This window comes from Pezoporus flaviventris, unplaced genomic scaffold, assembly GCF_033815535.1.
Source record: "Pezoporus flaviventris isolate CSIRO_AGI_PZ_B2104156 unplaced genomic scaffold, CSIRO_AGI_Pfla_v1 ptg000045l, whole genome shotgun sequence".
Taxonomy (NCBI): Eukaryota; Metazoa; Chordata; class Aves; order Psittaciformes; family Psittacidae; genus Pezoporus; species Pezoporus flaviventris.
The window spans coordinates 28,778,209-28,922,387 of record NW_026892593.1 but is presented as its reverse complement, the minus strand read 5'-3'; positions in this window follow the sequence as shown (position 1 = coordinate 28,922,387).

Here is a 144,179-nt window from a genome sequence, read left to right as displayed (position 1 = left end):
GTCCTATCTAATGGCAACTGTAAGCCAAGGAGGCTATGCCAGTCTTGCCGGCTTTTTATTCTTTCATGAAATTAGTTTTTTTTCTAAGAATAACAAGAAAGGTTGTAATAAAAGCATAGGGCTGCACATTTGTGAACTTTTGCTTCTCCCCAGGCAAGATTCACCCTGTAGCTTTTCTTTTGTTGCAGCTGTCAATCACGCTATATTTTTCTTTCTCAGATCTTAGAGAGCCAGTGGTGTTCTGAACTGCATTGTGTCACTGCTCCCTTTGCATGATGCTTTAGTAACTTCCTTCAGGTATATTTCTAATGGTTGAGTTATTCAAAGGACAAAATTACGTGCAAAATCCTTTGTTATTGATTATCTTTGAGAGAGCAGGAAACTAGCCTGAACTCCCAGGAACGCATCTTAAGTTTTAATTTAATTTTCATTTAGTATTGGCAGGTACAAGTCTGCCAAATGACCCAGAATTATATTAGTGATTAATCTGATCTTATCCACTTTGCTGGTTAGGTGTAGGGAAGATACAACTTTTGGAATAGAAGGTAAAATTGTATTTTTCACTGTTATTATGTCTGTTAAGTATGCAGTTCAGCCTGATTGCAGCAGTTGAAGTTGTGTGGGTTTTATGCATCTGTCTGTTCCTTTTTTCTGTACTGTTTCACATGAGCTGTTTGTATCAGATCTTTCTCATTACATCTGTCACCATGTGCTGATTCCCTTTCTCTGAATTTCAGTCCTCCTTTTCACTGTGCCCTTTGTTTTCCATTGGGTTCAAAACATTGTATTCTCCACTGTCTTCCCTCTCCTGTCATTAGCTGCAAGCAGTTCAGCCTTTAAAAGTGTCATTTGAAGGCTCCTTTTAGTTTTCTAAAAAATTCTGCTCAAAGCTCTTTGTTCCTGAAAGCTTCTTCCAACAGCTCTGCTTCTTCAGCTCCATTTTGTAGGAATGATCTCATCTAATGTCTGGCGTTATAAACTGAAGCAAGTACAGCATAGAAACCAAATACAGCATAGAATTTTTTTTCCTCCTTGCTTCCTATTCAAGTGGTTGCTGAGTTTGAGCTATTTTGAACTAGTACAAACTTATCAGTTTGTACTATTGATAGTAGTTGTGGAATATTTTGCTTTCTTGATAGTAGTAGAGAGTACTGTTTGCTTTCCAAACTCCATTTTCAAACCCCAGCCTTTTCAGTCTCTCTTCCCACAGCTGTTGCACTAATAAAGTTTAAGGTGACAGCATATAAATTTTGTGTTCCTTCATACCAAGTAAGTCTACCTGACTTTTAAAGCAAGAAAGGCACAATAGGCACAAAACCTGATTATGTTAACCAGTAACTGAGTATATGAAAGTCTTCCTTTTCCTAATGAGATAGGAGGTACTGGTATTCTGTATAGACTTGTTTTAAGTCTTGTTTTTTGACTCCATACTTGAAGAGGTTTGCCACAGTGAGCTGAGCAGCAAATCAGTCCTAAGTGAGGAAACCCGCTGAAAATGCCCCAATACACGAAAAGAAAAAGCCAAAACCAGACTTTTTGTTTCTATATCTATTACAGTTATGGCTGCTTGTACTTCAGCTTGCAAGGGCACATTAGTGGAGGCAGCTTACTCCCTAAAGAATCAGCAGTCTATATGAATATCAATAAAAACCAAAGAAGGATTAAATGGTTGGTTTGCCTAATGTAATTGTGATGGGAGAATTGTATCTGACTCCATAAGTCAAAATCTGGTGTCTTTCTGGCTACATCAGGCTGAGAGCTCAGTTTGACAAGTGATGCTTGAACTTGGCGTAAAATGAATTGCCGTCACTTTTGGAAAAATGGGGAACACTGCTGATTTCAGACTGCTGCCAGTATTTTTTTTCTAAAATAGTCTAAAGTTCAGATTGTTGAAATAAGAAGTAGTGAGCTACTGCTGTATGCTGGAGCCCACGCGTAACATCATGTAGCATGTGAATATTGAGGACCCTAATTCTGCCCCTGGTGTTAAGATTTCTTTGCATTTTGTGATTGGATTCTGGTGGTTGTGACAATTATTACAGGATTACATCTTATTAAATGCAATATTTAAGTGAAAAGGTATGTTTTCAACAGATGGGTAAAAGCATTCTGGGGAATATTTTTCCATACACTTTGTAACAAAGGAAGAGCATGAAATAGGTGCTTAAGAATTTGTCAGGTCTCTGGTATTTTCTTCTTGTTTCATTCTTCTGTGGACAAGCCTGTCTGATTAATTGGTAAAGCTGGCATCTCTCACAGAAAAATCTGTAAGCATTAATTTAGCTTAAGGAGAGCATCATCTTTGTTTAAACTTTTGTCATCCCTAGACTGTAAAATTAAAGCAAGAGAGAAAAGATTCACTTCTTGCACTAGTTTGCAACTGTAAAGGTTTGGCTTGATCTTCTGACCTTGGGAGTGCCTTTGTCCTGCATCAAACCCCCAGTTGCCCTTGAAATACTGCTTCCAAGTGAATCGATGTTGCCTGAAAAATGAATACAGACCACAGCAAGTGGGGTCTTACATGGCTGGGTCTTACACGGTAAGGAGCTCAGGAGCAACCACTACTTCATTTCTGTTGTCTTTTAAAGATGATACCTATAAAAACAAATGTGCAGCTTAATTAACTGCCCGCTTTGTTCAAACTGTGACTGTGTTGCATGGTTTGAAGTACAGAGCCCTAGTAGTCCCTGGGGCTCTGCTTTCAGGTTGTTTTCCTACCTGTCACAGAGCTCTGGGTGAGGCAGATGCCCTGCGGGTCTCGTACAGGAACTTGTGGTTTAGTGGCTTACGGTGACACAGAGTCCTTCCTTCAGGGAATTGCAGTCTAAACAATGTATAGCATAGTCTGTTAGAGATGTGGGACTGAATGTTGGGAGAGGCTAAGGAGAAATTTTCGCATCAAAAGCCCTTGTCTTGAGTGGTCTGAACTAACTCAATTTTCACTGGAGTGGGAAGAACTTGGCTGCCCAGCTGAGGGGGTGAGAGATGGTGCATCTCTGAGCTGTGATGGAGGCAGGGCCATCAGCTGACACATCACATCATCTGGGATGCAAAAGCGTATGTGTTTTACCAGTGTGAGTGCCAGCTCATTCCCAGTGTAACACAGGAACTTGGTGGCTAGGGGAGGGGAAGAATAGGAGACGTGATTTGCTGTTTCACAGGTCTCAAAATATGTATTTTTTTTAAAACAATAATTCAATCTCAGTTTCAATGCTCGGTGTTTTCAACATTTCACTTCAGTAAAATCTAAACATAAATGGATATTTTTAATCTGAGATTTGGAGAAGTTAGGAGCTGAACAAAACCTAGCAGCCCTTTTTGATTCCTAGGCCTGTTTTAGTACCTTCAGTTAGCTTTCCTCTCCCAGAATTACATTTGTCCTTTGAATATCAAACACCCACAGTCTTCATCTGTATTCCTACCTGGTTTGTGCTGATAAAAACAGGAAGTGACTGTACCACACCACCAGACATCCAGTCCCCACTCATTTCATAAGGCTTCTTTTTCCAACTACAGTAATGGCAATGCAAAAAAAGATCATAGGGATCAGCTTCTGTGTTCAGAGACTGACTAGGGGTCTTGCTTATTCCTATTCAGCTACCTGGAGTAACAATATAGAGCTCTTCCTCTTAAGCCTCACAAACCTTAGAGCTTGATAAAGGAAGTCTGTTTGTCATTGCCAGTTGCCTAATGCAGTGGAGCTTATTCTAATCTTCATTCCCTTCTTTCCCCCTGCTGATTCTCTCTTAGCTGATACTTGCCATCCTTCAGCCTGCCTGTGCTCTCTGTGATTGCTAGTTCCTGTCTGAATATAGCCCATGTGTTTGTCAGAGCAAGAGGAACATTTTGAATGGGTCAAATTAAATCAGAATAATAGACTAAAGCAACATTTCCCAGTGCCTCAATGTATTCAGGCTCTCCATGTACAGGATTCCCCCAGGTACAGTACTGTACACTGACAGATTTCAAGACTTAAGGTGGCTGTATCCAAACTGATGAGCATCTGCTGGGAGGCTGCCAAAGACACTGTTGACCATTAGATGCCCATATGCCTCTGGATCACTGGAAAGAAAGGCTGCATTATACAGCCTATGATCCAGCTTTACTGCAGCTTTATTACAGACCACAGGAACACAAAAAGAAGGGAAACACCATGATGAAGTAAGTGACAAAACCAAGCCCCTCTATCATTATCTTCCATTATTATAATGAATCGCCTCATGTTGGGAATTGCCCCACATCTGTGCATAGCCCCATGCCTCAGACAAGTTTCTTCCTAGAAATTAGTTGTCGTCCTGTAAGTTCAAGGTTAGAAATTTGTTTTCAACTTTATTGGTAAAATAGGGCTGTGCTGGTTTATCCTTCTGCTTAGGTTCATGAAGGAGCAAAGCAGGTTTGATTAGTTTGAAAGTCATGTGGAAAATTGAAAAGACAGCATCACAGAAGGTGTCTCTTTGAACAGAAATAGGTTGTGTCATCTTGCTAACGGTAAAACCTTTCTCAAAGAGCTAATTTGCAAGTGTTGATAGTTTTTTTGGTTGTTGTTTTTTCTGTTTTTTTTTTTGTTGGGGTTTTTAATTCTTTTTATTTTTGAAAGCATTCTGGATTTTCCACCCCAGTGTCTCAGGCCAAAAATTATTAGAGGAGCTTCCATATGTCATCTATGACTTGAGACATTTACAGAGAGCGTGATTTCCCTCAGGAAATCTTTTTCAGCTAATTCTCCATGTAGATAGCCTGATATGTGACTTCCTTGTGGATTTTTTTTCTAGCTTCTTATAAATACTCTCTTCCCTGGAGAAAATATATTCCAATAACTACATTTCCAATAAATACTCTCTTTTTCCATAATTGCTCTCTTATTTTTTAGCCTGTCCCTTCTACCGCCTCCCATATGCTGCCTTTCTGCCCTGGAGCTCTGACATGAGTCTCCTGTTTTAGCCAAGCCAGCTCCTGGGTATTAATGTGGGTCCAACCTGTTCTTGAAGGATGCTGTCCTTAAAAGCTTGCTAGTTCTCTTGAGATCCTTTCAGAGATGCCCTGTGGGATCCCACCTTCTGCTTACCCGAACAAGCAGTAGTGTACTCACCTAGCGTTCAGGGTTTGTGCTGTACTCCTTTCTCACTCCTCACAGGTCCTTGGACCCCACTGTTACGCGGTCACTACAGCCATGGCTGCCGCCCACTATCACATGCCCAGCTCTCTTCATTGTTGGTGAGCAGCAGATGATGAAGAGCATCGTCCTGCTTGGCCTACACAGTACCGGTATCAATAAGTTCTCCCTGACACCTCCAGAAATCATCAACACTTGGGTCTTGTCGTGTTGCCCTTCCAGCAGCTGAAGGGAGGTTAAATTGCCCCCAAGATCAAGGATCTGTGATAACAGAGGGATAAGCTATTTGAAGAAATCTTTGTGTTTGCCTTCACCCTGATCATGCGAGGTGTCATCCTCCTCCTGTAATGTCACTCTCATTGGTCTCTCCTCTGATTGTGATCCCTGAGCCTGCACCCAGCCCATTACCTCTGCTTTGCACCTCTGAGCTGCTCCTTCCCCCAAAGGCATTTCCCTTCCTCTTCTTCATGGCCTGTTTTAGGGTAGAGCTGATACACACCCATGCAGACGGTTCCAGCTGCTCTCCCATCCTGCAGTGATCCATAGCCCTGGGACCCCAAAGGCATCCCTCCAGGTTGTTTCCCAGGCTGTGCAAACCAGGTGGGGTCATCAAGATGCTGCAAAGTTTCTGTCATGTCATCGTACCTGTACCCCTCGCTCACGCACTGTCACTGTTGCCTAAGAAATAAATCATCAGTGTGTGAAATTGTAGTGCAGTAATGGAGCTAGAGTCTCCTTATACATGGAAGGTGGAGCACCTGAGGCTTTCAGAGATAATTAGGAAGACTGTTGCCTAAATGTAAGGATGAGATTCTCCATTGGCAGAAGGTACAGATGTTTTCTCCTGACAGGAAAGGTAGCTCTAGGTCTGTGGGAGAGTTGGGGCAGAGGCAGGTGCACTAAACTGTTCAGTGGGGCAGGAGATTCTTGTAGGAGCCAGATGAAAACTCAGCATTAGGAGGGAATAACCTCAGAGCAACTTTCGGGTTCATGTTGTAGCTAAGGATGCTTCTCATTGAAAATCATAATTTGATGAAATTTGCATGAAGTATCCTTTTCCCTGCCTAATTATAGAGCTGGCATAGTGATTCAAGAATATCTACAGACTATTTATGAAGTGAATTTTGTGAAGGGAAGGCTATGAACTATATTTGATTTGTTTAATTAATTTGACAAGCTTTGAGTCTGACCCAGCTTGGAAGCAAAAAGATGTTGGCAGGGAAGGAGAGCACAAGGCCTTTATTTTCACTGAATTACTTCTGCCATCAAAGAAAACCTTTGGCTCTTTATTTATTTCAGTCCCAGCCTGATGTTTGTTTCTTACCACCCAGTCCTGGATCATCTTGACTTGTCATACAGGATCACAGTTCCTTTTCCGTCTTCTACCTAATGCTAAAAATGAGTATCTCAATTCCCCTCCTTACAAACAGCCTACCAACAAGGTGGTTTTTGACAGAAAATTTTGTAACTGCACAGAATTGCCATAAAATCCAGTATCGAGGAGGAAATGATCATCCCTAACAAGATGGCAAGACCTGGGAATAGGTCTTCCAGGCTAATGTGTCTTGGGGCATTACCATTGCTATTGAAGAGTAGCACATGACAGGCACACAGGGAGGGTATGAATGCCAGCATAAACAGATAGAAAGAGCCAGTAGAATCATAGAATCAACAAATAGTTTAGGTTGGAAAGGACCTTAAGATCATCTAGTTCCAACCCCCCTGCCATGGGCATGTTCACCTCCCACTAAACCATGTCACCTAAGGCTCTGTCCAACCTGGCCTTGAACACCTCCAGGGATGGAGCATTCACAGCCTCCATGGGCAACCCATTCCAGCGCCTCACCACCCTCACAGTAAAGAACTTCTTCCTTATATCCAATCTAAACTTCCCTTGTTTAAGTTTAAACCCATTACCCCTTGTAAGTGATGGCTAACCTTTGGCTTATGGGTAGCTTTTCTCCCCTGAAATGACTTGCTAGCACTATTCAGAGGCGAAGGAAATAAGTCAGAAGGGAGACACAGCTTTCTGCTCTTACAGAAAGAGCAAAGTTTGCCACAACTCCCTGATCTTTCTGCCCTGATTTATCCCAGAATCTTTGAGGTGCCACCGTAGCTGATGGAGATTTCTTCTGATCACTGATGCATTCTCTTAGACAATGTAAAGTGTGTGTACTGATTAATAGATAAATAGGATGCACTGGCTGTACTAAGCCTACTCGATCATACTTGCATACGATCATGGGAACAATGCTTCTTATTAGACTATGAGTAAAATTGCAAAGTCAAGCACTCAAAAGGCTCAAAATGTCAGTTATCCTTTAGTCAGCCCATTTGTGCATTTCTCATACCATGGTATAATTAATTGCATGCTACAGTGAATTTCTTGCCTTCTAGCAGTGAGGCTTAAAACGTACTTATCCTCCTGTAGTCAGTGGATTGTTTGAATGCCTATAGCTTTTTTCCAGGAAGATTTTAGTGCCTGTTGGTAGCCATCAGGAGGCAAACCGGTCACTTCTGCAGCACACTTTGTGCTTTTAAGCTTTCCACACCGCAGTTGTGCAAGAATATCTATCAATGAGTTGCAGCAACAGGGAGGAAAGTAAAGTGAGACTAGAGGCCCTTGTTCAGCTGGTTGTTAAAAATTTCATGATGGCATTGATGACACACAGTTACTCTTCTCTCTATTCAAGTACTTTTCCATTTTAGTGGCACCAGAGAGGGACTGATCTGACAGACATACCTCTGTGTGTGTGTGTGTGTGTGTGTGTGTGTGTGTGCTGGTTCAGCTGGACTACATGCCACATAGTATTGCTTTATGTTAGTCTGGGAATGAAAAATCACTGTAAAACTTACAGCATCAGTGTATTTTTAATGAGTATTTCAAGCGCTTTGCTCTTATAAACTTCCACTGGTTTTCTTCATTTTTGTTCTCCTTACTCCTCTAATTTTCCTTCTACTTTTATTTATAAGTGCTAATTAACTGTGCCTACAAGCCGTAACACTTCCCTAATGAACGAGCCATGGGCTTTGTGAGAGTACCTCAAAAGACATGGAAAGAACTGATTCCAGCTGGGCCAAACCCAGCACATCTCCTCGTGTCAGCCAGACGGTGCGAGAGCAGCTCTATTTACCAGCCTTTTGGAGAGCAATTAAAAGAAAGCCTGCAAGCAGCAAGAGCATCGGTGCTTGGCTGTGGCAGCAGCAAGGGGGTGAGTGCCTTGCTGTGAACTACGTGCTGGGAGAGAGAGGAGCACTTCCCAGGAGCCTGCTGAAGCTGTGTTGACTCCAGCTCGTGCCATCATCCTTCGACCTTGCCTGAAAATACACCACGTTCAAGAAAGAAAAACGTCTGAGGACAGAGTGAAAGGGAAGAGCCAGCTCAGCAGGGAGATGTGGAGTCAGTGTACTTGGAGGTGCATGGGATTGCCTTCAGATGAAGGAGACTTTAAACGGAGAGGAAGGATTAAGTACTTTCTGGGAAAAAACAAAATGGGAGAAATTTGCTGCCTCCACACTAGCATCAAATGAGAGGGCTCTGTATTCCCGTCCGTCCTTTTTACAGGCAGAGTCATAAACAAAATAGCTCTTCAGAGCCATTACATTCTGCAGCATAATAGCCCAAAAATGGCACTGGGAAGAAATCATCTAATTCACAGTTTCCTTATTTTTTTTATGCATTTTCAATGAAAGGCCCCATGTTGAACTGTCTTTACAGTGTTAACATAAATACAAGTGATGGGAAAGAGAGAATAGAAACAGACTTCCATTTGAAGAAATTAAAATCTTTTAACATAATGCCAAATGAAATTGTTGTTGTGAATCATTGTGTAACAGAGAGAAAAAGAATGGATGTTTGATTTACAGAAGATCCTGCTTTTATGATTCATGGCAAATGAAGCAAATGCAGTTTTATTGCATGAAGGAATTTTCAACTGGCTTGAACTGTTATGCATTCCATTTAGCCCAGAAACTAAGTGAGACATGCAGCAAGAATGGATATTATGTAAAATAGGCATAAGTGGAGGGAAAGCTGCAAGAATGAAGCTGCATGAGGCTAAAAAATACCTTTCTTAAGTTTTTCCTTCTTCCACTTTTCCACAGAACGGCACCTGGAAGAAATCCAAAACAGCATCACTCAGGCTGAGCTTACTTTTCTATACGGAGAGCAGCAGCTGTGCCATGCAGCAGCAAAGAGGGAAGGAGATAGCTGGTGGGGTATAAAGGAGCACCAGGTCCCCCTCTTTGGCTGTGAGACCAGTATCTGACTTTTTGTACCCCATCACTTGTTGAAATCACAGCAATTATCCTCGTGAAAAGGCGAGTTTGCTAAACACAAAGAATGAATGGAAAACACTGCTTTCAGGCGCAGAGCTGTATGTCACACGTTCCCTTCACCACCTGAGAATATCCAATAGTATATGCAGTGCACGTTTCCCTTCTGTGGTTTCAAAATCACTTTTCCTCAGTTAAGTCCACCTTATGAAAACAGGACAAATATGAATCTTTCATGGTTCTCTGGTACTTCTTTGGATTTACACTAGTCTTATTCACAGCACAAAGCAAAACCAGGTTAGAGCAACACTGATCTTTCCTCAATGCACTTTTATCTGTGAGCTTAAACAGAAGAAAAGCCAAGCGATAAATAGCTTTGTAGAACACCTTCCACTAAAAAGGGTCGTTATGTCAAAGAGAGAAAGAAGAGTGAGGTGAAGAGAGGTGAAGAGTGTGTGGTCGCACCCAAAACTACACTGTGAGTTTCTGTTTGATTGGTAGGCCATGCTGCAAAAGCCAGCATTAAATCTGATTTAGACAAGAAATACACAGGGAGGAATATCTAATCAGAACAACCTGACTTCCAGCCTTATGGTTACATTTGTAGCCTGTAATTTCTTTCTAAATCATCTTTAAGAACAAGAAATACACAGAAAGTATTACTAAAAAGAGAAAAAAAAAGCGCCCTCTGAAAAAGCTGACATTAACAAAACCAGCAATACATAGAATAAAAGCAGATCAGGCTGAGCACAGTGCAGTTTGCCCAAAAGCTTGGGTTCTTGAATTAAATTAGGATAAAAATAAAGTCTGGCTTTTTCCTTTCTTAAGGTGTTCTACACTCTACACTTCTTGACTTGTACAGCTTGCACTTGTGGGCACAAATATTGCTATTTTGCATTCTTATTTAAGACGGCTTCTTATCCTTGGGGTTTAAAATTACAGTATTTCTGCTGGAGTCTCACATGTCGTTTAATAATTCTGTGGTTTAATTATTGAAATGATTGCAGTCTACATTCAGTGAGCGCAGCAGCATGGCGGTGATTTGAAGGGTGTGATATATGTGTATTCTCTGCAGTAGAGGAAACATAAACAGTCATCAGTCATGTTGGCTCCTCCACATAAAGCAATGATGGGGAGAGAGTTTTTTTGGAGGTCTAACAACCCAAAGAGGATTTGGGACCCAAATTAATGTGTGAAAGTCTTCTCTTCCCTTTCCTCCCACCACCCCAAGGTAAAATTTCTTCAGCACATCATTTTCTTCTGCTGGATTTTCACAGTCATCTTAAGTTCCACACAGTGGGCACATGTAGACCACCAAAATCTGGGAATGATATCGTTGCACAGCACTTAATTGATGCTGAAACCAGCTTAGGATATATCTTTATCTCCCCTATCAATAGGGGAGTTAAATCTGTTAGTTTAACTCAAAGGAAAACTTGATGTCCCTATGCATTCTCTAAGATCACAGTGGGTGAGCATTGAAATGAGAAATCCTGATTCAAGTTTCTTTCTTTATCCTTATGCCATAGGCCAGTGTCTTAGAACATCCTGGGACAGTGGGTCCCAAATCCCTTTGAAAATTCCACTTTGCACAACATAGAGGTCATGGTTTACATTAAAATTCTTGGTTTATATTAAAATGGGGATTGAAATGCCCCAAATCCTTAGCGTTTAGTAAAAGTAATTTCTTTTGCATTTTTGCATGCAAAGGGGGGCATATTCAATAGGCAATACTGTTGGAGCCACTTTTTCCACTTTAAGACCACTTAAGGTCCTTTCCAACCCTAACTATTCTATGATTCTATGCTTCTACGTTCTGGTGGAGAACAGCAGAAAGTGCAAACTTGGACAGATGAAAACCCTGAATTCAGCTTTATACCATCCCAGGTATGTTTGCCCTCACTACTGGCTTATCTACTATGTCCTAAACTGGTATCTCTTTAAAATGAGAAGGAACCCTGATAAAGCCATTTTAAAGGTATTGAGCATTAACAGGAAACTAACGATTATAAAGCCCAGGCAGAGACAGGAATCTCACCCAAGTGAAGTGTTAGGTGCTGCTGTCTTCAAAGAAGTGGAGCTTAAGATGTGCCTCTTTCTACAGTTTTTAAGAATTCTTTGAGAAATTTCTCTTCTCTTGACCACCCAGAGAAGACATGGACTGAAATGTACTCATAGACAACAGAGAAAATACTGTCTGCATGGTGAAATTGTGCATTACAGTTCAGATTTCCAAGGAGATGGAACTACCAGTTGCCTCAGATACTTGTAGGGCACTTGTCTACAGGTAGACACTTGTCCATTTTGAAAAGATATGGGGAAACATGGTAGAATACAAAGAAACAAAACTTGATTCCTCTCCAGCTGCTGAGAAGTTGCATAACCAGTTCATAACTGCATAAATACTGGATCAGTTGCTACACCAGTAGTCTCCAGCATGTGGACCACTTATCATATGTGAAGTCCTGTGCTAAAACTGAGGCTGCTGATGGAAAACAAGCCATGATGTAATCTGCAGAACATGCACTTGCCCAGTATTAGCTGTAGCAGTCAATCTTGGTGTGCCTGCTGACTTTCTGGTTTGGGTATGTACCTCACTTTCTTTAACTCTCAACCCACTGCTTCCTGTTGAAATAAAACCCACATTCAGGGAAAAAGGAACATACAGCAGCTTCAGGCAGATCTCCAGTCTGGATGGTCAAATCCCAAACTACGAGGTTGCGGTGGTTGTCTGAGAAGAACCTGTTAGAATAAATCATTTCCTTAGGGAAATCACTGACATCTTCATTTGTGCTGAAGCACAAAGTCCACATTCCCAGAGTAGATTCCCACTTCTAGCTCTGATAATAGAGAGGGAACAAGGTTGATGGAAAACTGGCAACATGCTGGGGACAAGCGTATGTGTTGCCCAAAGTGTTTTTTGGCGCAGTAGGAATCCATGCACAGACAGACATTATCAGAGAGAGAAAATGCCTTGGCATCTCAGCCACATTCAATGCGTGGGAGAGCCTCAATGCCAGCTCAAATATAGCACAGTGAGCAGATGTCTTTACTACAGTAGGCATACTTAGGCCTCCCTGGATTCACAGAAACAGCATAGAATTCCAGTCTCTCTCATTCAAAAATTATATCAAAAATCTGTGTTGCCACTCACCTTTTATATAGGCGTGGGAGGCTACAATACTCACCCACGGCAAGGGATCTGCAGTAAAGACAGGAAGGAACAGGAGAAGTTAAAGGAGGAAGGAAGCAACTTCCATTCTTCTTGAAGCCAGACTTCTTTATGTAAAAAGATGCAAAACTCCTTGTAGCCAAACTCAGGACATGTAGACTGGATGTGGTGACTAAAGGATGGGTAAATATCTGGATGGACCTTCAGATTTCAGAAGTACTGATAAATCATTTAAAGTGATAAATCATTGCCAAATGGCCTGTAATGACTGGTGTTCCTCAGTGATTGATACTGGGGCCAATAATATTCAGTGTCTTCACCTGGACAATATGGTGTAATGCACAATCAACAAAATAATAGGTGGCAGGGAATGGAGATGGCAGTTGACACACCAGAGGGCAAAGCAGCTATTTGAAGAAACCAAAACAAGTTGGAAGAATGGGCTGGCAGGAACCTTATGAAGTTCAGCAATGACAAATATAAAGCCCCTGTAATGGAATAAGCCTACGCCACAGCAGAGATTCTGCATTGGCTGTCTAAAAAGCACTTTACAGAAAAGGACCTGTGAATTGTCCTGATGGACAAGATGAACCTCGGATCAGCAGTGTACCCTTGTGGTGAAGGACAGCCCCATAAAGTATTAACAAGAATGCAGCCAGCACATCAAGGGAATGATTCTTCACTTCTATTTAGCAGTTATGGGGTTGCTTCTGTCCTGCTGTGCTCATTTGTGGGCTGTAAAGTATAAGAAACATCAACAACTGGAAGTTCAACAGAAGGTTCGCAGGCTGGTTGGGCACTGGAACTGTGAGGAAAGGCGGAGAGAATTGGGCTGGTTCCACCTGCAGGAGATACATGTTCAGGGGCACCTAATTGCTGCCTGACCTAGCTGAAAAGCTGTTCTGGCTTTGAGACCTTCAGAACTTCCTTACAAACTCTTTTCCTATGATTTTATGAATCTCAGAACCCAAGAGAGAAAGCAGGAAATAGAAAATCTGGATTTTAATGCAGTGCTTAAAGCTTTCCCTGAGAGTGGCAGTTTCTGGGCCGCAGAGAGCCCTGGTGTCTATTTCCATATCTGATGGCAGAAGGGTTCATGCCTGAACTTCACGAGTTTAATACCAGCCTTACAAATTACTGTTCCCAGCCTTTGAGCCTCGTGCCTATAAAAATCTCATGGTTGTGGATGTTTCTGCAAACAGCTATTAGCAAAATCTTTACGTATGTATGAGAGACACTGACAATTATCCCCACCTTATCAGATATATAAAGATATGTTAAACTGCTTGCTCCCCTTTTATTGGAGAGATTTTCACAGCCCACCTCACAATGTTTATTTAAGCTATGAACCACAAACATCATGTCAAGTTTCTAGAAGACACTGCTCCACACCTACCCCTCTGGCTTTGAAACAGCTCCCCAGAGAGTCACAGAAAATTGGTAGGTAGAGGAATTAATAAATACATAGCAACAACAATTACTATGAATACAAAACAAGGCAGCAGGAGAAGCAGCTACAACATTTAATCCCTTCTAGCACCCTTCCTCTCCTTGAAAGTGAAGCTGGTTGAAAACATCATATAAAACCTCACTCAGTATGGCTATTGTGGACACACTGGGTTTGGGGTTTTTTTGCCTAAATTCAGTGGAATACAGAATGTACAATCTTAATGGAAAACTCAATTTCAAATAAAACCCATTGGTGATTTAATATGAGAAGCTACTATTGATGAAGTCTTAAGAAAAAGACACTAACATAAATCCTTTTTTGGGATGTTGTCATTATAAACAGCCCTCCTTCTTATTTTTAATCTGAATTACTGGAAAACAATATGAAGGTATGAAATGTTCCTGTTTTATGATGATTCTGAAGGTACAGAATTAGATTTTTTCTGACAGATTTACTGTTTTTAATTAGAATCAAAAGAGCAAAGTCGTAGTTATAGCAAAATCTTAAACTTGCAGTAATATTTTACTAAAGGCACCCGAAGCAGCCGTTTTGCCCAGAAGAACAGGTCAACTCACTGAATATTTGTTTTCAAAAGCTAAATAGAACTAAAAATATTAACTTAAACATAAAGTATTAAGTATTTCAACCGGGTTCTGCCTTGAAGACATAGACTATGGGACAGCAGCAATACAAAAGAAGCAATTTTAATCTTTTTATTAGACTTTTAGCAACAAATATATGGAATTCTAACTGAATGCCTGAAGTCAGGCCTCTACTTTCTTTTTGTAATGTAAATGAAAATCAATTATTCATGTAGCATTTCCTGAATGGATACTAAAAACTGCTTCATCTTTTTTATTAATCTCTTAGGCATACACTGCAGTTTGCATTAAAAAGAAAATGAGATATGAACCTACTGAGCCAAGAATTTACCCTCTCCTAGTTAAAATGTGTGCTCTGTGTGCATTCATTGCCGGTATCACTCTTTGAAGAGAGAAGAATGGTTCTGAGCTGCATTAGTAGCAAAATTCTCCAACTTCTTTCTCCCCTTGCCCATTTATTACTTGTCCCACCTCTAAAAATGCATACATAGTGGTGGGTGAAATTCAGTATGTCACCTGAACATGGAAAATAATCAGGGGACTTTCACTTACTGCTGCATGAACTGGTTTTCCAGTCTCTATTTATATGTTGTAAACAATATAAATTCAAACTTAGTTTTATCCTTTAAAAAGTACAGGGGCATCTGAAGACCCTTCCGAAGAAGCCCAAAAGTACTGCCTTGACCCCTGAAGCAGTGTAAGTACATCACTGTGACCCAGGCAGCCAGAGGCAAGCTGCCAACTTTCAGCAAGGCTGGGTTGGCTCGAATATCTCTGCATTGTGCACCTTTACATAGCCGTGCCAGCCACCACATCTTACTGGAGCTGGGTTGTCATGGTTTCCTCTCAGGGTTGCACCTCACCGCAGACACTCCAAGCCACCGAGGCTGCAGCTGTGTGTCTCAGGACTACTAGATTTATCACCACCCTGTGAGATATCACATATACAGTGAACTAGATTTCTCTTTCCTGTCCTTGTATTGAGACGAAGAACTGTATTCAGATAGAGCAGATCGCAGGAAGGCATCTGGATATGATCTGGAGGTGGCAGGAGGATGAGAATTGCCTGCTCTTCGGTCATGGTTTCTAAATTCCTGTTCATCACTGACAGGGGCAGTGCCTAAGTTCTAGCTCGATTTGGGCTTAACTTCCAGACATTATTTTTTGTTCTAGTAGGTTAATGAGCTCTTCTGTACCTCTGATTTTATTCTCCCCCAGATGCTCTTTGATAACATTTAAATTGCCTTGGCAAGTTTGATGAGCTTGACAGACTTCTATATTGTCTTCTAGTCTATCTTTTCTACTACCACCTTTTGATATTTAACATATAGATTTAATTATCAGGTAACACAGAAACATAGAATCATTTAGGTTGGTGTCCTGGGTTCAGCAGTAGCAGTCATTTTTCTCCTTCTTGGTAGCTGGTGCAGTGCTGTGTTTTGACTTTCATCTCAGGAACAGAGCTGATAACACGGATGTTTTGGTCTGGCCAAGGACTTTGTGAGCCTCATGCTCTGCCAGGGAGGAGGGGAAGCCGGGAGGAAGCAGAGACAGGACACCTGACCCACGCTAGCCAAAGAGGTATTCCATACCACAGCACATCATGCCCAGGATGAAACTGAGAGTGCCCCGGAAGGGCTGGGACTGCAGGGTTGGAGGAGGTACGGGTTGGTGCTTGGTCAGGCTGGGGGGGGCGAGTTATCGGTTGGCTGGTGGTGAGGTGTTGTATTCTCTTCCCTTGTTGTTTCCTTTATCGTTATTATCATTGGTGGTAGCAGTAGTGATTTGTGTTATACCTTAGTTACTAAACTGTTCTTATCTCAACCCCTGGGAGTTGCATTCTTTTTGATTCTCCTCTCCGTCCCTCCGGGAGTACAGGGAGGGAAAGAATGGGGGGAGTGAGTGAACGAGTTGTCTGACTGGGTTTAAACCATGACAGTTGGAAAAGACCTTTGTTGTGGCTTAAGACCTGTGAGCAACTAAGTACTGGACAGCTGCTTGCTCAGTCCCCTCCCCATTGTGAGATAGGGAGGAGAATCAGAAAAACCTAAAACTCATGAGAAAGAACAGTTACTGACTGAAATAAAGTAAAATATAACAATAACAACAACAGTAATAATGATATGGTAATTGTCATGAAAAGGAGAGAAAGAGGAATAAAAGTAAATGACAGTGATGCACAATACATCACCACCCACCCACCAATCAGCTCACAACCCCCTGACCAATGCTTTGTCCATTCCCAAGCAGTGATTGGTGGCCCCCAGCCACCTCCCCCGGTTTATGTACTGAACTGAGTCTGTGTTAAGAAATACCCCTTTTGCTATCTCGGGTCAGCTGTCCTGGCCATGACCTCTCCCAGCTTCTTGTGCCCCTCCTCACTGGCAGAGCAGAAGAAAGTGAAAAGTCCTTGATTTAGAGTAAGCACTACTCAGCAACAACTAAAACTGCGTTGTGTTATCAACATTATTCTCAGACTAAAGCAAAACCACAGCACTGTGCCAGCTACTAAGAAGAAAATTAACTCTATCTCAACCAAGTCTAGGGTAACCTTTAAAATCACTGAGTCCAACTATAAACAATAGATGAGAATATGAGAATTAAAGTAAGGTGCATCTTTGACTGCATTCAACCATAAAAGCCTCCGGATTATTGTGCATCTTATCTTCTAAATGCCTCTCTCTGTCCCAGTAAGATGCACATCAGTGTAATACTTGGGCTGGAGAGATCATGGGACAATGTGCCTTTCATCTGAACTGCATATTGAGCTTGTCTCCCACACCAGGCACCATCACTATGTTTCTTCAGGTGGGGTTAGCTCCTAGCACCCCCAGGTTTCAGGGCAGGACAGCAAGTCCTGTGCTAGCAGAGATCAAGCAAACAAAAGAACTGTGTAGCACTGTCTCTGCATCCTGGACCATTGGCAGAAACATCCAGCTGTCACAGACACAGCTTTCTGACTGAAATCTATCTGGCTGCACAGTGCCACATGGATGTGAATGTGTTGAGCTGGGCTGGTGCTGGCTGGAGTGTTTCTGAATAGGGGTTTAGGAGATAGTCCAAAAAGGAGCAGCTGTGCCTAGTCAAGAGCTCAGTTTGGAGTGCTTTTGACAAATGAAGTGTAAGTTGGTACAGGTAATCCATTATTATCCTTGGCTTGTTTGGCTTCTTTCTGTATCTGCCTTGGGAGCACTACAAAAGCCAAAGTTGTGTTTACATAGCTCTGTTCCTCCTTTGCAATCTCCTTATCCTTTTGGAAAGTAAGTAAGGCACAAGAGCTGCGCTCTGCAGGAACATCTGTAGTAACCCTAACTTTGCCTGTTCAGAAAACAAGCAGTATGACAAGTGGCTGTCAGCATCTCTTTTTGAAAACAGTACGAGGAAGGAACACACATTCTGTATCAATCGAAACCATACAGATGCCATGAACCAACCCAGAAAAAAGACAGCACTTTGCTGGGATCTGTGCTAGCATCAGATGAAGCTACTGCCTATTTCTAATCAGGGCTTGTTGTGCAGTGTCTGGAAAAGGACAGATGGGACAGACAGGGTTGGTAGAGAGCCTCATGAACCACATGAAAGACCAAGAAGAGTTTTCCCTTCTGAGCCCTTCTTACCTGTTTGAAGGTTTGGGTTTATCACTCTGAGACTCTTTCCGACCATGATGCCTGTGGCAGTTTTCCCACAAGACATGCCAAAGGCAAACACACAATCTTTTAATGCCTGAAGCAGCTTAATAAAGGGTAGAGAAATTCAAATCTTTCCTTTGGCCTGGGATGCAGAGATTTTAATTCATATCTCATAATTCCTAGGCCAGTGTCCTAACTGTTGTCGCAATGTTCTCTCTTCCTTTTATTTAATAAAGCTTCAATTAGTCGTTCAAAACTGAATGCAGTTAACAAGAGACTAGATACTTCTTTCCTTCCCTGATTTGTCTGGGTGGCTTGTAGTTTAGTGATCAGGGGAGGGGGTACTCTAGAGCTAAGGTGCGGTTTTGCATAGCTCCCGAACTGGTCGGAGCATTTCTCCAGTCAGATGTTCCACTACACCCTGATCAGAAGTGAAAACTGAATACATATGCTGAAGTCTTTTTTACAAGAGCAAATTTCTAAGACATCTCCATATGGTTAGTAATGACCCAGTATAGTAATAACCAAAAAATATCACTAAAGAAAAAACATTCATGAGTGTATTTTCAAAAAACACCCATCTATCCTCAGTTGTTTTAGGTCTTATGTTTGTGAGGAAGCCTGAGGACCCCCTGCTTTCTGACAGAACAGCTCTGCTTTAATTAAAACAACATAATTTGGAACAGCAAACACAGATCAAGCAATAAATAGTATAAAAATACACCAGCTCACAAAACAAGAGAACAGGCTCCTATTTGGCACCAATCATAGAATCATAGAATCAGCTAGGTTGGAAAAGAACTTTAAGATCATCAAACCCAACTTTTACCCAAGCACTGCCAAGAAATCTGATTCTTACCTCTTTTGATTCACCAATAACATGTAATGTACTCATTTTAAGTGGTTTCTTTTTGCATTAGTGTTACATGTGATGATATCTAGACCACTTCATGAGCAATTTTCACATTGAAGAGTGGAATAAACAGCTCCAAAAGCATACCAGAGGGACACCTCCTCTGTATATTTTCATGGTAAAATTAATTCTTGCAGAAATATATTGGGAAAGGAACCTTACAGAAATGATTCTGAAATTGTGTGCTGTGAAAACTGAAATGTTATATAATTTGTCAAAATATCAGTAGGTTTTCTAGATGGAGAATCTGCAGCATTGGCCAGAAACACCTGAGTAATAACACAGTTGTTTCTTTCACTTTGTAAATGCTATTTTCATCCCTCTTATGGCAATTTGTTTAACCTGTTATTGAAGGAGTAAATGTCAATCTTGAGTTATTTCCCACAGAATTTTTAATGGTGTCAGGGGGAACAGGTTTGGTCTCAAATAATGTATAGTTGTGCCAATACAAAATGTATTTGGATATCACTTCTGTACAGTGTAAGAAATGAGACCAGAATACTTTATATGCAATATCAAACTTCTTCCAGTCAGATCGCCAGACCGGTCAACCTGCTAAATTCTTGGTCCTAACAAATGCAGACAACATCTGTGATACCTTTGTGAGTATCAAAAATTATAAGATGGAGAACTTATTTCTAAAAGACTTCAGATAATGACAGGAAGCTTAAATCTGTCCAGAAGTTATTAGACTAAGTTGTCTTGCAGTGGAAGCATTTCATCAGCATGAAGCAGCTCCTGAACCTCTTTAGCCTACAGCATGGCATGTACATAAAGCCCAGAAGAAGCTTTGATTTAGTTGTGGGGGCTGACATGCAGGAGCTACACACTTGTTGGCACAGAGGGGGTGGCATGACTGTGAGAAAGAGTGGTTGATAAACAGGCACAGCCATCTCATCTTAATCTGCTTGTGTGTGTGGAAACTGCCACCCACAGCCACATAGTGAAGGGGAAAAGAAGAAGAAAAATTGCACCTTTAGGGTGAGTTCCTTAGTTATTTCCCATCTGGTAGGACGTGCCTAGCACCGTGCAAGACCTGATGGCAACAGAGGAGGAGGAAGCCCTCCATCACTCCAGTGCCACTTGCTGGTTGATGTTACAGGCTGGATTGGATCTATGCTGGTATGCCATGACATAAGGTCACTGAGAAAAAAAAGCAATCAAGAACCATTATTTAATAAAGGAATTCATCTAATGGAAGATTTTTTTCCTAAAATTGTGATTATTCATTCTCGTACTCCCAGTACATATATCTACTCTACAAGATGTGTCTTCATTCAAAATCCCAGTTCTGTCCAGCTGGAGATATGCTCATCTCTTCTGCTGTGATTTATTTTTACTGCTTTGTGTCAATATTGAACAAGCTCCTTAACACTTTTAGAGCAAGTGAAGATGTGATAAAGAGAATGGCAGATTTTCTCTCATAAGCTGTCATTACCTAAATAACTGTGAATGTTGTGCTATTGCTTTTCTGCAATATAAGATACTGCAATATAGACATTATTTTGCTATGTGATTTTTGAATCTTCCCCTAGCTTTTATACGGGCATCTTCAGGTCAGAATTTATAAATTCTCTTTACTGTGAAGCAAGCCAATTCATTACACTTCATTGAAATCTTTAAATTAATAGAGTCACTTTTCTGACACTGCTAATTTAGAAGCTATAAGTCTTTATGCATGAAGCCTTTGGATATCCAGGTAATTTTAGGTTTTAAACCTTCAAAATCTGAAAATGAGTCATTTCATACACCCTCCTCTGTCTCATGTAACATCTGTTAGATAACATTAGAATTATCCTGATAACAATATCTCATTGTAACATCCAGAATGCATTTCCTATGTTTGTTAATGCCAGTGTTGGGGGACTTAAATTTTTATGTATAAATATGTGTCTAGTCTAAATGTGACTAAGAAATGGGATGCATTTCCCCTTTGACACAAGACATATGCCTGAGAAAAGAGTACCATGAAATACTAAATGCAAACTTACAGACCCAGAAATTGGATGGCTACATTGCTGTTTTGAAAGACTAATTTAAGTTACCCAGCAATGCAAAGTAACCCTTGTGCTGACAGCTGCAAGTCAGTGCAAAACTAACATCATTTTCCTTTTTATTTCCCTTTTGCTCTCTGGATCCTTAGAAATAGCAGTGTATAGATATATATGAACTGGCTTCACAATAATACTTCTGTTGTTAGAGGTCCCATTAGGGACTCCAAATACTCAAAGGAAAGCAACCTACCTTCCATCTACCTCCCTGGATGTCCAGGGAGGACAATGAAGCACAACGTTTCCAGAGTTGGGTTTTTTTCCTTTACAGATTTTGCTTTATCCTTAAAGAACTGGAAAACTCTTCAAGTGAAAATAAAACAGAATTCAAGGGGTGGTGAAATATAGGAAAAGTCTGTTAAAAAAAAAAAAAATACCAAAGAAATCAACCAAACAAAAAACACAAACCAAAATAAAATAAAAATAAATAAAAAAACAACAAACCCCCCCCCCAAAAAAAAAAAACAACAAACAAATAAAATAAAAAGAAACACACAAAAAAAAAAAAACAAAGAAAAACCTCTGTTAGAAATGTCAGCTATTCAAAAACAATGTAGCCAGGGAGGGGAGTCCAGAGAAAAGGCCACAAGGATGGGAAGCTCTGTAAGTAAGGGCTGAGAGAATTGGGTTCATTCAGCTTTGAGAAAAGAAGGTTCAGGGGAGATCTTCTCACCATGTCCCAGTACTTAAAGGGTGGCGACAAAGGTGGAGACTCCTTTTCCCAAGGAGTGACATGGAGGAGAGGGGTGATGGGCACAAGTTACTCCTGAGGAGTTCCAGCTGGGCAGAGGAAAATTTTTCACACAGAGGACAATCAGCCATTGGAATAATCTCTTCAGGGAAGTGGTTGATTCCCCAGCACTGGACACTGAAAATTCAGCTGGCACGTTGCTGGGACCTCATCTGTGTCACACTTTGCCTAGAATGGCTGGACCGGATAACCCTTGAAGTCCCTTCCAGCATGATATTCTATGATTTTATGTTGAGTAGGATTCAGAAGCCTGAACAGGAGCTGGGCAGAGCCTGTCAGTTTAAAACTCCAGACACAGGCCAGAGGTGAGTTACAGCTACATTACTAAGTAATAAAGGCTGGAGACTGTTCTCTGCAGTGCAGCCAGATGAGACTGGAACTTAACAGCTAAATTCCCATCCTCTAAGCCCTAAGCTCTTCTCATGGTAATGTAGATCCCACATAACATAATGTCTTACTAGGAATTTTACCAGGTGATAAGGTGGGTAAATGTCAGATCTATTCAGTTTGTTTTCTTTCAATTTCTCTTTCCACTTCTTTCAGGTCTCTAAAATTTTTACATGTTGACAAAAAAAATCAGCTTTCCTGCCTAATATGCATAAGAGTCAACAAAAACAATGGGCTGTGTCTGGAAAAGTTATTTCTGCTTTTGAACCATTAGGATTTGGAGAGGGCCAGCTGATTCAGAAGCTTAGTTTTTTCCTCTTTTTTTATTTCCCATCTCAGTCCATAATTGGAGTTGCTAGCAAAAGCTGCATCAATGATATTGCACAAAAAAACAAGATTAACTTTCAATTTCTATTTCTCATGTGGCTCACAATGTGTTTCTTTTAAAGAAAACTTATTTTCACTTGAGTATCTTGAATTACATAAATTGCTTTCTTATAAAGGAAACCACAGCACTATCGATCATGAAAGTTGGCTATTTGTGTGAAGATCTATACAAACTCAAAGCTTACATTTTGAGACGTCCAGGGTACAACCGTTGTTGGGAGTCTGCTCTAAGTGTTTTGGGTAAGTGCAGATAATGTTTCTGCATGTTACTGGAGAGGTGTTGTGTGGTGTTCTGAAGGGGTGTTGTTTAGGAGAATGACAGATGTGAAAATTAGCTACTCTGAAAAGTGTTGCAGATTATGAACTGGCAATATGCACCAAAAACCTTGCGTGGTACAATGCAGTCTACATCAAAATTCCATAGAATTTTATTCTATTATTGAGCAGGTTAGACCTGTTTTTTTTTCAAAGTCAAAACATTTTGTTTGTTATTTTTGATGCTACATTTTAAAACCACATATAATTGAATCTAATTAAATACAAATGTGAAAAATTCAGAAGATATTTCCATTATTCCACCATGGACAATCCATTTTCAACCCAGTCATTATTTTCCAAGGGGCAGGAAGAATAAAGAAAATGTTTTATAAGAAAAAGAAAACTCTTTCTGTTGAAAGATTGTTCTTTCTTTTGTTTTGCTATAGATTTAAAAAAAATATATTTGCCTAATAACAATAATGAGCCTAAGTCTGTCACCCGCACCCATGCTGTTTTTCAAGATTAATGAAGGAGAGCAACATCTGGACCTTAATCAAGATGTACCTTGTTTTGTTCCTGCAAATCTGTACTGAATTTTGCTCTGATCTGTGACAAAAATAATTAAAAATCACATCTATATTTCTAATTATATAAGTGTATTTCTAAGTATATAAGTATATTTCTAAGTATATATTTCTAATATCACTCAGTTTAAAGTGAGTGTAAAAAAACTTTCATTTTTATTTATGTATTATTTAGTATATGCATGTCTTATTTAAATCAACAGCCATTAATAGTGTCTCTTAAAAAGGAAAGAATTAGGACCTTCTGATCGGGAATGGAAGTTGCAAAATAAACTAAGAGGCTATCAGTAAATAAATAAGCACCTGGATAAACTTTTACATTAAAGGAATCTTGCTAAAAGCACCAGATGCAAAAAAGACAAAAGATTAATTTTCAGCATCAGTGATGCCAAGTAAATGTTTGACTTACTGATCCTAATGAACCACTGCTGTTAGTGGGAGTTTTGTGAAAATTGTTTGTTCCTGAACTATTCTTCCATGGTGAAAATGATGTTTCGGTCATGTATATTATGCAATTATTTTTCTATAGATATACGGCTCATTTGCCCCAGGAAATTGTCTTTTACTGTAAGTTGGGGGTTTTGTAGTTTGAGAGTCATTTTTCTGTAAACAACATTGATTAGACTGATAGTGGTGGGTTTTCATTTTAAAGCTCTACACAATGTCTAATTTGTCTCCATTAGTCATAATTTTTGTTACATGAACTTACTTCTAATTACCACCGAATGTCATTTGCAACCTCATAGGGCTTTATAAATTATCAGTCAAAAACTCAAGCTTTTCAGCTAGTGGAAGTCATAAACTGTTCAAGACACAGCAGAGATTTACAAAATGGCATATGACTAAATACTCATAACGTAAAGACCCCTTCAATAACACCTAGCTGAGCTGCATGAATATAATCAATGATCTCCCATTGCTAACAATATTTAGTTCAAAAGACCTACATATCTTTGGCACGTCATGCGTTTTAATTCATGTGATTGGGACAGAAAATCAAATTTACATAACTATCAAGACTTACTGGACATGGTTGCCATTTTCATCATGGTACTAAAAATATAACACTTAAAAGCCTTTAATATTTCCGATATTTAGAAGACAGCATGACTTTGGTTGCAGGCTTTAGATAACCATCTGTGTTAGTGCTGTGCAAATACCTAGGACTACTCCTGAAGAAAAAGAGAGGGGATGATTGCTGTTTCAGTGGCTCCGGTACTCATTTTGTTGCATCTTACCCTATAAGAATTTTGTCCTCCATCACGTTCATACTGCCAGGTGTCTCCTGGGTGAGGACTAGCTGCATAATCAGCAAGAGACTAAACTCTCTACAGACCCAGTGAAAGTGGTAGCAGACTCACACCTGACACTTTGACCTGGAATATTTTTACACCTGAACCATAGTTACAAGTAGTCCTATTTCTGTAACTGAAATTGCCCTGGTTTTAACTGTCATAGCTTAACTCCTCCCGACAGATACCTGGAGTCCTCTGGAGTGAGAAAAAGGTTTGACCCAAGCATTTTAGAGAGCCAATAAAAAGGAGTGAGTCACGACAAAGAAGAAGCAAGGAGTAATGGCAGAAACCTTTTCAGACTTTGTTACTTGCTCAGAAGTCTGAGACAGGTTTATATAATGAAGGATATGTCAGAAATAGACTTGAGCCATAGGAAGACAGAGGAAGACAGACAGCTGGACCCATGGTGTGGGCAATCACAGAGCGAGGGGGTTATGTTTCTGTTTCAGCATGTCAAGCTCAGAGAAGATTAAGAAACCTTTCTTCTGCTGAATGAGATATTTTATTAGCAAGGGTCTTGCAGGAAGATTACATTTGTGCTCTGTTTTTGTTTCTGAGTGTACTTGAGAATAAGTATTTATCTATAAAATTCTTGGTGCAGTTTGGTGCTGACTACACAGGAGATATCTAGATAGATGTGCTTCTACTATCATCCTTACCCTAGAATTTAGGAAACTGTCTCAGAGCTGTACTATGATTTTGACTGATCCTCCATTTTCTGTTCCTGATACATTTCAAGACAGTGCCTCAGTCTTTTTGCTCCAAACTGACACTGTTACCCTCTCATGCAGAGGCTTCACTTGAAAATACATCAAAACACATGTGGCTGAAACCTCTAGGAGGAAAAAAGTCACCATGAATATATAGTGACCACTTATTTTATAATGATACAGGTGCTTGGGGTCATATACGTGTTTTCCCATTCAGAGTCTAATCACAGCACTTTGTGTCAGTCATGAAAGACTGCTTGGGGTGTATTCAAAATGCAGCCTGCCAACCTACTCAGCGTGTAACTTTTACTGCGTGCTGTGCATTGGAGTACAAAATAAATGGGTATTAAGTCAGCATTTTAATGACTCTGGGATCTATAACAAGCACAGAAAGCAAAGGAATCCCTCGCTACTTTTGCATGTGGTGTCATGTATGTGTTGAACAGAAACACTCTAGAGGGTGTGTGAGGAAGTCACCAAAATGCTCTTTCCTTTCTGTGCAACTGAATGTAATTCCTCACCTGAGCTAATTTCCTCAGAAATATTTTTTTAGGAGTTGTTCATTGTTAAGTGAAATGTAAAAGCTGCAACATTATGCAAAATTGTCGATTTAATATCCACAGTTTTCATCACTCACAAAGGGATCTGATGAGTTTACTGACATGAATAGAAAGATTCCCATTGTCTTCAAGCGCTAAGCATCGATATCACTAAGCTAATGGTTACTTTGAGGCAATGGATACCAATGACAACTGAAGCTGATGTCTGTTCTTGGCAGAAATCAATTATTTTTATGGTAAATAAAAAATATTGACTGCAGAAAATGGAGATTTTGTTAGCCTGATGGGGCCCATACAGCTAGGACATTTTATTCGAGAAAGCAAAACACAATAAGAGAAACTACCTTGCTGTGAATCGATTGTTATTAGTGTACAGTTTCTGCAATGTTGATCAGTTGTTAAGAAATTAAATGGAAAACATTATGCTCTTTACGAAGTGACACCTTCATCAGTATTCAAGCAGACACTTCTGGAAATAATTAGTTATTTCTAAGTGTATCTGAATGAAAGCCTAATTCTGAATATTCCTAAAGTTTGGCTGAAGACATTGTTAATATTATCTCTTCTCCCCTGGGAACAATCATGTCTGTCTTTGCATTTTGGAGCTGCCTTCTCTGTCTTTAAATTAGTTTAATTAGCTTCTGCAAACTGAAGATAAAATGGGTTGCAGATCTCTCTCATCAAGAAGCAGCTTTGGTCAATTTAGGTCATTAAGACCCTATCAAACTCCCACATTACTGCTGTTCCCAGAGGAAAGGATCTTTATTTTCCCCAGCCAAACCTTATGGAGAATGAACAGTCTATGTATTCAGGGGACAGAAGGAATTTTTTAAACTCTAAATTAGAGATAAAAAGATATGGATATGAAAAGATATGGTATGGAAAATCAGGGGCCTAAGAATGGATGTCAATATATTCCCTACAAAGCATTGGAAGACCTAGTTTGCATGTGAGTTTCTTAATGTTATTTTTTGATGTTAGCTTGATCCTTCTCTGCAGAGCATTTTGATTCCAGACTGTGCAGGATCTGGAAAACAAAAATATCTTTAATCAGATCGTTAGTCAGACAGTTATTTCACAGGACATGGACACAGAGAAACAATAACCAGACAAATAAAGAGTAATTTACAGCTAGAAGCAGCAGAGTTGCCGTAGTACAGTGCTCTTGCTGAGCAGTTAAACTGCATTATGTAATGTGTGCCATGCATGAAGAACTAGGACTAGTAAAGGTGAGACTCACCGACATTAGACTAGACAGATAACTTGTAGGTGCCCAAAGTTCAGGTAGAATTCATCCCAACTTGGATATTAATTCCAAAATTACAATCCTAATTTATATACTAGATGCAAAATTGCAGTCCTCAGTATCAGCATGTACCTAAAGGAACTGGGAACTTCTCCTTGTCCCCAGGAGCATCTAGGGGCTATGACTGCTCCCTCTGAGCTGGGTTGCCACCCAGCTTTACACACCACTTGAAACTGACCCACATGAAAGGTCCAGAGCAGTACACAAGAGTAAGTGCCAGACACATGCCTCATGTTACATGGTCTCTGCTTCAGAAATACCACAGTTCCTCCAATAATCACAACAAAACTTATGTCACTTTGAAAGAAAAATAGCTTACCATGGAAAGCATGCCGTGGTTTTCCAACCTGCTTTCAGCTGTGCGAGAGTGTTGTTTATGGGAAATAAAGGTTTGCCTTTGCCACTTGAAGGCTGCAAAGCACTTGTCAGTGACAGAATATGGTCTGTATTATTTTATGTTCTTAGTATAGCCAAAAAGTACAAAGGGAAAGTTAATGCAGGAAGTGTGTGCTTACATCTAGATGTATTCATGGGAGAGAGGAACGATGCAGATGTGGCCTCTTTCTAGAAGTCATCTACCTGGTAGTGTGGCATCAGAAGGTTTTAAAATTTGAAACCCCCATCGTGGAGAATGGTTGGATTTTACTGCAGTGTTTCACACCATGGTCTACTTTTTTTGTTAGGCTTTATTTCCCCAAGTATCACTGCAATTTCACTTCCCCTGTCCACAGTGCTGCTGCATCCAATTCCTGCTTCAAAGGGATTTAGGCATCAGCCTATTCCTCTAATCCTTGGTAGAGATGAAGGAATGGTCTTTGCACTGTTTGGGTGTATTTTGGATCAGAGGAGATCCTGCTGAACACATCATGTCACTATGTCATTGAGGCAAATAAAGTGAATCGATTGAGAGGGATTTGCTCTGAGCACTGTCAAAGCATGGGAGTAGCTTTGCAGGCTTGTAGAACTCTGCTTTGAATTTTGGTTTTGTTTCATGTTCAGATAAAACACTGGAACAGCGACAACTCATCTGAAAGAGCTGAAAGCTCGTTTGCTTGTTTTGATCTCAGATTACACCAATGGGGTTCCTTGGTTTTCCCTCACAAACAATCAAATGATTCTCAGTTGCAACCCTGGGTCAGGATGAGAGTTACAGGCTTGACAGATCCTCGCTACATCTGTCCTGAGTTTCAGGGGTGCTGTGTGTGGAAAATCCCTCAGAGCCAGGCTCCCCTTGGACCTCGGGCCATAGGTGGCACCTGACAGAATTTCCTTCATAAATTGGTGGGCATGGGCACATCACACCCACCTTTTTCTTTTTCACTTCTTTTTTTTTCAGATTGATAAATATTTGAATTGCAAAGCAGAATACTAAAATTTCTAATATAATTTAGTAATCTATTATGAAATAAAAGAAATACACCTATTCCTACTTTGTATTTAAAAATATATTATCCTATATTTCAAATCTAGTATGTTCTTAAGTTTACAGTACCTTATAACCACTTCAAAGTTAAGACTGAGCTGTTGCATTATGCTTTAATAATACTTCATGTCTGATAACACTAGAACTTTCTAAAGTGCTTCATGTAAACAGCTAGTAAAATAAGAAAGTTAACCCCAAGAATTTCCAATCTTTTGGGCAACTCACTTTGTGTTTCAATTTCATTTTGATGCACTAGAATTACATTTTAATTGTGTCTTATTCTTCACGAAAATCTCATCTGTTCCAAATTCCCACATTCATGCACATCTGCCATCTCCCATTTTTGAGCTTTCCATCACGATAGTCCACACAAATAGGAGCTACGCAAATTTGACACAAAGCTTTAGTCTGAAGTTGCTTTTTAAGGAATTCTGAAAGTAAGGTTGCAAAACCACAAATGCAGCTTGAATCCTAACACTGACTTGATTTTTGATTTCTATTTTCATTTTGCATGAATTAAGCACAAGATGAGAATTTGACACAGACTTTAGAGACCAGCTTAGCATAAGGTAGGAAACCTATAGATTTACAGATGGTTGTGTCTCATATGTAAGCTCTTCTCTATTGAAGAAAGAGAAATGAAGGACCTATTGAAAGGTGCTCCATTAAAAATGGCAGTCCATCCAAATGAGAGGTAGATGCCAAAAGCAGACAGCAGATAACCGCAGTAAAAAAATGTGAACCAAAGTATGACAATATGAAATATGAAAGAATTGGCTATACAAGAGAGTACCTGGCATTGTAAGACTGAGGAGTGTTTGGAGAGAGCAGGGGAGAAAGGGAAGTTCTTTAGTGAGGAGAAGCAATCTACAAGGCAGATCAGGCAGATCTCTGATAATGAGGACTGCAGCTGAACTGCTGCAGGCAGAAGGTTGTGTTTGCCAGGGTGGGGTGGAGGCCAGTCACAGGTCCAACTAACACAGCAGCAATGAACAAAAATGCACCAGGTAGCTTTTCATAAAGGCAGACACTACAGCCCACAGTCCCTAAGCTGATGAGCCAGACACTCCGAAAGGAGAGGAAGGCAGACTCCATGCAGGCCAATTGTTAATGTTTCTATTGTTTTATTACAAAAGGAAGTTCATGTGATGAAATTATATTGACAAGAACAGTTTAACCAAGGTTAAATTACATTCCTAATATTACCTTTCTTCCCTTTCTCCAACAACCTTTTATTAAAATCAAACACTGAGAAGCTAATTCGTATGTGATTCATTCAGATCCTTTCTTCCTTACCACTAATTTTATTCCCACACAGACAGACATAATATGCTCATATTGATATAATTGGAAACACTGCCACTGATTTCAGTAGGAACAGCATCCAGCATAGCATAGGTAGATTACTGAGTTTCTATGGGATATCCATTGTCACTATTCTCTTCCAGTATCATGCAGGCCTATTACAGGAGCACAAAATACTGACAATAATGACAATTATAGCATTAAAGATCAGTACATTACAATCACATCCAAATTGTCAGCCTTCATGTACAGCAGCGCTTAAAGGGAGATCTGTCCTGTTGCAGACAAATAATCAAAGAATAGAAGTAGCTGGTTGACTTTACAGTACAATAATGTATGCAATGTCTGATTTTCTATCAAGACCATCAGGAATTATCTAAATCATAATGTTCACTCTAGTTAGGGCTTCATGTAGTTCAAATTCATAAAATTCTTCTTTGAAGCTACTATGTGAGTTCCATAAATTCACAGGGCAACAATGCTTGGCTTTCAAAGCACTTTTGTCAAACAGCTGTAGAAAGTCCATTTCAAGACATTGAAATGAATAGTTATTTTGACAGCCAAGGCAGCAATGCTGAGATACTAAGAACTACTTTTCACATCATTAACCATAGCTTTTTCCCCTTGATAGACTAGCTGGTAAAAAAGGGCAGGCTACTTTTTGTCATGACAGCTTCTCAGCAGTTCATTTCGTAGGGTATTAATCATGAATATCTTTTCACCTTTCAAAAAAAAAAAAAAAAGACTTCTGATTGCATAACGGGCCAGGTATATTGTTCTCCGAATTGACATACTGTGGTAGACAACTGAAGTTTATTGAATTTGAGATTAGGTATTATAACCTTCCAGAAATGTCAGCCAGCCCAAAAGGTAACCACCTCCTCAGACACAGCCTCGGTGTAACGCTAACCGGCAGTTGGTGCAGACTCCCCAGCACAGCTCTTCTTAGTAAGAAAGGTCAGTTGTAAAAGTCCTTGTGGACTATTTGCCTTCAGTGGGATGACTGAAATTACAGTGAGGGTTCATGAGAGCTTATCAAGCATATAAATAAAACCTGGAGTGTTTTATGAAGAATGACATTCAATCTCTAAATTTAATGACTGTAGAGCAAAATTTCCTCCTTTGTCCCTGTCACAACGAAGGGAGGAGTGTTGCACGTGTAGAGCTTTATATTCAGACATATTTTGAAGCACTGACTGCAGTCACAAATTGGCCTTATCTGCACAAACTTAAAAGCAGTCATGAAAGTGGACCATTATCTTCCCGTCATCTTCAATCTGTATTATTACCTGTTTGCTTGAATTGCTATTCAGCTCAAAAGATGTATATTGGCCTTAAGAAAAAGCCAGGACAGGATAGGTGCTCCAGAATAAATTTCTGCATGTTTTGCTCCATTTGTGTATGACCTGGTCAGAATGACCTGCTCCATGAATGGGCACTTGGACTTACACTGGGGTTCCAAGGTCAGTCTAAAGCTAAGACTGAGTCTATACCTTATATATTTATAATAAGGATGGATCAAGAGGAAAAAAATATTTTGACAGCAGACTGTGGAATGCCATTCAAGCCCTTAGAGCATTTTTTCTTTGGAAGTGGCACACTTGCCTGTAGAGCTCAGCACTAGGAAACAATAAAGACAGACAAGGAATGCAATAGGAACCAAAGCACTAGCATTCAAGCTGCACAATGTGCTCAACAGAACAATTGTATTATGAAAACACTGACATGAAACAAATGTATTTTGCTGTATGTATTAATATAAGAACTTGGTTGTCAGAAAGAGATCTTAGGGGATGATAAATAGGATTTTTTTTCTTTCTTTATTGAATGTGGTAAAGTTAGTACTGCAGGCTTAGAAGATGAGCAGGGGAGATGTGGATACCATTAATTTCCTGGCTATTGTAACAGTACAAATAAACAGAATTTTCTACAGCAGGAAACCAACTTGACCGAAGGGTTGAATCCACTGGGATATGTGGGTACTGATTAAGAAGATATTGCAAAAGCTGTTTATCTACATTCTGGATGAAAAAGAAATTGAAAGAAAAAGAACATTTGGTACCATTAGAAATATTAACTTTTAAAGGTCCCACGAAGTGCTGCTGTTCTTAAGGAATATAAAATACAGACTTACTGTTATAATGAGTTTGGGATTTACTTTGTGAAACATCTTACATCTGCAGAAATTGACAATCTTCTCATGGGGAAGATTTTTTTTTTCCTTTTAACAAAGATTTGGAAATGGGGAAAATTTAAACTGACAATTTTGCAGTTCAGAATTTTCATTAAGAACTTTCTATTTAGAATTACATGATGTAGGACTATAACAGCATAACTGTAACTAAGTTAATTATGATAATTTTTTAAATTTAGAAGAAGCATAAATTCTCAAAGTGTTTGAAACAAAACATCTAAGTTAAATTAAATTCTATTTCCCCAGGATTATGAGTTATAAAAAATGTGAAAATCAATTTATGTACTTCTTGGAGAGGTCAAATAAATACCAATTATCAAAACCATGCAAGATAGAAAAGTGTTTTCCGCCCAGCTACACCTCTAGAAGTATTTCTCAGAGTTCCTAAGTGTCAGATCTCAACTCCAACATTCATTTCTATTTAAAGACAAATCACTTATTTGTAATATTTTTAATTATAATAAGTATGCACTAAGTGGAAACAAATAAAAAATACGGAAATGTTTACTTACAGCATACGTATTTGGATAACCAGGAGAGAAACTTCATTCAGCCATGTGTTGATACTCCGAATTCTGAAGCACAACCTGCTATTGTCTTCTGGTACAACTGCTGTGGCATTCTGGTACAATGACAATGGCATAATATGACTAAGTAACACTTACTGACAGGGTTATCATCTGAGACATTGCCTCAGAGGTATGCTGTGTCCGTGTGCATTCCTGGCCTGCTGGTAGGAAATAGCACCTTGTGGTCTTTGCTTGGATGATTGACTGCAGAGGTGCCAGGGCTGGTGACTTCACCTTGGAATGGTAGCAAAAAGTTCAAGCTGGCAGAGTGCAACTGGGTATATTTAGAAATAAATCATTTCAATTGCTCTTCAGAATTTTTATACAAGTGAAAACCCATCAAGATTTAGGGAATCATCTAAATGTAGAAAAAATAACAAATATTTTCAATCTGGACTTGCAAACGTCGACATATTAAACATGTTGTGAACAGTTTTGAGAGCTGTGAACCATCCCTCTGTCAATAAAAGAGGAAGGGTGGGAATGCAAACATTTTCCTATTCCTTGCCATTAGAATCCATTCACAAGCACAGTGCTAGCAAGGTCATAACTCGCTTGGCCTGGTAACAAATCTATGCTGCTTTTTAATATTATATAACTAGACAAGGAATGGTCCCATTCCATCTGTCTACTGCAAAGTGGGGCAAGAAGACTGAAGCAGTTGAGACACAGGGACAGGCACAAAATATTCCTTTCCTTTTTTTCACCTGACTGTATGGATAGGTAAAATATTTGAGGCAGATGGAAACCCTCCTGACTGTCAACTTTTTAAACTGCTGTTCAAATGAACAGCAGGATAAACAGTTGCCTGATTATGTATGGTACACATTGCAAGGTTTCTTATTCAAAGGAAGTAGATTCATAGCATGAAGCATCTACCACTCAAATATAGATTACAATGCATCCTGCATATGTATTATGCAAATCAGTGGTACGTCAATGAAAAACAAGAGATCTGAACAGAAGTATTTCCTCATTCAACCCTGAGAAAAGAAATAAACAGCACATTGTTAGTAATTACAAAGTAACCACATGTCAAAACAAATTGCATTCATCATTTTCTCTTATATCTTCAGTTTTAGAGGAGTACATTCTTGGTATGTATCGGACATCTCTGAATACATAGTTTATCCAGACAAGCAATAATCACTGTAACATGCCTGGATTTACCTGCCATATATATTTGCTTTGTTACTGAAGATTATGAAAATATCCTGTTAAGTAGTTTCATATATACCTTCAAATTCAACAAAACCAGTCTCTTTTGAATGGAATCCCATAAGGAGTAAAATATCTCACAACAGACTTGGTTTAATTCCATAATTTTAAAGCAATTTTAATATATCTCATATTTCACAAGTACAAATCAATTTGTCTATCTAGTTCTATAGTTTTCTCTAAAACCAGTACTAATAACAAAATACTGGATTCCTTCAGACACAGAAACGATCTGTGGCATGAACAACCAGAAAACCTTCTGAAATGTCCTTCAGAGTTTTCTCCTGTATTCATCAACCAAGAGAGAAGAGTCCCACCTTTTAGTATATTCATGACGATGTGGTTTCCACTTGGTGTGGAACAAATCTTGTGAAAAGGGCCAAATCTGGGAATGAAGCTTCACCTCTCCATTAATACATTTGATTAGGAACTGAAATTTTATGTCAGTGCAGCTGAAATAATTAATTTCTGGACAGAAGACTTTCTGCAGTGTGAAGGTTAGGAAAGAAAATTGGTAGATGCTTTGAAGGGTTGATATGGAAACAGTGCACGTTCAATTTTAGGTTTAAGAGAGTGAAAGAATAAAATTAACTCTGCATATCTTTGACTTCTATCCATATCTTACCTTGTTCCTTTTTCTTTTTTTTTTTCCTCTTCTCTTTTCATCTGGACAGATGCGAGGTTCTCTCAAAGGGCCTTGAGTGACAGTGTGAGACAACCACTTGTGCTTTCCCATAAATACACTTTTCAATTATCTACCCATCCTATCTCAGCATTTGTTAGTGCTACAACAGAACATTTGGCCTTTCCTAGCTTTCATTAAACACAGACTTCTTTTTTCTATACAGTACTTTGTAGGAATAAAACTCCAAACATCTTGTGCTGGTTTGGGTTGTGTTTGTTGTTTCTTTTTTCCCTTCTCTGCCTTCTACTGATCTCTCTAACCTTCTAATGCAACACTTGACTTCAAATGCGATTTATTATGAAGCAGGTGGGAGTAAAGTTTTCTTCCTGCTGGAATTCTGCTGGAAGAATTAATCATAAATTCTGTCAAGGTTTTCAACAGAGAAAATAAAAATGTTGAAATTCAAAAGCTGCAGTTTTGACTGACAAATTCCATTTCAGTTACAAAACGACAAAAAAAGGAAACACTGAAACCATGCAAAAACCATGTTGGTTGGGTTTTTTTGAAAGGAATGCAACAAGCTCCATAGCTGTAGAGACCAGGAGCAAGTGCGGAATGGTCCATAAGTGACTGTATAATGTATTCCCCTTCTGAATCTTTCTTATCAGGAATACTGTTCTTTCCGAGGTTAATTCATGCTCACTGTCTACTTAATTCTGCCTAATTTTTTCACTCGTTTACAGAGCACATGGTGTAGGAATTACAGATACTGCGCTGTGCGCTCTCACAGTTTATATCACATGTATTAGCTAAGCTGACTTACTAGTTTCCTGTGCTTGAAATGTGGTGTTAATTCTGAGCTATAGTAGTCCAAAATAAACATCTATAAGATCTGTGTGACTAAGAATGTCCCAACCCATTGTTTTCAGTGGCATTGCAGCTATTTATGGGTTTACAGGATTTGATCAAGAATGGGCAAGTCATCCTTTGAGTATTTTAGATTCTAATATGAATTGTACAAATGAAAGTAAGCATATGTTTGGTTTATAAATATAAAGCATATCACAAGATCAGTTATTTATATCATCACCATCACCATCATGGCTTGACTTCGCGAACAAAGATTTGAGAAGGGCTTTACCCACGCTTCCTATAAGCACACTGATGACTAAAAAGGCCAATGTGAGATAGGCAAATCCGGCTGCAAAAAGCACAGTGAAAGGTCTCCCTGGGTGGTATAGGTGGGGCACGATTCTTTCTACGTTGTCTCTTCTCCTCGAGACTAATTCTGCATGAGTTCTCAAAGGAGTCAACGGCATTATGTATGGTGTGTCTCCCAGTCTCCCGATTGGAGGCCAAGGTGGACCACTGATGGTAGTCAATATGGCCAAGACTAAGGTATTGTTTCAGGGAGTCCTTATATCTCTTCTTTGGGGCACTTGCGGCTACTGGTGGCAAGTTCACCGTAAACACGATCTTAGGGAGGTGCCAATCCTTCATCCTAGAGACATGCCCTTTCCAGCGCAGCTGCAGTTTCAGCAATATAACCTCGATACTGGTGACCCCTGCCTGTTTGAGGACAGTAACATTTGACACACAGTCAGTCCGATGGATGTTTAGAATTGTACGGCGGCAGCGCTGATGAAAACATTCGAGGAGTCGCAGGAGATGACGGTAGATGACCCATGATTCAGACCCATATAAAAGACTAGACAGTACAATGGCTCTATAGACACTGATCTTTGTACTTTTCTTCAGGTGTTTATTGCACCAGACTCTTTTATGGAGTTTTCTGAAGTCTCTTTATGCCTTTGCTATCCTGTTGCCTATCTCTTTGTCGATTGTGGCATCCGAGGAAATAATGCTTCCCAGATAGCTGAACTGCTGAACTGACTTAATCTCTGACTCTCCAGTGGTAATGTGGGGATGGTGATCATCTTCTTGTGGTGCAGGTTGGTAGAGAACTACTGTCTTCTTCAAGCTGACTTCCAGCCCAAAAAGCTCAGCCACCTCTGCAAAGCAAGATGTTAAACACTGCAGAGATGCTTCTGTGTGGGCAACAGGGGCGGCATCATCAGCAAAAAGCAGTTCACTGACAAGATGATTTAGGGTCTTAGTGTGGGCCTTCAGTTGACTTAGATTGAATAGGCTACCATCAGTACAATATCGAATATAAATGCCGTTTTGTTCATCAAGGTCTACTGTAGCCCTTTGGAGCATCATGCTGAAGAAAACTGTGAATAAAGTTGGTGCAAGAATGCAACCTTGTTTCACACCATTGGTTATTGGGAAGGGCTCAGAGAGTGCATTGCCATATCTGACTTGGCCTTGCTGATCCTCATGTAACAGAATAATCATTTTGAGGAACTTGGGGGGACAACCTAATAGTTCCAAGATCAGACACAGCCCTTTCTACTCACAGTGTCAAAAGCTTTGGTGAGGTCAATGAAAGTTACATATTGCCCCTTATTCTGTTCTCTACACTTTTCTTGCAGTTGTCTGAGAACAAATACCATATCTGTGGTACTTCTATTAGCTCTGAAACCACACTGACTTTCAGGTAGAAGTTCTTCTGCGATAGCAGGTACTAATCTGTTCAATAGTATTCCTTCAAGAATTTTTCCAGCAATGGAGAGCAGGGTTATACCTCTGTAGCTTGAGCAGCCTGACTTTACACCTTTTTTCTTATACAGAGTGATAATTGCATCACGAAAATCTGATGGTAATTTACCTTGTTCCCAACAATGCACAACTAGCTCATGAAATTTAGCATGAAGTGCTTGGCCTCCGTGCTCCCAGATTTCAGGTGGGACTCTATCAACCCCAGCTGCCTTGCCAGTTTTGGCTTCTGTATAGCCTTAAGAGTCTCTCCCATGGTAGGGGCTAAATCCAATTCATTTTTCACCGAATGTTGTAGAATGTGCTGGATTCCTTTGCCTTGGACTACACGGTTAGCACTAAAGAGTATTTGAAAATGTTCAGATCAACGATTCAGGATGGAGATTTTATCTGTAAGAAGCTTTTGGCCATCTGCACTAAGTAAGGGGCTTTGAACCTGAGATGTGGGTCCATACACTGCCTTCAGAGCCTCATAGAATCTTCTGTGGTCACCCAAATCTGCACATAATTGAGTCTTTTCTGCTAGGTTGAGCCATCACTTGTTCTGGATGTCTCGAAGTTTCTGTTGGAGTTCACTACATGCAAGATGAAAGGCTGCTTTTCTTATACGGCAAAGTGGCTGAGCAAGGTGTGCTTGATGAGCAGATCTCTTCTTTGTCAGCAATTCCTGGACCTCCTGGTTGCTATCATCAAACCAGTCTTTGTTTTTCTTTAAGGAGAACCCAATGGATTCTACGGAGGACTGCAGAATGCTATTTTTCATATGTTGCCAATGCGCTTCAGCAGAAGAATCTATAAACTGGTCTTCAAGCCTAGTTTGAAGGTTAGCCTGAAAGCTGTCCCTCACTGCAGCTATTTGGAGATTATTAACATTGAGCCGCCTCCTCGGAATGCTCGGAACCCCTCTTAGGTTTGGGCTTGAAGTGGAAATTAAGTTTGCAATGTACAAGGCAGTGGTCTGTTTGACATTCTGCACTAGGCATCACTCGGGTGTGATAGACATCATGAATATTTCTCTGGTGCATTAAGACATAATCAATAAGGTGCCAATGTTTAGATCGAGGATGCATCCAGGCTGTCTTCCGGCTGTCGTTCGGCTGTCTTTCTGCTGGCAAATAGTGTTGGTGATGGTAAGCTGTTGCTCTGCACAGAAATATAGTAAGAGGTGACTGTTATCATTGCAGCTGCCAACACCGTACTTGCCTAGTGCTCCTTTCCAGGCTTCAAAGTTCTTACCCACTCGGGCATTGAAGTCAGCAAGGATTATGATCTTATCTTCTGTAGGAACCTTTTGAGTGAGGTGATGCATGTCGGAGTAGAATTTTTCTTTTTCTGCAGGGTCAGCTTGCAGAGTTGAAGCATATATGCTGAAAAGAACAACATATTGCTTATAGTGTAGTGGAAGACATAAGGAGATAATAAGATTGGAATGACCTATTGGCAAATTTTCAAGTTTAGAGACGATGGAGTTTTTAATCATGAAGCCAACTCCAGAAAGCTGACTTTCAGTTTTGGATTTGTCTGACCAGTAGAGTGTGTAGCCAGCACCATGTTCTTTAAGGCTACCTTCCTCATGAAGGTGAACTTCAGTGAGAACAGCCCGGGTTTGAAGTTAGAGTTGTCCTTCTCCTAGGATGGTTGCCTAAAGGCTAGTGAACCCATCCTGCCCATGGACACACTTTGTCTGACCCTTCAGTTGAGACCTGCCTGGCATGGGGGACCCTACCGGAGGCATAAGCCACCACCAGCATAGCTCCTAACCTCACAAGGGCACGCAAGCTCTTTCCCCATGACAAAGGGGTGTCCGTGAAAGAGTATTTATATGATGTATATATGTCTCAGTGTCTCTGCAACTGAACATCTCCTTGAAGATCTTAAACATATATGCCATGCTTAAAACACCTTGCGATGTTACTAGGTAGATCATTCACTAATAAATCGAGTTCCACTACCCATTCTCATACTGACCCCTCGTTCTGTATACAGGTATCTTGCATTGACTCATGGATCTTTCTACCTCTAACATGCATATAGTTAGCAAATTCCCAGAAAAGTAGGCTACATAACACATCAAAACTCACACAGCAAGAAACAGTGGGAGTAAAGACAATTTACATACTTAGATCTAGTCATAAATCGTAATGAGAATTTAAGCTTTAACAAAAGACTTGGATTAATAGGAATGAGCTGTGTAAAAGAAGCTCTGATGATTTTATTACTAATGAAAACATTTGCTAACATAGGAATCATGCAGCATATTGCAGAAGGAAGATAATCAAAATTCCATGATAATGCCAAATGCACTTCCTTACAATGGGTTTACAGATCATCACACTTCAAAAGGTGTCATTTCTGTTTACAACAAATCACTGTTAGGTTGCAAACTTGAGGAAGCAGTAAATATTTATTTCATATTATGTAAGAAGGTATTTAGCAGATGGGACTTCCTGGGATGATAAGGATGTAGGTAGCCATATCCAAGGAAATAAAAACCTAACTAAAACATAACCCCAAACAACCAGCAAATTAATTACTGGGTATTTTTTTTCCCTATTTATTTACTTACTTACTTATTTTTGTTTGTTGGCTTTTGGCTGTCAAATGTTATGGCATCATTTCAGGAAGATGATAGCAATTTTTAGCTATATGAGATAATAACACATTCTCATCTCGTATGCCAGATCACAAGTTCGACTAAAAACACCTGAAGGTAACCAAACACACTCAGCTTTTCACTACATTCAGTCACTAAAATGCAGCTTTCACGATTGCCAAGATAACAAAAACTACAGCAAGAAAGTAGTTTGTATATTTGCAGACAGACAAGGAATATCAAAATTGTAAGGAAGACAGGTGATGCTGAGATCAGCTCCAGCACTGATGTTCACTAGCTATGTTATAATCCAGCATGCATTTATAATGTGTATTCTCTTAGAAGATCAAATAAAAAAATGTAAAAGATTCATCTTATAAAAGATCTTAGGAACAGTTTGACACAAATGTCTTCTTTGTTGAAGCTCATGCTTAGATATACTGTAGAAGTAAGCTCATGACACCTACTTTGAAACTTTAAGGTTTGTTACAACTGAAGTGCAAATCTCCATCACTGTGGGAAGGTAAAGACACATGAACACCAGCTCATATCTACCAGTATGACAGTATAGCAATCTGGAACATTACCTGCTGAGGAATAACAACATCCTCACAAAATTGATTTCTGAAACTTTCTGATATGAAAAAAAAAATATGACAATCTCCAGTGAAGACAGATAACTTTTTGTGCAGAGAGCAAATCATAGAATCATAGAATAGTTTGGGTTGGAAAGAACCTTAAGATCAAGTTCCAACCCCCTGCCATGGGCAGGGATACCTCACGCTAAACCTTATCACCCAAGGCTCTGTCCAACCTGGCCTTGAACATTGCCAGGGATGGAGCATTCACAGCTTCCTTGGGCAACCCATTCCAGTGCCTCACAACCCTCACAGTAAAGAATTTATTCATTATAGCTAACCTGAATTTCCCTTGTTTAAGTTTTAACCTGTTACCCTTTGTCCTATCACTACAGTCCCTAATGAAGAGTCCCTTCACGGCATCCCTGTGGGCCCCTTTCAGATATTAGAAGGCTGCTATGAGGTCTCCATGCAGCCTTCTTTTCTCCAGTCTAAACAGCCCCTGTCTTACCCTGTCCTCATTTTACTATACTTATTCAGAGCTGTTTAATATAACCTGTAGTCAGTGATAACCTTTAAGTTTCTCAAATCATGTCACATCCTCTCCTGTATTCTTCAGTATACAGTAGGAGAACTGGTGCAATCAACCCTTCTATCTTTCTTATACAGAAAAATACTTCCACCTAACAGCTTAGAGATATTTAACTGCTGTTGTTATCTTCCAGGCAAACCAGCACAAACCATTCTTTATGACGTTATTCTATTAAGTCACTATCATGACAACAAAGTACAATTAGGTCTACTCATCTTCTAAACATATTCAAAATCTCATTGAAAGTGACGGGAACTTTTAAATCAGATTTAGAAATCGAAAGACTAAGTAGATGCTCTGGGTCTAGAGGGTATTGCTCAGCGCCCTGGTGGACAGGGAAAATGGAAATTACACTGATTTGGAACATGCTGGATGTTCAGTGTAGGACCAATGGACTAGAGCAGGAGAAGTTGAAAGACCATACACCCTACCCTTCTCCACAGTCTTCCTACTAAAAAGGTTCCCAGAACCTGTGACAATCTTGCAAAGGAGACTGGTTGCACATAAATGACCTGAATGCCCTTTCGGGTTTATATTCCAAAAATTATAACTGTATAATTTTTTCTACAGCATCAGGATGGGAAAAAGTAGAGTTGAGGAAAGATGTACTTGTTTACATTCAGCCTGGCGCAACTCACATGCAGATACTTTAGCACTAAGCATCACAGCTTTGCTGTGAAGAGAAAACCGAATCATAAACCTGCTTTGCTGACTTCGTTTGCATGGCAAGAATGCTATGGCTCCTATTCTAGCAATGGCCATCATGCTGATAAAGGCACCTTTTCCATGGCTGCCCAGCAATATTGCAGCAACTTCTCTGGTGTTGGTGTCTAATCTAGACAGATTTAGCTCATATCGCTCTAAAAATGCCTTTGCCTACAGGTGGAATACTTTTGCTCTTCTTGCTTTTTCCTGCTACAGAAATAATCCAAAAAGGAACCCAGCAAAGCTGCTGTCAGAGCCCTTAGATGAAGATCTTTCCAGCAGATCTAAAGGGAAGCTGATCCAAAGGATCTCAGGGCTTCTCATGAGCAATGTCTCAATGATACATGTGTAAATGAAATTCATTTATCTGTGACAAGACTGGAATAAATCAGATTACTTCTCGTTTCAAAATGATTCCTAGCATTTTGACTGTGTTGTGCGCACAATAGAAGAAAATGTATACTTCAGATGGAAAATAGAGGGGAAAAAAATAAGAAAAATAACTAGAGAAAAATAACTAGAGAAAAAAAAACAATAACTAGTTCTTGGGGAAGAGCTACCAATTCAAAACAGGCTGGAGTTGTTTGGCTCCATCTCTAAGTAGATAAGTCTTTCACATATGAAGCACAGTTTATTTCATTATAGGTTGAAAGACCATAACATTAGACAGCAAAATCACATGAAAAATAAAACTCAGTTTTAGTGAGACTCCATATTAACCTCATTGTCTTGAAAATAGTAACTAGATAAGAAGACAATTGGTTCTTAACTTCATCTTTACTAAACTATCACTGAAAAAGCTAATAATTTCTGGTATGTTTCCAGTTTTAGGTATCTGTAAACACACTCATGCATGCACAGGAAAACAGTTAGCAATGAGTTAAATAAACAGAAAGATTATTTAGATTCTTCTGCACTCCAGATAAATAAATGTGTTTCTATCAGGCTGGGAAATACTGTAATTACCTGCATCTGCCAAAGGAGTATTTAAATCTTGTGATGTGACTTTGCATTTTTCAAGTGGTAAGACAAGCACCATTATTACCTTGGGAATTGCTCAGGGCAAAACCAAACATTGTATGAAATTTGCATAATTTTAAGGCATTTCTTCTCATTTTAGAAAAGTCTCACTTACTGAGTAACTAAATGAATATTTTCCAACATTTTTCCAATGCTTGTAATTGTTTTTTCAGATTTATAAGATCACGTGTTATTCATTCAATACAGTGGTCTGATTTGGGAAAACCAGTTATCTATAATACATGAATGTTTGTTTTATAAAATTGCAATATCATTGATGGACTCAATATGCAGTGAATCAGCCCCAGGCTGAAAAAATACTGAGAATAAAAAGAAATCACTGTCACTGTCATTCAAGTTGTGCCAGGCTTTTTGGAATATTGGACAGCAATGTCTGATTAACAAAAAAATAAAATAGTTTCACCAACATCACCTGTAAAGACAAGTCAATATTAAGATAAGTCAAAACTACGAAAAATGCAAAATTGAAAAGTCTGGTTCAAGATGACAATTAAAAAAGGGAGCTTGAGAGAAAAGTGGGAAGCAAGTGCACAAATTTTTTGAAATAGAGAAATTCCACTTGATCATGGGACAAAGGTCAAAGCAAGCTGGTTGTAAGATAACTTTCAGAGGAGTTGCCATGAGGGAAGAGACCCAAAGCAAACGGTTTAAAAACCTGAATGAACACTAGTATATCCCAGCAGGGGCAGTCCACAACAGTAAAGAACTGTAGGTGCTGGCATGAATTTGCTTGTATCTATGTATGGAATAGAATCATAGAATCAATTAGGTTGGAAAAGACCTTTAAGGTCATCAAGTTCGACTATTACCCCAGGACTGCCAAGACCACCACTAAAACATATCACTGAGGGCCTCATCTACGTGGTTTTTGAACACTTCTAGGGATTCCACCACTGCTATGGGCAGCCTGTTCCAATGCCTGATCACCCTCTCTATGAAGAAGTTTTTCCTAATATCCAGTCTAAACCTCCCCTGCACAGCTTGAGTTTTTTACCTCTTGTCCTGTCGCTTGTTACTTGGGAGAAAAGACTGACCCCCACCTCACTACAACCTCCTTTCAGGTAGTTGTAGAAAGCAATAAGGTCCCCCCTGAGCCTTCTGTTCTCCTGACTAAACAACCCCAGGTCCCTCAGCCGTTCCTTATCAGACTTGTTCTCCAGACCCTTCACCAGCTTTGTTGCCCTTTTCTGGGCTCGCTTCGGCACCTCGATGTCTTTTTTGTAGTGAAGGACCTAGAACAGAACATAGTTTTCCAGGTGCAGCCTCACAAGTGCTGAGTAATTTAAGCATGTTTGCCCCATAACACTGAAACTCTGGGGAAAGCTGGATTTAAGCTACAAGGATGTGAGTTTGAAGTTGAGTACCTCAACAGTTCTGGGATCCTCTTTTCAGTCTGTTGATGTTCATGCAAATCATGGACCTGGAAACATGTAGGATTATCCTGCATAATGTTATACTTCTAAAATAGAGTGTTCTAGTTATATCGGTTCTGGACAATCACCAATGTAGAGAGACAGGCATATCTTGAAGGAAACTTAACCCCTCTACATTGGCACCCTGGGTTAGGATGTGATGAGCTGCCTTCTCCCCATTAAATACAGAAGGCAAGGAACTAGACAAGGTTAGATAATTACCCATTGAACAAGTTAATTTAGATGAGGTGAATTCTAGACTAAAAAGCAGTGCTTGGAATTGCTGAGATTTGGAAAATTTGAGAAAACACCAGTTCCTCATGTGTGGCCCAGAACACTCTGTGACCAACAGTGAAGTAAGTTACCTGAACTATAGACTAAAATGTTATCAGAATGGTGGTAATAATTTCTTACTCGCCTTCTAATTGTGTTTATCACATTTAATTTTCCTTGTCTCTCTCTTCTCATTACTAAAAGATGTATTTGAACACAGGCAAAGTTTCTGACTCCTTCCCATCTTTCAAAATTGGTTTAACACAGAGAAACTCCCTACGCAAGAATAAACGAAATTACCTGAAGTATCTATTCAGATGTGGAGTGTCAGAAAGAGGGGAGAACCTTAGCATGGTCTATCACATAATCAGGTAACGGTTCTGCCACAACCAAACAGAGAGTAAGCTGAATATCAGAAATGCAGACACTTTTTACACGTTTGCATATCGTATTTTACAGATTTCTATTTCAGCATTAAAGGACACACTAATTCATTCTTTCACACAATCATCAGTTTTAAAGAATACAGAATTACTTAATTTTCTACAGCATAGACTCAAATTGCTATTATTCTATGATACATTGAATCATTAATTACATGTTAGCTTTAAAAAGCTGCTTTCTGATTGTCATACAATGAATCAGATGTCAGAGTGGTTCAAATTTGACTCCTATTCAAAAGAACTAAACCAGTAGGCAAGTGAAAAAATTACTGCATTCAAAGTGCACATATAAGGTAGGTACCCGAAAGTCCCAAGACTGAATTTCCTGCATCTGCTTTTTTTCCTTCAGACTCTCAGGAATGTTTATGGAACTTATCCATTTTGATCTTTATAGATCTTCTCCTTCCTTGAAGTTGGTTCAGAAGAAGGTCATTGTCCCCCGTTTATAACTAGTCTGTGGTGTACCGAAGTCTGAATTAGCCTGTTCCAGCTCAGGGGAAAGAAAACGTAGGAGAACAATGTTTTCATTCTTACATAGTCTTCTTGCAAGAAAGTCAGCAAGTTGCACTTGGTGTTTCTTTCTGGACTGCTGCCTTTTCCCTGGAGAGACATGAAACAGGACATTGACTTAAACAGATGGTTGTTGCCTCTGAATTATTTAACAGCTAAATCAATGAGAAGCTTCTGCTGCCATGAGAGAAAAGAGCATGCTGGAAGTATTCCTCCTTCTCCTCCTCCTTTCCCTGTTAGAAGTGGCCAGGAACGGAGTCTGCTATTGGCAGCATCAAAGCATGCAGGGGTGGAAGCGGAGGATGCAAAAGTGAAACCTGAATTCTTGAGGAGCTGCCAAAGGAGAGCTGCCCTTAAATAAGAAATGTGTTTATCCTCTTCAAATGGTATTGCATCCAGACTGGTACATGTTTGTGGTTATTAGATAGGGTTAATGGGATGGGAAGATTAAAAAAAAAAGTCAGAAAAGCTTCATATCTTGTGTAGCCTCTAGCATTGCAGGGTACATAAGACGTGCTCAGATCTCATTTCTAAATGCTGTGAGAACACAGGCTAATTAGATTGAGCTACAAACTCTGCACTGAGATAATTTACAGACAATATCTCATGAGACACACTGAAAGGCCAAATTTCTCATGTACTCGCTGTCATTTTGAAATGCAAGTATATAACCAATTACAGTGCCAAAGTATCTTCCTATAACAAGAAGGAATACTCCTTGCTGTCAGTGCCATCAGACTCGTAAAAGCCTGGTCTTTCCTTGTGTCCTGGGTTCAGCTGGAATAGAATTAGTTTTCTTTCTAGAAGCTGGCACAGTCCTGTGTTAACTTTAGTCTGAGAACAGTGCTGATAACACACCGATGAGCACTTTTCAGTCACTCATGCTCTGCCAGTGAGGAGAGGCACAAGAGGCTGGGAAGGAACACAGCCAGGGCAGCTGGGCCAAACTAGCTGAAGGGGTATTCTATACCAAGCACGTCATGCCCAGAATATAAATTTAGGGGGAGTTGGCTGGTAGCCAGCTGACGCTGCTTGGGATCACTGCTGGGTATTGGTCAGCAGGTGGTGAGCAGTTGCTTAGTGCATCACTTGTGTTTCCTCTATCTTTGTTTCTCCTTTATTTTTTTCTATTACTATTATAATTACTCTTATTAGTTCTATTTTAATTATATTATACTTCATTTCAATTATACAACTGTTCTTACCTCAACCTAAGGTTGTTACCTTCTTCCTGTTCTCCTCCTCATCCCATTCAGGGGAAGGAGGCAGGCAGGGAGTAAGAGAGTGGTTGCATGGTATGTAATTGCCAGCTGTGGTTAAACAAAGACACCTTGACAAATAGAATCTTCATGCAAACTTCACGCTCAGCAGGTTCAATGTCTCTCAACCCCAAATTTCCAGCCTTCTAACACTGAAAACAAATGTGAAGCCTTGATCAGAGTCAGAGACATGGGAGCTTCTCTTCAGTCCTCCAAAACGGTTTTATTGGTTGAAGCCATGAATTAGAGTAGATCATGACAATCACAGCTGGTAGCGGAGAAAAAAAATACCGCTTCAGGATAAGATGTCCCATCTGGCCAGCTGCAGCCCAGCACGCCTGGAGATCTATCCTTGGTGCTGAAGCGTCTCATCCCTCCGATCAGCACTGCTGGAACCCCGAAGGCCCCAAAATCAGTCTCCCTCCGGCTCATAAGACACCCCTCATCAGTACTGAGCAATTTATACCGGTGGGTGAGCATATGGAATGAATAGCACAGTGTGAGGCAGATTAGTTTCGCTTAGCTTGTAATCAGTCCTCACTTCTGCTCTTTCTTTAGCCAAACAACCAAAGCATCCATCAGCTGTTGAACTGACTGCTGAGCTAAGCAGGCTCTGCACAGTGGCACATACTTAATATGCCACAGGGGAAATAAAAATAAAGAATAACTAAATAAATAAGGAGTCAAAACCAACTCTGCCACCCACTGTGAGTAAAAAAAACCAAACCAAACCAAAAGGACCCTAAGCAAATCCCCACCCCCCCTACTCCCCCACCCCGAACATGTATGTGACTGTTTGTGCCTCTGAACAAAAAAGTAGCCTGGACAGAGACCTGACCAATTCAGCACTATTTTGTCTCTGCAAAGGCAGAAATGCATTTTAATACAAAGAACTGACACTTTCTGTATTCATGTTCATGACACCTTTAAATGTTTGAAAGTTAAAATGTTTTTCTAGTTTTTTAGTACCATTAGGTCTAGGATAGTAAGACTCTTAAGGCACTGTACTGTTAAATTATCATGTAGCTAAAAATTTGAATTGTTGTACTAAACTAATCTTCTGAATCAACCATATATGGTGTAACTTTCTATCCTGGATAAAATGAAACAGAGGTCAAAACTTTCACCTGGCTAGGCAGTGGCAACTTTTCCTTGTGGAATTGTTGCAATCTTCTTATTTGCTGACATTCTGCAATCTTTTGGACCTTAAATCCTAACACAAAGTGTGACTTTAAAGTTATGGGTAAGTTGTGTCAAATACTAGATAGAATAAGAGTTACAAGGAAGTAGCAATGAACAGACTAGAGATACTCAGTTTCTGAGTACGGAAAACATAAAGACAAAAATCTGGGTACCATTCTATTATTAATTCATCTGCCTGCAAATTCAGCCAACCTACAGTTACTCCTTTCTAATTGTAGAAAAATGAGTCTGTTTACCTTCTCACAGTAATGATTTATTATTCATAATGAACAAATCAGTAACAACAAAATGTGGAGTTTAGGAAAGGAAACACTGTAAACACAGATGACCTTTTGGTACCCAGTTCCTTAATGCAATGAAATATTTGCATAGCTTTAAACATTACCACAAGGTACAACCCGTGCTATACACCAAAGTAATTAATTACATTCTGCATCTCACTAAACTGCCACGCACTTAATTTGTTTGGAGAATAAGGATGCATTGATGTAGCTGCTTATAACACTCAAGTCTGCACTGAGCAAGGGAATAAAACAGTGAATGGCAGAGAACTCATAGGTTCTCTGCAAAAAAAAATACCTGTGTAAATAATGCATGTGCAAATATTTTCCACCAGCTTTCTTAGTTATACATTTTCTTGTTAATTTGTTTTCATGTTATTTTTAAAACAAACTGGCCATAAATCCAGATGATCTGCCTTTTCAATTGTTTCTAAAATTTATCATTAGTGAAAGTGCTTTTCTTCTCTCTTTTCTTTATTGTAATGGTATGTAAATGGTATTCATTAGGTTGTAATGCTTTTGCCTGCAAATCTGCCCAGAGCAGAGAATTCTTTCCCTTGTTTTGCCTTAAATTATTCCCTTAACTTTACAGGACTTCAGCACACTTCATTGATTCTGAAAGCTGTGAAAATGAAACATGTTGTAGAAGTTCCATACTAACTTTTTCTGTGTCATATGAACAAGGATACACCAAGCTGCTCTTGAAGTGCAGTTGTCTACAACCCACTAGAAATGTGGACTGTCTTGAGGTTACATAGATTTTGTTAACAGAAGCCAAAGGGCCATGGTCATGTATCTGGTAAGCAGCATTCTGCAGAAACAGAGTCTCAGAAGCTTTTCTGGGGGCACTGAGACTAGAAACATAACTAGTAGGTAGGAGGTACTAACTTCTGGTTGTATAGACACTAGTAAAACTACTTACTTTATTCCCCAGTTTTAAGATTCATTTGCAATACCAAATTTAATTACGCAGATATAGGCCTTAATTGTGCAAGACTTCAGGCAGCCTAGGAAAGAGGTAGTCTTGCATATATGTGTGAGGGTAAACGCACATGCATCTAATTATGGACTTGAAGTCCTAGCAAATAGGAAGTTTCCCTTAGAAATAAAATAAAGTCAAGGCAAATTAAATTCAATGAGACCTTTCCTTCCCTCTCCTCCCCACTTCTTAAATATAATCATTTTTACATGTGATCTATGATTTCTGAGCAGGCATGGTCTCTGCAGATTAGTAGAGAATATAAAGACCAAGAAACAGACATTTTTAATGTTCTAAACTCTCTGAAAATAGCACAGTCTGCAGTTACTGGAAGAAGCAATAATTTCAATTTGAAGGTATCTTTTTCAAGTAGACAAAAGTAAGCCCAGGACTAGAAATGGCCAAGAATGATGTCATTCCCTCCAAGGGTATGACATGAATCATTCTGCTGTACCACTGATGGACAGACAGGGATCCTCCCTTCCAGCATTCATTCTGTTTCAAGTAAATCACTAAATACAGAAGCAAAATTTCAGAGTTCATTGAAAGCTATGCATTTTTTTGTGCTAACATAGAAAACACCATTAAATTTATTTAAAAATAGAAGTATGTGCCTAGTAACATCTATGAACATGAAAATTTAGTGGACTGCTAATTGTCCACCTTACCAAAGAAAATATGTTTAGCAGCCTGTGGTGGTTATATGATACATGTACAAGCTCAGTGTGGCCGGGACTGTTGCAAAAAAATAAAAGTAGGACAATTACATACAGAGAGAACTAATTTTAGACTGTGGTCTGCCAGATTTACTCATATCTCCACTAGGACAGCTGCCAATACTTTTGTCATTGTGACAAACACAATCAAGCAAAAAGCTCGTACAAGTTCCATCACTCTTTCCCCCACAGGCATGGATGGGTAGTCAGGCTGAGGGCTTAGGAGGTGAACATCTGGTGTATGTTCACTTTTACATATATATGAATGAATCTGAGGATTCTTATTTTTATATATTCCGCATGTACATGCACATGCACACACACATAGGAAAACAGACCAATATATTATATTGACATTCCAGATATATATAGTTTCTTTTCCAAAGACGAAATGGATAAAAACCAGCCCACATCAGGGCTTCTAAAATTCAATTTTACTCACCAAATATTCATGTCACCTTCACATATGTAGACATGTATGCACATCATATGTATATATTTACACATATGTATGTATTTGTGTAAAGTGGTCAAATTTATAAGGTCAAAGACATTCATACACTTGATTCTGATCACAGTATCACTTTCCAGTAGCAAACTCTCACGACTCTGCAATGAAAAAGGTATCAGTTAATAATATTGCCACCCTCATAGTCCAATATAAAATATTAAGCTCATTACTGTTTTCTTTTAAAACATTTAGTTGCTCTCATTCTGTCAAATAATTTTCTTTCAGGAATATAGCTGAAGCTGGTTTTCATTCAAATAGCCTAGTGCTTTATGCTGTTTCACATGACAACACCAGCTCATCATATTGCATTTAATTTTCTTAGCTAAATGACTGTGGCAGGGAAGGGCGTTGTCCAAAGGAGCCGCTTTTATTGCCCTTTCCACAGCAATTTGCAGAGCCTTGGGGAGGACAACCTCTCTACTGCTCCTTGCAAAGGTTTTCAGTATGTTCTTCCACCTGTAGAAAGTGAGGCTTTGCTGCAGTGCTCCAAGCCTAGGTCATCTGAGAGAGGCCCTTCTTTCTCCTGAAAGCTCCTAATGGATGTTTTTCACCCAATGACAGAACAATTTGTAACTAAGAGACACAATGGAAAGAAATGGCTATTTGTACCATCTGCCTTTGTTACACAGCTGGAGCACAAACCTTAATGTTTAAGTGGCTTTTAGTAGAATTTCAGCTAATACAAAAGGAAACTTCATAAAAATATCACTACGCTGCTAGAAAAATGCATTGCACTCTAAAACACTCTGTGAGCTTCTGGTTTTGTGCAGTATTGACTCTTTGACATTCAAAGATTGATGGTAGAACACTCAGACAAAGTAACAGCAGTCTCTGAGTCAGGCAGTGACGCTCGTGCAGAAAGTTTGGTTTGTGTTTATCACTGGCATCCTTTCTTCTGTCCTTCCTATATCACTTAGATAACAAACTCATTACCATTAGGTTGTCCTCATAAAAGATAGAGGAGCATTATTCTTATTGTTTTACAGAGAGGAAACAGAAACAAAGAAAATTGTGATATGCCCGAGTTAGCACAGAAAATTGAGGCAGGGCTATATAAAAAAAACAGAGGAACTGAGCTGCTCTAGTTGAGTGTCTTACCTGCCATCCACCCGTTTTCCATTTTATAGTGACATCCCACTTTTAATGGCCTTTTTCCTCTCTGTGAAATTCATGTGGTAAGTCATATGCTCGGACCCATCCCAAGTATAATAAAGCAAAAATTATTCTTTTTTCTGCAGTGAGGCACATACAAATGCAAACATTTTGTTTCTTTGAAAACCACTGAACAGACAGTTCTGGCAAAGCAGAATAGAAGCTGGCTTCTAGTTTCATTACCTAGAAAATTATTCAAAATATTCCTTATTTTCTCTCTAATCATTTCAAGCTGATACAATATAGGGGAAAAAAAGCTCTTTCTCTAAATATTTGCTCACATTTTGCTTTAGCATGATTACTATCAGCTTGCATTTCTTTTGTTCAAATATTTATATGATCAAGTCACACTGGCACAAGTGATCATGGTGAACAGATTTCAAAATCACATGCACAAGCATTCACAGAAATTGAATATTCTGTCCTCCCGCATGAAAATTTATTTCAGAAAGGTTCTTTTATCAATAAAATCAGAGCAAGGAAATAACATTGCATGATTTATCTGACCTGTAACTATCAGGCAATACAATTAGAATATCAAATATTCTGAGAACAAGTCTCAGGCAAGCCACAGATTAAAAATCCTAGTCACAAGTGCATTGATTTAGTAATTTCAAATAACAAAGAAATCACAAAAAACATGCTACTCAAATATCCTTTGAGTAGCAAAGCAGTATATTTTTTATGTGAATTATTCATCCAAACCTCATAAATATGCATTTTATAACAGCAGGGTGTACTAATCCATAACTTCTCCTAATGACCTGAATTAAATATGAAATGTAAATAAAAATATAAAGAGGTTGTGTGCCCTTCTATGATTTTTCTATCAGTAAAATTTCAAAAGGTCACCTTCTGCATTTTAAATTTAGAAGTACCATCTGGAGAAGGCTTATAGCTCTCCACAGCTACCTGAAAGAATGTTGTAGTGAGGTGGAGTTTGGTCTCTTCTCCCGTGTAACAAGTGTTATGACAAGAGGTAATGGCCTCAAGCTGCAGCAGGGGAGATTTAGGCTGGATATTAGGAAAAGTTTCTTCACAAAGAGGATGATCAGGTATTGGAACAGGCTGCCCAGGGAAGTGGCGGAGTCATCGTCCCTGGAAGTGTTCAAAACCCATGTAGATAAGGCCCTCAGTGACATGGTTTAGTGGTGGACTTGGCAGTTCTGGGGTAAAGGTTGGACTTGATGATCTTGAAGGTCTTTTCCAACTTAGCTGATTCTATGATTCTAAGTCTAGGCTTGATTTCATTCAAAGGCTTGATGACACTCTCAGAAGTGTAGTTGAAATGTTTCCTTATACTGATTGAAGGATAATGAGGAAAAATGCTAAATCTTTAAAGACTTTCATTTTGAGGATTTGCTGAAGTTCAGTGAGAGAGAAATACTACAGCAAGATACATGGCAGGAAAGCTGTGTGGCTTACGAGAAACATCCATAATATTGGCTACCTCCTTTTCCCACCTCTTCATTGAATGTGAGCCCACTACATGAACATCATGAACTGAGCACTGACCTGTGGCCTGAAATGCATGCGCTTCCTTGCTGGGATGCATGTGTGTATCAGGTTGTGTCACCTGATGGCTATGTGATTCCCACCAAAAGCTGCATGCATGAGCTTTGGTCTCCTTATATGGCCTGAGTGTGTATGCATGTCTGTGTGTGTATATGTGTAGGGCCAGGGTCATGCATCTATATAGAGAATGCTTGCATGTTGCTGGTGGGGTGTCCAGTTGTGTCCAGTAAAGGAGCAGTGACTGTGAGGTCCTTGGGAAAAACTAGCATCAGAAATTTGTCTGGCAGGTTTACAAGGCTTGTAATGAGTCTGAATGTCCCCAGGAGATCTCTTAAGAAATAAATCACACAATGAATTGAATTTGGTTTTTTATGCTGGCAGTCTCCCATTTTAAGTGTGTAGACTGTGCTTGATAACCTTGGACAAGGAGAGGGAAATTAGAGGTTTGGCAGGTAACCCCACATACTTCACTATAAAACCCTCTGGTTCCATAGCATTTATTAGGAATTGTTGTGAAAAAAAAAACAAACAAAAAACCAAAGCAAAACAACAAAAAAAAAAGCAAAAAAACCTAAATGTTATAGACCTTGCCATTTCAGTACCGCTTATTCCGATCCATTACATAAAATCTTGTACTTTAGCTTAACTGCTTCTTTCACTTTTCTAATGTTTACCCATTTATGTGCATTTCAGAGAGCACTCAGATTCTCTCTCAGCCAGGAAACTTCATAACTGAGACAGTCTGAGTTTTTGGATCAAGATGAAGCTCTGGCAATGTGGGACACTTGGGCACCTTATTTAGCCATTAGGAGGTTACTATGGTGACAGAGTAATTTCAAGATAAGGTTTGAAAACTACCCAGAAGATATACAGCTTTGGCTTATCTTTTCAGGTAAGAGCCTGCTGACAGCTGTTCACTCTGATTCTTTCTAAAACATAAAAAACTCCAGTTCTCATTGGTAAAGTGCCAAACACAATTTTGTAAGATTCCAAATGGCTACTGGAAGCTCTCTAAAAACACCATATCTTTTCTTTTTTGCAATCTACTTTTAAAACCAACATTTCTAATTCCTTCTCATCATCCACAGAATGGCGTTTACACATGAGAATTGAAATATTTATGCTTAGTTTGCGTTTTTAAACTGTTACAAGATTTAGAATACTTTGGGATTTTTTTCAAAATGAAGGTGCTTTGTTAATGTAAAAAAATATTTAGAAAATCAAAGCTAAAATTACAGGGAATCATGATAGTTCTGCTGTAAAAAGGATCTGGAAGCAATTTAACACAATATATTCTGCCAGTGAGGGGGAGAAGAAAGCACTTCATGTCAAAATATCACATTCAGGTACCTTTTGCCAACAAAAAGAACACCAAAAATACTTATAAGTAGCCTAAATCACGCATCCTTTGTTGTATATATGTGCATTGCAATAAAAATTTTAGTTTAAAAAGATATGCACTATTTATTCAAGACATATTTGGTTCTATTTTCAGGACACAGTATGCCAGCCAGAAGAGAGAATGCGGTTTATCAGCCCTTACATGCTGTGTTGTGCTGACAGTGCTGATGGCACTGATGATAAATTGAGGCAAAGGAGATGCCTCCAAATTAGACCCATATTAGAATTTTTTCGTCATGAAAAGAAGGAGAAACCCTGTCATTTTATAAGAGGGGAAAAAAGGATAAATGCAGCAAGGAGGTAAATTTTACTCCAGCTTTTGAACTGGTCATCATTAACAATGGAAAATACTAAAATCCAGCATGTTGCAATCTCTTTCTTAATACACTGTACTGCTACTTTGATATACCATTTAATTGTAATCAGTGTAACTCTGGAGACAATTAAACAGCTGTACTTCCTTTGAGGATCTATCATCAAAATTAATGGTAAAGAGCTGTGGAACACAAATCCATTAGCTGAAATGAATGTTATCTGAGGAAGGGCAGAATGTGACACTTCCGTAACTCCTTAAGTCATCCCCATTCCAAGATCCTAGGATAAAGAAAGCATTATTGTGTGTATGAAAATATCTGGTTCTCTGTTGCACTTTCTTTAGGGCTAATGTTTGTTTGTTTCAAGATTTTGGGACACAATGTAATTTCTAAAAATTCAGCCAGGGAATGTGAGGAGAACAGAGAATTTTCACTACGTGCAGTGAATCCCATTCCATCAGCCACCTGGGTGCACAAGAAGTGCTCTATTGTGTCAGATAAAGGAACCATCCTTTAAGCCTGCATCCTTTCTCTAACATCAGCTAGGTACAGGTGCTTAGGAAAAGGCACTAAGAAAAGAGGGTCTTTCCCCAGTCTGCCCTAATTGGTCTTAGAAACACAGACTCTTGACGTGAAGCTAATTTGGACTATTCTGAATGCCCTAAAATGGATCTAGCTTTCAGAAATACAATTAAAAATATTTACAGCTCTTCACAATATCACATGATAATGTTCTATAAGAACTCTTTCTCCAACTCCACAGAGTGAAATATGAAGTAGTGTTAATTTTATTCTTAACCTCAATTTAACCCTGGCTCTTTCTAGTCAGCTCTTACAGGCAAAAGAGGTTTCAAGGAGAAAACACTGTGAATTTGGACCTTTCAGGTGAATAAGATCCTGATTTATGAGACTTGCTTGCCACAAGGCCATGGGAAATGCATCTCATCAGGTGCTGGATGGCATCTGAACATAGAATGACACACTCCAAGTGATGGGACAGTCTTGAGCCCCAGATGTATTGCAGCATAAGTCAGGGAAGGGTTCTGCAGCACTTGGCTTCTGACTTTCTACCAGTACTTTGTACTGATTATAGCATAGCCCTGTTCAATCACTCTCATTTGCGTCTCTCAGCACCAGGGTCTGGCAGACAGGGACATGCTGAATACATACATCTGGTCTGTGGAATTCTGAGGGACAGAGACTGTGGATCTGCATGGAAAATACACTTGTACATGCACTGCTACAAGGGTCCGTGAAAGGGCTTAAATCATATTGAGTCTCACACTCAGCATGCAAGTCTTGACAGCTCTGGGAATCTTATGATAGAAGTGCTCTATGAAAGCACAGATGGAGTGTAACTCTAACTGCTGCATGGAACCAGGGGTAGCTGTCAAAATTCTAATGGTCATATAGAAAAAAAAAAAAATAATATGGATGCTAAGCAAAAATGTTTCCACTTACTTTTGAAGGGATGGAGGGGTTCTGAATAAAGTTACTTTCTATTCAGTTTGTTCTCTTCTATCAGATACCCTGAAAAATCCCAGTACCTGGGTTTTCTCTAGAATGTCCTTTTCTTAAACTATCTCTGCATATGGAAAGATCTTTTGAATAGGTACACATTATAGTGATACTGTAACTAAATATATCATCCACCCATGCACTTGCAATTGACTTTCCTCTAAAGCTGGTCTTTTCTCCATAATTTCTTCATCTAATTATCATCAATTTTATCTCAGGAAGGAAATGATCTAACAATAAAGAGATCAATTATTTTAGCAGCAAAAGAAAAAAAATGGATTAAAAACCTGCCAATTTTAGATGGCAATCTGATCTTTGGGGCATGTGACGCTTAGAGAAACAATGCACAAAACGACTTATCTTGAATTCAATATAACAAAGTATCAGCGACTGCTGCCACTGAACTGTCGAGTAATTAATTACTATCCAATACCTGACAATAGCAAAGAGTCCTGTATAAAACATGTTTAAGACAAACAAGAAAAGTGATCATACTCTAATATGAAAGAGAATGACGTCATTCTAACTGAGAATAAAGTCTCTTTTGTTCTACACCAGTACTTCACCAGAGTCAAACATAATGATTTATTAACACACAAGAAGTACCCCTGGCAGGCATAGTTAATATTTTAGTAGTGCAGGCGATGGAATGTGACAGTTTCACTTGTTGTTCTGACCTTTATTTTTCTTTGTACTATAATTTCCTAGAACTTCCATTTATCTGGAGAGCATGCAATTAGAGAGATCCTTTTAGATAAGCCACAATCATTTCTCACATAACTTTAAGACTCATTTTTTTCTAAATGAAGCTTACTGTTCACAGTTAACACTTCAGAGTGCTTCACTGAGAACAAGAAAGACTATAGACAAACCACATTAAAAAATATCAATTTGCAAGCCAGGAATTTTAGACTAAAATTTTATTTTTGAACAGTTTGGTATGTCAGGAAAGACTGCACAACTAAAAGTATGGATATAAGCACAGTGAGAGCAAATATCCATTTATATCTCTAAGTGAAAGAAGAAGAAGCACCTGAGTGACAACTTCATTAAATTTGAATACATTGTCTCTAACTTCTGCTGTAAAAGCTTCAGGAGCAATTAATTTCCTTGCTACCGGTAGTGATAATATATCATGGAACAAGAAACAAGAGAAGTGAGAACAAAATAAGCAGGGCATGATAATTAAGGAATCTGTGAGCTAAATCCTGTTTTGATAATGTGTATGGTTGTTTATACCTTCTTTCTTTAATACTATTTTATTATCTTCCTTCAAAATTATAACTTACTGAAACCCAGGTTTTTCCTTGTCAGGTCTGGATAATATTTTAGTTTCCTGAAGAGCTGGTTATGACAGCTTCATTGTCTCCACACAGTGATCTTCACTTTTTCCTTTACATCCCGTAGTCTGAGAGTTGACTGCTGAGTTTTCTGCAATATAACTGATTTTACCAGAAATACAAAAGTTTAATTTTCTTACATGGCTTTTCTGGAATTTTATTTTGTGGGGACCTTAACTCAAATAGTTCGTTACATCCATGTTCACTGCTGATTGATTTCTGCTTCCTCAACTGACAGAACGCTCCCAAGGACAGGCTTAAATCTCTCTCCCCCAAAAGGTTCCCAGCATCCCAGCAAGGCACATCACAAATAAAACTTACAAACTGACACCAAGCGAATCAAACATACCTCACCAATGGCTAGAGCATGTTAGAGCTATTTCCAAAGCTATAACAGAAAGACAGCATCATTTATTCGCCTCCCCAGAGAACCTCCAATTTGAAGGGGTGACAACCCCATTTATCAAAACTGCACCACAGACATCTCAAGTGGAAACTCAGCTTGACTAGCAAACTGGCAAACCTGGCAGTGGGGGGTAGTGATGAAATTATCTCACCACTATTAAATATTTTATGAAGCCAGAAGAACTGAACTCACAGGAAAATAAGCAAGCAAGATCCACAGAGGCTAACTTTAGACTGGGGAGGGAGGTCGGTAAATTCCATCTGGAGTCACCAAAGAGAGATGCACTCCTCCAGCAGATGAATCAGAGCACTTAGAGTTAGGCTGCTGCTCTGAATCACTCACTTCAGGTATTCTTCTTTATTCAGAGGGAAAAGAAGCCTCAGAAAACCCCCTCATCTAAGTTAGAGAAAGTGCCAGTGCATTGAACAGTCTGCTCAGGTCTTTCAAAGCTGATAAATGGTATATGTAAATGCAGAATTAAGGTAAGATTTCTCAAATCACTAAAATTAACTAGAAACTTCACTCTTATTTTCAAAGTGTATTTAAAGACTGTGGGGGTTTAATTCCTAAATCTCTACTGGCCCATTTAAAATTGCCATACTGATGTTCCTCTGAAAAAATATCATCTTTTATAACCAAAGAAAAGCTTGGGGAAAATACTTAGAACAAATATTTCTTGTGTTAAAGAGGGTGACTATTAACTCAGGTTCTGGCACTGCTGAGAGTTTACTTGGCATCCCACAAAAGCAAACACAGAGAGATCCCCAAAGTTAGCAGCTAGCCATAAAAATTTATAGGCTGAAGCTGAAATCTTGAATTGTTTCTGTGTCATGGTTTAGATGAAATGAGCTAAATAAACCATTATAGTTTGCATTGCTTAGTATTCTGCATATTTTAAAGTTATAGCTTCATGCACAACATATGGGATTATATTCCAGGAAGGACTACTTTGGAATAAAAAATACGCTTGCACTGGGTTTACCTAGTACACATTTACAGATGAATTCAGGACCACACATAATGTCTGAGCACATAACAACCCAAAATGTGCTACAACAGTAGAGCAGTCACTAACAGTGTAGAGGTAGCCAGTCAGTAGTTCTACCCAAAGGAAAGGTACTTCTTTAACTTGTCTTCATTAATTCTTGCCTAACCAGGAATGAGTTCTGACCTGTGTGTTAAAACTAGTTCATTGAACAAAAGACCTTAAAAGAAAGTTGAGTAACTTCATTGTAGACTACAGCCATAACCAGTATGTTTCCACTGGCTCTTGTAAGTGGCTGGGGTTCCCATTAAAAAAGATGTACATGGTAAAATAGTAAAGAGTTAAAGTCAGTGTTGCATATTTTAGAAATAAAATATCAGTGCTGTTTACTGGGGAGAAAAATAAGGATGTTAAATGTTGCAAGGAGTCCTACTCCAATAATATTCAAGACTTGCAGTGTTCCCTTCTCTGATTTTCTATTAAAACTAATAGTCTCTGCTCTCAGAAGTGTGTTTAATGGCAGTTCTGGAGGAGCAAGTGAAACTACGGTGCTAATTTCTTTCTTCTCACCCTGTCACAAACTGCCAGGCAAACTCGGCTTCCAGGTCACAGTACATCGTAATGCAGTTTGCTCCTGCAGTTGCGTACTGCGGACACTGCACTTGTTTGCAGCACAGGAACAGGGGGCATGAGGAATAGGATCTGACAGAAAAAGCTGATAGAACTGGTGGAAAAAAGACCCCAGAAGTGTCAGTCTGGAAATTAAGGTACCATTACCTCCTTGTTAAGATTCAGGCTGATTCCCTTTAACAAGATTAGACTTATTTCCCAGCTTCATTTACCACATCTGCTAGTACAACCTAGACTTGTGTTGGTTGATTTAGGGTTTTTTGTTGTCCCTTTTTTTTAATAAATCAAACATGCTAGGTTTCATAGGGCTGCATCTAGCAGATCTCAATGTAGGTGGGTGTCTGCTCCTTAGCATCACACACGGGCTTTCCCTGCCTCCAGGTCTCAGCTACAGTTGTGTGGGAGCAGCTGTTGGCGTGTTCCAGTGTAATCTCTGTTTCAAAGGTATTTTTGAGCCAAAAAAAACAAGGTCTTGAGAGGAAAATAATATATTACACAAACAAAGGAACCACATGTATTTTAGGGTATCCATCTAGAGTTATCATCTTATTCCTACCAAAACCAGTGGAATGTTGTTTCACTTGAGTAAACCCCTCCACCTGGGGGTTCATGTTAGCTGTCAAAGCTCCTATTGCTGTTCAGACTTACTTTGTACAAGACAAATGGACATACCAGTGAGTATTGGAAGCAGCACAGCTCAATATCTTGACTAAACAAAAAATAATTGTGAATCCTTTGTTCTAGAGAACTCAGTGAATTAATTACATCTTTTCTGCTTCCTAGCTATTAATTGCGATGTTGAACCTATCACACATCCGTTAGATCAAAAGATGATATATTTGCCCTCTGAGTGCTGCAGTCACTCTTTGCTGAAGCAATACAGGCAGGACTGCAGAAAGCAGAATATTTTCTTAGACTATGTATGTCTCATTTCTTTATAAACGTAGACTGGCAATATACTTCCTTGAATATAAAACTCAAAGTACTTCTCTAGACACACTGCCAATGACAATTTTCTTACCATTACAGATTATAATTAGAAACCTCATCCTGTGGAAATGAATGCAGAGATCAGGTAACAGTGCCAAGCCTTGGCAAAGAACCAGCTGAGCTAACGTGACATGTCATTACCTTATCCCAGTCACAGGTATAGGAATTAATTGGGAGAGAATTTTTCCTTTCTGAACACCTGCACCTAGATAGTTATCTCCTATTACAGCCTTGTGAGTACTTTTATTAACCTCCACTGCACTTTATCTGTGTGCTGCAGGTTAGAGATTTTAAAGTTATTTAGTTATTTTAAGGGTGAAGTAGCACTTAGAAGATGCTATTGCTTCATGATAATTGAGTTGAATTTACTGGGGCATAATGCACTATGTTCTCTATCGTGAAATCTTAGGAAGTATACAGTGAAGCATATTTTTCTGTGGTAGAAATGGGAACATTAAATTTAAGGAAGGTTGTTTATTTCCACTGGCTAACTGGATTCAACTAAGTATTTTGTAGTCAGGCTAAGGCCAGTGTTTTCACTTCATTCACTACAAAATGTGTGCTATTATATCTCCTTAATTATTGAATAATTTTCACCCTGAGTGCTCATGTTTTGGAGTTACTGCACAACCTGTCTTTCTAAATGTCACAGGGAACCTTGAAAACATGTGGATAATTGAGGATTTGAATATCTGAAGGTCACTGCAGTGTAATGTGTCTATTCTGGATGACATGACCTTGTTGTAGAAAACAGAATTCCGAATGTTTATAATATCCGTACCTCAGTGCTTTTCCAAATTGTTTTCTACTGTAAAATAACTGCTTTGTGAAAAAACCTTCCCTCAAGCAATTTTCCTTTTTACATTCCCCCTCCATTCTGTGCATGGAAGAAGACCAGTGGTTTGTCTTAGATATTTTCCTATCTCCAGCACACATATGGAAGCCTCTAGGGTGATTATGAAAAATTCCAGAATGAACAACGATGCAGAAAACTTCCCCTTCAGAAAAGTTCATTCTAAAATAGCCGGTCAGTGTTCCAAAATGCTTGCAGAGTTCCCTGGCTCCATTCTTTCTGAAATGTTGTAAATTCACTGATGCCTTACAGCAGCAGCTTGTGTATGTGCCACTAGATAGTTTTACAGATGTGACAGCCCCTGTAAGGTTGATGTAATTTATGGAGTAACATCACTTCCAAAAAAGTTTAAATGAACCCAGGCATAACCTAATCTCTTCCACGTGTCCCTCCACAACTGAAAAGGCTGATCTTTACCTGCCATTTGCATTCCACAAGAAACTTCTTTGCCTCTGTGTCAATGTTTCCGTCAAAACCAGTTTGACTTTATTTTTTCCAGTGAAGATTTTTCTTGCTTACAGACATGCTGCAGATTTTGCATTCCTTATAAACACTGTATATTGCTTCACAACATAAAAAATTTTCAGTAACACCTCTCTTACCTCTCTCAACCTCTGAAGAGTCTGTTTTCTAGATAGAAACCTGCTGACTTAGGCTATTTTTCATGCAGTGGCTCAGATAGAAGGAATGAAAACCAGCCAAGCAAAGAGGAGGACTGATGTGATCTGTGTGTCACAGAGAGCTGGGAGATAATTTTAAGTTCCTTAGTAGAGCAGTCAGTTTTGTTCCATAACTTATATAGCTTCTGGACATCTTCCTCACAAAATTGTATTTATCAGAATCTAATAATTATTGCTGTATTTTCCCCATAACTATCAATAATAGTTATTGATGCACTCCTTTTATAAACTACACTAAAAAGTAGAATGAAAATCTCACATGAAAGATTTTGGTCCCATGATTATCCAAATATATTCAAATCATAATATACATCTACATTTTCCACTTGCATTAGATCATAGTAAAGTGAAAGGAGTATTTGTTTTCTAACATGAGAATGCAATAGGGCCAGGTCAGACACAATACATATTCAAGTTCCATTTTATCCCTGGTTTAAAAAAAAAAAAGCTGATTAAAAGAGTGGATAATTTATAGTCCTATCCAGTCACTGATTATTACCCCTTAAATCTTGCAGCTGGAGACAAATGAAGCATGGAATGTCCAGCACTGACATTATAATATAGTAAAGGCAATCTGTTAAATCGTACATATATTGTAGTTAACTCTAATTTAGAATATAAATCTTTGTGACAGATGATTGTGACATCATCCTCCCCTGAGTTTCACTGCAAGGATCTGGAGCTTAAAGATAATGAAATGCCTTGTGTCCCAGCAACGCTTTTAAGGTCAACTGAGGGAAGTACTGGTACACTGCTATATGGGGACACTATGAGCAAGTTCATCCTGGCTCAGGGCTCAGTGCTATTAAACCTATTTTTCTCTTTCTATTCGGGAGATTCCCAGAAGAATGTCTGATCTTTTGACTTCCCCAGATTTTCCCTCTTTCACTCTTTCTGGCTAGAAGAATCTCAGTTGCAAATACATCAGTGTTTGAGAGCTTTTGGAATATGTTATTTTTTCTCAATTTGGTTGCACTACCATACATTCATTATGCTTGCTGTACCATGCAATAAGTACTCAGATTGCAGTGTCAATGTTAACTTTTATCAGCCTCTTTGAAATACATAATATAAGCATTCCAGGGCATAGGTGTATGCTGGCCAGTAAGTGAAAAATGTAGTGTCAAACTCCATACTGTTTCCCTGAGGAATGCAGCTGGATAGAAAGTATATATTATTGTCTGTTGGGGAATTGCTTTCGTACACACCATACTTAATTTATATCATTAAAGAAAGCATCTAAAGAATCAGACATATATTCATTTATGACTACTACGGATTTTGCTCTTTATCAAACTAACTCTAGTACGTGATTTTAAAAGCGTTTTTCCCCATATAACATGAGAATACTATTCTGATCAAGATTAAATATAAAAAATATTTATTTCAAAGTTATAAAGGAAAATAGAGTGAGATACAATTTCAAGATTGCACTTAGACAAATTTAATATTACAAACATAAACAGTTTAATATTAAGACTATTAGTGGTTGTCAATGAAAAGTAAGAACAAGTGAGAGAAAATGAAATGCAGAACTTTCTTCTATCAGAAGAAGCAACACATTGAAAATTAATCAGATGACATCCAAAAATCATGTCAATATTCTTCCTTGTGAAAACCAAAGACAAACCCAATTTTTTCAGCCTACTTCAACTTCTCAGATAGAAGTCATTTTTCATTCTTCCACTTTAAAAAGATGTCTGTTTAAGAATTTCCAAAACTGCAATGGAGTGCTTTTAGTTTGTTAAAATGTTGGCTCTGAAGCAAAATATTTGTATTTTTTCTCCTTTAGAAGAAAGCGTTGAACATCTGATAACACAGAGACATGAGAACTAGCTATGGGGAGTGACCATGTTCCCTACCTTATATAAGTCATCTTCACCTGTAAGAAAGGTTGTGGTGGAGGAGAGTTAACTCCCTCATGTTAGTCATAAATTGACACAAGGGCAATTACCATGGAATAACTGATAACACAAAAAATAGTCCTCTTTTTTTTTTTTCATTTGCCTCCAGCATATCAACTAATAGAGCATGAGAGACAACCATCACTTCTGAAAGCCTTGTGCAGGTAAAAAAGAGCATTTCGAATTTTATTGTTCCATCTAACTGATTTAAGTGAAGAGTAACCAAGTTAAAGTCAAGGGATTTGCTCTAGTGCAAGACTGACATAAATGAGAATGTAGGCAGTCACAAAACATCATATAGATGTGTTGATAATCGGGCAAATTAGCAGGAAACTATTTGTTCATTACAGGCTGATTTTCAGTAAGTTGTGAATCAGTCACTTTCCGCTGATATCACCTGGACTTCCAAATGCTCATTTCTGAAAAATCAACCTTAAAACTTTTGCTATAGCTTCCCAATTTTTGCAAACACAATGGAAAGTGCTAGATGGATTAGAGATTTCATTGGGTGCACATATTCTGCAGTACCCCTCTTTCCCTGGGAGGGAAGGAATTTGTGCACTCTGTACAGTTTATTTTATTAGACTGTTATTTGTTAACCTCAGATAACCACTTTCATGTCTAAAGAAACCAAAAGTGAAAGGTTTTGCAGTTGGATAAGAAATGTTTCTAAAGAATACGCCTTTTGCAGGGAACCTGCAGTAACAATCTGTTTCCCAGAGATCTGAAGGCTGGCAAAACATCTGACTCCAACTCTCTTGAAATGAGCAATTCTGCCTTCTCTCCCGTTAGGCTTAGGACACAAAAGTGCCAGTCTTTATAATGATTGAGGTAATTTATTTCAGCAGAAGGTAGTCAACGAAAGGCAAGACTTTGTGAAGAAAAATGTACCATGTTCCTCTGTAGCACTGGAAAAAAGAAAGCCAGTAGAAATCAATATAAATACTCCTGACTGCAGCCCAAATTTCACAAGGTGATAAATTAAATGTGTTGATGTTTAATCCTATCAAATCCAAAGGGATCAAGCATATGCCAAAGCATAAACACTACCAAGAGATCTTACGAAAGGAGGTCAAGAATGTGAAGGCCAGGTTGGAAATCCTGAACTTTAAATCTCATGTTTTTCATTTCCTTATGATGGCATAAAACTACTGAAGACTGCTGGTGAGGCAGGTATAAACCCCCAAGACGTGGTCAGACACCAGCACCTCAAACTTGGTGCTGCCAAACCTTATCTGTTCTTAAATATGTGTTGCGTATAAGCTGTCAGTTCTGGATCTTCTCAGTTTGAATTTGAGAGATGAAAAGGAATTGAAAATCTTCAGTAGCATAAGCATGGCTGGTTGCTCATGTATGAAAGCCAAGGACAGGCACTTTAGGTTGTCTGCAGTAGCTCTGCTTTTCCTGAAATACTTGACTTTGTACTTAAGTTCAGAATATATTTTTGCATTTATGTCTATACCCAGAAAACAGACAAGGGTCACTAGGTTTTTCTGGTGATGGGCACATGGTGTCCCCCATCACCCAGCTGGTGTTATAAATCCCTTTCTGAGGGATCTGAGGTTCAGAGAATTTCAGCTCTTAGTGGGGTAAGATCTGTTGCACTTCTTGAGGTGGAGTATATCAAATGATATTCTCAGAGGTGTCCCCAAGTCGTTCCGGCTGAGGCAGCATGTGAGAAGTGGGATGCTCAGCATACAAGGTGCCCAGATTTTTCCTTCATAAGACTGTAGCTGGAAGAAAGGCTGGTGTTTGGGTTCCAGCTCAGGATTTAGGTGCCTACGATTTCCTTACACCTTATTTTACATGCCAAAGACCTCTATCTAGCCTTTATAGAGTATCTATCGATCTATCTATCTATCTATCTAATCTATCTATCTACCTATATAGTATGTTTATAGAGTATCAATACCCTATATTTATATTGATAAATCTAGCCAGAAGCTGTAAGAATATAGTATGCACCATTATTTTACACAAGGTCTTCAAATACCTGTTCCACCTCTTTCAGACTCAAGATTGTAGGTTACATAGGAAGTGAGGAAGAGCTTACCAATTTTCACCTCAAGTATCTTTACCTTTGCATCGACTAATGAAATTTGCTTTATGGGCTTTTATCATCATTTGAGGTATCATCCTGGTTTTCTGAACCTATCTATAACTCTAAATTATATGCATCTCCCTTCTGAAGCAAATCCTCTGAACCCCCTTCCATGAGAAGGATTACCCAATCACTCAAACATCTTGGAAAAAAACAATGAGTGTAAGTCCATGGATAACTGCATTATGTGCACAAAAATTTCTAACCTACTGCATTACAATAAACCATGCAGATGCCCAAGGACCTCTGAATCAGCCAACAGCAGAAAGTCTAAACTGATTAAGCCTTTAGAGCAGATGTGATTATCATAAAGGTTTTAACTATGTTATTGAAAATGATCCTATTAAACTGTATCTTTATAATCAGCAATGTCTGTGTGTTTAACTAAATCCACTAGAATGGTAAATGGCCTTTTTAAGCATGGATAAAAGAAACCTAGAAAGTGCAGCTGTCCCTTCAGCCCAGAGACCAGCCTTGCCAGCCTTTCACGATTTGAAGAAATTCAAAGGAATTTCCAGAACATATAAATATAAAATCAAGTGCTGCTAGTTCAGAGACTTGAGAGCCAAAGAACAGTATCAGGCTTTAACAAGCTGCCTTTCAGAATTTCTGCATTTTTTTGTAGTTTTTGAAACAGAATGAGAACTGAACATCCTTGATGCCTTATATAGTCACTTCAGCAAAGTCCATGAAGATACAAAAGTTTTTTCTCATATTTTATTGCATTTCCATATTTACATAGGTCCCAGGCAAACAGAATTAAAACTTATGTATATTGTGCAGTCAGGCGTTCAGAAATTAAGGTGAGCTGTAGTTATATATAACACGTAGGGCAACATTAATTTGACTTCAGTTTGTGAGCATCTTGCTTTGTGAATGGGTTCAAGTCACTTGGTAAAAAAAACAGGTAATCCTGCAGCTGAAGTCTATACTATAATATGTGGGCACAATGGGAGCGGGAATGAGGGAAGCTGTGGCTCACTGCATGGGCAAGGGCATACAGTCAGTAACAGGACTGACACTTCTTTGCTACAGCTGATCTCACACTTCTGAGAGGTTCTTAGTACAGGCTGTTCGAAAGGGGCCAATGATTTTATTTAAAAGGTGAAAGTTCCACTACAGTGAAATAGAATTTCCTTGGACAATGAAAAGACCTTCCTTTTTTTTTCTCGTTTCTGCAAAATTTCAAAGCCTTTCTGCAAACAGTGGAGATGTTAGAGCTTCTCAGAAAGAAGAACATAAAAAGGTCATCTGTATCTGCTGCAAGGAACCATTAGAAAAATTGAAGTTTAGTTTCTGAATGTAAAGTACAGATTTTCAGAATGATTTTATGGCTTTTCACCTGATGGGTTGCATTTAGCACAGGATCAAGCATAAATAGTGGCTCACAGATGTTCCTTCCAATTACTCATTTTATTGGTTTATCACTTAGTTTCACCTGCTTCCGGGCCACCCACTTTCTTAGCTTCGTGAACATTATCAGTATGTCCTTTGGGCACTGACACTTCAGATGCTTCTTCAGTAAATGAACCACTTTAAATATTTACAATTGTCCAGACATGCATGTATGTATATACCTACATGAACATGTATGTGAATGTATGTAAATATATGCATACACATTAAATGTATATGCATACATGGATTAACTCCATGAATAGTTTTATTAACTTTATTTGCCAGGCACACAGAAAATAAAACCTTGGGCTGTAAAGTTACAAAGACTTAATTTGTAAATAATTCTGCAATTTATTTGTGTTCAGCACAAAAGAATATACCGAATTTCCTTATACTTATCCACTTGTCATGTTTTTGCTAGGTTTACTACTTTGACTTTATAAACATGGTAGAAAATAACAACTGTCTGCTGTGTGTGACACAGCAAAGATTAATCCACAAAACTTTGTGATTGCATTTACTTCTTTCATGGTTTGTGGCTGGGAAAGCTCCTTTGAAGAATGGTGAATGGATTACCTGAGGGCATATGTACAGGGTAGATAGTGAGATATAGTCAAGTCAGCTTTTAGGGTATATCTTTGAAGCAGCACCCTGTGAAGACAGTAGAATGGGATCAGGGAGATGTTGAGCTCTGTAAGTGGCACAATATGAAGCCGTGTGTAAAAAAACACACAACCCAAGCCCCAAAAAGACATATACAAGCAAAAAGTGTCTTGCAGGCAAGGGTTACTAGTAAAACATTACTTTGCCTTAGATAATTACTACTTTATACTAATTTAGCTAGGACAATTGCTCTATAGAGAAGTATCATGTTGACATCCAGTGGTACTTTCCCAACCAACATTTGAATGACTTTGTGATCTGTAAACTACATCTCTACTAGGATATACCAATGCCAGCAACTTCTCTTAGATGCAGAGACGTAAATATAGCAGATAAAAAAAAAGAGCTCTACCTTTATAACACCTTAGTGAGGACACTCTTCTGCTTCTGAATAAAACTGCTGTCATTATAAAGCTTTCCATATCCACGTACCTAAAGGGAAAGTTGAAACAACTGATGTCACTAAAAAGGGACATAGGTCTACATTCTCACTGCAAGTCAGGATCAACAGTACTCTTTGCATTTCTAACAGATACCTGGGCTGCTCTTCAGGTCTCCTGTCATGGTGTTCTGTTGTTTCCACAAGTCCAATTTTGCATGATCAGAGAGCTGGAGCTCTTGTATGCAGACAGGCTGAGAGGAGGCTTACAAATCCATTTCTAAATTTTCATTTGTAGAAAAAGTGAAACCACATATATGTGCAGGCCAGAGCTCACTATTCGAAGAGGTAGAAAATAGTGCTGCTACAACCAGTGATTTCCAAATTGTAACCCATGAGCAAAGAAAAATCTTGCGGATATTTAGTAGGCATCTAGAATAAGGAAACTTGTTGTCAGTGCCTCAGCCCAAGAAGTGAATAGATTCTAAAAATCAGAAAGTATCAGGAACCACTGATGTTCTGGTTATTGTGCTTAAATTGGGTTATTTATATCTAGTTTTTGGTGTGCTTACTAAACACTGAAGTAATAGAACATGACTGAAGACATGCAAGAGTATTGTTTTGTCCAGAGAAATGAGTATCATACTTTGATGGTTAAAGTTTGTGGTCTGCCATTTTAATGTCTATACAGAGATTGAACTGGGGTTAATTCATCCAGCAGTTATCATAAAACAGGAAACATGAGTAGAATCTAAAAAAGAAATCATTAAAGACTAAGAGACAGTAAAAGGTATTAAAAGCATGAAGCTTCTTAAAGGAGGAAAGAATATTTAAAATAAGTAAGGGATTAGAAATAAAGATCCAGAAAGGTCACAGACATTCAGTTAAAGAAAAACTTCCTAAATTAGAACAATAAGAAATTGCATAAAAAATAATTATGGATGTTTGGAAAATAACTTAGAAAAGACTTATGGATTCTTCAAACAGAAGTCATCAGTACAATTGAATTTTTATAGATCATACGTAGTAAGTGTATTATTAGAGCCTACAATAAACAATTTTTGTAATATGAGAAGTTTCAAAAAATCATATAATTGAAATTTTGTTAGATTTTTTTTCTTTGAGGTTCTGATAAAAGCATTGCTTTATGAATGACTGAAAAATTCATTTTCCTGAAAATCTAAAACCTACTGTAAAAATGAAAAAGATACCTTCTAATTTCAAAAATTCCTTCTTTGCCTTCCTACTGCAATATTCTCTGTGTCTGGCTATCATGAAACGTATCTTACACTTCAGTATCTTTTTTTCAGGCATTTTGTGGTTAGTGTAAGGTATACTGTTGTTAAAAGTGAGAATGTTAATACAGTGAATAAGAAAAAGGATCAAACTGCATAATTTAGTGAAATATCCACAGAATTTATAACTAGAAACCTACTAATAGTGAATTCTACAAAAAGATCCTCCTCCCTCATTAGATAAGATGTACTGAGTGTTTGAAGAAAAGATAGGGACTACAGGAAATATGCTTAGTTCAGGGAGAAAGGCAGAAAAGGAGGGAGAGAAGGAAGCAAGTATGGAATCCTTAAGGCTATATCTCAAGAAAGGACTTTTTATTTCTTTACTAAATGCTGAAAACCAGAACTGAAACTTTTCTTGATGAAATCAGTAGGACTTGATATCTTTAGTAATCTGATTAGACTAATGTTGGCATGCACCAAAAAATATTCCACCAAACCAAGGAGAAAATAAAGTACATTTTAAGGATTCTACATTTTACAAAGAAGCTACTTGTCATTCCTGTTTATCCACCCCTAGCAGAGACAGCATTGGCCAGACTGTAATATTTTACACTTTAAAGAAAGGAATAACTCCACGACAAGATGTGAAAAAGCTCTTGAAAGGCTCTGGAATTTGGAAATTAGTATTTAATTTAACTCCTGAAGCTTTATAGAACTATGTTTTATTTTTCTGTTAAACTCTATAATAGGAAATATTTGCTCTGCTTGCAGTTCAGCAGGGAGAATCACTGGAAGCCTCTGCCCCAGTGCCAAAATGTCAGGAAATTAACTTATTCAAGGGGTTGGTACAAGCATATACAGCAATTTAAAGCAGGGTTGTCAACTCAAGTTAAACCTGCTTATGCAGTGCTATAGTCAGAGTAAAAATGCAGATCTCTTTTGGAATTAAATGTTGTGGAATTAAATAAAGGCTCATAGCAAAGTATCCCATTTTCCATGTAATGTTTTTTTCTGCTAGTTGATAAGCAATCCCCATCTGTTGCTGTGGTAGACTGGGAGTGCCTAGAGCAGTGTCAGAAATTGCTTTTTAGGAGAACCTCTATTTGTCCTCAGTTACTGTGCTTGGATTCATGATGCGGGGTGAGTGGTGAGAATGCAGGAATGGGACTTCTTGTGGACAAGATTGAGGGGCACATGCAGCAGGAGTAATCATCCCCTGTGTTCTGGCTGCTGATGGGAGCACAGTACACAGGGTCAGAGTAGAGCCAGACTGAAGGAGAAGCCCTGTGACCTTGCAGGTTGTCCCCATTTGTGAGACAGTGAAGGCCATCTGAACTCACTTTCTAGATTGTCCTCTAAGTAGGTATGAGATTTGGGTCTGTTGAAATACATTTCCTGACATGGAGTACATGGATAATCCCCCACACCTAAGGATCCTATTAGTACCACACAGAGAGTACTTCAAATCCTGGGTACTTCAGCATTCAACACAGATGAGAGGAAACCTCTTGATACAGGATACAGCCTTCGCATCAACAAATTGCAGACTGAGGATGCCTTCAGGTTTCTGTTAAGAGTTCCTGTTATGGGAGGCAATCAAATTTTTACAACACAAAATAACTGTTTATAGAATATGTTATGAAGAAAGAATTAATGTATTCATATTTTTACACATGGTTCTTTTCTCATTTTATTGGGTTGAATCTTTTCATCAAGAGGATAATATGAATATAACTAATGACAAAAATAGAGCAACTGCTGGACATGTTCAAACCACAACTTAACAAGACTTCACCTGATGAAAGGGAGAAAGAGAGGACCAAGGGGGTCATGATATAAAGTAGGTGGTTGTGTTTCCAGTTTCTGTTAGTCTGAAATGTATTTTTCCATCTATGGTTCTGTACATATGCGTTACAGGCACTTCTGGGGATGAAATGAGGAGACCCAATTAGCTGAATCAAGTTTGCTTCTGAAGTTGGCAGTTTACGTTCATCTTAGTTTAGGCACATCATCGCTAGTGTGCTTTGTGAGAAGTAATTCCTTTTTACCAAAAAAAGCATTCTACTAATTTTCATTTTATGTGGTAGGCCTCCAGAAAATAAATAAATAAAAGTCACATTCTGTGCATGAGAGTTATTGCAACTACATTCACTCATTTCAGCCTTCAATACTGTACAATCTTTTCAAGTAGAGCATGATTTTTATTCCATGTACATGTTATTTAAACATTATATTGAGAGAGGAGCAGAAAAAGCTCTTATGTATGTGAGTCAGAAAGGAAAAGAAATTGGTTTATTGAAGAAATTCTCATGAAAAAAAGAACTTATTTCGTATTAGATAATAATCTGAAAGTTGCAGCAAGTTTTCTGCTGTGAAATTGAGATTTTTCAGATCATAAGTTTTGAAAATTAATTTTCTTTCTGTTTTGAAACACAAGATATTAAAATGGTTGCAACTTTCCACTGAAGACTCACCATGGGTCCAGTTCCCTATGTGTCTTGGAAAGGTGTTAAATCAAAATGTAACCAAAATAATAAAATAGATGAAACCCACACCCTACAGCCTTATCAATGCAGTCGTATTCACATTGGGATTTCTTTAACAGAAAAATTAGCTGCTTTTATTTAGAATAATAATCACTACAAATAATGTCAATTGCTGAAATACAACCTTATATAAAAGCTAAAGGAGTAAAGAAAAACTGCTTCAAAAATACTGAATTTGAATCTTAACTATTCTGAGGCCATTTTAAACTACTTGGATAGCATACAGGGTACTTAAATTGCTAATTATAGTCTCTCCTTTTACATAAGGTCACTTTTTAATACAATATGGCTGTAGAGAGTCTAGAGCATACCATGAAAATGATATGCGTCACACATTTTTCACATTCCAAGTGTGTATTTAGGTTACAAAACATGAAGCTCATTTATCAAAGACTTCTGAAAAGTGAGGACAGCTTTTCCAATCAAACCAGATGCAAAATAAATTATTCATCTTTACTAAATTTTGATATTACAGCTCAGACATTTTCTGTTGTCAGAGGAAGTGATTTACAGATGAGACATACTTACAACAGTTCCTACTAAGTAGTCAAGCTGTCTTTGATTAAGCTGGTGAAGCTGCAGAATATATATGACAGGACTGCAGGTTAACAACTCAGCGGAAACAAAATGAGGTACACAGTCACTGTGGAGTGTAGGTCTAGGAATCTGTATAACATGCAGGCAGCCCAGAACTTACCAGGAAATTAATCTCATGGAAAGACATGCAAATAAAAAAAAAAAAATCCAAGTGAAATTATTTCCCTTTAAAGTTATTTCTTGAATAGCTATCACTCATAGATGGGGGCAGAGTGTACTGAGAAAATACAGTATACAGGAATTATTTGCATGAATATAGAGCAGATATAATAAAAGCAGTTCTTAATGGTGGGAATGCACAAAAAAACCCTACCACTATGACTAGAATAATCATAACGAATATGTAAGAAACACTAAATTAGAGTTGAATAAATGATTGAAGGTAAGAGTGGTCTTGTGGTAGATAATTAAAAAAGAACAAGTTTAAGTCTATAATTCACAGTCTTAGACCAGCCTTCTTGTCTATGAATTTTGCAGGATATCTGTGGTGGAGCAAAAGGAACTGAAGCCTGAACGAAAGTTCCACGGAAAATAACAGCAACTGATGCAGCTGGCTCCATGCCACGTCTCCTCATTTTGTAGCATAAGCAGCCCTACGTGAAAAGCTCTTTTTCAAGGTTGGCACAAAACTGAAAGAATCAGGATTTTTTCGTAAATTCTGGGAGTGATAAATGGTCAACTAAAAAAAAAAAAAAGTAGTTTTTTAGTTTTTTTCTACTCGTCTTTACATCTCTCCCTACTGCAGCTCAGGTGTTATATTGCAGTGGTTTTGAGGTGAAGCAATGAAGTTATGTGTAAGGTGACTTAAGAGAGTCATATGACCAAGAGAGCTATGAAGCTTAAAAACAAAACGATGCACTGTGCCAGAAGCACAGCGGTTCTGTAGAATCATAGAATCATAGAATTGTTAGGGTTGGAAAGGACCTTAAGATCATAGAGTTCCAACTCCCCTGCCATGGGCAGGGACACCTTACGCTAAATCATATCACCCAAGGCTTCATCCAACCTGGTCTTTAGCACTGCCAGGGATGGAGCATTGACAACCTCCCTGGGCAACCTATTCCAGTGCCTCACCACCCTAACAGGAAAGAATTTCCTTCTTATATCCAACCTAAACTTCCCCTGTTTAAATTTTAACCCATTACCCCTTGTCTTGTCACTATAGTCCCTAATGAAGAGTCCCTCCCCAGCATCCCTATAGCCCCCCTTCAGATACTGGAAGGCTGCTATGAGGTCTCCACGCAGCCTTCTCTTCTCCAGGCTGAACAGCCCCAACTTTCTCAGCCTGTCTTCATACGGGAGGTGCTCCAGTCCCCTGATCATCCTCATGGCCCTCCTCTGGACTTGTTCCAACAGTTTCATGTCCTTTTTATGTTGAGGACACCAGAACTCCACACAATACTCCAGGTGAGGTCTCACAAGAGCAGAGTAGAGGGGCAGAATCACCTCCTTTGACCTGCTGGTCACGTTCCTTTTGATGCAGCCCAGGATATGGTTGGCTTTCTGGGCTGCAAGAGCACACTGAAGCCGGCTCATGTTCATTTTCTCATCAACCACCACCCCAAGTCCTTCTCCGCAGGGCTGCTCTGAATCTCTTCTCTGCCCAACCTGTAGCTGTGCCTGGGATTGCTCCCACCCAGGTGGAGGACCTTGCACTTAGCATGGTTAAACCTCATGAGGTTGGCATCAGCCCACCTCACAAGTGTGTCAAGGTCCCTCTGGATGGCATTCCTTCCCTCCAGCGTATCAACCAAACCACACAGCTTGGTGTCATTGGCAAACTTGCTGAGAGCGCACTCAATCCCACTGTCCATGTCAGTGACAAAGATGTTGAACAAGACCGGTCCCAACACCGATCCCTGAGGGACACCACTCGTTACTGGTCTCCAGCAGGACATTGAGCCATTGACCACAACTCTTTGTGTGCGGCCATCAAGCCAGTTCTTTATCCACCGAGTGGTCCATCCATCAGATTGATGTCGCTCCAATTCAGAGACAAGGATGTCATGTGGAACAGTGTCGAATGCTTTGCACAAGTCCAGGTAGATGACATCAACTGCTCTACCCCTGTCCATCAGTTCTGTAGCCCCATCATAGAAGGCCACCTTGATAGTCTTATTGACCTTGTACAGGAAAGACATAAGAGAGAAATTAGAAATTATATTCATCATTATGATGAATAAAGTAACTTTTCTTCTTGTCTTTTTTTTTTTTTCCTTTTTTCTTATACCTAGGCATGATGAGAATTCTTTTTGCCTTGTAAGGAAATATTTGGCAAGCAGTTTTGTCTCCAGATTACAAACATTGTTCTTTCTCCTTTCCCATTAAACTTCTAAACAGAAAATCTCTACACACTGGGCAAATTCCCAGTGTCGTTTCTTGAGATGTTCAAGTGTAAGGTAGCTGACAGGCACAGGGTTTGCTGGTGATCTCTTCATCTGGAAAAGTAGAGAGATCAATCGAAAAAATAAAGAACTTACTTAAGCTGATGCTGAATAAAGAAATCTAAAAATCAAGAGATGCCATATAGACTGTTTCGCTGGAACTAAGTATAATAGGTTGCCTGCATCCAAATGACCTGATGAGGATTTCACAAGAGCCTTCTCAAGGTAAAATATATTGTACAATGATAACTTGACTGTCCAGCTGGCATCATTCAGAGCAGTAATTCTTTCTCTAATAGGATGTGGAAGGGTAGGAAACATGTTTGTGCTGATTATATTTGATTTATGGTAACAGGGGAAGGATACAAATTATATGACTAAGACTTTTATCACTCATACTATATCCTATATGAGCATAACATGTAAAAGGCTATCAAATGAAGGTTGATTTTTATCGACGTTTTTAATCACAGAGGTTCAGAACTTCAGAAGTTATTGATTTCAACAGGAGAGAGCTCTTTAAACTCCTCTGAATATCTGGTCTTAGATTCATCTGGGATGATGTCTTTAATTCATTCTTATGTAGATCACCGACTGGTTGATTTGAAAATACAAAAGCAGGTGTGTTAACAGAAAACAAAGGTGACCTCCTGTTCTTATATTAAATCATAAGAAGTATGAGGTTTTTTTAATGGCCTAATAGTTGTGTATCATATCCAAAACCTTCCATTTCAAAAAAAGTTTGCACCCTGAATTTCAGGTAAACTGAATCACCTTCAGCAAATCTCTCTCCCTCCACTGACTTTGCAGAAAAGCAACGATGACTAAGCTCCTGCCTGAATCAAATGGAGTGGGATTAATTAGATGGGATAAACTGGGAACTAAAGACCTCAGCTGTATTTGAAACTCTCCAGGGATCATGATTCAGCTGTAGGATCCCAAAAAGTTTATTCCACAACCTGATGGCATGTCCTTTCAAAAATGCAGGGTTTTCTATCTTTTAATATGCTTTTCTTTGCACAATCTCTTGGTTCCATATAGATTTTAATATTAAGGGCTGAAAAAGAGTCCAGAAGAGAATACAAATGTTCTTGAAGGAACTGGGTCCAATTACTTTTGCAGGTCCTTATGCAACAGACAGAAGCATTATCCACACTACCATGAACAAGTTATTACTGTAAAATACTTAGGATTATAGTTTTGTATCAAACTCAATCACACTTATTACACTCAAGACTTAATTCAGGGCCTAGTTTAGGGCAAACAGCTGAGATTCAAGGAGAATCTTTTCTTGAATTTTGTTCACTTTAGCATGCATTTAAATATACTTTTACGCCAATGTGGATGAAACTAGATTTTCTTTGCCAATACTGGGTGCCCCAAGTAGCCTATTTTTGCACTGCAATGATGACATATGGCCAACATCAAGCAGAAAAGACTGCCTGGAAACCTTCCTAAAGAGGTCTGACATAACTTGCCAGAAGGAGAGGAATTAGGAAAAATTTAAGATTACAATACCTAAAAAAGAAACTCTGATTTGCTCAAAATTGAGCCTTGGGACTGCACCCAGCTTTGTCTTTCCTCATGTCAACCTAAATGACTGAGGTCTCTGATGTATAATGCAGCGCTGATCTCTTCCAGGGATGAATTGCAAATTCATGAAGTCAAAGACACAGAAGACTGACATTATTTCAGTGAAATGAAATGTCAGATAGCACAGCTTCAGGGCAACAGAGAGTTCTGAAGATAGAATCAAAGACTTGAGCTGTCCTTTACTTTCAGGAAACATTGAAAGGGACTTTTCCCAGCATTTCAGCTGAAAAATTTTTAAATATTTAAAAAAAAATTATATATTAAGAAATATATATTTAAAAAAAAAAAAGTTATGTGTAAATAAAAATTCCAATAAAACAGTAGATATTTTATGAAAAACACTGAGAATATCCATGTGATTGATCTCAAACAAGCATCAGGCAATATTTTTTAATATGATATTAATATAATAGCATATAATTTGCTTTTGTAAATTAGTATGATCCTGACACACAGTGTCAAGACACCATGCAGGTCTGCACTCTCAAGTGCACACACAAATGATTCTTAGTCCTTTCTGTAACATTTGGCAGAACCTGGAAGCCTTGGAAACTCTGTCCTTTCACAGCACAAAGCATTAGATCATGCTGATAGTTTTCTTCAAAGGACAATTTTAAGGAAAACAAAGGCAAGTGAACAACACAACCTGTCCTACTACAACACCTAAGCTCTAAAGAACTACTCATTGTCTTGAACTGTTTAGCATCATTATTCAGCACAGCAGCAGAAGGCCAAGTTCGCATTCTCCCCTAGAAACGTAAACAGTGATACGCCCTCCAGATGCTGAAATCCGGAAGAAAGTTTGTTATTTCTTGACAATTGCTTAAAGGCTTTTTCACATTTCTAGTGCTGACTTGAAATATTTTACAGCTTTGGTTTCTCTCCAAATTGTATCTCTTAATCACAACAAGCTGTCACACACTGTCAGTCTCCACCAGTGGAAATGATAATGAGCGGCTTCACTTTACAAAAACACATCTAACTGATTTCAGATTGATGGGGATGGCAAACAAATTTGCCCCAGCCTTCGATGTGCATATTTGTGCAGCTTGAAAACTCCATCCCAGAAAAACAAATGTGCTCTCGGCAATTGGAAGACAGCACCTGGGCGATCTTCTAGTAACACTGAACTAATCACAGAGCAGATGTTGATCTGCTGCCCTTAATATATTGTTCTCTAAACTCTGGCCTGCAACCTCTAATGGCCATTTCCACATGTAGTAGTAGACCCCTGAGTAACAAATCCTGTCTTGAGAAGATAATCTTACAAATGCCATATTTTGTTTTCCAAAATACCAAATGTGTCTTTACTCCGATTCTGCAAGAATTTTATTTTCCTTACTTTATTACTTCCGGAATGCAAGTACATGGTTAAACCCTCCCTTCATGTTCAAACAAATAAATAGAACCCTTACAGGCTATTGCCTTGTTGGTATGCATTCAGTAGTCCTTGCATTGTACCTGTTCGGCCTCTGATGAATATTGACATCTAAATTACAAGTCATGCAGCAACTCAAACTGTGCTAATCCTCTGCACAAAAGCAAGACTCTGTTTCCCATAGAAACTCAGAGTGCAGGTGGCTGGCTATACATTCTCCTTACCTGGGCAATAGCTACCCCTGCTACCAACAGTCTAACAGGATCTGTAAGTAGTGTTTTGTTCAGAACTGTGGTAGTGCTAATCAGTGTTCCTTCCTTCTGGTTTAAGCAACAGATGCAACTCAGGCTTCAAATATCTTTTACCTCCTTCTGAACATAAAGCTTTTATGATATTTTCCTAGTGGCTGGTAAATTTAAAAGTCTTATGTTTAAATAAGAAGTTGTTGGCAAATCTGAGTGCTGTCCTTAGTTTTATTTCCATAATTTATGATCTGGAAATCATTCCACTGAACCCAAAAGAGTTGCAAACCCATCATGGTAACATAACAGAGTAGCCATGCTGCTGTTTTGGACATAAATATGTCACTGAACCAGAGAGAGAATTGAGAGACTTGATCATGCAGGTATAGTAGATACTATTGGAAAGTGAAGCATCAGCACAGGATTCGAGGACAAGGACTCTGCTCCCAATTTAAGTCTGCTTGTGAACAAAATCCTGCACTAGTGAGGACTCACTATGGAGTCAAAATAATTGTCTTCTTGAACACTCATAGCAGGATAAAACATTTACTATACTTTATTTTCCAGCAGATTTTTGCAACTCATCTACAGAATTGTAAACATTCAAGTAATGAGAGCTTTCTGCACTATACAACAGATAGCAAGTCCCTAATTACATTTTGCCTGTAAAAGCTAACTGTTACAAAAATGTTTTCTTCATTGGGAAAGCAACCAGATGCTTGCTCATTTGCCCACACCATGCTATAATACTATAGTGATCTCAAGCTGCTTGACTTTTCAAAGGTATATTTGAAGGAAAATAATGATATACCTTCTGATTTCTTTGTCATGTGAAGGAAACAAAAATTGAGCTTCATACAGAGATCGAAAATTTAAGAGTCTTTGAATTAGTCCTAAGCACATTATTTTGTGAAACTTGAAAACAGAGCAGTTACAGTAGCAGTAGTAACTGCAGAAAACTGAAGTAACATTACAACTGTAACTGCAACTTTATGAGTAGGTACAGCGGGTGTCATGAAAAATTCAACACTCATCACAGGGGAAGGCAGTGTAACACCTGTGAGCAGTGCAGAAGGTACCACAACTAGTAAGCGTGCCTGGAGCAGCAAATGGTTCTCAGGATAGTAAATTACAGAAAGGGTTATCATCACCCTGCTAAATTATCACAGATTACAGATATTTATAACTAATTAAGCTATCAATGCAGTCACTGTGTAGTAACACTTGCAACACTAATATTGAGATTGGCATGAGGTTTTCAGAAAGCTTTCCATGTAGAGAATAACAAATCCCTGCAGCACATGCATGAGAAAATTGAGACATATTTATTTATGGAGAAGCAAAAAGATGTAAAAATGTGCTTTCAGAGTGACTGAGGTTTTTTTGCCATAGCTCAAGTCTGTTTCAAATGGTGCAAACATCTGTAGTACTTTCTGAATCCATTGGAGATGTTGGTCATTAACCCTTCTAAAATCAACTGCACATAGCCACACTTATAACTTAAAATTAATTGGATAAAATATAAAGAACTTGTAGTTCCTGTTAGGGAGCCCATTCGTTCTCTTATCATGGTCTGAAGAACACCCCTACAGCATCCTGCTGCACATCATCCTGTTTTAGTCGCTGTAAACAGGAAACAGCATTTGCAAATTCAATACCATGCAGTCAGACTTTTGAGGATTTTAGGCAGCTAAACACCTCCAAAAAAGCTAATGTCTAGTGGCTTTACAAGTACCAAGATAGGTTTATCTGACAGATATTCCTGGCTGCACAGGTTATTGACTATTCTAAATAATTAACTTGAAAGAAATACTTGAATGACTACAGGTGGACTACAACTAAGTGGTGTAGATCTGCATGCTTTATCCTAATATGTGGATGTCTACCACTAAATCCTTACCAGTTATGTGCACCTGCTTACACCGATCACCCCTTAGTATCACTTGGCCTAGTGAAAATTTGTGGGTGGAGGACATGTTCCCCAGATTCACTGCAGCAACCAAATCTATGGTACATCAACATCTTCTAAATGAGGAGGAACTGTGCAAAGGATGAAAAATCAAGGAGGTATCATCACTCAGAGAGGCTGGGAATCTGTTGGAACTGAATGGGTAGCTCAACTACTCTTTTGAGAACAGCCACACTGACTTTACCTCTGCTCTTCAGAAGGCCACAGCATGAATAATTTGTTATTTAGTTCTTAGCTACTCCCTTACTTCAGTGTAGATGAATATTTTTCATCTACACTTCAAGCTGGGTTGCTGTCATGGTTTAAGTGAATCAATACCAAACGAACAATAGCTGCAGGGAGCAATGCGATGCCAGTAGAAATCCCCTCTCTTGAGCTTCCTCCAGAATTCAGCAGAGATGTGTAAATCTGTACCTGAAAACCAGCAGCAGAAGCTGTGTTTGGGCATATTTCACTGATCAGCACCTCCTGTGCCCTCCATTTTGCTTTCTCTTTCACCCAGTAAGATTTCCTGACTCTTTTTGGGCAGAGATAAATTTCTCCTTCCCAGAACCAGTTGGCATTTGGAGGCTCACATGGGCTTAGCAGCCCTTTGAAATAAGATACACATTTGGCCAGTGCTGCTGAACTAGTAGTGTATAAGACCAAGAGCAGCTGTGGTGCTATATAAATAATAAATTTCTTCCAAAAGAAGTCCTTGCCTTTCCCTCCAATGCCTAGTTCAGCTGCGTAATTTCTTTCCACCAGCAGCATGCATTGGAGATATTTAAATGACATATATGGGCCCTGTCAAGCTTTTTGTGGAAAGCTGAAATACAGCTTTCTAGCTCTATATCCACATTGAGCTACGCCACCAGGAAGCTGAGAAACTAAGAGGGAAGTGTAAAGGATATAGCGTATATCCACAAGTGAACAAGGAGAAAAGGAGAGACAGAATGTTTTCTTCCATTGTGTTTTCATCTTCGGCACAATTTTACTTTATTCTGGTTTGTTCTTTAGCTGTACATTTTAAAAGAAGACCTCTTTTCTTATATAGAATCATAAAATAGTTAGGGTTGGAAAGGACCTTGACATCACCTAGTTCCAACCCCCCTGCCACGGGCAGGGACGCCTCACTCTAGACCATGTTGGCCAAGGCTCTGTCCAACCTGACATTAAACACTACCAGTTATGGTTTATTTTTAATCTATTTATTTAACATGTATCCTGATATTTAAAAGGAATATAAAAATTTCCTTTTCCCGGACTTTTCCTGTGTTCTTTTATTCCATTTTGGTCACTTTTTTCTGTGTTCTGTATGACAAGTGAGTGCAGCTCTCTTCTGTCCCAGGAATTCATGAGCATTTCCAAAAATACTATTTTATGATAATACCAAAAGTGTTTTAATTTTCTATAACCCTCATTCTTTATTGCTTAAGTGTCATGGGAAAAAATTCCAAACCCCTAAAGTGACCATGAAAGGAAGGTAGCCTGGTTGTCTAAAATCCAGGGATTAGCTTCATTGCACTTATTCATTGGAACATACAAAGACTTTTATGGTTATTATTTTGGGGTGGGGTGTTTTTTTTATTTATTTATTTCATTTCCTTTATAGTTCTGTAAACCATAACATCATAAATCCCAATAAAACATAAGAATTGCTGAATTCATTCTTTAGACTTATACTGCAACGTTCTGCATACTTATTAATGAACCTCTTTCATAAATTGTAAAAGATATCACTAGATTTGTAACTGAAATTATTGAATGCTAAAATATCAACTGAAATTTCAACAATGGTGACAGGTCTAAACATGACCATTTCTGTATGATCACTAGACAAGCTGTGAATTTAGAGAAGAACATGCACTCAACAAATTATCTCCTGCATGCAGAACTCTTTCTTATAAGGTAAAGGTTTTAAGTTTGGTGTCTAAAATATTTTTTTCCCTTCATATTTGTCCCTCTCCAATGAACCTATGACTTTAATTTTCAAGCCACATCAAACTAGCACAAACCAGCAAAACATACGACTACAATATCAGTTATGTTTTTTCACCTGCTGCTTGGTAAAAATGAACATTTATTTCTAAAGTACTTTGTCACCTCTAAAAGCCTAAAGTAGTACAACACTATAAAAAAAATGTTTTGTTCCCAGAAAAAGCCTTTGGGTGTCTAAAGTGCATGTCAAATTAAATCTGAATTTGTTATCATTATCTAACCAAAATCAAGATATTTCTGTCACCTCATTATAGTTTTGACATACACTTATAAAAGATATGTCCTTGACTACTTTTAGGAAACAGTGAGTGAAGAGCAATGTTTAATGGGCCCAGATATGAAGTGGGACTTATTTCCTCTGCCCGCAGTCAGGTTGCAGGAGACTGTCCTAATCACCCAGCGACACATCAGGAAGAGGGAGACTTTCCTAATATTTTTTGTTGCAGCTGCACCACGCTATACATAAGGATGCGGAGGAACCCAAAGCTATAGAGGAGCTCTCAACAGAAACATAATTTCATACGTTGGTAAATGGGCTCTCATGAAGGAACGGCTCCTTCCCTCATTGGTGCTTCTGTAGTTTTCCCAATGGTTATCTAATATAAAACATAGAAATCCCCACAGGATAAGTGGTAGAACCCCTCATTCCCCAGTCTTTCTCACCCTCTCCAGGACTTCTATTCCTTTTTACACTGAACAAGCTTTGCATAGAGGCACAGGAGATGCCTCCTGCCAGAACACTGCAAGATCTCCAGCTTCAGCTCTGGGTGGTATCTGTAAGTTTGTTACTTTTCTCTTCCCCTCTAGGACTGAACTGGGATCTAATTTCTTGTTTTTCAGCCAAGTGTCCCCAGCACCACAGAAAGAGAGTAAGTGCCAGTGTGACCTCCTTCATCCATCTTCTATGTAGGAAAGGTAAACAGTATATGGTTTCCTTGTTGACCTTAATCTGGTGACAACCTGATGTTGCCAGTTCACTTAATCAGAAGGCCAAGTGAATCAGTAAATCCTCTCAGTGAAGGACCAAAGAGAATGCACCATTCTCTTTGGCCCTCGTCTTAATTTGACACAAGTCTTGTAACTGTCCTGCCTGAAACTCAGTTGACTCAGAAAATATTGTATATTCTACTGCAGAAAATGAAGTCTTTCTTTTAGACCTGTTCCTTTATTCAGCATTTTTGAAGCACAGACTTTCAGAACACAGTATCACTATATATTGGATCTTCAAATTATATAAATTGGAATCTTCCATGTAGTGGAATATGCCTATAATGATTTCTGGTCAAGTCTACAGCTTCATACCAGCAATGCAACCCCTTTATAGTGGTATGGACAATTTCTGTCACAGAGAGCAATTAACCAGGGCATGGGTTGGGTATATAGAAGTTTCCCCATCAAGACAAGGCAATTCTGAAAGACTTCAGTAGTCACTGGATTAGTCAAGATACTGTATCAGCGACTCATCTCATTCAACAGTAAACTACAGTGCCTAGCAAGACTTTGTACATGAGAATAATTCTTCCATGCTCCTAATTTTGGGAACTAAAATCCTCCTCTGTCTCTGTTATACCAGCAAACTCAATTCTGTAATTGCTTATCAGGAATACAGACATAGGCTTATACCAACTCAGAAGTGGTTTCATGTTCAATCTTTAAAAGTAGAAGCCTATTATTTGTGAAAATATAAATACTTTGTTAACAGAAAGATACAAGCTCATCTAGTCCAAAGCGACAACAATAACAACTACAAAAGCATTTTCTTAGTTAGAAATTGGTGGATCAATGACCAGGTTACAAACACTCATACAAAAATACTGAAGAAGGAACATTATTTGGCAAAATTTAACATGCCTTTTCAAGAAAAGTAAAACAGAACCCAGGTCAAAATTATTTCAGACTTCCCATCTTGTGCAGTAAATATTTGGTGCTGGGTCCTGGGTTCAGCAGTAGCAGTCATTTTAATCCTTCTTAGTAGAATCATAGAATAGTTAGGGTTGGAAAGGACCTCAAGATCATCTAGTTCCAACCCCCCTGCCATGGGCAGGGACACCTCACACTAAGGTGACACATCTCACCCAAGGCTCTGTCCAGCCTGGCCTTGAACACTGCCAGGGATGGAGCATTCACAACTTCCCTGGACAACCCATTCCAGTGCCTCACTACCCTTACAGTAAAGAACTTCTTCCTTATATCTAATCTAAACTTCCCCTGTTTAAGTTACCCGGAAGGGCTAGATCACCGCTCGGGTCAGGCTGGGTGTCAGTCGGCGGGTGGTGAGCGGTTGTATTCTCTTCCCTTGTTATTTCCCTTATCATTATTATTATTGGTGGCAGCAGTAGTGATTTGTGTTATACCTTAGTTACTAAACTGTTCTTATCTCAACCCGTGGGAGTTGCATTCCTTCAATTCTCCTCCCTACTCCTCTGGGAGCAGGGGAGGAAAGGGGGGAGTGAGAGAGCAGCTGCATGTTTCTGGGTTACCTGCTGGGTTTAAACCACGACATGCTGATGTGAGAACTAATAGGTTTCTGTAGGGAGCGATAATGCACAGCTGCCCTGTACCCAAGGAGAAAGTGCAACCCCTGATGGGCTTTGTGTCCTGCTAGGAGATCTGCACAGCAGCGTGAAGTGACCAGCAAGGCTCCATGCAGCTGCAGCAGCTATTTTCTCAGGCATTATGAGTATCATTTAGATAATACGTATATAACTACCATTACTCCCTGAGAACATGCTCATAGCTGAACCACTGAGGAACTGGCAAATTGCTTGCTGCTCACAAGGGATTGGTTCTTCCCATATGTTTCCAGCTGGTAAATTGCCTTTAAGGACACTTTTCCACATAAGCATTTGCTGCAGTGACTTCAGAGGAGTTGAGGAAGTGATGTGGTAAATGTTGCTGTGGTCCAAACCATGTGAAATCTGGGAAAATCCCATTTGAAAAGCATTTTTGTAGCTGGAATGTCAGGAAGTACAAGTACATTCTTTAGTTTTCAAAGTCTTTTCTGGTTGTGCTTTACTACCAATCCTACCATTTAGGGTAGAAATCCACCCCATCAAGTGAAATATAATATTTTCACTAGAAAACGATTGCTTGTGACACCTTCTATAAGCTGAAAGAGCTGTACTATCATCTCTCAAAGCCTGGTACATGCTAAGGGCACTATGGCAGTTGAATCCTGGGCATTTATTTACTGCAGAAAGAGAACACCAAAATAACCCTGTAAGCATCTGTCTCCCCAGGCCCCAGCTACCAACACAATGAAAGAAAAATCCCTTTGAAATCCTAACATCATTGAGGGTGAAAAAAAAAAAAGCTGATACAAACACTGGTTTATAAGAAACTAAAGATTAAAGTCAGAAATTAACTGATATTTCTCTTTTAAAGAAAGTCTTACACTGAAGTAAAGGTACAAAATCCCAATCTTCCACATGCAAATATACATTACATCTGTAAACATTAGCATGTGGACAAGACTCACCAGATGAAGATTATGCATTTGGAAAAGAAAGGTGAACTATTTCAAGCTTGAAATTCTCATGATATTTTTACACAGAGTTCAATATTATTTTTTAAATGGCAAAAGCAAAGGGTAATCTACTTTAAACAGACTTTCTAAAGAACAAACAGATCATTAGAATAAGTTACTAACCCCATGCAACATAAATATGATACCTTAGTGCTGCATAAACACTGATGCTGAGCAGTGCATGAGACAAGGTGAGGCCAGTAATTCCCTTAAACATGAGGTGTAACAGTCCTAAGAATAGTCTTGTGCTCATGATGATAACCATTAGCATGTAACACTTTGCACGCATCACAAATCAAGACTAGAAAACTGAAGTGTGCCAGGGAACCTGTTCGATGTTTATCAGACAACCTTATCCCAAGACCTGGAAGTTTCACAGGTGCCCAGCACTGATTTCCCAGGCAAAGTTAGCCATCTGAATACTCCCTGATAGCAGCCTTAGACACTGCAACGAATGGAAAGCACATTCACTGGTCAGGGGACATGTTGCAAAAAGGACAAGCCCCTGGAAAACAGTGCTGTTCCTAAGGAAAATGTTAACATTGTTAGGGTTGCATCAAGAGAAAAAGGACTGAATGTAACTTTCCCTTTTGGTCTTGCTGCAATGGGGGAGAAGCAGCCAAGACATTAAGCAGCAGATCAGTACAATAATCTGTAAGGACTGCCATCAGGGACATATTGTTCGTGCATTCAGTTACTGAATAGCTCTTTCTACTCAGCCATATGGACATCCTACTATGTTTATGTAATTTAGGCACAAATACACAATCCTAGTGTGAGTCACCACAGTCTCCCCCATGTGTTATGAGATCCATTAGACTAGTCCCTGGCTATAGAACACAATTAATGCTTCACTCTCAAGCACCTACTTCAGCATCCTTGATTTCCACATAAACTCACTGCAAGGTATCTTCTAGCTTTCAGCATAGCCCCTCCAGGACAGGGACTTCAGATGTCATTTAGCTCTCTGTGAGCCCTGGGAACTGCCAGAAGACATTTCAGTTTGCTGGGATAGTTAAGCAAGCCTCAGTTGTCCCGGTAGGACTGTCTGACACAGTGATGTCCATGGTGCTTGAAGCACTCCTGAAACATTATGTTTCTTTCCAAGAGAATGCAGCTGATGATGGGCTGTGTAGGAGGCAATAGCACAAAATTAGCTTAAATTAACAACCCCTTCATCCTTTGCAATGGCATTTCCTTTGTTTTCCTCTTCCCTCTTTGTAGTTTCCCAGAGCAGTGAATTCAAGCATTACTACTGTAAAATGCAGTTGCTGTTCAAATAGCCTCAGTAATAACCTGATGCTCACAGCTAGCTCTCAATAACCTCTGAAGAGTTTATTGCAAGCAGGCAGGGATTCTGCCCTGGAGCTCTGAATGCCCTCATCTTTTTGCATCATTGTCTGGAGGGCATCAAAATTGCTGCTGAGCTTCCCGAGTCAGTTTGGAACTAAGAGTGATTTAGCTGCTTTGGGGGGGTAGCTCAAAATCCTGGGTTGAACTGGAAAATGTGGCACACAGGGCTACTGCAGTACCACTGTACACAGGATAATCCAGAACCACCGCATCCCAACATTCATACCACAAAAGTTAGGGACAGTGGTTGCCAGGGATCTTCAGAGAACCAGCCTGAGTGTGTTTCCACCACTCTCAGGACTTATGCAAATGGTTTCATCCATCCTAGGTAGGCAACCCAACTGTCACTGTTGACTGCATTAATACTGTGAAGGTTCATAGAACCATAGAATCATAGAATAGTTAGGGTTGGGAAAGAACCTTAAGATCATCAAGCTCTAACTCTTGTCCATCAGTTCTGTAGCCCCAGAAGCCTCCAAGGCCACCAAGAAGGCCACCAAATTGGTCAGGCAGGATTTCCCCTCAGTGAAGCCATGCTGGCTGTCACCAAGCACCTTGTTGATTTTCATGTGCCTTAGCATGCCTTCCAGGAGAATCTGCTCCAAGATTTTGCCAGGCACAGAGGTGAGACTGACTGCTCTGTAATTCCCCGGGTCATCCATTTTCCCCTTCTTGACAATGGGGGTTATATTTCCCTTTTTCCTGTCATCGGGAACTTCACCTGACTGCCATGATTTCTCAAATATGATGGACAGTGGCTTAGCAAGTTCATTTGCCAGCTCCTTCAGGACCCACGGATGGATCTCATCAGGACCCATGGACTTGTGCACATTCAGGTTCTTAAGATGGTCTCAGACCAGATCCTCTCCCACAGTGGGCACAAGGTCTTCATTCTCACAGTCCCTGCATCTGCCTTCCAAGACTTGGGTGGTGCAGTCAGAGCATTTGCCAGTGAAGACTGAGGCAAAAAAGTCATTCAGAACCTCAGCCTTCTCCAAATCCTGTGTAGCCAGTTCTGATAGCTTCCTGAGGGGGCCTACATTCTCCCTAGTCTGTTTTTTGTTTGTTATGTACCTGTAGAATCCCTTCCTGTTATCCTTAATACCCCTAGCCAAGTTTAATTCTAACTGGGCCTTAGCTTTCCTAACCTGGTCCCTAGCTTCCCAGACAACATCCCTGTACTCTTCCCAGGCCGCCTGTCCTTGCTTCCACTTATTATAAGCCTCTTTTTTCATTTGAATTTTCCTCAGGAGCTCCTTATCCATCCAAGGAGGTCTCCTGGCCCTTCTGCTGCACTTCCTTCTGGTTGGGATGCAACACTCCTGAGCTTGTAGCAGGTGATCCTTGAATATCAACCAGCAGCCTTGGGTCCCCCTGCCCTCTAGGGCTGTGTCCCATGGAACCTTCCTAAGCAGGTTCCTGAAGAGGCCAAAGTCTGCTCTTTTGAAGTCCAGGGCAGTGAGCTTGCTACACGCTTTTCTCACTGTCCTGAGGATCTCAAATTCGACCATCAAAGTTAAGCTAACCCTTTTGCTAACATGATACATTTTTATAGAAGTTAGCAGTTCTTTCATCTCTGGTAACAATGTGAGATTAATGGCCTGATTTTCATAAATGTAAATGAATACTTCTTAAATACTTCATAAAAACTATGAGTTTTCTGTATTTATAACAATATGTGAGCTTTCTGAATGCACAAAGTGGCTGACTGGGAGAGTACACCTCTTAAAAGCACCAAGTATCCTTGTTTTCCTGTCTGATCAGTATTCTTCACTCAATATGGGCACATGCTCATGCACTGACAGGGATTGGTGTTGCTGTTTTATTTATACCTTTTCTAAAATGTAATTATGCATTCAAAAGATGACAATTTCTTCTCAATAGCTTGGGCACTGAATGAATGTTTCAGGAAATAATTTTTATTATTACCACTCTGGTACTGTCTGCAAGTTTCTTGCTATAAGAAAAAGGATTTGTAGAGAAGTCTGATGTTTTTATCCCTAAGTGCTATTTGGGTTTTTTTGGGGATTTGTTGGGGTTTTGTTTGTCTGATTGTTGGGGGGGGCTGTTTGGAGTAGGGTTTTGTTGTTTTGGCTTGGTTTTGGGTGTATGTGCAGGTGGGTTTTTGTTTGGGTTTTGGTTTTGGGAGGATTTCTTTAATGAGAAGCTCAGTTGCATTCTGTTACAGGATCCAGTGATAGTGATGGTGGTAGTAACACTTGAAAGTTTATTTCAATATGATTATAAAGATTACAGTTCTTTAACACCCTTTTTCAGATCCATTTCCAATATTACTGAGAGGAGAAAAACAGTGTGGTGCCACAAAATCGACATTTTCATATATCAGTTTTCTACGTATCACTGCTCCAAGATTGATACAGTAATCACCTTAGTTACATTGCAAGAGGCAGCTCAGAATTGGTGCAACACATAAGAGGATTTTAAAAATAAAGATTTAGGATCTAACTATGATTCCTGTTTTGTTTCTTGACCACAAGAAACAAACACAAACACAATTTTATATATCTTATAAATATGCTTAAAGAAAATTGTTGAAAAGGAAAACTGCAGTCAAGTTCTGAGTCATCGTACAGATAAGAAGGCATTGCTGAAGCTCCAAGACAGGTAGCCAGGACTCTGTGACAATCCAATCACTAAATAAAATCTGGGATATTTGGGTAACAGAAGCATGCATACTGTCAGGAAGTGTATACGGTAGGATAAATAGTCTTACAACCCCAGGGAAGCTGAGAAGAAACTTTAGGAATGACAAATTGTCAAGTAAACATGTGAGCATAACATTCATGCTGAAGTGATCAACAGTTAAAGATTTAACAGACCTCAAAGGGTTGCCAGTACTTGGCTATGTGGTATGTCACTGATGTAAAGACAGCAGTTTCATTTCCTGATGATGACTGTTTCAGAATTATGGAATCATTGCAGTGCTATGGAAACGCTGTAGAAACCTGAAGGACTAGCAGTGTAATTATTTTAAATGTGATCATTAACTTTAGAAAGCTACTTAGTGGCACCAGGTCAATTTTCCAGCAAATTCTATACCTCCAAGGCAACAAAGACTATAATCCTCAGACAAAACATATCGCACTACACTTCTGTGACCCAGTACCTGTTTCAGGGAAATAAGATGGTCAAGGAACAAGAGTTCATGATTTAGACTTCATCCCTAGGAGAAAAAATGTTGGCAAGTGTTTTAGTTCAACTGTATGGATCACAAGCCCCATATTCTGATTAAGGATGTCCACAAAGGAGCACTGTGCCAGAACTGAACCAACATTTCTGCTTCCCCTTACTGCCCCAGCACAGCCAACTCAGCTTGTTTCCCTGCTGGCATGTGGACACATCACTTGTGCTACTTTATACATCTGTGCTGATCCTGACGCAGGACTTCATCCACGGTGAGGAACTGACTGGGACATGCTCACTGTGTATAATGGCAGCATTTCTGCCTGCCTTTCCTTCAAGGAGTCAGGGACATCTCTCCAAGTCCTTACCCAGATACTGATTTTCGACTAAAACTTAAAGGAGCTTCAATATCCTAATCTTTTTAAACAAGACTGCAAATATTTCATTAGCTGGTTCAGAAATTGTTAGGGGAAGGACTGGGAAATAGATGGATGACTGGACACACAGATAGACTATTCTGCAGTCTCATTTTCATAGGAAACCAGGCTACAAATGCAACTCAATTGTGCACAAACTTTTGAGTTATTTTTTATGTAACCTAAGAAATTTTTTATAGGATCCCAAAATACTGGGAGATAGGACAGGTAAAAAATAGCCATATCATTTTCAGACCTTTCCTCTCTGACCTTTTTGAGCAGAAGGCAAAAACTTCCACCAGATCACTCAGTACATCTTTCAGTCATCTCTTTTACAACATCTGAGCTCTATGGAGTAAGTGGGGAGCTTGGCAGGAGGGCAAGAGCATCTTGCACCGTATCTGCCATTGCCTGTACAGGTCATGTAGGAAGACCCTGAGAAAACTGCATAGTGATAGTGAAACAGAGATGTCTTTAACCTGGGAAAGCAGACCCCTTCCATTTACATGGCTGCTAATCCATGTAAATACAAATCTAGGCTTAGCCTTTCAGTAGAGAAAACGTAAATTCAGTACCCAGAAATATACTGGCAAAAAGCAAAGGAAACAGAAGTTGAACATCAAAACCCAGCTCTGCCTCTGTTAAAATTGGAAAAATACGGTAAACTATAGACTGTGATGGAAAAGGAGAAGTCCTCTGAGGACTTCAAACAGTGTTAGTGGGGCTCTGAGCGTGGCACCATGCACAGTGGCAAGCAGGTTTTCACTGTTTGTATAGCTGAAAACCAGCCAGCCAATTCCAGCTGTGAATAAGTTCTCTCAGTAATGAGTGATAAATTGGATAATGGGAAATACAAGTAATGGCCAAGCACAAAGCCTTTAGGCACTCCATCTGCTAGGCAAAGTAGAGATTGATGAGCTTCATTAAATGACAAATTTTAGCTTACTCTAAAGGGAAAACCCACACCATAGCAAGGGCCTGCAGACTGATGCACAAGCAGGGCGCAAAGGTGAGGAGCTGAATTAAAACAGTTCTGATGTTAACAGAAACCAAGTAAATACCCTGAGAGGAGTCTGTTTTCTTAATCAACTGTATTCCTCACAATGGGGCAGAACCAGGCAGAAGGCCATTTCGTTTCCTGGGTACTTTGTACATCAGAGCAAAGCCCAGATACTTCCCAGTGCTTTTGTGAAATACCTGTCTTTGGATTGAAAAGGTGGGGTTTTTGTATTGCTCTCCTTCTCTCTCCCAGTCTCTGCTTCTCTCTCTCCTGCTTTCAAATAAAAGTGATAACAGAGCGCTGTCCTGGAAGTCTTAAGTCTTTTCCTCATTAAAAGCTTTAGCTAAGAAGGATGTTCCAGCGGAAATACTTTTCTCTGAATATGTTCAAATCAACTCTGCTTCAGCTGGCCCAAACACAAAAAAAGGAGAGCTTTGGCTGACTCTGCTCCTAGAAGGCAACAGCAAGGGAGGAGATTTTTTGCAAAGCCACCTTGACAATAAGTTGGTCAGGTCCCAGTCAGCCAGAAGGAACAGTGTGAAAGTTTAGGACCTTCTCTGAGATAAGAAGGGGGTGAGAAGAGTGCTGGGAGGCTCCACAGAAGTCTGACGAAAACCCAGCTCTTTTCTCTTTAGAGAAAAATGCGTATTTGTTAGAACAATTGTGCCTTTAAACATTGTGGCACAAGCTAAAAATAAAGGCAAGGCAACACTGGAACTGTCTCCATTGTATGCATTTATGTCATGCTGTATTTTCACATATGCATGACTAACTCAGCTAAGGCACGTGTTTTGGCTATAAGGAATTTTCAAGAAAGTCATGAGAGATTTAATTTTTGAATGATAGTTTGCACTCCTTTGTTGGGTTTTTTTTTGAATGGCCAAAGCAAGAATGTATTTTTCAAAGTCTACATTGGGGGCCTGATGCTGCAATAACTTTAGTGGTTTAAATTATAGACTTTGACTCTAACTGAAGCAGAAATTGTCTCTGAGTGAATGATTAAAATTAAATGATATGCTAGCAGTGTCTACAGACTGCATTATCGCTGCAGTGGGAGGAACATGAATTCACAAGATTGGATGGCTGCACATCCGGCATGCAAAAATCACAAAAAGCAAAAAGCATCATTAAGATTTGCTCATGAAAGAATTTGGGTATATTTGCAGAATGAGAAAGAATATATTTTCATGTTTGCCCTACACAAACACAACTATTCAATTGCTTATGGTGGCAAGACCACAGCCATTTCAGAAGTTTATCTACTGAAGTGAGGGGTTTTTCTTATAATTGCCTACCAGAATGCACTTTTGGGAAGAGATTTTGTGAGGAGCATTTTCAGACCTCCCTGTGCTCCTGGTGTTGCTTTGGATGCAGAGCTAGTCACTGACATTTCATGTCTTGTCTTTCCACTTCATCTCCTGCTATTTCTGGCTTACAGTAAAGAAAAACCAAGGGGAAAGAAAATACCCACAACCAAATCACTCCCCAGACCCCACATGGACTCTCAAGTTCTGTTTTCAGAAGACAGGCTGAAAGAAATCCCTTTGTGTCACTGGTGTTGGGGAACCTGGGTCAAGGCTGTGTGTTTGTGCCTGAGGGGATGGGGTTGAGGCAATAAGGTAAAACACAGAAGACTGGCATTTTGGCAGACACATCTTGACATTCCCTAGAAACAGCATTTCTTGCAGGTACAATCTTTTGTACTTAAGATGCTGTATGTATGGCAGCCTCATATCATTCATCCTTGTTCCCTTTCTGTGTGCTACAGGATGCTGGGAGCATCCTTATTTTCCATTGACAGCTTGGCATGGGTTCAAAAACACTGAGGTACAAAAACACTGCTGTGGGTCTCACACCACAGGATAAGATTCTGACAAAATATAGGACACATGCTTCTTCATGTGAATGAAGGTAGGCATCCAAGCCAGAAGCCATTACTTTCACAGACATTATAAATCTAAGGCTAAAATATGATGGCAATACAGGCAATCTGAAAGCGAAATAATTCCTTGGTTCTCAAAGATACACAGACAAATCCCAGTAGCACTAACAGAGTGAGGATTTTGCTTTTAGATTCTTCATTCCAAATATCTTCCTATCTCACAGACTCCCACTCACACAGCCACAGGCAGTGTGGCTGTGTGAGTGACCAGTTAGAAACTATCCAGCTTTGGGATGGACAAGAACTCTTGAGTTGTCCTGAGCAGCTCTGGTTGACCAAGTGTTTAGCAGGACCAGTGGAGCCGAGGCTTACACCTGAAAGTATAGAACTTCACTGCTATGGTACCAAAATTCCCTTGGTAAATCTTCAGCAGTTGCAGCCAGCTCTGGACAGCTGTAGAGATGCCTGCTCAATTCAGAATCTTGTAGAAGTAGAGTAGAATTAAGATACTTTTTACATTATCTTAATAATGCAAAATTATATATAATAAATCCATTTTAAAAAGAAATAAAGCAGCCTTTCATGGCTTGAATTTATGATATATATGTCAGTGTTCTCTAATGTTGCAGAAAACAAGATTTAAAGTGGATAAGCAAGGAGGGCAAACTTGGCTTGGTAGAAGACATGGTTCTCAAGTTGCAGCACAGCTGCTGTGAAAGTAGTGAGTGGTCCCTCTAAACTGGTATAAGAGTTGCTTGAGGTTCACAGCAATTGACAGGATAGCTCAGAAATTCTCAGTACTGATCAGCAGAGGAGTTTTTAGTGTCAGGTACCTGCACAGAACAGCTAAGTATAGTCTAATGGCACTTAGACATTTAACTAGTTTGATTAGCAGGAGCCTTATTGAATTCTCACAGGAAAAGGTTTCTGGAAAGGTTTTAGGACTCTCAGGGAAACTCATGCCTTTGGGAACTGTCCATTTCTTCTAGATTTCCCAAAAGGGCATTTAACTGCTCTTTCTCCTGAGGTTGTAGCTCTTCTGATAGCCAGTAATTCATATTTAAAGACTTTACCCATTATCCTTTTGCTGAGTGCAAATATAAGTTCCTAATAATTACTTTTATTTTTTTTCTATTTCTAAAAGCTGATAATGTGCAACACTGTTTCATGAGAAATAAAGTTTTGGACTATAGCTGAATATCCTAGGCATTGTTCCAGTAAAAAAAAGGTCCTTTTAACAATGGATAGTTCAAACTATTGAGAAACAATCTTAATATTTCTTAATGATTATAATAATGTGATTTTGATTAGGTCTTCCAGGCAAAGTCTGAAGTGCTATCTGAACATATCCAATGCTAAAAAATTATTATACACAAAGTGATCTTGCGTTGATGAATTTTTTCATGGAATGGCAGCTACAAAAAGACTCCGACATAATTCTGCGGTATGTGAAAAAAAAAAGGTAACCACAAAGAAGAAACTGATAGCTGCTCTACAAAAGCTTTTATCTAACCGCACCATGTATATTCTCTCCTGTCCTGCTAAGGAGAAGGAGTGACAGGGTGTCTTGGTGAGCACCTGGCAGCCAGCCAAGCTCAGCACACCAAAGAAGCATTCAGCTTGAGGTGTCATGTTTGAGCAGCCCGGAGTGCCTGACTAATATAGACACCTTCTACGATGGAGTGACTGCACCCAGTTCTGGGACCCCCAGTACAAGAAAGACATGGACATGTTGGAGTAGGTTCAGAGAAGGGTCACAAAAATAATCTGAGGGCTGGAGCACCTTTCTTCTCCAGAAAAGCCAAGAGAGTTGGGGTTGTTCAGCCTGGAGAAGTCTCTGGGGAGACCTCATTATAGCCTTTCAATATATAAAGACATATATATCCTTTTTTTTACAAGAAAAATGGAGAGACTTTTTACCAAGACTTGTAGTGACAAGACAAGGGGCAACACTTTGAAACTGAAAGATGGTAGGTTTAGACTGCACATTAGAAAGAAATGCTCAAAGATGAGGGTGTTGAGCCACTGCAACAGGTTACCCAGAGAAGCTGTGGATGCTCTGTCTCTGGAGCATAAGGTTTGATGGGTCTTCAAGCAACTTGATCTAGTGAAAAAAGTCCCTGCCCATGGCAGGGGGGTTGGAACTAGCTGATCTTTAGAGGTCCCTTCCAACCCAAACCATTCTGTGATTCTGTGACTCTGTGATTCTATGATACTGAAAGATACTTTCAGAATTAATTCTACCATTTTGAGCTATTCTATACCAATACTTAGTGGACAAGATGATGATGATAAGTCAATATCTATTATTAGTCAGTTAAAACAACTGCTAGCCCGTATTCAATTTCTTCTTTGATGCAGGACACTCAAATAGTAAATGAAATATAAAATACAGTTTCAAAATTAGCATTAAAAAGTATTTTCACTGAAACAGATGGCAAGAAGTAATATCTACATGGAGTCATGGAGCAGAGAATTATTAATATTTCAATAAACCAGAATAAAGGTTCTCAAAGGGGCATCAGGTGTTAAGCAAGTGAAAGCAAATTAAAGCTGTGATCTGCTGTGCTTAGTGATTACCTGCCTAAACCATAAGATAAAAAGCCAAAATATGAAAAGCAGAAGAGTCTCAGAAGAAAAGGGAAAGGAAAAAAAATGATTACAGAAGAAATATGTAGCATGACAGTACTCATGTTCTCCACTGTTATTAATTACTATTATTAACATAATTAAAAGTAGCATAGTTTTCATCATTCCACAGTAGACCAAGTAATTTTCAATGTAAAGTGGGAACCCTAAGCCAGACAATACTACATGGGTTCATTGGTCTTTTATTTTGAACACAGATTTTCTGAATGAAACCTGATTTTTATAAGCATTTCAAAAGAGTTTCAGAGCTGTAATCATTAAAAAAGTTGGATCTTAGAAGTCTGGATCCATACATTTAATATATTCAAGCTGGTTTGTCCTAAAAATTACAGGCTTTAGAGAATCAAACACTTGTGTCTAGTGAGAAACTGGTGGAATCAGTATGGATCTGAAATAACTTTGATAAGCAGTATATATTCATTAAAAATTAAGTTTTAAATCATAATTTGTGTCACAGAGAGCTTAGGCAAGTTGTGTTGCATGGCAGTCAGCACAAAAGACTACAGTTCAGTACAATCAAGGTTTTTTTGATTTGTTACAAGCCAGGACACCATGTATGAATGCGCTCAGTACTTCACTGTACTTGCTTTCAATATAGAAAACATTTTCTTCATTACTAACACTAATTTTGGGCTTCAGTGACAGAAGTGGCAATGCTGTTGGTTGGTGAATAGGGTAGACTGTACCCTTTATGCACCCTTTATGAAGGAGCGATTTAAAATACTCACAGGGCTTCCTAAGAAATCAGTTCTTTGATTATATCTTGGGCACAATTTGTCAGTCTACACAAAAATTGAGGCCTTTTGGGGACATTTTTCTATATTAGCCTTCAGAGTACTTCTGGAAAAGTTTCTCTCTCCACTGAGAGAATTCAGCTCCCCCTGCCTCATCTCTCTAGCCACAAGAAGGATAAACTACCCCAAGAGGAGATACCCTTCCTATTGAACTCCGGTCGCAGTGCAGAAAACACGTGTAGAAGCTGGGCAAAGTCAGGATGGCTTCAGAGGCATCTGGAGTTCATGAAGAAAATATATTTTGTCAGAAAAAAAGTGAATTCCCAGTGAGTTCACACTTCAGGTAGTTCAAATAAAATCAACACCCCTTTTGCCACTACTTTGTGTGTTGTATTAAAGAGGAGCTCACACTGGAAAGGAGGATTGTCTGAGGCAAAGGCTGGTAAATAGATCTGTGAGTGGATGAACCAGGTTTCCACACAGTGTAATCCAAGGTCTCTGAATCTGGGCCCTCAATTTAATTCCAGATAGAAAGAAAGCTTTGTTGTGGTGCACTCTGAGTCCTTTTACTTTTCTTCTTTAGTTGAACAAATAGAAAAGGCTTACATTGCCTGACAGGTGGCAGTTCAAATCAGTATAATGCCTGATAATATACCTGGCCCAAGGGCAGGTGTGTGCTCCTTTGTGAGCACTTGCAGGACATGTGTTTCAATTCTCCTTCCTCTTCCTGCTTTCCCAAAGAGAGCGTATAGGTATTCCCTTTGTTGTCAGTATGTCTCCTGTACATTTGGCAAGCAGCTCGGATCATCACTCAAATGGGTCAGAGACAGGTATCTGCTCCTCTTGTAGCACAAAACATAAAGCAAAGATGCCGTTTGCTCACAGACCAGTAAGGTAAGTCCTTTCAAGCAACAAAGGAAGGCAAGAAATACGATGGAAGATTGAGCTCCACATTTGATGGCAGTCCTGTTGTGAGCTTCAGAGTTTGCGACTGAGGAAGATCCTTTCCTTTCCCTGCACCACAGAATATAAGCTGCAGGTATCTTCCACTGTTGGGGTCTGGGATATTTTTTGCTTTTTTTTCTATGAAACTCCTTGTTGAAACTGTTGATGAAACACTTGTTTTGCCACTTGTTTTGTCAGAATGCTTTTACACCATTTTGTAATGGAATTCACCACCTCCACGAAAAGCGTGCTTTCTGTTATCACACATGTTGTATCAGAGCACATAGTATCCTTCCTAGCTCACAGTTTTGCTTCAGCTCATTCCTCGATTTCTTTTTTGTTCCACTCCCTACTGCTCCAGTGTTCCTTTCTTCCAGTCTTGATTCCTCCCATACTGTTCCAACTACTTACAATACCCTTTTGGGATAAATGCCAGTTGCTTTCTCACCAATCAATTCCTATCAACTAGATATCTTTAATTTATTTACAACAGAAATGCTGCACAACCTGAAGTTCTAAGAAAGGCAAAAGCCATTACTCACTGGCCAAGTTCTCTTTTAGGTGGAGAAGTGCTTGCTGTTCTTCATCCTGTCCATCACTGATAAACAGCGGGAAGGAGCCTAACCCTCCTGCACATGATGTCAGCACAAAATAACATCTGGCAGCACTGCGCAGATTTTAGTTTAGTTTACTACAAGAGAAACCACAGTTTGTTACATATTTGTTTTGTAAATTTCATTTCCATTTTAATTAGAAGGCAAGTTCCTGCAATTTCCATCATAATTACCATAATCTGCTTACAGTCAGTATGATGAATACAGCCAGGAGAGGCAGCTGAGTTACGTTTGCTTTATCCTGGGTGGAAGTCTTTAAACAGATAAGTACTGGAAACAGTTCTCCAATCACTCTTTTAGAGACAATATCTATACGCAGAACTTACTTGATGGATTGTATATAGTAGGATCTATGTAGCAGGAAAGGAAGTTTAAAATGTGTCTCTGGATGCATAAGAATGGTCGTAAGAAGAGCTCATTTTTCTGGTTTTGTTGTTTATGGAGAAGATTATATTGAGGATGCTTATGTTTTCTTGGGAAATAACTTATATGGGTAGGCACATATTATGGATTTATTCACTATTGAATTTTATGCCTGTGTAACTCAATTGAGTCCAGAGTTAGAGCAATGCAGCAGTAAATCAGCCTCTATTATTCTTAGCTGTTTATATGGAGCCACAAGTTAAATTCACTCTGGTATAACCAGAAATATGTGTGTGGGAGGGTGTTTTCAAGGGGCTCTTCAGTGAGAGCCATCAATCTTTCTGACTGCACCCACCTCTGCTCCACAGCACACTCTGCAACTGAAGGAGAGCTTCAGAAGCTGCTTTCATAGGGTGTCTTCCTCTGTTGCCTCAAAGAGAAGCTGCTGCAGAAAAAGTGGGAGTACTCAGTACTCTCACCTATACTGTTTTCGCTCTATATCAACATCACACAGCTTAGCTGTAAAACTGATCTGGAGGAAATTAGTGTAATAAAACTCAAGGAGAAGACTGCAGAATTGAGGGGTGATGTCATGTTATGAGGTTAATTTTACCCACACAAGGACATTTTCTCACAGCCTCCTTTCACTCACAGTCTCATGTCCATGTACTTACAAGCCTGCAAATGTTCATGATGAAGTGATCTGGCCACAGCCAGTTGCGTGCAACAGAAAAGACAAGAGGCTGTGCCTTTGGAAGTTCCATGTGTTTTCGGTTTCTCTTGACTACTGATGACAAACCAGTTTTCTTTCACATTCTTTAGGAGTTACAGCTGTTACAGGGTGGTCCTTTGCTTCAGAATTGCACAAATCTGAGGCAAGGTGGCTGCTTATTGTCTGACTCTCTGTGTTTGAAATACAGTTTTGAAATATATACGTCTTTATGGCTATCAGCTGTTTTTCTACTGGGCTGACACAAAAAGGAATAGCAGAAGTGATGTGCTGTAACTTTTCTGCCCCCATTCTGTAGTCAGAAAACTTTAACAAGGCATCTCTGCTTGGGTCTTGGCAGAGTGCAAGCCTTCAGGGAGTGAATAAACATCATGAATCTCAACTTGATTTATGGGGAGCAGTCACTGCCAATATAGATTTGCAACACTCACAGCAACCTTAACTTTAAAAGCATCTTCAAGTATGGCTCCCCCTAAAACAAACAAACAAAACAACAGAACAAAACAAAACTAAACTAAAAAGCCCCCACACTGAAAGGAAATCTTCCCAGTAGCCCTCAATAGCGAATACGTTTGAGTCCTTGATTCATAATGGACTTGATCTTTATAAAACATTGATTTTTTTGGTAGTGTGCAATGTGTAAAAATGTATACAACTGGGGGCAAAGAGTGTCTGAAAAGAATTATTATTTTAGACATTTTTTAATATGATTTGAGCAGGAAGTTAATGCTGAAAGCAAACTAAATCTGAAGTGCTACTTATGACTCTTTAATACATGTTCAATGTAGTGAAATACATGTCACTTCCACTGCCTGTATTTCTGGCCTTAAATTACTCCATGAATGTCATGAAGTTTTTCAGCGCTATTTGTTTCATGTTAACTGCCATTTGCTGAAGCTAAAATTCAGGAAATTTGTTTATGAATTATGTGGCAGGTCACAGCCTCCTATTAAAAAATTAGAAAACATGCTAAATTACCCTGGTTACCATTAACATAGTGTTTTCACTGTATTCACCGTTTGAACAACCATGATTTGTTTGGAAATCTCTTTAGGTGAAAGCAGTCAATCTGAAGTTAACCACATAGAAGTTGATTGTTTAATTTAATAAAAAAGCTGCAAGACTTTGATCATTGCAGAAACATGAAATGTCCTAAACATTGCTGATCACTGGATTGGCTAGACTAAAATAATCAGGGTCTGTCTTTCTACTTGAATTGAAGCCTAAGTCCCATGGTCATTGATATGGTCTGCTATCAAAACACTCTTAGAAAGACAAATGTGCTTTGGATTAGATAGATGCAAAGAACCATATTTTTCTTGTTTGTAAACCATATACAAATTATTTCAGATCAAATATTGCCTTCTGTTGCATCGCTTTCGAAAAGGCGTAAAGCTAGCATTAACTGTTGGAACCAAGCTAACAAGCTCCACAGTCTGTGAGACACATCCCCAACCACACAAGAAAGGCAGTTTTAATCATTTAATGTCATAAATCTGATCTTATCTTTGTATTTAAAAAGTATGTGTGGATATTATGTGCCCCAAAACTAGTGATTAATTAAGTTGATGATGAGACCTAACTTGTGTACTACCTTTGACCTTGTGATGGATAGGCTCTACCAGCAGCAGAAATTAAGATATGAAGGATCTTATCACATGAAATTTCCTATATCTGAGGGAGGAAATAAATGTAATATGCACTCCTTCAAGAAACTGATATAAATAAAAAAGCCACAGTTTTCAGATACTCTGCAAACATGCTTGACTGCTGCCATAACACAGTGGAACACCAAAATAAGCATCATTCTGGTTTTGGCTGCATCTACAGGAGAGGTCAAGCACGTACTTGAGTATGTGCCTCAGCTAACCAGCACTCTTCCTCCTGACTTCTGCAGCTCCAAGAACAGGAAGGCCTGAATTCCCCCCAAGCTATGATTTTCTTGGAAAACAATGTGGGCAAATTCCAGAATAGGAGAGACGGAGGAGTAGCCGCCAAGTGTTCAGTGTGCTGCTCCCTACACATGATTTATCATTTGCTCTCCTTGCAGCATAAACTTCAGGCAGTTTGCTACTGTCTAAGCCCCTCAACTTGGCTAGAAACTGGAAAACATTAGCCACACCATCTGGGTCTGATACAAATGAAGCAGAAGGTAGCATTTTCAAACTGCAGGAGTCCCAGCCTTCAAAGTGCTCAATCACTTGTATCTTTTCCAGTCTCACTTTGGTGAAGTGATTTCTCCCCCATACGCCCCATAAAACCACTTACTTTGCACAGATTGATCGTGTTGCACCAGTGAATGCTTTTCCACATGCATGCACCCTGGGGTATGATGTGAATCTCAAGCAAAAGCGATGACAAGTGCAAGCCTGTGGGACCCTACAGAGGCCTCTGATCTGCAGCTGGTGAGGAAATTCCTGACTACTTCTGAGGTGCATGGAAGAGGCTAATTTGTTGAAACCAATGTTTCTCAAAAACTCTCACTGAACTACATGCAGAGTTTGGCTGGAAATCTGTCACAGCCTGTGCCAGTGCATCATCTCACAGATGCTGGCTGGCGTGATTTTCTCTGATTCCAGGACAGTCTTACCATGCGCCATGCCCTTGTGTGGGAAAACATGTTTTCTCTCTTTTTTTCTTTTGTGCCAAAACCCATCTGCCACAGGTTCTGGAAGCCATGGAATTAGAAAAGCAGTGTAGCAAGAAGTCTGGGAGACCCACATACCCCAGACCAAGCCAACTTCCCCTCCCATCTGGAGGAAGCAGTAGAAGACTGGATACCTTTGAAGTTAAGCTGATGGGCTGCAGAACTCCTCACTCATTTGTTGCTCCTCATGGCTTCAGGACTCCCAGCTCCTAGCAGTACTAATATTGCACAGGGTGCAATAAGTGTCCTTGAAACTCCATGCAGCAAGCTCAAAGATTCAGTTTCACCTTTTAAAGATCTGAATTAAATTTTGTCATTAATTTTTATAAACCTTCAAAGTACACTTTTTTTTTTCCCCAAAAGAAAGTAGGAAATATTCAGAATTTTAGAATTCCCTTAATAACATGATTTTCTGATTACTAATTAACATTGGACCAACTGAAGCATCATTCATTCCAACAGCAACATGCAAAGGACAAAAGGGAATAGCATTCCTCCCAGGGACCAGGGCTAAGCCAGCACAGACATCCTGGCCCTTTCACAGCCTCTGTCATAAAACTACAAATAAAGGGAAAGAGACAAAGAAAGAGAACAATCCTCATGGGTAAAACAAGTTTTTTACTACAATAGAGGAGTCAGTGTCTGAACCTTGAATAAAACTCATTGCCTGTCAGTAAGAAAACCCTAACAATCTCCAAAATAATTGTTTTTTGTTAAAACAATTCTGAATGTCATGGATCTCATCATGCAAAATTCTTATTCTTTCTGTTGTGCACTAAACAAGTTTCTCTAGCACAGGGTGGGTTGTTTTTTTTCCACTAGTGGTTGAATCTCTGGCAAGTGTTTTGTTTCACTCTTCCCAATGCCACATTTGTTTGCAGCAAGATGAGAATTAACTTGCAAGGTAGCAGCCCACAAACTTTGCATAGTGATCTTTAAATAGGATTCTGATGACTTCATAGAGGATTGGGAAGAAACACCACCATTTACCTTGAAAAGCTCTACTTTCTTAAATTGGTTTCCCCAAAGTACGTTTACAGGATCTGTCACCAAAGATAGCTCATTGCTGATGAGCCTCAAATGAGCACTTCAAGTCCATGAGACAGAAGGTTCATAAGCAATCACATTAATGCTATTTAACCAAGCTAAACAGCATAAGGCAATTTTAATTTGCATGCTGACAAGAGTTAAATTGCAGGGTTTACCTGTAGCAAAAATAAATCAGATGGTGATCATTGCTTTTGCTTTTCTTTAATTAGCATCTGCCAAGCACCCCATAAAAATTCTGGTCACCTAAAAAGAAACATATTCCAAAGCAAAATGTCATCATTACTTTGAATTACTGTGACTTATGATACAGAAAGCAATATTTGTTAGCCTCTAGCAAAACAGTGGTCTTTCAACAGTCATCTGCAAGAAACTGTAATGGTGTTGATAAAATATGATACATTTTTGTAATGTCACAGGCTTTCAGATACTTGGAAAAAATCCCTGATAACAGATGGAATGGTTTTTGACATTAAAATATGCATTTTTTTACACTTGGCAGTGAATGAGAAAAGTGTTAGCTTAATAAATAGTGGTGCTCATGGGTACCAAATAGTTTCAGTTGGCTTCTTTTCTGTCAAATACCCCGGCTTTATAATATTAACAGAATTTAGAAACGGTTTGCAGTTTTCACTCTGAACATATTGAATGCACAATTGCTGTGCATAAAGCTCTATATAACATGTCAGGATGTTCAACTGTATAATACACTACCACGGGCGTAGACATAACATCACCTATCAACATATTTTTAATGCAGCTGTTCCAAGGAGCTCTGAAGAAAACATAAAATACCCATGACGCTCTGTGAGCTCAACCAGCCACACCACTTTCTTTCCAGAAAGGAGCAGATCTCCTTTGGTCCAAGTCTGATAAACCTGATCGCAACTGAAGATGTTGAAGGATGTTTTTTAAAAGACAGGGGATTCAGGGGAGGGAGACAGCTGATAGAGAAAAACTGAGTCCTTGGAAGCAGAACTTCTCCTATGCCTGTTTGAACACAAGTTCCCTCTGTGAACCATTTCTTCACATCAGAGGGGAATTTCCCACAGAAATCAAAGAAATACAGCTGTCTGCACACCAAATGGGCTTTCTCTTGCCCCAGGATGTGCATCACAGCTGGGTTTTTTTTTGATCTGTTGGTCTCTCCTTGCCTTTTTTTATTATTTTCCAGGGGAAAAAAAAAAAAGCATCTTATCGTTTCACCCTGAAATTTCAGCTTTGCATGGAATGGCTATATCTCCAACCTCATTCCAGTAGCAAATATCAGAGAAATTATTGGTAAGCCTCTACCAGCTGTTATTGGTTTCTGTACAGCTTTTTTTTTCACACTTTTTGATTTGTTCTTAGTTTAATTACAATACCATCTCTTTTGTATTCCTTGGCTGAGCCTTATGAATACCCTGAACCTCATTTCTCATTTATGCTATGCTAGTTCTGTAGCCACAGCCATTTCAGGCAACAATGAACTCCAGAGTATCTAGGGAGAAAAATCCCATAATATGTAAGAGCATTTTTCTAATTTACATAAATTCTTTGGGTTTTTTGGACATATTAAAGGCAAGCATTACTGCGAGTTAATTAAAATAATTCCGCAAATTTGAAGCAATTGTGCTGTTACATGATTTCTTGTTGCATAATCAAAGAGCTTTGTACTGAAATCACCCACTTCATTTTTGTATAAGCCCCATAGCAAAACAGAAACTAAAGTGCAACCTCCCACTTCCCTCCCCCTTCCAGGAGAAAATCAAAGAAATTAAGAAGCCCCTAAACAAAGAATTCCGGTATAAAAAGCAGAGACTGTACCACAATTTATAAATAGTTTTTATTGCATGGCTTCAGTTTTCAGCAGATAGTTAATTCATTTATAAACTGATATTAGGTGTGCCTTGTTATTCATTCCTGAATTTATGTGCAATAGAGAAAGAAAACCTACCATGACATAAGAAGATATTACATAGTGACAAACAGCTGCATATGGCAAACCTTACATAGATGTAATCATATGATGATACATAGGAATAGAGACAATAATAGAATCATAGAATAGTTAGGGTTGGAAAAGACCTTAAGATCATCTAGTTCTAACCCACCTGCCATGGGCAGGGACACCTCACACTAAACCAAGTCACCCAAGGCTCTGTCCAACCTGGCCTTGAACACCGCCAGGGATGGAGCATTCACAACCTCCCTGGGCAACCCATTCCAGTGCCTCACCACCCTAACAGGAAAGAATTTCATCCTTATATACAATCTAAACTTCCCCTGTTTAAGTTTTAACGCATTACCCCTTGTCCTATCACTACAGTCCCTCCCCAGCACCCTTATAACCCCCCTTCAGATACTGGAAGGCTGCTATGAGGTCTTCACGCAGCCTTCTCTTCTCCAGGCTGAACAGCCCCAACTTCCTCAGCCTGTCTTCATATGGGAGGTGCTCCAGTCCCCTGATCATCCTCGTGGCCCTTCTCTGGACTCGTTCCAACAGTTCCATGTCCTTTTTATGTTGACGACACCAGAACTGCACACAATACTCCAGGTGAGGTCTCACAAGAGCAGAGTAGAAGGGCAGGATCACCTCCTTCGACCTGCTGGTCACGCTCCTTTTGATGCAGCCCAGGATGCGGTTGGCTTTCTGGGCTGCGAGCGCACACTGAAGCCGGCTCATGTTCATTTTCTCATCGACCAACATCCCCAAGTCCTTCTCCACAGGGCTGCTCTGAATCTCTTCTCTGCCCAACCTGTAGCTGTGCCTGGGATTGCTCGCACCCAGGTGTAGGACCTTGCACTTGGCATGGTCAAACTTCATGAGGTTGGCATCAGCCCACCTCACAAGCGTGCCGAGGTCCCTCTGGATGGCATTCCTTCCCTCCAGGGTATCAGCCGAACCACACAGCTTGGTGTCATCGTCAAACTTGCTGAGGGCGCACTCAATCCCACTGTCCATGTCAGCGATGAAGATGTTAAACAAGACCGGTCCCAACACCGATCCCTGAGGGACACCACTCGTTACTGGTCTCCAGCCGGACATTGAGCCATTGACGACAACTCTTTGTGTGCGGCCATCCAGCCAGTTCTTTATCCACTGAGTGGTCCATCCATCAAATTGATGTCTCTCCACTTTAGAGACAAGGATGTCATGTGGGACAGTGTTGAACACTTTGCACAAGTCCAGGTAGATGACGTCAGCTGCTCTGCCCGTGTCCATCAGTTCCTCAGCCCTATCACAGAAGGCCACCAAATTGGTCAGGCAGGATTTGCCCTTAGTGAAGCCATGATGGCTGTCACCATGCACCTTGTTGGTTTTCATGTGCCTTAGCATGCCTTCCAGGAGAATCTGCTCCAAGATTTTGCCAGGCACAGAGGTGAGACTGACTGCTCTGTAGCTCCCTGGGTCATCCGTTTTCCCCTTCTTGACAATGGGGGTTATATTTCCCTTTTTCCAGTGGTCGGGAACTTCACCTGACTGCCATGATTTCTCAAATATGATGGCCAGCAGCTTAGTAATTTCATTCACCAGCTCCTTCAGGACCCGCGGATGGATTTCATCACATCCCATGGACTTGTGCACGTTCAGATTTTTAAGATGGTCTCGAACCAGATCCTCTCCTACAGTGGGCCCAAGGTCTTCATTAATGCTCACAGTCCCTGGGTCTGCCTTCCAGTATTTGGGTGGTGTGGTCAGAGCATTTGCCAGTGAAGACTGAGGCAAAGAACTCATTGAGAACCTGTTGTGGTTTAAGCCCAGCCATAACTCAGAACCATGCAACCTCTTTCTCACTCCTCCCTTATTCCCCCCCACTTCCGGAGGGATGGGGAGGAGAATTGAAAGAATGTAAGTCCCACAGGTTGAGATAACAGCAGTCCAGTAACTAAGGTATAACACAAACCCACTACTGCTGCCACCGATAACAATAATGATAAGGGAAATAACAAGGGAAGAGAATACAACCGCTCACCATCCGCCAACCGATACCCAGCATGACCTGAGCAGTGATCTAACCCTTCCGGGTAACTGACTCCAGTTTATATACTGGGTATGACATGCTGTGGTATGGAATACCTCTTTGGCTAGTTTGGGTCAGGTGTCCTGTCTCTGCTTCCTCCCAGCTTCCCCTCTTCCCTGGCAGAGCACGAGACTCAGAAAGTCCTTGATCAGAGTAAACATTACTGAGCAACAACTAAAACCATCGGTGTTATCAGTGCTGTTCCCAGGCTGAAAGTCAAAACCACAGCACTGCACCAGCTACTAAGAAGGATAAAAATGACTGCTACTGCTGAACCCAGGACAGAACTTCAGCCTTCCTCAAATCCAGGGTAGCCAGTTCTCCTGATAGCTTCTGGAGAGGGCCCAAGCTGTCCTTTTTCTGTCAGCAGTTAATGAAGTATATATAGGTGCAAAAGAGTGGAGAATCAAGATTACAAGCACTGAGTGTTCTACATAGAACTGTAGCATTTGCCCTTAATATTTTTAGTTCATGAGATATACTGCTTGGAATCAATTTCAATTTCCACTAAATCTACACATATATACTGATAACCCACACTTCAGCAATTTCAAATATATTTACACACCATAAATGCCTCACCTGGGTAGATTCTTCTAGGAATCTGAATCCAAATGGAAGCTAAGAGAGGCAGAAAAAATGCAGTCTGTAGAATGACTTTAAGTACTGTTGAAGTTGCTTGATAAAGAAGTATATTCAAATTTTTCTATGCCTGACTCACAATATATGAGCAGATACTAGATTAATGACGATTCATACAGCAAAATCAAATGTACGCATTAAGAACTTCCCTTAATCAGATATTAGAAGTGATGGTTTCAATTTTTTCCACTTCAGCAGCAGTGAGAAAAAAGGAGAAGGCAATTACTTGATCCTTTTTTGTCTCCTTTAGCCACAGCTGAATCCACACATGCACAGTATAAATCTCCTTTTTAAAATTAATGAAGACTAATTAAGGAAAATAAAACTCCACAAAAAAAAAACAAAACCACAAAACAAGAAACACAAAAAAAAAACCTTTAGCAATTACCACAAAATGCCATTCTATTGGAGAAAGCCATGTGTGACAAGCAGCTGCAATCATAGAATCGTAGAATCATAGGACCTTATTCCACTATCTACCACGTTATCTCTGTGATAAACACTGTACTGAAAGGCAAATGGGAGTGAGTAATTGTTGTTTGTTCCTCAAGTAGTCCTCACAGAATTGAGGCTTTTTTTAGAAGTGTAGAGATAGCACAACTAGCATGATGTCTCATAAATCACCTGTATATTCACTGTGATTTGTCACTATTATTGATGCACAACAATCTCTTCTTTCACAGTCAGAACTCTGAACATCAAATCTGGGATCTCTAAAGGCAGCATGGGTTTTCCAGAGGTTATTCACTCCAGACTAGTCTGGATTCTATCTGTCTTCAAAGAGATAATTGAATATCTAGTTAGTTAAGTGAAAAGTGGAAAATTGCACCTATTTGGCTTTTGGCCAGGTATAACATAGACATTTGTATAAGGAATTACCACTTATGCTAAAGAAAATGGGGAAAATTGTAAGGTCAATAAGGAACTGGTTCAAAAGAAGTTGAAAACGAGTAGTGATGACAGGCAATTCCCAGGCTGAATGAAAAATGCTGAATTTCTTTTGAAAAAACTATGCACCTCAGGACTCTGACAGCCCTCTTTGTGTTTAGTGTTGTATTAAGTAAGTAAGCAAGTAAGACTTGCAAAACTCAACTGCAGTTTCTTCTGTTCTGTTGGAAATGACAGAAGACGGAGACCTAGATGTAGAAGCTGATTGCGAAATGACACTAACCCACCCATATCATGATGAAAAATTAACCCTACAACACACCCAGTTTGGCAAGCAACTGCTGTTAGTGGCTTGTTAAATTTTAATCCAGGAAACTGTTTATGTTTCTGATGGCCCATTGTGAAAAAAACCCAGTGAAATATTTAAGTGGTGTCCCTCAGGGATCAGTGTTGGGACTGGTCTTGTTTAACATCTTTGTCACTGACATGGACAGTGGGATTGAGTGCGCCCTCAGCAAGTTTGACGATGACACCAAGCTGTGTGGTTCGGTTGATACCCTGGAGGGAAGGAATGCCATCCAGAGGGACCTTGACACGCTTGTGAGGTGGGCTGATGCCAGCCTCATGAAGTTTAACCATGCCAAGTGCAAGGTCCTCCACCTGGGTGGGAGCAATCCCAGGCACAGCTACAGGTTGGGCAGAGAAGAGATTCAGAGCAGCCCTGCGGAGAAGGACTTGAGGTGTTGGTCGATGAGAAAATTAACATGAGCTGGCTTCAGTGTGCGCTCACAGCCCAGAAAGCCAACCGCATCCTGGGCTGCATCAAAAGGAGTGTGACCAGCAGGATGAAGGAAGCGATCCTGCCCCTCTACTCTGCTCTTGTGAGACCTCACCTGGAGTATTGTGTGCAGTTCTGGTGTCCTCAACATAAAAAGGACATGGAGCTGTTGGAACAAGTCCAGAGAAGGGCCATGAGGATGATCAGGAGACTGGAGCACCTCCCATATGAAGATAGGCTGAGAAAGTTGGGGCTGTTCAGCCTGGAGAAGAGAAGGCTGCGTGAGCCCTCATAGCAGCCTTCCAGTATCTGAAGGGGACCTATAGGGATGCTGGGGAGGGACTCTTCATTAGGGACTGTAGTGATAGGACAAGGGGTAATGGGTTAAAACTTAAACAGGGGAAGTTTAGATTGTATATAAGGATGAAATTCTTTCCTGTTAGGGTGGTGAGGCACTGGAATGGGTTGTCCAGGGAGGCTGTGAATGCTCCATCCCTGGCGGTGTTCAGGGCCAGGTTGGACAAAGCCTTGGGTGATCTGGTTTAGTGTGAGGTGTCCCTGCCCATGGCAGGTGGGTTGGAACTAAATGATCTTAAGGTCCTGTCCAACCCTAACGATTCTATGATTTTGTGATTCTAAAAACAGAGCAGGGTTATGAGGCTAACTAAGGAATCAAAAGAGGATCTTAAGAGGACAGAAAAGCTTACTTTTGTTTAACAGCACAAAGACCAGAAAAAAATATAATGGTTGTTTATAAATACACTAGGAAGATACAAAATAGGAGAAAAGAGCTATACAATTTAAAGAGCTATGATGGTACAAAAATATGAATAAATAGTATAAATTCTCAGTGTATTTCTTTAACTTTTAAAGTGGTTTCTAATCATCTGAGCAGTATGTTTAACAGTTGCAACTTTCCAACTGGAGCAATGGGAACAAATAGATCGCTGTAATTTTAGTAATGATACAGTCTAATGTGTTCAGACATTTGCATAATAAGCCAACAGTAAAAGAAAAAAGAGAACTATATAGGGCTACACTGAAGTAGGAATGAGATTAAGGGCCATCTAGATACAACTGCTTTGATTTGATTAATTGTTTCTGTGCAAAACTTGGATAAAGGAGACCTGCCCTGGTGACCAGCTCAGTCAAATGCAGAGAACATAAAAGCATCAGTCCTGGCTCCCACCCACCTCCTTTTTAAGGCTCACAAGCTAGGGCTGCTCAGGTTTGAAACCAAGTATTTCCTTTCTTAGCATAGAGCATTCCAACTACATTGCATACTCTGCCTATCCTTCCTTGCAGTTAATGTATTCTTTCTCCCAGATGATACTGAGTCAGAGTAATGTATTTCATAGGGCTGGTTTCAGTCTTTCCAATATCCTGAATATAAGATCCTGGCGCCAGTCAGGAATCAGAGCACCCCAGATTCCTCACATTCCAATATGAGTTGTTCCATGGAAACAGTGCACAGAGATTTTAGGTTAATAGAGGAAAAGAGACCAGTGATCTGAATATAGATATATAAAAAGTGCATAGAGTACAGATGCAGCATTTTGAGAAAGCACTGAGGCCTGCAGTCTATCCTGATCTGAACATTGTAGACACTGGATGAGTAAGATGAGGTGAAAATTGGATGTCAGTTTTGGACCCTGATCAGAAGAAAAAGAAGAGTAGAAGCTATTATAACAATGAAACCTGAAAAGAAAGAGGCTGCTTTAGCAGAGCTGCTAAAACCAGAAAAACAAATTCTACTAAAGCACTAGGAAAAAAAAAAAAGCACAAGAACCATCTGATGTCATGTAAGTGTGGTCATTGAGACAATACTGGAACAAAGAAGCCCTAATGACCAAATAATATAAAGGCAGAAGCTTATTGTTTGCAATGAGAAAACTCCTGATGGAAGTAATAATTGTCATATTAAAGGAAATTTTAAAGGAAATAAACAATAAAGGTAAACATATTCTCAAGAATATGCTAAAGCTGCACTGGTCTAAAGTATACAAGCTGACAGTTAATGAAGTAAAAGCACAAATAGAATGAAGAAATGTCTTGGTATTCATTGACTTTTTGAAGTCATCTGTTTGAGGGAGTACCATGCAAAGACGTAGGATTATACGGAGTTCCAGAAAGTTTATTGCAAATGAAAACAAACTATGTGAAAATTCCTTTCAGTGCTTTAAGAAGCACTGGAAAAAGAAAAAGTGAGTAAGTAAGTGGCTCAAGTCAAGGAAAACCCACCACTTTTTATCCTTCTCTTAAAGCAGACATGATGAATGTTATGGGTAACAAAGAGCACAACACTGATGATCTCCATGTAAGTGCCTTGGTCTAGGCAGATGACAGCACACAATCAGCATTCATTCATATGAATGACCCAGATGCAGGACCTTTCTCTTGAGTTTCTTGAACTTCAGAAGGTTCACCTCTCAAGCCTGTCAAGGTCCCTCTGAATGATATCCCTTCCCTCCAGTGAAGCAACTGTGCCACCCAGCTTGGTGTCAACTGCAGACTTGCTAAAGTGCACTCAATCCCACTGTCTATGTCAATAATGAAGATATTAAGTAGTATTGATCCCAGTGTGAACTGGTTTTCACTTGGATATTAAGTCATCAACTATAACTCTTTGGACATGGCCAACCATCCAATTCCTTTTCCATCTAACAGTCCATCTGTCAAACCCATCTCTGTCTTATTTAGAAGCAAGAATGTTGTGGGGGACCATAACAAAGGCCTTACAGAAATCTAGGTAGATGACATCATAGCTCTTCCATGCTCCCTAATGAAGACACTGCATTGTAGAAGACCACCTGATTAGTCAGGCGTGATTCGCCCTTGGTGAAACCATGTTGTCTGTCTTCAATCACCACCCTGACTTCCATGTCTTCAAGGAGGATCTGCTCCATGATCTTACTGGGAATGGAGTTGAGGCTGACTGGCCAGAAGATCTCCAACATCCTCCTTTGTAAAAACAGGCATGATGTTTCCCTTTTGCCCAATCTCTATGGACTGTGTTTGACAGCCATGACTTTTCAAATATGATGGAGAATGGCTTGGTAACTACATCAGCCAATTCCCTCAAGACCCTAGGGGGCATCTCATTGGGTCTCATGAACTTCTGTAAGTCTCAAAGCAGGTGACAATCATGCCCACAACATGGGAAAACTAAGGTCTGTCTTGTGTTTTTTCAGGGCTGGGTGAAGGCAATTCCTGACCATGTGTTGGAGGTGTTTGGAAACTGAAGAGTTACAATCAGTTTCAACTTTCAACAGATTACAGAACTTAAAAAATGAAAGAAAAAAAAAGTTATCTGCTTGCAGGATTTAAACAACTCTTTGCTACAAAACAGTTTGAATTGAGTCCACCTGTGGATTGAAACCAAGCTAAGAAATCCAAATCGAACACTTACTTTAATAAAACTTAGCAAGACAGCTCTTGATAAATGAAAAGTCTTTTGGATCTAGAAGTTTATGCAATAGTCTAGATGAAATATGTATTAAATGGATTTAGCTTATTGAGATTTTTAAATATTTTGGAGTAGGAGGATTGTTCATGACAGTAAAGTTGATAGAAGAAAAATTATACGAGTAATTTTATTGCATTAATTAACTTGAGCTGTACTATATGTATACAACAATTCGGCCTATACAAGGCCCATGTGCTGACTAGCCCCATTCATGACACATAGGCATTTGGCTTAGTCTTTCAGAAGCTTAAAAATACATACTGCTATACAAATTTCTATTTCATTTTTATAATAAAATATTGCAAATAAATTAGAAAATATTTTTTACTACCTGTAACAAAGTCTTATAATTTTCTAAATCCTTTTGGGTTAAATCCAAATAAACTGAAGCAAAGCATGAGGCAAAAAGAGAGAAAAGTCATTATTTTTAGTGATCACTGTGACTCATACAATCACAGATTTCCCCAGTGATGGGGGAATTCTTCTCCATAAGCACTAGGTTGCTTTGTCATCTCTCTCAGGACTAGCTGTGGTTTTTAAAAACATATCAAATATTCGGTTAAGTACCTATAAATTCAAATTGACTAAAATCCTGCAACAGGAAGGAGTACTCAGAAGAAACAGAGATACAAGAAAATGAGCTGCATTTCCAGTGTAAGCACCTAAAAATCTGGGTTTAAGCCCACAAGACATGTATTGTTCTAGCCGAAGGTGCTGCTCTCAGATCTCACTGCATCTTTACTGTTATAGTTTTCCTAGCGAATAAGTTGAAGAAGGAGCTTATGCGATGTTTGCCTCAGGTAATAAGTAAAAGCAAGATGCTCATTTATAAAATTCCTCATGGAATTTGGATATTAAAATGTACTGCATGGGTTTAGAAGCTTATATTTTTGTGCATGAGAATGAATGGGAATATGGATGCCTGTGTCCAAATTGTGCTTAACACTGTTAGTATCACATAGTAAATTATTAGTTACTTGGAAAAAAAAATAGGAATGCACATAAGAATTGAAAGTTGGAAGATATCTGCTGCATTGGACAGGAACAAGATCAACCTGGAGGGAGATCACCTTGAGAAATTAGTTTTATTTCTGTCATGGGCCACTGGCAATGTTAAGGTGCACATGAGCTTCCTAAATGCTCTCTTACTGCCACTACTAGAAAAGCAATACCATGCTAGGCAGATCACTACTCTGACTCATTCAAGTATTTCTTCTGTTCTTACAACTGCTCAATTTTTCATTACTAACTGCAACATGAAGTTTGGAAAAGTGCTAATGAAACTTGTCAATGCAGAATAAGAATGGACTAAAAACAAGAAAGGTCTGGGTAACCTCAAGGATAACAGCAACAGAATCACCACCAAACTTATTAACACAGTAATAAAAACTCATGAACATTTTGTTAAGGATTTTTGCATTAAACAATTACTCAGTAAGTAATATAAAGACTTGAAAGGATGTGGTCATGAATATATAGAAATTATAACAGAAGTATCTTCAATAGAAGTGGGAACATTTGAATGCCATCTTAGTGGTACTTCTCAGGAATAGTTTTTGATGTTCCAGACACATTTAAGAAAGATTCACTGGTTGTACTGGTTTCAAGAAAGGGCTATTAGGATGCTCAGAGGAACAGAATACTGATCTTAGGAGAGGAATTCAAAGTTATCTCTAAGCTGCAGCAACAGGAGTCCTGTGGAGGAACATTAGCTTTAACCTAGCAAGCTTGGGTACTATCAACAGTTCAATTGCAACAATAAATAGTTTGCTGTGGGATAAATTACCCTCAAGACTGGTACCCACACTCAAGCTCCCTAATTGAAAGCTACTTACACCTCCGTTCTTCATTCTGGTCACAACACTAGCAACAAGTATTGTGGATGTCAGGTTTTGCATAAGGGTGTCATAGCTTGGAAATTAGAAAATGTTTATAATTAAGCAAAGAGTGGGATGCTAGAATAGGCTTTCAATCAGAACTGAGGGTCTAAAATCTGTTTTTTATAGAGAGCTTGATTCAATTAAGAATAGGATTTAATGTTGAGATTGCTTGCAATGGCTGTAATCAAGAAAGTTTAATATGCTGTTATAAATGAAAGCATGTATAGATTGCATTACTGCACAGTCCTTTGTCTTTCTTTAAATAAGCATTTCTCTCTCTTTTACATCAAGGGTGAGATGAACCCAGTGCTTTGTTGCTAATCTGTTCCTTTCATGATCTCAAACTGATGTATCCTTATTATCAAGATTTTGTGTGTCTGCATATTAATCCATTTTCTCTTTAAAACTCAGTAAATTACATGATACAAGTGAAAATGTGAAAATACCTAACAGTTATAACTTCATTTCTCCTTCAAATTCAAATGACCAAAGAATGCAGATATGTATTAATTCCCTTCATTTCTGTGCATAAACATTTTATTTAAAAAATATACTGCTTCTCTCTAAAGACAAGGAAACCAAATAATTCCTTCTTATTTCCTGCAAATCCCGATATCTCATTAGGATCTCTGCTCAGTATCTCTCCAGATACCATTGTGACCTTATTGTAGTATAAGCATCATAGATCAAGAAACACAAAACTGTCAAGTCTCTCTTAATGTGGGAAAGCAGCTGCAGAGCACAGATGCACAGAGACAGACCTTCTGTGAAAACTAAACTTTTTATAAAAGTATTTGTGTAACAAGGTTCATACTTCCAGAGGAATATTAAATTTTTGTTCCCTATAACAATCAAAATGCAAGGGGAAACTCTAGAATTAAAAAGACAACAAAACAACAAAAATCCCAAACAAACAAACAAACAAAAAAACAACAAAGAAACCTTTTTTAATGCAAAGACACTAATATGTAAAGTCATGTAATAGCTCTTTCCTGATGCAGTATCTACAAGATGAAGGAGTTTAAGCTCCTCCAAATCAGCAAGTGGCTGTTGCTCTGAACAGTGGAGTGGTGGAGTACACAATGAAATCCTTGGAGCAATATCACAGGGAAAAGATCAACACAGACAATAAACCAGCCTACTAAAACTGAAATAAATGTCAAAGTGCCATCTTTAAGGTAAAACAAATGTGTATGTATATGCATGAGTATAGATGTAACATTTCCCTCTTGCATATGCGTTAGTGACTCAAACACTGCCTAGCAGAGTGCCAGTGTACCCCCTCTCCCACCCCAGAATAAAACCAAACCAACCCATCACCAAAAACCCCAAACTAAATTAAAAAGGAAATTCAAGTGGTTTTCAGGGGAAAGAAATCTGCTGGAGTCAGTTTCTGCTTTTAAACTAATAGAGCTATAACAACTATGACCTCTTTTTGAGAGGAAATTAGATTTCATTTGAAAAACCTGCCATCTGTACTATTTTGGATTTTTTTTTTTTTATATGGATTATCTTTGTGAGATAAAGTCATCTGTACCATAACAGAGGATCATGTTCTCGTTTACAAATAAGCTCCTTTACACTGCTTAAAGACCCTTTCCCAATCGCTTAAAGATCCTTCTATGCTGCCATAGATGTGTAAACAAATCTAGCTGAAGCTGGATAAGTATTAGGCTCTGTATACACATAGGGAATAGAGCTATATGGAGGAAAGATAACTAAGAAAGAGCATGAGAACTAAGCCCAAAGGCATTAATTTTGTGTTTGCTGAATTAAGAACTTCAAGGTAACTGGATTTTTTGTCATTTTGCTTTGTTTTATTAGAAAAGAAATACACAGAGCTGTAATACTTAATTTTTTGGTCTCTGTGGACTATGAACAAACATGTGCATTGATGAACTTTATAAGCCCTAAAAATAAACTGGAAAAAATAGACGTTAATTGAGCTGGAAAAGAAGAATAATAGACTGGGAGTGTGGCCTTTGGGATTCATTAGTCTCTGCTTCTGTATCAAACATCTAGGGAACAGGAAAGTATCTTTAGAAAACATTTCACAAACTAATTTGGTCTTTGAGCTGCGATTTTCATCCAGCTGAGTAAATATTATTTGCAGCCAACTGAGTAAGTCGTTACATTAGCTATAGTGAAATTGCTGATTTTGAGTTCTTAGAGAAGGTCAATAGCAACAGGAAAAATTAATAGGCATGTGGCTTTTATAAAGTTTCACAAAGTTTACCCTCCCCTCATTTGGCAATAATACTTGGTTTGATGCTAGAATCTGCAAAAGCAAGGTAATTCTTGCCTTGGGTTGCTGTGACAACCTTAACACAGCTTCTGTGAATAACCTGAAATTGTATCTAAGAATACTATACAACTGCAATTCCCAGACAGAATAAAGGGTACAGGGAAGAAAAGGGAGAAAAGGGAGATTTTTATGGTTTTCCTTGTTTTGCTGAGGAACTCTAGCAGATTTTTGAGCAACAACAAAAAGGTATGCAGAATTTAACTTGGTTTGGTTTTAATTTTTTGATTTTTCTGGTATTGCAAGCTCAAGATCCTCATTATCCTGGAAGGTTATATCTACATTGAACCATTAGAATATTGAACTGGTAAACTCCACAGATTGTGTTCTAGCTAAGGTGAGAATTCGGAACAATGTGGCTCCATTTTATGGAAAATAAATGTATTTATTTCATAAAGAAATTAAAGTTTGGGTTGTTTTTTTTTTTAAAGTGAGTCCAAATTCACCTGAGATGTTTGTGCAAGATGAAAAATATTCCTGAGGCACTTGTTTTTCCACAGTTTAGAGCTAGCCAGCATTGACTTCAGAAAAGAAATTGCAAGAACTCATAGGATTAAAAGGACTCCCTTACAGTCACATACCTTCCACATAAAAAAAAAAATCAAAATCCTTTGAAATTTTACACAAGGCTGCATCAGTTCATCATTAAAATCACTATTCCATTTCAAAGCCACAAAAAGTGACTGTTTTTAATTGAAGAATTAATAAAACCAAACATCTGAGAGTCCTCCAGCATGTCAGACAAAATCTTAGCAGAGAAAGTTATTATTAGTAATACTAAAAATTCTTGAAGAAATGATACAAAACAAACCCCCAAAACCCAATGGATTCAGACTCTGTGTAACATGAGGAAGCAAAAGCAGGCAAAGATTATCCTCATAAACATTCATAAAATAGGTTTCTTCATCGATCACCTTTCAGAGCAACTTTTGCATTTGGAAAGCCTGTTCTTTAGAGAAACTCAGCACATAGATCTCACTTTGAGAGGATGAGGGCCTCATGCATTGATACTTTGAATGTAGTTATCCCTTTTTTTATTTTTCATTTATATTGTTTGTAAATTCCATTGAAGCTGGATTAAAACCAATGGGAAAAGTATCTTAAGAATCCTTTCAAATGTCTTAAACAGATCTGTTTCCCATGTTTTCACAGGTCTGCCTTCCATCCCACTGCCTCTTCATGCAAGGCACATGCAGAAATATACTTCTGACTGAAACAACTAAACAGTGAGATCATAATCAAAAGCGCTGATTTAAAACGAACATTGCTGAAGGAAAACTAATACTACACATTTACACCAGAAACCTAACTTAAAATTACACTCCTCTGACTAGGGAGCAGAAAACTTGCTATTAATCTTGTGTCTAATAAAATCCAGCTAATCTTCAATCAGACTCCTTTTCCTTCTTCATATTGGTTTACTTTATTTCATACAGATCCAATGAATATAAAGGCAGAATCATAAAAATGCACAAGCCCAGATATGCTCACATATTGCAGCTGCACAGTAATGTGGGATTTGTGATGCAGTCCTGGATAAATAAGCTATATTAAAAGGACTAAATGCATTAGCAATATTAGCTTTGTTTATGAGAAACACGGCACATATTTCATACAAAGTGCATAGAAAATACTAGATTCATTTTGTGAGCCTGTGATCTCCAGAAATCTGTACTGAATCCTTACAGTTTCCTGATGGCAATTTCCCACAATAATAGGGACTAAAGATTCTCAGAAGCTTTGTCATGATAATAAGCTCTATTTCAATGAACAGCAATCTTGCTCAGGTAAAAATAGTTCTGAAAAAAAAAATAAATTGTAGGGATATTTTCAAAATAATCTCCAAATTAAAAAAGGCACTCTGAATAAAACACTTTTGATTTTCAGTGTCCCAGATGAATGCAAAAATCATTAAAAGCAGTTTTGTATTAAATACATTTTAATAAAAGTAAAATGTATTTGTGCTTTACGAAAGCTAAATAGAATAGTATAAAATCTCCATGGAAGAGAAAAAAGTCCATCCTGAGAGGAATATTAGTTACTCAGCTTCATATGAGCCTGAGACATTTCATCAGACAGCTGTTAATGACCTCACCAAGGACTACATGTAATTCTTTTTATCCTTCATTTTAGAATAATGGATATTAAACACTCTCTTCTTCTATTTCTCCTCAAAGCTTCTGTGCTGCCTGCAGAAATGCGAGAGAGGAATCAGCAAGGAAGAAGCTGAAAGAGAAGCTACTCCTGTTTCTGGTTCAGTGTGATATAAATAGAGTCCACAGGCTGATGCTCTGCCAGCGCTAAAGCAAAGGAAGTTTCCTCCAGCTCCTCCACTGAGGCAATAATGCTTTTATCTCAATAATTCACAGATGATAGCCCATTAATATTGAGAGAGTATTACCTTATAGGAGTACCCTGTCTTCAAAGAGCAGGTCTTGGTTCAGCAAGGTGCCTAGGCACACTCCTGGCTTAAATGCATGGATGAACTAATTATTCAATAGTATCAGTCAGTTGCAGCAGCAAACAGCAGCTCACACAGTAGCTCAATGAGGGCTGAGGTGAGGCTCTAATAAGCTCAACATCACTAATGTCAAGCTGTGGCCACCTGCCCTGCTGTGAGCACGAAAACATTGGAAAACAAAAACAATCCCTTAAACTGATAGCTTGAGGGAACATGGCTTGCTTTAAGTGCCTAGTTATTCAGCCTGTACTGCATCTGGTTAATGTGTCATATGTGGTCTTGATAAAAAGACAGCAGAGCTAGCTAGCCCAGCACTAGCTTTTTTGGTGATTTGTGGTGTGTGAAATATAAAAGGAAGATTTTAGTCTTAATTCGATGCTGTCTGAAGATAGAGGAATTGGCTAAAGTTGAAATGCAAGACATCCTACCAAGAAGGTGATTCTGAAGAGCGAGTGTTCCAGAAAACACTATGAATACAAGAAAAAACAAAATAGTGCCTCTTGACCCCATTTCCAAGGAAAGCAGAATGAAAGATGAGACAATCTGAAGTCTGAATTCAGAAAATAGGGGCTGTTGTTTGGGTTATCAGTGAGACAAGCACTGAGGACATTGTCTAAGCTATACTGACTATTACAAAGGTACTTACTGTTAAATATTGATAGTAGACACATCTATATGATGTTCTTCTCAAGCCCCCGTTTACAATCTTATGACTCCACACTAATCAAAGATCTTGTTGAAATAGTTCCTCACCTTGTTTACCTCTTTCTGGAGCTGTAAATTATTTCACATGAAACACAAAAAGCTGACACCATCCTGTTGGGATACTGAGTCCAGGTAAAGTTGCATAAGCACAAGCAACTATCATCCAAAGGTGCAGGGACCTCTCACCTGCTGGATATATGGCAAAGCTGGAGCACACTGAGCTTCCAAGGGAGCTGGAAAGTGTCTGAGGCTTTTCTTGGGAGAAAATACTTGCTGGGTGAAGGAGGAAAACATGTGACTTCAGGTTATAGAATTTATTATTCTTCATTTCCATTTAACCTTTTTCTACATATTTTTTCTTTATTTCTTTCTTGATGCTAATACTCTTAATGCATATATTTGTAGAGACAAATAAGTATATAAGTAAAATAATTCCATTAGCAATAAACTATGGCTTTTATTTTAAGACTTGTCAGTACAAGTTTGGAAGGCAGTTTCGAAGCAGAAATCTTGTAACTATATTATATCACTCATGCAAACAGAATAGTTACCCATTCCCAGAGGTGTCAGAGAGGAGTCCAAAGCAACCCTGTTGTAGAGAAACTAATAACTGCATAGCTGTTGTCTTATCTAACCTATTAGCTGGAAAGCTTTGTGTTAGCTGTAACAGTTCCTACTGGTCATCTGCTTTATTATGGATAGAATTAAAGGAGTTTGGCACCTTATTATTAGTTGTTAAGTCACAATGCCATGTACTTATATTAATTCTTAGATTTTCACTATAGTGGTTTGGAACTTGTTTATTTTTAAAATTAGGTAAGTGAAATTCAACAGTAGTTGGCCCATTTCACATGAAAGCAGCAACTGTTTTCTTACCTTGAACAAAACTTTGCTGCCTTTTTGCCTAATATGTGATGGTGACAAATCACATTGGTAATTTTCTAGTAAATTCAATATGAAAAAGAAAAATTATGGTAATCAATTTTCAGTGTTCAGCTTCAAAAATGTAGAAAACTTCAGCAAGTTTCAAATTTTCAACCATAACATTATAAATAAGAGCTGTCCTTTCAAAGGAAACACAAAAATATGCCTTGTTTAAAGTCAGCATGCAATTTTCTCATTGTATTAGTCCACTGTTAATCTTTTCTAAAAGCAACAGTCACAGCTTGCTTTGAATACTTAGTAGGATATGGTGAACAAGATAAATTGTTTAAGAGTTGTTTGGACAAAAAGCTTATTCTATTCTCACATAACTAATTTGCAACAAAATAAGCTACAGAATTAAGTAATATTTGGAGATAAATATCTCAGCACAATGGGGAAAACAATACTTTTAATCCGGTTTTCATTCTTCAGAAATAAAAAATGCAGCATGTTAGTTTAAGTGTTAGGTTCCACTCAATACTGTCTTAAATATTGCCTTTTCAGTTTAACACTCTCCTTTTTTTTTTTTTAATCAATGTTGGTAAGGCAAGACCACAAAAGTGACAAATTTTGAGCACCCCGCTTTCAGCAAAAATTAAACAGAAGATTCAAAAAAAGTGCTGCAATAGAAATTAAAGTATAGAAAAGTAGGAAAGAATGAGAGACTTGGGATTATTTATTACAGCAATAAAAATCTGACTAGCTTCAAATGCATGAATACTTCAAAAAAGCATAAAATGCATAAAAGGCTGTTCCAAAGAAGAATAGACCAATTTGTTCTATGTGTTCATCTTGCATAGAAGAGGTAATCGTCTGAAATTGCAACACAGCAGTCTTGTATTAAACATCAGAGGAAAAGTGGGGACCATTGGAAGCTGAAGTGTGGTCATTACACTTCCCAGAGGTATCTTCAGGACCCAATAAATATTTACCATGAATAGTGAAGAATGGCTATGAGAAAAAGCCTGACAGGCTATATGATATACCAAGGTCTTTCCAAATTCAAGTGTTTTAGTTGCTGCAGGTCTTCTACACAGCAAAATGCAGTCAACTTGGACTTACCAGCAATAATAAAGACGTGGTAATACAGACATCACAAAAGCTTGTAACTTTACAGCACCTGCTCTCTAGTCCCTTTTTCAGTTGCCAGTGCGTGTTGCTGTTGTGTCTTCTGTTCTTAACCATGATTACTACATAGGTTACGATTGCTACTCACTTTCTGAGAAGGCCAACCTGAACTATACTATTCTTATAGTATATATTTTTTTTCATTCGTATTTCTTTTTTCAGTCTTTTATATATGTGTTTTGGCTTTAGTCTGAGAATAATGTTGAGGGCACACCGATGTTTTAGCTGTTGCTCGGTTGTACTTACCATAATCAAGGTCTTCTCAGTTTCTAACGCTCTGCTAGTGAGGCGGGGCACAAGAAGCTGGGAGGAACACAGCCAGGACAGCTGACCCAAACTAGCCAAAGGGATATTCTATACCATAGAATGTCATGCTCTGCATATAAACTGCAGGGAGTTGGCTGGGAGGGGCCTATTGCTTCTTGGGGATATGTTGGGCATGGGTTGGTGAGCAATTGTCATAATTTGTCTGGTTTAGTCTTTATTCCTCTCTCTTTTTCCTTTCCATTATTATTCTTATCATTATAAATATTATTATTATAATATTTTACTGTATTTCAATATTTAAACTGTTCTTATCTCAACCCACAAGTTTCACCTTTTTCTGATTCTCTTCCTCATCACACTAGGAGGCAAGGGAGAGACAGCAAGTGGCTGCACGGTACTTAGTTGTTGACTGGCTTAAACCATGACAAACTGCTAATGCTTGCACGCATAGAGAAATATTCCATACAGCTGTCTGAGATAATTCTCAAGAAATCACCTTCCAGAGACAAGAACTGTCATAACATCAGTATTTGACCCATTCACCTTATCCAACTCCTCACAGTTCCTAGAGCATAAACCCTCACAACCAACAGCAAAATTACAGGTAAAAAAAAAAATAAAATGTTTTGGTCCACAGAGTCTCAGCTTGACTTTTTTTTCCCTCTTCTTGTTGTCATTAGGAACAGTCTTTCAGCTCACTCTGCCCTCTTCCATGACTTCTGAGTTCCCCCCTTAAGCGAGGGTGATGACACCTAACCATTGCCCAGTTTAAAGGCTCCTTAATATGGGGTAGGCATGTATTTAAAATATTTTTTAGCTTAAATTGTGTTAAAACAGTCTCCTGGTAAAACACCCTCATCCCTCTGCTCTAGTATTAGCTTTCCAGCCTTTCTGTTGAAGCTGTAGGGTGGCAGAGCATGGAATATACATTTCTTGATGTCAGGGGAGAACTAAGTGAAGAAAACTAATTTTTTTTTGCTTGTGCTCAGATCAACACAAACAAATTTTCTCTTCAAACTCCTGAATGAAAGCACATCAGGTACAAGATTATGATTAAATTCAAACTGAAAAATGTAGTCATTATTTCTTCAGTCTAATCTATGTGTTTTCCAGTCCATAAAGTACAGAAGCAATACCAGAAGCCAAGACTGAACCCAAGGATCTAATTCTCCCAACTTGTCTAACTGTTAAAGCCTGCCCTTTGTTCTTCAGGAATCACAAACTGTTTCTGCGCAGAAGCACAAACTCAGCACTCCAGAGGGGTGGAAGGGAAACAAGAAGAGGGGAGAAAAAGTGATCCCAGGTCAAACCAGACTGAATCTGGTCATAAGGTAATTCTTCTGTTAGTATAGACTAAGGACAGTAGGTCACTGCCTTCAGTTTCCTGGGTGAGAGCTGTAAACTAGAATATAGGAAAAACAAGAGGTAGGAAATGTACTATCATCTCCACCATTTCTTAAAAGTAAAAATGAAGTTAAATCCACTTACTCCAGTTGTAACATCTCTCTGAAAGACAAAGATCCTGGAAAGGCAAACCTAATTATGAAGGGCTAATTCTAGTGCCTAAGCCTAAAGGAGAGGCAGAATTTACAGTATCTTTTTGTAATTTCTTTTTTCCCTAAGGAAAGCCCTGAACAAAGACATTCACTTTCCTGAAACTATTATTTTCCAAATTCAGAAGAGTCACAAGGACTATTTGTCTTTTCCATGACAGTGTTTTTTTATATCCCATAAATATTTCAGTATTTCCATGAATGAAAGTATTAAATAATATAAAATCAATGAAACGGCTTTGTCCACTTGTCAGAAAAGGAAATATAGGGAATGAAAGGAAATCACAATGGGAAAAAGAGAGTTCTGTTTGCACAGCAGCAAAATATTCAGTTCTTGCTTTTAGGTTTTGATCAAGTTTCTGAAAATGCCAAATGAATGAATAGATGATGCAGTCTGTGGAGAAGCTTCTAAGAAGTTCACATTTGTGGGGCTGAGGGCATGCAGAAGGAGGATAGAGAGACAGAACAAGGTAAAGCTGCTTATGTAGCTACCATTTAATTAATAAACTGCTTAGGTAAATGGGGATTATTTACTTCACTGGAGTAAACGAGACTGAATTTGATCAAAATCTGGTCCTAAGCATTGCAAAACTGCTTTTGAAAATTATTTTGGAAAACATTACATAAAGTAAATTTTCCTCAAGAAAACCCTACGATTTCCTGCAGCAATGGCAGGACCTCTCACACACAATATGACAGCAGCCACCAGGGCTTAAAATGCTACATCAGACAGACACCAGCTTTGCTCTGAGTGGAACAAGACGTAACAGGGCTACAATTAGCCAATGGCCTTTTCATACACTGGACATGAACCCATGAAGGCAACATCAGGAGTTTTCATGGAAGCTATCCAGTACAAACACAGCTTTCCGTTGCCATAGTAGGTACAAAGCTTCTATCGTCTTTGCTGCAGACAAAGGCTGAGAAAACAAATCATGCCCTATTATAATATTTATACTCTGAGGCAAACTGAAGAAATAACCTAATATGTTTATACACATACAGCTAGCCTGGCTTATCTTGAGTTTGCCAGGGGTTTTTTCTTTTCCATATATCAGTTTTGGGTTTTTTTCCACTGACTTCCACTCCCTGTGACAAGAGTTTATTAAACATACAGGAGCAAGTTCTCTTTTTTATTAATAGATAGTTTTAATTTCACAATAAACTGATGAGTTCTTGTAATTTAGCCAAAAGTTACAACAGGTCTCACATTCTAAGGAAAGTTCACATTCTAAGGAAAATAAATGTTTCTGGTTTATACTGCTGTATCTAGATATTGAGTAATACTGACTAATGTAGCAATTTCCTTATAGAGAAGCAGAACAGTCATTATGCAGAATTTTACTGAGTCTGAGGTACTACTGCCTCTAATAGGAATGATTTAACAGCTCTGCGAGTATGTCCAGGCTACCAAGGGTTAATGCATGTTTGGATATCACTGGTTTAGCTCATGGTTTTGCTATATTGTGATGGTTTTCTGTGCCAGAAAGCATGGCTCAGATCTACCCATAAGAAAGAAGCTAACCACAGGAAGGAACAGGGAAGTTTGCCATCCTTCCCTGACCCCAATATTTAAGTTTGGTGCAGAAAATGTGATAATTTTACCATTACTTCAGATGTGATGACTAGCTTCTCCAAACCTCTCATTTAATCGTCCTCCCACTCTCACTGCTCCCTGCTCTGCCTGTATGATGCAGAAACAAAAGAACAGAATATATGAGAGATTATATACACGGTATCTTACTGGAACAAACCCATTATTCATTCCCTCTGGAGAGCTTAAGGACTCAGAGGAAGAAGACAGTAGCTTTCATCTGTGTTCAGGACTCATCTGAACCCTTTATTTGTGGTCTGGGAGGGAAGAGATGAAGTAGGTTTTACAAAGACCACCACCAGCATATATTATAAGCAAATCCAACTTTTACTTCCCTGGAGCTGTGCTTTTATGTAGTGTGCAGCTCTCTGCCCTATCACAGGATATTTTATAAAGACAACATTATTATCTATATCAGCACAAACTGCAGAGCACTTTGTCTTCTGGTTAGATGAACTTGCGCTTATTGCCCCAGAGCAATCCCATCGGTGAAGGCAGTAAAGAACAAAATGCATGAGACTAAAGCCAAGTTATTTCTTTATTTTTAGCCCATACACTAAAGAGCTGTTCTGATGATGTTGCAGCCATTTACAAGAGTGGGCCAAATTCATCAAATAGTTTTAGCTCAAAAACTTTTTCAGACTGATTCAAGAAGTGTCTCAATAGCCAAGTAATTAGGTCACTCATTCAGTGTTTACAGACTGAGTGTCTGTGCTTGAGGGCCTGGAAACCACATCTTACATCTCTGGGAAGAGTGGTTTAAATGAAGATAATTTGTATCTGAATGATCTCTGTTCTGTACTAGTGTCATCTTCACCTACACGACGATGCACCATTTCTGGCTTGGTGGGGAGCACAAGTAGGACACAGAACCTTAATCTTCAATACAGAGAGCATTTGTATAGTTGCACCCAATTGAAAAATGCAGAGAGAATAAATGAACTGGAAAACTTCAACCTGACTTCAGATGAAGAACTACGAAGGGTTGAGGGCTCTTCACAGAGTGAAAGCCAATAAGCCCCCAAGTCATGGCCAAGAAGGATGCAGTCCCTGTCCCTCAACCCGGTAGCCCTGTTTTGCACATGAAGTTGAGATATGTCTATCCATAAATTTATGATTTACATAGAAGAAGACCAAGTCTCACAGCAGAAGGATGAAGAAGGATGAAGAAGAAAATATCTACAGGCTTTTTGCTTGATTGTTTTCTCTCACTATGGCTTCAAACAGCTGAGAACTATAAAACTAACCAAGACCCAACACTTCCAAGAAAACCCATCTCAGTTTTTTTTCAGGAGTTCAAACAGTAGAAGAAAATATTGTAGAAGTTAAGAATAAAAAAAAAAAAAAAAGGAGAAGGTTTTGAGAAGTTTACATGCTTAAGAACATGAAAACTTGCACAAAACTTGTAAGATCCATTATCAAAGTAATAGATAATAACACAGTCAAAAACCTCTGAGAAGTCAGTATCATGCACAGTAAATGGACTGTATTCTGTACTGACTTGCAACTCAAATGCCAATTTATTAAAGTAGGACTTCCTACTTGTTAAAGTAGCACATAAATTCCATTTCCCTGAGAACATAAATGTTATTTCAATGCATTCAAATGCATTTTAAATTGTTAAGTTCTATAAAAATGTATAACACATCACATATCGTTTGGCAATATCTTAATTTTTTTCAAAGATATTTTAAATTTTTTTCAAAAAGTCTTTGAGACTTTTTTATCTTGTGAAGGATTGAAGGACAGCATAGAGACACTGATGAGGCTAAGAAATCCTGGTGGGTCAGCTGAGCTAGTGAGGAAAAGCCTTATCTATACCAGAATTTTTTTTCACATTTCAAACCTTTCTTCTATCACAAACTGGAATAAAATTGTGAAATACACCAGGAGTTTATGACTGAACCCTTAACCTCAAAAAAATATGCTTTGGTTTCAGTGATTTCCTTTCACTGAAATGTTAATTTATTTAATGTATGTTTGGCTATCTTAGACTTTATAATAAAAAGTTCTTTCTGATATCAAAAATCTTTGAGTTTGAAAATCTCAAAGGAGAATATTTGTCAGCTTTGCATTTTTCTCAAATCTGTTTTCAAAACATGGCATTTCGTCAGGTGCCTTTGCCACTAATTTTCTCCTGGGATAAGGCTTTGGAAAAATACTAAGAAGCGTTTCAACTCATGGAATTTATGTTATTTTACACCTGCGTGAGATTCATCCTTTTTGATCCAGCACAGCTTACCTGTTAATGCAAAGAATTTCTTCTGGTGTTTTATCACTTCTCACCATGTATGTGCACCAGTGCACTGAAAAAAATATTCCAACAAATTTCATCATATCAGAAGTGTGAACAAGGCACAACAAAAAAGCTCTCTGGGGCCACGTTATGAATTTGGTAAAGAACCAAAATGAAAAATGCAATATATGTATATATTTAAAAAAAATTACAGAGAATTTTAGCTTCATTATACTTTGAGAGAGCTGGGTCAGCACAGCACTTTTATGATTAACAGCATAAGACTCTCAACTGAAAAAATAATGTGACTCCAAAGGATTTTCCAGTCTGGAGAAAACATTGCTATTTTATGATAATTCTTATAAACACAGGGAGTTGGTGAATATATTTTCCTGAAAGAAGCATATTCATGGACCTTGTCACCAAGCCTGTTTCTGTACAGTACAAATCAGTAAATCTTGAGAAGAATAAAGCATATGGATATAATACATAACTTCTTAGGTATATGTATTTCTGTCCCATAAACCCTGTTCTGAGATTTCAGGACTTACACCCCCTCCAAAATAAAGTTTATGTGATATGGCTATAACAGTTGAAGCATACACACCTGGACTGTAGCTGCAGTTGACACTTGTTATTGGTTTCGAGGAAATGTTGATGATGATGTTCTTTCATCTCAGTTGTGAATGAATACCTGTTATTACATGGAAGACTAGATAAGGTTCAGTTACAAAAAATGAAAAGCTGTTACTAGCATTTTGGGTTGAGTAACTCAGAACTGTCCATGGTTGGAGACCACTGTTCCCACCACAGGGGAAAGGAGGGGGATATTCCTCCTCCCTTCACTCTGATGTCTGGAGTGGAAGCTTTCAGTATGCCCATCAGAGGAGCTCAGGGGGCTCAAACTGTCCACCTGAGCATAGGCAGGAGTACTGGGTTGACACTACTCCTTGCATCACCTCTGTTTCTAAATGCTTCAGTCAAAAGCTAGACTTTAAAGTTTGCAAAGCACTTTGAAGATGAATATTGCCAAAGACAACCCTATAATTCTTTGAATGCTCCAGTGGGACGTTTTAATGTACACTCTCCAGCTAATATTAATTAGCAGAGGTTGATTCTTTTTCAAAATGGAAGCAAACCTTCATTTTGAATTTGCTCAAGCAAAGGGTAAACATTCTCACCCAGACCTCTCACTGTGTCAGTGATCTTCCTTAGTACGTCTCCAAAATACACAAGTCCCAAGATAAAAGCTCAAGTTTGGCAGCACCTGACCCTCACCATCCTTGGTGGAAGGGCCACAGCCCTCCAGTTCTCCAAAGCCCAAGGCAAGTGGATGTCTCAGAGGGGATACACAAAGCACTCTGCTGTAGAGGGAGCTGACTACATAATCAACAGAGAAATCCTTCTGAAAAAGAAGAAATAGCAGAGCTTAGGCATCTCTTTGGGAATTCATACCCAAACCCTCTTTTGAAGGTAGGCACTTCTCTCCTATGTGTGATAATGCGACTGGTATAACTAATCCAGCTTCCTACAACCTACTCAAAAAGCGGCCTAAACTTGAGGTGGATCTGTCTGGGAGGTGCTATGATCAGGAAACTGGTTTCCCCAGGATGAGGGTTGTCCCTTACACCATCAGCAGGCTGACTCCTCTAGTGGTCCCAGAGGCAGGAAACTTGACTGTGTTTGAGCTGTGCGCAGCAGCAAAAAGAAGCTCAGTACTCACCCGGAACTCACCCGAAATCTAGGACTACTGGTTTAAGTTTGTTCCTGGGGAAGGTACAAGCCTGCCTCTTTGCAGAAGAATTCCCAGTTGTACAGGTTATTCTAGAAGTAGAAGAAATGCACTCTCCGCTCTGTGCTTAGAGGTCTTTCTTCATTGTCTGGTTTTCTCAAAGAATTTAGACACTTGCAGCTCTGTAACCTAATAGCCACTAGCCCAAGCCCATTAAGCTAAGTAGTTATGGGGGAAGAGTCCTTAGACATCTGTCTCACTGATAACCTAACAGTACAATTCTTAGACTTTCCTGACCATACATTTCATTCAAACAAACAAGATTTTACCTCTTAGGTCATCTACAATTTGGTGATGCAGCATCTTCCTGTGAAAATGGCTTTGACCAGACCTGGCAGTCAAAGCTGGGTCTCCTTCTTGCAGACATGCTCAGAGTATATCTTTAGGAGTCAGACAATCCTCCCACTACTGAAAGACTGCTATGACTGCTCTTGTGTTTTGTGTGGAGCTTGATCTGCTAGAAAATCCTGAGTAGGTTTTAAGCTATCAGCAAAGGGAACAGGATAAAAGGCAAAACGATGATTTCTTTCTGAATCCCAATTAAGTTTGCTCGAAAGATAGAAAGGAAATAGCTCACTATTGCTTAACTGTAGCACTGTTAAGCATGCATGGTAGAAGGGTCTGGGGAACAGAAGTGTCCAGAAGCTAAGCAACCCCACAGTGCAAATACTTCTTGTATTATGGGCATACATGGAGTTCTGAAGGGTGGCAATTAAACACCTTTTCCAAACCATGTCTGTGTTCCTGCTGTTTTTCTCTGCAATCTGCTCTTCAAAGTGATAACTTATTCTTCCTGCGACTGCTATTTTTTCCATGAATTTTGGGTTTTTCATGCAATACAGAAATGGGAGAAGTAGGGCTGCAACCTCCTGTTAGTACTGCTTAATGGTGCTCAAAATAACATGCTGTGGGAGATAGTAGACAGTCTCCCCATCCTCACCATAGATAACTCTTGCCCTGCCTACAAGCAGTTTCATTTTTCAAATCTGTTACACTTACTAGGCTTTAGAAACATTCTTGATACAGAAGGATATTAAATCGTGCTAAGGAGTAAGAGAGCATTTTCTCACAGAGAGCCAAGAATGACAAAGTCACTGAGAGGATATTTTCGACATATAAGGGTATGTTTTAGACATCCTTTCATAGTTGTAAGTATTATCATAAGCAGCTCAAAGGTTTGCTTAGATGTTCATGCTTCTGAGCTTTTAATAACAGCACTGTAAGAAGAGATTTCTCAGTCTCTGGCTTCTGGGTTCATAACTTAGATCAGAAGCTAGCAGAAGACTTTCTGAATCATTGAGTGCAATACTCTTTAACAATGCCAGCATTGTCTGTAATACTTTATACCATTAATCAATTAATAATTAAGATTCAGAGTGATTTCCCTTATTGATCCTCAGCTATATAAAGACATTCACGGCTGTTCCTCTGAGAGGTTTATGAAGCAAGTTTCAAAAGACCTAAAAGGTTGTAATAACTTACATACTATTTAACTCAGAAGAGAAAATATTCATAACCAGTTAAGCTTCTTATATCTTCCCCATCTAATTTGCAAGAGACAAGTGTGAGCTTCATTTCTGGTTAACTCTAATCTCTCTAATCATAAATACTCTGAAACTCCTGTTATTTTATTTAGTTTGGGGAAGTAAAGAAGTAAATGGAAGTGAGTTCAGGACATGGTAATTATAACTGTTGGCACAAATTTGAGAAAAAAATCAGTCATTTCAACTGCATGTAACCAAGTTTCTTAGATTTTAATTCTGAAATAAGAAAATGCAGTGTTATTTCCTCTGAAACATAAAAAAAAACTCAAGCAAACAGAAAACAACCATACAAATTACTTAAATTTACAACGTAACTGCAAAAAAACACTGTAGGGAAGTTATTCTTAACAAGGTCATGTGACTTTAAACAATGCATGGTATTAATAACCACTGTGCTCAACTAGATCTTATGCCCTGTGTTTCAGAGCATTTTTCATTCATTTCCTCAGTGATGACTCAGTCTGAGGAGCAACTTAATTATCTTAAGCACAGTGTCAACAGGAGAACAGGGATGGGTGCAATTATACTAAAGAAATACAGATGTGTTCTGCTCAATCTAGGAAAAGACCTCCTGCTTAAATCAAGTTACTGGGTTCCCTGTGCCATGCCTTTCTGTTAAAATAGAACAGGAACTGAGGGTTCCCACTATTTATTTAACAGCAGAATAATCCAGACAGGAAAACCCCAGTCTGTGAGGATACACAGGTCATCACAGAATGAATCATAGAACGGTTGGGCTGGAAAAGATCTTAAAACTACCTAGTTCCAAACCCCCTGTCACAGGCAGGGTCGCCTCACACTAGACCATATCACCCTATGCTCTGTCCAGCCGGGCTTTGAACACTACCAGGGAGGGAGCATTTACCACTTTGGGCAACCTGTTCCAGTGCCTCAACCGCATCACAGGTCCACACAATCCTATGTAGGATCACATTATCTGAAAAATCTCAATTGGCAATTGGAAGTTGCTTGTACTAACCTGTTTGTTTGGGACTTTTAACAGTTCTCCAGGACTTCAAAAGCAACACATAGAACTAGTAATTTTCTTGCATTTCCTCCCTTCCTTCCTTCTTTCCTTCCTTGCTTCCAAGATCCACAAGGGGCCACAGCTCAGACACCTGTGAGTGATGCAGCAGTACTTCCTAAGGAGCTGCAAGGGGCTGATCACATTTATAAGGTCTCAAGTCTGAAAATAGACGCAAGGGGAGACACAGCAGTGGCTGCCCATGGATGAGGGTGTGAGAATCTGCCAGCGCTGGGCACTCCTCAGGTGCAGGTGGATTTATTTCTTCCCTGAAACAATAACACCCTGACAGTCATTTGCTCCTGTAATTCAGTGATGTCATGAAATCTGCAGGATTTTAGGCGCTTCCCTGCAAGAAGCTGCCTTGTTAGAGCTGCTTACAACAGATCATGGAGAAAACTTCTAGCACAGGGAAATCCTTCAATGGCATGGGAATTTTAAAGTGCAGATATTTCCCTTTTTCTGCCAAAGTTACTACTTGTAACAAGCAAGTAGGAAGAGTGGAAGGAGGAAGAGTATCATTACAGAGAAATGCACAGATAAGCACTGTCAGTGGGATGCTTTTGCACAGAACCCCAATAGCTATTAAATATTTCCAGTAAATTTCCTCTTTGGATGATGACTCATTTTCAGAAAGGTTCAGCTGCGAAAAGAGTGATTTGAAAGCACATAGGAAACAAAAAATTACATACAGCAAAAAGCTCAAGTCTTTAGAAACTTAGGCCAGGCACAAACCCTCTATTATTTTGTACATTTTGGCACATTTTTTATTGAATTGACCAAGTGTATCCAACAGATTTTTTTTAGAATACAGCAAGGGAAAAAAAAAAATTCAAAAAGCATAGAATTAGAAATGGAATAAAGTGATAAATACATAACTTTACATATAGATATTTTATGGAAAGATTGTTGGTAGCCACCAGGGATTTATACATACAAATGTAGGGTATAGTCATAGTTCATCCTCAGATTTATATCAACAAAGATGTTTTTCTGTGGTCAAGATTTGCCTGTTAGCCCAATAGCAAAAGTTATCCTGAGCTCAATGAAGGGACTTGATCTTCACAGACTTTAGAATACTACCCGCATTCACTGTACTGTGGCTATGTAAGGACATGACAGTAGTTACTGCACACACTTTTGTGTTGAAAGTCAGAAACCTCACTGGTTAGTATAAAAGTAGTTGTTTTCATCAAGAATTTCCCTCATTAGTAACAGCTGCATCCTTTGTCTCCCTTCATTTTTCAGTTGAGTCTGTTGGTAGGCTGCCTCAGAGCCATAACCAGCAGCCTACAAACCTTATCTGTGAATGCTGTTAACATTGGACTGAAAGTGATTTTTTCCCAGACTCCTAAGGACTATTCCAATCCTGCCATGACCAGTTTCTAGCAGTTGCCATTAGTTTTGTTTCCACCCAAGAATAACTTCATGGCCAACAAAGTAATTAAAATATCAAGCACATATTGCTATTTTATAGATAAAACTGCCTTAAGGTTTTAGAATGGCAAAATGACTGATGAAAGAAGACATGAGCCACCAGCTCTGCACCAAAGCAAGCAAGTGCTTCTATTTAAAGAGCAGCACTACAGCTCTGTGTCTGCTGGAAACACACACCACTGCATAAGTGAAGAGCTTCATAAGAAAATGTCAAGCACCAGAGGGCTTTGGACAGGATTAACAGACACTAAGGTCCAACAAAATCATTACAATAATCTGGCCTCTGGATCCCTGGAATGACAGGTCATGTAATGCAAAAAATTTAACTGTTTCTAGTCCAAGGTTTTGGGAACAAGCAATTGAGTTAAGCCAAAGAGTTTCAAACTGCCCTCCTCTGAGGTGTACAGGGATGCTGTACTTCAGCATTGTCTGTACTAACAAAGGGGATAGATAGCTCATTAGTTCCTGCTTATGTAGTTTTAAAGTAAGGTCTTCAAAAGCCTAAGAAATATTGGCACTCAGGTCTCTGAATGTGAAAGATCTAGGAATGCTTTGGGCTGTTCAAAACTGTTCCCTGAGAACAATAAAGGATTTTGAAATTTCTCTGGGTCTTTTAAGTTGTTTATTTTGACTTGGAAAAAAAGTTTTGGATATTGCTTTAATATCAAAGTCAAGCTATTCTTTAAATTAGACTAAATTAAAAAACACACAATTAGCTTGAAAGCTGGAGTATTAAATGTCTCATGTGCATCTATACGCAATATGTCATGACTTTCAATCATGGTTATGACTCTTTTCCTAAGACAAACATATCTATTCTATTACCTTTTCCTATTGCCACCCTGTAACAGCTGAACAGTTGGGGGTGGGGGTAATGAGGTGAGACTTCATGAAAACCTGAATATTACAGAAGGGAAAAGTCACCAAAATCAGAAGCCTTGATGATATTTTCCATAATCCTGATGATTAAAAAAGCAACATTAATGGCAACTTTTATCAGAATGAATTTTATCTACTGCTTCAAATAGGGCACAGACCAAGTAGACCAGTTTATGTGAACCCCCTCATGAAGGACTGGCTTTATTTGCTTTCTGCTTCTTTCTTTGCTGTCTCCTGGGTTCATGAGCCTGGCTATTTACAGTCGCACATGGAAAGGCCACACAACACACAGTGCCAGGCTTTTCCTTAGGAAGTTTTGCACTGTGATGCTGATGAAACCTGACTGTTTTCTTTGGAAAACCTCATTACGTAAAAGCCTGGGGTAGATCTATATTTGCAATGTGTGAAACTTTGCCAGGGCAGATAAAATACGTAAGTAATGCAAAAAAGAAGTTTCTCCTTCAGGATTTCCTACTGGTTTTATGTTTCAACAGACTAGTCTGAACAAGCAGTTAATAACCTGCTTGTTTGCAAGGATAAATTGCAATTACTGATGACCTTTGCCTCTGTCAGTTCCTGTTTTGCCCTCACTAAAATCGGTTCAGATACCACTGTAAATGAAGTGAAAATTACTCATGGAACAACAAAAAATGGAGTTGTGGAACTAGGTGAAAAGGGTGGGGAATTCAACTGGGAAGGCTCAGGCTTGGACAAAGGTAATATTACAAGATTGGGGAAAGGACCTGGAGTAAACGGAAGGATGCTGAGCGCATGAGGACAGGTATGCCCAGGCTGGGGAAAAGCCTGAGGCTGAAGAGGCTGAGCAGGAAGGACAGAAGGAAACAGAAACCCAATCTCCCCCTGTCCCCTTGCAAGGAGAACTCATGCCTGGAGGAGATAAAGCATGCTTAGATCTTCAGCCATGGTCCCTCCACTTGCCTGTCAGGACAATGGTAGCTGTGAGCAGTGGATGTGATTGTTTTGGCAGGCTGAACACAGAATGCAGCCTGGGAACAGACACTGCCTCCAGAAGGGGAAGCTTTAATGAGAGCTGTCTGTAGAAATGTTATGTAGCCTTCCTCAGAGTCCTGTGCTAGAAAAGAGCTGTAATTTATCCTCCTCTTCAGAAATGCAACTGGCCCACCAAGTTCAGACTTGTTTTATTTTATTTTTGTTTGTTTCTGTTTAATTAAGCTTCCTGGTACCTAAGAGGATACGAAAAAATAAAAAAGTATTATTCTAATCCATATAAATATAAAACAAAGCAAGCCCAAATCATTTTGTAAGTATTAACCCATCTTATACAATGGATCTGCAGTGTATCTTTGGGGTCTCCATGCACTCTAACATAAAGCTGAATAAACATCCATCAGGTGGTGGAGAACATTTTGCTCACAGCAGCCACAGCTCCTGGGCATGTGAAACTGCAAATAAGGCTAGACTGCCTTTGAGTGTTGCTGTAAATATCCAGGTGATGCCACCTCAGCAAAATTTTGAGGATCACTGCACATTACATTATAGCACATAACTTTATAGCACAGGAATAATAATTTGTTAAATCTACACTATACTTATACATCATGTAGTTCTAAAGGTCAACATTAAACCTGAATAGAATGTAGTCCCACATAGTTATGGGGCATTTCATCTCTAGACACAGATCGTGATACACAAGGAACTAATTTAGACCTGCCCTGTAATCTGTACATGCTAAATACTTCCCAGGGCACAACTGTGCTACAAGCTACTTAAAGAATAGAGCAGTCCCCAAGCTCATGTGCAGCTGTGGTTTGTCAAAAAAGGCAGGGAAACACCAACAAATCCTTTAGAGTTGTGCTTGGTCTTTATCTGAAGATATGTCTACCCAAAGTTCTGAGGAAGTCTGAATATCCAGAAAATCTACAGAATATAAAACATGAGAAAATAAGCAAAGAAATCAGGAGCAGTGTCTAAAGTCATAAACCTCCCAAGTCAGAAGGATTTACCTGTTAGACAACCTTCTACTCTAATATCAATAAAGGCATGTGTTCTCAGCGTGGCATGTGGTCACACCAGAAAGTCTGCCCCCTGAAGTAACCCTAAAGTAACTCTTCAGAAACACATGACATTTTATTTCTTTCAGCCAAACAGAAGAAATCTTAGTCAAAGTGATCAGATACCACGACAATCAAAATGAATGGTGTCAGGTTCATCCGAAGGATAATTTACTCATCAAAAAGACTTTAGTTACTGAAGTATGTGCCTGTTGAATATACTGAATAGCTTTGATTTTAGAACATGAAAAAAATACATTGTGATCCAAAATATTGCTCTTTTTTAAACTTTCAAAATTTACTTTCCAGTTATTATTTTTAAAAAAGAGTATACTTAAACCCATGTATTTCCAAAGTAAATAAACTGGTTTATTTTAGGCCAAGCACAAGCCACACAGCAACAAAAAATATTCTTCCTGAAAAAAATAAAAAGATTTCATCTATTTGCTTTGCTTTAAACTGTAGACTAGATTTTTAAGCAGAATCAAATTGGTAAGCACTGAAACGAAGGCAAACCAGTGCTCTTTGCAGGAGGCAACTCAGTCCTGGGAAAATCAGCGAGAGGATCATGAACGAGGTAGGGAGAAAATGCATGGCATCGAAATATCTTCCAGACATCCCCTGCCTGCAAGGTCCCGCAGAGGCCAGGCTGTTATTGAAAACTGTTTTTCTTGGCAGATCTGTAAAACACCACCTGTGCTCTCCAAGGATGGGATCAATCCCATCTGGATCCCAGAAGTACCATTTGCAGTGGCCTGCACTAGCAGGCAAATTAGACACCATCTCTTTTTTTTAATGAAACAATGCCTTTTTTTTTTTTACATGAAAAGCAAGCTCTTCATAGACGATCAGACCTACATAGCTTTAGGTTTTGTTTTTAATTCTTCCTTCCCTATCAGGTTAGCATTTACCTTACTTATGTTTGCTTTTCACAATTGGGATGTCCACAGAGACCCTGCAGGACAACAGGGAGGCTGGAGGTGAAGTTGTGTTTGCTCTGCCATCCCTGTCCTGCAGACAGAACAGTGTAGTTGGTCTTGCTTTTCACTGATCACTTTCTCTTTTGTTTTCTCATGCACTGGATCAACGTATTTTTCATTCAAAAGCAATGTCAAAGTTTCAGTGGACTTTTCCATCACAAGGTCAGAATCCAGCTCTACTAATCCATTCAAATGAACTCCAGACTGGCAGCAATTTTACCAGAATTAGGTCATTTTGCAGATATAATTAGGAAGAGCTCTTGCATCATGAAGACCAGCCCTCCCCAAACCAGGCTGGAGAATTTCATTTTCACTCCCGTACTGGCCTCAATTTGTGTTGAAGGCACATTTCTGAAAAGCAGCTTCTTTTTAACATTTGAAATTGTTCTTTTAAAAGCAAAACAAAGTAAAGTCTATTTTCTACAAGGCCAAAATCAAAATCTTAGAGATGTTTTTGTGGGTTGAAGTTTATAAATGCAAATCTGGTCTCTGCAAATCAACATTTTGACCCAAAACATCATTATGCTGGTGGAAAATCAGTGGGTGAAAAACTGAAGGGAGGAGAAACACATTAAGGATGATAATGACATTTTTCTGATTTTGAAAAGAATGCATTTGATTCTATATTCATCTTTTACTTTCTACAGTATTTTATCACCGCAAAATGTGATTTTCTTTTTTTTTGTGATTGTAAAAAAAAATGTGATTTTTTTTTTCCCTATATGTTATACACAGTATTATACAACACACTAACAGCCAACACACAGTTTTCAAGGAGTACTGTGCCTTCAAAAGTCAGGCTGCTAATGAGTTTTTTGCTGATCAGTGTTGACCATGTGCCATGGTACAACCTTTTGGTAGTAAGTATAAGCAAACTACAGTTATATATATCTTTACACCAGATACCGTCTCCCCTTGATGTCCACTGGGAGAGGACCTTCATTCTTAAGGTTACCCCACTATGCTGGCATTGGTTTGCCCAGGAGCAAGAGGCTCCAATACAAAGACTTTATGAGAGCATTGGTAAGAAACAGTGTTCCCAAGCTGAGCTGTGGGCTGCATGACGAGCACTGCTGGCAACCCCCTGCAGAGCAATCCCTTCTAGGCTCTGTGAATAAGACACAGGACAAGCCTGGCATCACCACCACCAGCAATGCAGCAGGTGAAAAACAGCAATGTGCTGTCCCCTTTCTCCTCCTGCTTCTGATCACAGAATTCCCATGCTCCAAAGATGAGAGCTGAAGAATGTGTAGCTGCACCATTAAGGAGCAAATTGCCATGGGTACCCAGATACTTGGGAATGCTTGGGTAAAAAATGTCATTCAAGCCTGAGGCAAGAACCTGCCTAGAAAGTTCAGCCCACATAAAGAAAGTTTGGAAATCAGCACCAACCCAGGATCTATTCGCAGTAGGCAGCTGATAGTTCTAGTTTCCAACATCAGTCCCAGCACATACATAAGATTGTTTTCTTCTGCTTTCTTAAGCATCTCTTAATTATTAAGAACTGAAAGCCCCCTGATTTTGCATATAGAAAAGTGCAATTAAGCATACTTTGGGATTCCCTGTGCATTTTGCTATTCAATATGTCTCACTGCAACTTTTCGTTGCAGCCAAAGACCTAAGATTGAGGTAGCTAGACCAGCTTTCATGCTCCACATGGGTTTTCCACACTGTTATCCATAGGCAAGCGCTCAACACCAGGAGATTAGCCATATGATTAACCTTCATTATCCTGCTGTTCTGTAGCATTCCATTGATTTGCAGTAGCTTCAACAGTGGAAGAATCCTGGAAATATCTGACAGTTCTCTTACATAAGTCTGTCTTATATTTTATAAGTATATATAAAAATTTTATATACAAGAAAATAAAAATATATATATGCATACACAGACTGTTCTCCAGATAATTATCTCTTACTAGTTTTATTTCCCTTCCAGGGCCTCATTCTATATAAGAATTCAGAGGGATGAGATGTAAAGCCTTGAAAGACTGACCACAGGGATCCCCATCTTCCCTACCGAAAGCTGAATGTATCAGAGGAATTTTTCTCACAGGGCATTGAGCAACTGGTCTAGCATGAGGTATCCCTGCCCGTAGCAGGAGGGTTGGAAATGGATGACCTTAAGGTCCTTTCCAACTCAAACCATTCTGTGATTCTATGATTTACTCTTCCCTTCTCCGTTTCTCTTTTTTTTAACTTATGTCTCCCTTCAAATTTCGGGGGGTGGGGGGGGGGAGAAGCCGAGTGGGAGGAAAGATAGGAAAAAATAGTATCATCTTGTATTCCAGTTCAATCAGGTGAACAATGAGGCTGATTGAGAATGCATTGAAACCGTGAACCTCCCACTGCTTTAGGGGAGAAATCTGCAGAACCTGGCCCTACTAACGAATGTAGGGATGGATGACAGCATTGGGTCTTTGCCCTTTTAGCAGTGCTCAATGCACCCGAAGGAAAACACAAACACAATACAGGACTCAAAAAGAGGTGTCCATCAATCAACTATTCAGAAGAACCAGTCCCAGCCTTGTCTAATTTTATGTCAGTGAAAATGCGTCACAGTGCACCACCCAGAGAGGACAGCATGTTCCTGATAGTAAATTATTTTGGGGCAAGTTTTCCCTTGGGTAAAAGCACTCTCCAGTAATGTGCGATGTACTTGAGAATATGCTTCTGCAGCTTGGCAAAATGAGTAGCAACACCAATATGCTTGCCCATTATTGTATGTAAAACAGTTTTGTATTTGCAATTACTGGGAGAAGTGACAGGACAGTACCCAACTGGGAAAAGTAGAAGCTGCTGAGATTAATCAAGTGTTCCCATGGCAAGAACTATTCTGGAATATATGCCAGGTTTGAAAAGAGAAATCCTTTGTGTTTTATTTGTTTGTTTGCTACTATACAATATGTGGTTCCCTTCCCACTTCTTTCTGATTTTGACAAGTGGACACTTTGAAGAATGAAAGCTTAAAAGCTCTACTTTCTCTAACACAAATACAGTGTTTATAATGTCAGCTTTAATTCTATAGTGAACACTAGCAAGACTGAGGAAAAAACACTTTTGATTTATGTCTGAATAGAGGAAAAAATATCCAACATAATAATTTTTAAGCTGTACTTTAGAAAAATAAAAAGCAGGAATCTTTTAAGTACTGATAGCTTGAGAAAAAAACAGTAAAAAGTTTCAAAAAAAAGCAGTGTTGGCCAAATGATTACTGACGTGATAACACAGGCATAGTTTGTATTTTAGAATGCTGTTTCTGTAAAATTATATGTAGTAATAACAGAGTTGAAAATGAAATGCTGCATTGTTAAAAACTGGCTAGGACTCTAATCTCAGATTCAAAAGACACTTTTTCAAAAAGGGGCTTACTTCAAATCCATCATTTCATTTGGAAATAGCTATAAAAATAGAGCATTTAAGTTCCAGATAGCTAAATAGTTGAAGCTGTGCCCGAAGTTGACTTTGCTCACAAATTGTTTTGATTAAAATAGTGCCTACTGGCTGAGACAGACCCAAAATCCAAACATGGCAGATACCATGCAAAAGATTTTGAATTCCCAGTATTTAAAATACTTACTAGTGTTTTTCCACAAAAAGAAAAGGTTAGCAGGCTAAAACACTGAGAGTATGGATGCCCAGTGAACCAGTCTGACTTTTCACAGCTGTGTACAAAAGTTCTAGGCGGAGTTTAGATCACCATCAGCAGAACTTCAGCACCAGATGCCTCTTGCCCTCAGTGTAGTCCTGCAGCTCCAGGCTAAGTAGGAACAGGTTTTGAAGTGGGAATAAGGGAGGAGGGGAGAGGGTGGAGGCACAGGGACTACTACCATGTATCATAACGAGAATGTCAGTACCATCCGAAGTGCTGCACCAAAGCTCTTCAAAACCAGATCAGGCCACTCGGGCTCCACAAGAAGAAAATCACTGAAGCTGTGGCATGTCAGTCCATACAGTCCTAATCTGTTAAATCCCATTTAGCTGCCTTGGTTCATGCTGTAGCCCAGGCCATCATGAAAGCATCTTCACAGTCCTGAGGCCTCCCATTTCCCCTAGCTCATGACAAAAAAACCTTCTTTATTTTTCCTTCTTGAAAATGTGCATTTGATTCATTCTGAGTAGATGATGATCTGGGGTCTGGCAAGCAGTTTTCTTGGAGTTAATTACTGGAATAAGACAGAGGCTTCTGATAGGTTTAATCTCAAAAAGTTTCCTTGGAAATTGAGGTTCAACTTTTTCAAGGAAGCGTATAAGGGGGGATAAAGCTCTTTGGCAAGTGATATTCTCCACATACCTTTTACAGACCTCTGAAGCTGGAGTAATCAGCCACATTTTATTCCCAAAGCATCATATGAAATTATAGTCTTCCTTTGTAAATTCTTTCTGCAGTTCAGTGCAGAATGAAGCACTTTAAAACTCTGATGAAAGTGTGTATTAAGTGACCATGTCATTATATCTACTAAATTCTATTCCATGGGTTCAGAAGTTCAAATGACTGAAGACTTGCTGCATTTTTTCCTGCAGGCTGCAGATTGCATCAATTTTAAAAGCAATTAGCAGGCTACTGGAAGCTCAGCATGTGTACAAGAGGAGACTGGAGTTTATTTGTCAGAATCTTTAGAAGTAACTTACTCATTCTTGAGTCAGATCCAAACAGATTCTGTAAGATGCATTTTATTGTAGATGTTTGTAATTTGCAATGTGACAGTGCCTAGAAATCCCAGTCAAGGACCAAGCTTTCTATATATCATAAAAGGACAGCCCCTGCCTAAAGAACTACATTTCATTTAAAAGGCAAAGAAATAAAACTATGCCCATGCACTTTCTAATAAGTTTAAGGAATAAATCAATTCATTAAGCAGTGAAAGATTAGCCACACTTAATTATTCTTTTACTGGAAAACACTGTTTTTTCTGCGTGTTATAAATCATTGACGGCATTTTATAATTTAAATAAAGTTTTAGCTTTTCCCCATTAAATTCAGTAGCAGTTTTTCCAGAAAACAGCAAAAGCAGGAAGGGCTTTTTTTGAGTTTTCATTAGCTTAAATTGCCCAGTTGCCGTCTAAAACAGCCACTAAATAATCGAGATACCTGTCATATAATAAGTTTTCTGTTTAAAGGAGCATTAGAAGATTAGATATTTTCTGCTAATCATTGCATTTCTTGCAGTTGTACCTTTCAGTAAAATATTAGACTGCATTTTATGTCATACTGCAGTTTGCTAATGGCTGCTGTTTTTTTTCAGCCCATTGGCAGAATAATTTGGAGGATGCATTCTCAAGCTTATGTGACACATTTGTGTGGGGATACAGGCCTTGTCAATTCACATCTATTTCTCATCGGACTTGAATTTGAAGAAATTCTACAGGTGCTCTGCTCAAAGCCAGTAGTATTAAAAATATATGTCTACTCAGTGCATGCCTACTCAGATATTATCAAAATATGTGGAAAATGAAAGAATGGCCTGAATTATCAATTAAGAAAAACCTCTATCAAGTGTAGCTCTTAGGATCAGCTTAACTGATCTTAACTTACTACAGTATAAATGCAGTTTCCTCATTGTACTGTGTCTAAGTTCTGCTGCATATCAGCTAACAGTAAAAATAGCAAAAAAAAAATTTATTTTCCTAATGTTCTCCTTTATCAGGTATCACAAGATGAAATGAGTGATTGAAAATAGGATTTCTTCTGTTTTAAATCTTCTTTATCTTCCTGGGTTTAGTACAAAGAAGCAGCCTACACAATGAACAGCAGTTTTCACCCAACACTTCATACAAATGTACAAAATAATGAAAGCAATTACGGATAGATACAGTGAGTCGCTCACAGACTAGTCTAGAAAAAATCTGATGTAGGGTGGATTTGAATGCATAGAAAGGGGTGAAATTTAAATGGAAAAAAAGAGATGGGGATATGTTGAGAGAGGTAAGATGGGGATTATAACTACAGTAATAAGGAAAGAGA